Raw genomic sequence first — 144,179 nt, forward strand, 5'->3', positions numbered from 1 at the left:
TGAATGCATGAACTGCAATCCACAAACCATTTCAGCAGCTATAAATTTTATTGTGGTTGGGTCCACTGACGAGGTCTCTTTCACAAAATCGAACAGATCTTCTCCACCAGCAAGTTCCATTACACAGTATAGATAGCTCTCTGGACCTCATTCAGAGTTGGTCGTAAGCGGCCGCTCGGTCGTATGTATCCGATGTTTCCAAACCACGCATGCGTACAGTTAGTTGTGCGTATGAGACCTTGCGATCCAAAATGCTGTTGATCATACGGCTTACAAGCAGGAAGTGCCTTCCAAGAGTTGATTGACATGAAAGGCCGGGTGTTGACAGGGGTGGTGGTCTAAAAACGCAGGCGTTCCTCACTGTTTTCAGGGCATTTTAGGGGCGTACATAAATTAACTGCTACGACCGACATAGAAGCCCGGAAGTAGTAAAACGTCACTCTGAGAGCAGGTTAGAGGCCTGGCTGATTGTACAGCTTGAGGTTGGGTATGTGCTTTCTCAAGCCCCAGAGTACAATTGATACTATCGAATGTGACTGATGTTATGTTTGATGTTTCTATTTTGTGCCAAACAATGCAAGGAGCTAATGATCAATTGATGAAGCTAATAACACTGCTAATTGGCTTGTAATTGATTCAGTTGCGTTAGCATTAGCGAATAATAATAAATTTCATGGGGATGGCTTATTCTATGCGTTTTTTTGTTAATTTTTGGTGTAATTTGCACCCAACACAAGCGGCCGTAACCATAAGAAGAAAATTAACATACAGCGACTGACAACGATTGACTCGATCGCTAACTGCTATCACTCGCTAGCTAGAGGAGGTGCTTTGTTCATGTATGGGCGTCACTTTGGTTGCGATCGCCCGGCCGTGCGATTGTTTTTTTTTTCTGATTCTCGATTGTTAGGCGTACGACCGAGCGGCCGCTTACGACCGACTCTGAATGAGGTCCTCGGTGTGGAAGGTTGCATAACCATGGATCAGAAAAATGCTCTCATGTGATATTTCAAAGACTCAACCAAATTGTTCTCATGTTCTATTATTGCTATCTTCTTTAAGATTTTCATTAATGCCCTCTTCTTTAAGATTTTAAGTGGCACTCTTTCCCTACGAACAGCATCTGTTGCCAGAATCACTTTGCCATAACCACCCTTTCCAAGTAGTGAGTGGAAAGTAAATTGTTCCACTGTTAAAGGTACAGTGTCTGTGCTTTGGTGGCTGGTGGGCATAGAGCAGCTCTCTACTGCAGCTTGCTGAACCAGTGAGATGCCTGGTTGGCCTCTGCTAATTGCTGTTATGAATTGATTTTTACAGGTATGCTCTCTGTACATTACCAGGCATTCATATAATATATTGTAACACCGTTTAATTGTAGCAGGTTCAGATAATCATGTGCCAAACAGTATACAGCACAAGTGGAGTTACCAGTGGTTACCAAACTGTGTGCCGTGGCACCCTGGAGTGCCTCTGGACATTCATGGGTGCCTCAGGTTGGTGGTCTAGCCCAAATCAAACTATTTATGGTCAATGTAAGAGGCAAAAACATAGTATATGTGGACAAACAGAAGCGCAACTCTGTCCACCACCACATAACTGACCCTAGCGTTCACGCTAGGCTTGTATCGCGGGGCGCCGCGCCCTGCCCCTTTTTTAAATAGCCAAAAGTGCCCTGCCGCTTTTAACGCACCCCAGCGCCCTGCTGTCCTCTTACCTTGTTTCCCGCGCCCCGCCGCACCGCGCTGACAGGCTGCTGAGCTGTCACAGCTCACATAGCTGTCAGCTATCTCCGGCTGCCGCTCGCTCCCCGTGCGCATGGTGCGTCGCCGATTGGACGCTGTAGTATCTGGGGAGAGACAGGGGGGCTGGGTTTGCCTCTCCCACCGAAGCAAACCCAGCCCTCCTGTCTTATTGAAATTATTAAAGGAAACCTTACCCTTTTGGTGGCCATTCTCGGATCAGCTCCGCAGCTGCATGAGCAGTTCAGCTAAAGCTGCTGCTGCTGCTTCACTCAACGGACCAGCCACTTTTATCCAGTGGTTAATGCTAAGTTATGTAGGTATACCTTTAAAATTTAGTGCTGCCATGAGCACTATGTGTATTATATAAAGTGCCCGGTGCTCCCTTATCTTTAATATGCTCCTTGTGTCCCCTTATGTTTGATATGGGCCTTGTCCCCCCCATATTTTTAATATGTGCCTTGTCCCCCCATATTTTTAATATGTGCCTTGTCCCCCCTTATTTTTAATATGTGCCTTGTGACAAGGCACATATTAAAGATAAGGGGGACAAGGCACATATTAAAAATATGGGGGGACAAGGCACATATTAAACATAAGGGGGCACAAGGAGCATATTAAACATAAGGGGGCACAAGGAGCATATTAAAGATAAGGGGGGACAAGGCACATTAAAAATAAGGAGGCACATATTAAAAATAAGGGGGGAAAAGGCACATATTAAAAATAAGGGGTGACAAGGCACTTATTAAAAATAAGGGGGGACAAGCTGTCTCCCCTTATTTTAAATTGTGCCTCCTTATTTTTAATATGTGCCTTGTGCCCCCTTATTTTTAATATGAGCCTTGACCCCCTTATCTTTAATATGTGCCTTGTGCCTCCTTATGTTTAATATGTGACTTGTCCTCCCTTATTTTTAATATGTGCCACGTCATAAGGCACATATTAAAAATAAGTGGGGATAAGGCACATATTAAACATAAGGAGGCACAAGGCACACACTAAAGATAAGGGGGGACAAGGCACATATTTAAAATAAGGGGTGACAAGGCACTTATTAAAAATTAGGGGAGACAAGTTGTCCCCCCTTATCTTTAGTATGTGCCTTGTGCCTCCTTATTTTTAATATGTGCCTTGTGCCCCCTAATTTTTAATATGTGCCTTGTCCTCCCTTATTTTTAATATGTGCCTTATGACGTGGCACATATTAAAAATAAGGGAGGACAAGTCACATATTAAACATAAGGAGGCACTAGGCACACATTAAAGATAAGGGGGTCAAGGCTCATTTTAAAAATAAGGGGTGACATGGCACTTATTAAAAATAAGGGGGGACAAGTTGTCTCCCCTTATTTTTAATATGTGCCCTGTGCCTCCTTATTTTAATATGTGCCTTGTGCCCCCTTATCTTTAGTGTGTGCCTTGTGCCTCCTTATGTTTAATATGTGCCTTGTCCCCACTTATTTTTAATATGTGCCACATCATAAGGCACATATTAAAAATAAGGGAGGACAAGGCACATATTAAAAATTAGGGGGCACAAGGCAAATATTAAAAATAAGGAGGCACAAGGCACATATTAAAAATAAGGAGGCACAAGGCACAAACTAAAGATAAGGGGGTACAACTTGTCCCCCCTAATTTTTAATAAGTGCCTTGTCACCCCTTATTTTAATATGTGCTTTATGACGTGGCACATATTTAAAATAAGGGAGGACAAGTCACATATTAAACATAAGGAGGCACAAGGCACACACTAAAGATAAGGGGGACAAGGCTCATTTTAAAAATAAGGGGTAACATGGCACTTATTAAAAATAAGGGGGGACAAGTTGTCTCCCCTTATTTTTAATATGTGCCTTGTGCCAACTTATTTTTAATATGTGCTTTGTGCCTCCTTATCTTTAATATGTGCCTCCTTGTTTCAAATATGTGCCTTGTGCCTCCTTGTTTTAAATATGTGCCTTGTGCCTCCTTGTTTTAAATATGTGCCTTGTGCCTCCTTGTTTTAAATATGTGCCTTGTCCTCCCTTATTTTTAGTGTGTGCCTTGTGCCTCCTTATGTTTAATATGTGTCTTGTCCTCCCTTATTTTTAATATGTGCCTTATGACGTGGCATATATTTAAAATAAGGGAGGACAAGTCACATATTAAACATAAGGAGGCACAAGGCACACACTAAAGATAAGGGGGGACAAGGCACTTATTAAAAATTAGGGGGGACAAGTTAACCCCCCTTATTTTTAATATGTGCTTTGTGCCTCCTTGTTTCAAATATGTGCCTTGTGCCTCCTTATCTTTAGTATGTGCCTTGTGCCTCCTTATCTTTAATATGTGCCTTGTGCCTCCTTGTTTCAAATATGTGCCTCCTTGTTTTTAATATGTGCTTTGTGCCTCCTTGTTTCAAATATGTGCCATGTGCCTCCATGTTTTAAATATGTGCCTTGTGCCAACTTATTTTTAATATGTGCTTTGTGCCTCCTTATCTTTAATATGTGCATTGTGCCTCCTTGTTTCAAATATGTGCCTTGTGCCTCCTTGTTTCAAATATGTGCCTTGTGCCTCCTTGTTTTAAATATGTGCCTTCTCCTCCCTTATTTTTAGTGTGCCTTGTGCCTCCTTTTTAAAAATAAGGGAGGACAAGACACATATTAAACATAAGGAGGCACAAGGCACACACTAAAGATAAGGGGGGACAAGGCACTTATTAAAAATTAGGGGGGACAAGTTAACCCCCCTTATTTTTAATATGTGCATTGTGCCTCCTTGTTTCAAATATGTGCCTTGTGCCTCCTTGTTTCAAATATGTGCCTTGTGCCTCCTTGTTTTAAATATGTGCCTTCTCCTCCCTTATTTTTAGTGTGCCTTGTGCCTCCTTATGTTTAATATGTGTCTTGTCCTCCCTTATTTTTAATATGTGCCTTATGACGTGGCACATATTTAAAATAAGGGAGGACAAGTCACATATTAAACATAAGGAGGCACAAGGCACAGACTAAAGATAAGGGGGGACAAGGCACATATTTAAAATTAGGGGTGACAAGGCACTTATTAAAAATTAGGGGGGACAAGTTATCCCCCCTTATTTTTAATATGTGCTTTGTGCCTCCTTGTTTCAAATATGTGCCTTGTGCCTCCTTGTTGCAAATATGTGCCTTGTGCCTCCTTGTTTTAAATATGTGCCTTGTGCCTCCTTATTTTTAATATGTGCCTTGTGCTCCCTTATTTTTAATATGTGCCTTGTGCCTCCTTATGTTTAATATGTGACTTGTGCCTCCTTGTTTCAAATATGTGCCTTGTGCCTCCTTGTTTTAAATATGTGCCTTGTGCCTCCTTATCTTTAGTATGTGCCTTGTGCCTCCTTATTTTTAATATGTGCATTGTGCCCCCTTAACTTTAAAAATGTGTGCCATCCTTATTTTTAATATGTGCCTTGTGCCTCCTTGTTTCAAATATGTGCCTTGTGCCTCCTTGTTTTAAATATGTGCCTTGTGCCTCCTTGTTTTAAATATGTGCCTTCTCCTCCCTTATTTTTAGTGTGCCTTGTGCCTCCTTATTAAAAATAAGGGAGGACAAGACACATATTAAACATAAGGAGGCACAAGGCACACACTAAAGATAAGGGGGGACAAGGCACTTATTAAAAATTAGGGGGGACAAGTTAACCCCCCTTATTTTTAATATGTGCATTGTGCCTCCTTGTTTCAAATATGTGCCTTGTGCCTCCTTGTTTCAAATATGTGCCTTGTGCCTCCTTGTTTTAAATATGTGCCTTCTCCTCCCTTATTTTTAGTGTGCCTTGTGCCTCCTTATGTTTAATATGTGTCTTGTCCTCCCTTATTTTTAATATGTGCCTTATGACGTGGCACATATTTAAAATAAGGGAGGACAAGTCACATATTAAACATAAGGAGGCACAAGGCACAGACTAAAGATAAGGGGGGACAAGGCACATATTTAAAATAAGGGGTGACAAGGCACTTATTAAAAATTAGGGGGGACAAGTTATCCCCCCTTATTTTTAATATGTGCTTTGTGCCTCCTTGTTTCAAATATGTGCCTTGTGCCTCCTTGTTGCAAATATGTGCCTTGTGCCTCCTTGTTTTAAATATGTGCCTTGTGCCTCCTTATTTTTAATATGTGCCTTGTGCTCCCTTATTTTTAATATGTGCCTTGTGCCTCCTTATTTTTAATATGTGCTTTGTGCCTCCTTATGTTTAATATGTGACTTGTGCCTCCTTGTTTCAAATATGTGCCTTGTGCCTCCTTATCTTTAGTATGTGCCTTGTGCCTCCTTATTTTTAATATGTGCATTGTGCCCCCTTATCTTTAATATGTGCCATCCTTATTTTTAATATGTGCCTTTGTGCCTCTATATTTTAATATGTGCCTTGTGCCTCCTTATTTTAATATGTGCCTTGTGCTTCCTTATTTTTAATATGTGCCTTGTGCCTCCTTATTTTTAATATGTGCTTTGTGCCTCCTTATGTTTAATATGTGACTTGTCCCCCCTTATTTTTAATATGTGCCTTCTCACAAGGCACATATTAAAAATATGGGGGGACAAGGCACACACTAAAAATAAGGGGGGACAAGTTGTCCCCCCTTATTTTTAATATGTGCTTTGTGCCTCCTTGGGCTCGATTCTATTCAGCGCGATGTAAATAGCTCCGGGTGTGAGCGCCCGGAGCTATTCAATACACCGCGCTGACAAGTCCGACTAATGATTTCTTCTCTCATCCCTCCGGGGATGAGAGAAGAAATCCGACAAAAGTCCCGGCGCGAGGCTATTTTCTGCCCTTCGCGCCTGGAAAACAGCCTCACGCCGGGAAGTTAGGTTGGGGAATGCCCGTTATCGCGCCTAAGCACCCTGTTTAAGGCGCAATAACGAGCCTTCCCTGACCTAACAGCGCGATGAATTGAATAGCTCCGGGAGCTATCTCCCGGCGCTATTTACATCGCGCTGAATTGAATCGTGCCCCTTGTTTTAAATGTGCCTTCTGCCTACTTGTTTTAATTATGTGCCTTGTGCCTCCTTGTTTTAAATATGTGCCTTGTGCCCCCTTATCTTTAGTATGTGCCTTGTCCCCCCTAATTTTTAAAAATGTGCCTTGTGCCTTCTTATATTTAATTTTGTATAATTAAATTTTTACTTTTGGCTGCTATGGGCAACATCCGTTCTAAAACTCACTTCTAAATACTCTCACTTTAGTAAATTTACCCCCTAGGGTTAACTTTTGTCAAGAGCAAACTAGGGCCCTGATTCAGAACCGGACGCTATGACAGAACGCTCGCTCTGAATCAGGGCCTTCCATCTTGATTTTTAGAGCGGCTTCCTGGCCGTTCTTATAGCTGTGGGTGACCACCCACAGCTATAGCGAGCGGCCAGGAAGATGGTCACAATGGTCAAGACCATCGCGACCATCGGGCTTGCGACGAGACCCTTGTGGTAGGGTCTCGTTGCTGCAAGCCCTAGAGTGCTGTCGGCTCAAACAGAGCCGAAAGCACTCCCACTGTCATCACTTGTGATGTCAGTGGGCCCGGCCCCAGACGGTAGGCGTTCACATGGGAACGCCTCCGTCTGGGCAGGCACACCCACCGAAGGGGGTGTGCTGTCACTCAACATCGACAGCATGCCCCCTTCGGTACTAGACCAGGATGGATGGTTTGCCTGTTGCTATCCGGGGCTCGCGCATGCGCACTGGGCCAACATCGACCTGCTTGCGAGTGTTCAGCGCTCGCGAGTGGGTCTGAATTAGGCCCTAAATTTCTGGTTTGCTGGAGGCCAAACCGTAGTGCCAGTTTATATAAACTCCAGACATTAGGGCCAATATTCCAAAACTGTGCAGTGAATTAATATGTAATGTTAACCATTACATCATCCATGCTCGCCAAATTATTTGATGATCGATACATCATGCTATTAATGATTTGATCAACTGTTAAGTCAAGACAGCATGAAAAATTATGACATAACTAGTTTTATAAATTTCTCTTCTTTTTTTGCACCTTGTTTAGTCATGAATGATTTATGAATTGTGGGCCAATAATGATTATGTTCAAAACTTCTGTATGTTATAATTGGAACACCTGGCCATAATCCTCTTTTAATCAGACAAAATAAATTCTCATTTGTTTATTTTAAAATTAATCCTTTTTTTTTTTTTTTGTAGGAAACATTTTTAAAATTGTTAATTGTGAAACAATCCTTTCACATAATCCTGTTGAGAGAAAAAGTACGCAGGCGTTTCTGCATACAAGTTTCTGAATGTGAGAATTACATCTGACCTCCTGGCGCTCCTCGTGCTTCACACCATAAGATCCAAAGCAGCGGCTCCTGGCTCCAACTACTTCTCTCCACAGCTGGGCTCCACGCAGTCTCCTCAACTCGTCTAAGGTGAGTACCAGGCGTGTACTGTGTCAGTGGTCAGTTGTTCTCAGGGTTAGTGGTCAGGGTGTATCCTAAAACTCTCTTCCCCATCTCCTTTACAGTAGAAAACATGCCTACTGTTAAAAGAAAACTTAAGGAACATCAAAAAAAAAACAATGAAATAGGACGGAAATGTTTGAAAATAAGTGATGTTTTCAGGAATAAAGGTAAGAACACAGATTTTCGACACTACTAAACTTACTATATTTTAAAAGCTCTGTAAATGATTTCATGCTGAAATCAGAAAATAAGTAATCATCATTAATATATATATTAATTACAGAAAACAAATGATCCTGTACCCAGCACCTCTGCAAACGCAGATGATGAAATCATTTCCACATCAAATTCATTGACCACAGTAAACACAAATATCAATCTGAATGATCCAATATTGATTTCATGTGAAATCAATGAAAATGAGGATAATATAGATCCAGATGTGCCTTCTCAATCCACAGTTTTATTGGCCAACTGTGTACAGAATTTAGAGAACGACTCTCTGGTTGAGCTATTAGAAGAACGGTGCTCTTTTAGTGATGACACAGACACAATAAATGACCTTGTGGACAGCACTTCTAAAAAAAAAAAAAAAAACATTAAGTTGGATACCAAAAAAAATTTAAAAAAACATTCCCATGGCTTCTTTGTAAAAAAAATGGTGACGGAGAGAGAGTAATATTTTGCCAACTGTGCTCCAAACACCAAAGTAATGATAACAAATACAATAAATCTACATGGATGAATAATGGTATGTGCACAGTAAGGCTTGACAAAATCAAGGGGCACTCTGTTTCTGAAATGCAAAAAGTGGCAATGCAAACAGAAATGATCCCTTTAAGTGCAGAAGCCTCACAGAACCGAAAAAATAGACCAGAGTCTGAAGAATTTAAAGCTGTTGAATATGCTATGAAGTGTCTGGAGTTTCTTATTGAACATAATATACCACATAGGGCAGCACAGACGGTGTAATGGTTAGCGTTACTGCCTCACAGCAATGAGGTCATGGGTTCAATTCCTACCATGGCCCTAACTGTGTGGAGTTTGTATATTCTCCCTGTGCTTGCGTGGGTTTCCTCCGGGTACTCCGGTTTCCTCCCACACTCCAAAAATATACTGGTAGGTTGATTGGCTATCAACACAAATTAACCTGTGTGTATGTATGTGTGCGCATGTGGTAGGGCATATAGATTGTAAGCTCCACTGGGGCAGGGACTGATGTGAATGGTCAAATATTCTCTCTGTAAAGCGCTGCGGAATATGAGTGCGCTATATAAATAACTGGTAATAATAATAAATAATAATAATAACATACAACTATTTTTAAACCATTTATTGATTTTTGCATTGAAGAGTTAAAATCTCCTGTTTTAGCTCCCCTTAAAAAAGCTAAAAATGCATTATACACAAGCTACCAAACAGTTAATGAATTTGTTAACTCAATGGCCAGTGTTCAAAAACAGCAAGTTATGCTGTCTTTACAGAAGAGTCCATCCTATTCAATAATGATTGATGAAACCACAGACGTCAGCAACAGAAAGCACTTGGCTACTGCTGCAAAATATATTAAAGACGGAGAAGTTACAGTGTCCTTTATTTGCGATACTGAAATTCCAGATGGAAAATCTGAAACTATTTTCAATGCTCTTTCACAGACTGTAGAAGAATGTGGAGGGTATGAGAAATTAGTTGGATTTTGAAGTTATGGCGGCAGTTCAATGGTTGGTAAACGTGATGGTGTAGCTGCCAAAATAAAGACCAAAAATGATAAGGTTATTTCAATCCATTGTCATAACCACCGTTTAGCTCTTGCAACTAAGAATACCTTTGAGTCTTTGGAACCATTTGTCAAAATGGACGAGGTATTAACCAGCATTTACAAATATTACAAATACAGCTCTGTCAGAAGCAGTAGCTTGGCTGAAATACAAAAAGTATTTAGTAAATGCAAAGGTACCAAAATAAAAAAGGCGAGCCACACAAGATGGCTATCAGATGAAAATGCAATTAATTCAATACGAATTAATTATCAATCTATCATTGTGGATTTAGAAAATGCGGTTGTAAGTGGACAGTCAAAGACTGCAACGGTTTTGAATGGTCCAAATGCAGAAGGACTTCTGAAACATTTAAAACATTTTGATTTTTTTCAACTTATTAATTTCCTGTGTGACGTCCTGAGCCTACTTTCTAAACTTGTGTTGATTTTTGAAAGACGAAATGTCGATCTAGTTACCATACATAGCAATGTTTCCACTACACTTGCTGCTTTAAAAAATTTAAAACGGAAGCCTGGGGGTCAGTTTTGTCGGAACCTTGAAAATAATGCAAGAAAAATTGGAATTGAGGCTCCTATATCGGCACCTAACTGTAATTTTGAGGAGCATGCAAGATGTTTCATAGATCTCTTGGTTGAAAATATTTCTGAGAGGAGGCAGAATGTTTCTACACTTAATTTGTTAAGTGTCTTAGATATGAGACATCTTAATACTGGAGAAGGTGTTGGTTTTTATGTTGTGGCTGAGATGGCACAGCTTGCAGAATTTTATCACTTGGATGAAGACCTTTTATTATCAGAATGGGAAGATTTTAAGTCTGTGTTCCTGGAAAATGAAGACGACACTTCTGATGAAGAAAGATTATCCATGGTCAACCTGTACAATACTTTGGAAAAATCTGAAGACACAGTTGGAGTAGCATTTCCTCACATCCAGAATCTTCTTGGAATTGGCTGTGTTCTTCCACTCTCAACTGCAGAAATAGAAAGGACTTTTTCACAAGTGAAGTTGATCTTAACTGAACACAGAAATCGTCTCAAGGTGGAAAATGTGAACAGTTTATTAGCCATAAAGCTGAATGGCAAGGTAAACTTGAAAGAGGCTGTGAGGAACTGGATGAAAAAAAAAAAAAGAAGAATCTTTTCTTCTACCCAGTCAACGCTGACCACCCACCACACTATATCACCAGAAACACCTGAAATCTAGATTTCCTGCTAAAAGCGAACACAGTGCATCTGACCTGACCCACCCAAGCTACAAGGAGCCCAGCCTGTGGAGACTGCCATTTTCATGTTTACACTGGTGAGTATTGAGACTAAAGTGGGGGGAAATTGCTAGATGGAGGATGTATGGCCCTAAATATGTCCTGAAATCATGTTATCAGAGTCCTTTTTGAACTTGCTTCTTGGTTCTTCAAAGCACACCTTCATTTTATGTGAAAGAATTATGAACAAAAAAGATCAAGATCTTCTCAAAAGAATAAGCTGTGCTTTGAGGAACTGTGAATCGAGTACAAAAGGACTCTGGTAATATGCATTGAGTTAATGTATGATTCTCTTTTTCAGCTTTTGCGTTGCCCCTACAAGGGAAATAATGCCAGTGACACGGACACATCCAGCTGACCCTGGATAAAGAGTTGGACCCTTCTGTGATAAACAGCTATCACTTCCTCTGCACTACAGATCCCATGCTGCAACATACTGTAGGACATTAGATGAGCAGCACAAACTACATGGAGATGGTGCTATTGCTTTATTTTGAAGAAAATTGTTAGTGGTACAGTAAGTAAAACTACATTGGTAATTTAAATCTCTAAATTATATACTTTTATTATTGTATGCAAGTCTTCACTTTCAAAAACATGTGTGCTTTAAAATCAGTGAGCATTAAAAACAAAAGGATTGAAAGAATAAGCATCCGGGTGTCTTTGTATATAATTTGGTATGTCAACACTTTCTGTTTAAGCATTATGTACAAAACGTTACCTTTGTCACTTAAAATGTGCCCTCCCGACTGAAAAATGTGCCCTACTCGGTAGTCTGCACCCTACCCTAAAAAAATCCTACAGTGAACACTATGACCCCAAGGATGACAGGTAAGTACAATTTAGTTAATCATTGTTTTCTAAAATTTTCAATAACAAACTTTTGGCACAGGGGTGCCATGAAAAAAAATAATAATTTGGGAACCACTGAGTAGCTGTCAGTATAGATAAGTTTATTGAGCTCCAATCTCTATACGTGACACAGCTGCCAGTTGATTTTAGACTGTCTAATCTAATCTCTCACTGCACGTAAGATTAGACTATCAGTGCTGATAAAAAGAATGCAGCTCCGCTCTTTGGGACTGTTTAAGCAGCAGACGCAATGCCGATGTTTACGCAGTTCGAGTGATAGTATTGTGCATGCGTGCAAGTCGCACTCTGCATGCGTCGGGATTATGTATGCACAGGGGATCCATTCGCAAAGTGAATGTCGTGGTCAGCGTTTGTAACATGGGGCTTAAGTAAACACAGGTATGTCTGACCATTTCAAGGGCGTGCATAAATTAGCGATTGCATTCGCAGCATGAGACCTCTCTGAATGTGAGGAGAGCTGCAGTGTTTTTGTGGCTGGTCAGACCTGCCGTACTTGCTGCGTGACTGCTTGATGTGCACTGATATTTCTACTTCAGGGTCCATAGGGTATCCACAGGATACCTTGGGGTATAGGTGTGACGTCAGTCGCAGGGCACCAAAGAGTTAAGCTTTCAGCCTCCCAGGATGCACTAGGTCCCCCTCCTATACCCCGCCCCCAGGCCAAGGCACCTCAGTTTAGTTTGGTGCCCGGCCGGAGTCGGGTGCACCTGTTGGAGTGGGGGCTAGAAGAGCCCCTGAAGCTTATTCTTCATGCAGCTGTGGCTGCACAACTGGATGAACAGCATGGACAGTCAGTCCTGACGTCCATGCTGTCTTCCCTACACCCCGCCGGTACCAGAACGCCGGTACTGATCCGGGGATGCTGGTGGGCGTCTGGGGTCACAGCTAGCGGTGACCCCAGATGCTCCGGACCATGGCCGGATTCAAGGGGGACAGAGGTAAGCAGCGGGGTCCCGCGGTGGGTCCCCGCTGATCACATGGTCCTAAGTCCCCAGGCAGGGGGCTCCCTGGGGACTGGCTGCAGCGTGGAGCCAGGCGACCAACCTGCGCTTCCACTACCCCCTGGGACAGCGGACCGCAGCAGAGCGGTAGCGCTGCGGCGTCCCAGGGGTTAAATGCATGCCAGGGGAGCGCGCCTTCCCTGTCTCACAGCCGGCGCCTCCCCCGCTGCACACAGCCCTCTCTGCACTGTGCTGACTGGTCCTGTGTCAGCGCTCCTCCCCCAGGCCAGCTTCTCTCTGCTCCTCGGCGGCCATCTTCTCTGCAACGCATGGTGAACGCTGCTGGAAGTCTGGAAGGAAGCATCGTGGTCTGGGTCCCCCCGCATACCTCTCCTCCGCTGTGGCTCAGGTCTGTGTATGCAGCGCTGTGTCCTACCAGGCCCTGTGTCTGTGTAGTTGAGTGATCAGCGCTGTTAGTGCAGGAATTGTTATTTCTCTGCATTGTATGTGACTGTGCTAGCGCTGCCTGTAACTATTCTTCACTAAACTGTCAGCTTTATTACTGTCCCTGTTCTTTCTGCTAAAGCCCTTGCGGTGCGGTGCTGCAGGGTGGTCTCTCGCCTATTTAATACTTAATTGGTGAGAGAGGTCACATACGTGGTGCCATCATGTCTGAAAGTGATTTTCCCCTCCGGCTACAGTGTACCACGTGCAAAGTACCGTTAGCGGAGGGGGAGGGTAGCGCGGAGGGCCTTTGCCGGCAGTGTTGTCCATGGCGCGGCCTATTACGGTTACAGCACCGGTACAGGAGCCGCCCTGGGCTTGTTTCGCTCAGGCGTTAACAGCTTTAGTGGGCCAGTTAGCTCCGCAGCCTGCGTTTACTCCGATGGGTTTGTCCCAGCAGTCTGTGGTGTCGTCACCCATGCAGGGGTTCCCACGACAATTGGTGGTACCCCACAGTCTCCCTATTTCCCCGCTCCCGGGTTCTCAGGAGCCAGCGTGGGTTAACTCCCTGACGAGTTCATTACAGCACTTGTTGGATGTATTGCAAGGGGAGTCTGTGATGCGGCCTCATAAAAGGCCGGTGGCGTCTCTGTCCGCTCCTTATGAGGATGACGAAGGGACGTCTGATGATGGGGAGATTCTGGATCCTTACGATCAGGAACCTTTCCATACTAAGGACGCTGATGCTAAGTCCAAAGTATATATTCCTGGACTTATTCGGGCGGTCCGCACAGCCTTGGTGATTGAGGACGAAGTTCCCCCAGCGGCTAAATCTAAGTATGCCTTTTTCAAAGATGTGAAGGGCGATGCCACAGTCTTTCCTCTTTCGGGTCAGTTGGTGGACCATTTAGAGGAGGCGTGGAAACAACCTGGCAAAAGATACCAGCCGCAGAGACGCCTGGCGGTGGCTTATCCGTTCGCGGATAATTATTTTGCTAAGTGTGAATCCCCTCCACAGGTGGATTCTCACGTGACCCGTCTTGTCCGTAGTGCCACATTGCCGATGCCATCCATGTCCTCCCTTAAGGATGCTACGGACCGCAAGGTAGAAATCTGCCTGAAGTCCGCTTATTCCCTTGCAGGGGGGGCAGCACGGCCGGCTATGGCCATTTGCTGGGTTGCCAGAGCGATGGAGCGCTGGGCGGATTCATTAGAGGCTTCTTTTGAATCCGACTGTCCGGCCGAACAAGCGGAGTTGATTGGCAATCTCCGTGATTCGGCCACCTACATCAACGAGGCGGCTCTAGACATTAGTACTCTGGTGTCTAGAATTTCTTCAGCAGCGGTAGCTGCTCGTCGCACCTTGTGGCTGCGATCCTGGAAGGCGGACGCAGATCCAAGAAAGGTCTGGAAGCGTTGCCGTTTACCGGAGAAGTTCTCTTCGGTCCGGATCTGGATAAGATTGTGGCCACGCTGGCGGCAGCCAAATCTGCTTGTCTCCCGTCGGCCGCTGCTCCTTCTGGTTCTGGACCATCGTCCTTTCGGTCATCTAGGGCCCAGGGCAGGCCCAAACCACAGTCGTTTCCTCGACAGGCTGGCCCTAAGAAATCGGGCAAGCCCCGGAAACAGGCATGGAGTACCAGACGTCCGGCCCCCAAGCCAGATGACAAGCCTGCGGCCTGACGGTCCGGGTCTCCCCTTGGGGGATCCCAGGGTGGGAGGCCGCCTGCTGCAGTTCTCCCGGTGTTGGTCGTTCACTACGACAGACACTTGGGTTCTGGAGGTGGTCTCTCACGGGTACGCCCTCTCCTTCCGGCACAGACCCCCGGCTCGATTCTTCACCACGGGTCTACCATCAGACCGGAACAAGGCTACGGAGCTGCGGAAGGTATTGCACACTATGCTCCAGGCTGGAGTTATAGTGCCTGTTCCATTCTCCCAGAGGGGCCAGGGTTTCTATTCAAATCTATTTTTGGTACAGAAACCCAATGGGTCATATCGTCCGATTCTCAACCTCAAAGCACTCAACAAGTCTTTGCGGGTCCCGAAGTTTCGGATGGAGACCCTACGGTCCATCATTCTGGCGCTGGAACCTGGGGACTACATGGTGTCATTGGACATACAGGACGCTATGGCGGTCATGGCGGCTTCTCTGCGGCTGCAAGGAGTCCGCATGTTGCCGTACTTGGACGACCTGTTATTGGTGGCAGGATCTCCAGAGCTCCTGTTACACCACTTGGACCTGACCATTGCACTGCTGCAACGGCACGGCTGGCTAATTAACTGGCAGAAGTCCACTCTAATCCCGTCTCGGAGGATTCTGCATCTTGGAGCCTTATTGGACTCGGGACAGCAAAGGATCTTCGTGACGGAGGACAAGATCTCTGCTTTACAGTCAAGGGTGCGCAGTTGTCTGCACAGCCGCCGGGTGTCCTTACACTCGGCGATGAGGTTACTGGGCTCCATGGTGTCGGTGTTCGACATGGTGGAATACGCCCAGTTTCACTCTAGACCTCTGCAGCACCTGATCCTGTCCAAGTGGAACGGGCTGCCTCAGTCTCTGAAGTTCCAGACGATTGTGCTCACCCCGGAGGTTCGCCTGTCCCTTGCGTGGTGGTTAAAGATGACCCACCTCAACAAGGGACGTCCGTTCTGGGTTCCAAATTGGGTCCTGTTGACAACGGACGCCAGTCTTCGGGGCTGGGGAGCAGTTTCGGGTCCACACTTGTTCCAGGGCAGGTGGACACCGACAGAAGCGGAGCTTCCAATAAATATCTTGGAACTCCGTGCGGTCTTCAATGCTCTCCTGCAGGCACAGCGGTTTCTCCAGGGTCACCCGGTGCAGGTCCAGTCGGACAATGCTACCACCGTGGCCTACATAAACAGGCAAGGAGGAACTCGCAGTCGGGCGGCTCTCGTAGAGGTCTCTCGGATCCTGGTTTGGGCGGAGCGCAATCTTCCGGCCATATCAGCGGTCTTCATCCCGGGAGTGCTAAATTGGGAGGCGGACTTTCTAAGTCGCCAGGACGTTCATCCAGGGGAATGGTCCCTGCACCCGGACGTTTTTCAACTACTGGTGGACAGGTGGGGTCTTCCAGAAATCGACCTCATGGCGTCCCGGCACAACAACAAGTTGCCGGTGTACGGGTCTCGCACAAGAGACGAAGGGGCGTCTCTGGTGGATGCTCTGTCCGTCCGGTGGACGTTCAGGTTCGCATACCTGTTCCCTCCGGTCTCCCTTCTTCCACGGGTAATCCGGAAATTCAAACAGGAAGGAGGGACGCTCCTGTTGATAGCTCCCGCGTGGCCCAGACGGCACTGGTTCTCAGACCTTCAGGGTCTGTCCGTGGACAGTCCTCTGCGGTTGCCGCTACGACCGGACCTTCTGTCTCAGGGTCCTTGTCTTCACCCGGACCTGACTCGGCTGTCTTTGGCGGCGTGGCTGTTGAGACGGCCATGCTGAGGTCCTGGGGGTTTGCCAGCTCTATGCTGTGTACCATGTTACGAGCTCGGAAACCGTCTTCTGCGAGGATATACCATCGCGTGTGGCATACGTTCTTCCAGTGGTGTCGACCGAGAGGTTATGCACCGCGGGAGTTTCGTCTGTCTCGGATTCTCGCCTTCCTGCAAGCGGGACTAGATCATGGGCTTCGCCTTGCTTCTTTGAAGGTACAGGTTTCGGCCCTATCTGTCTGGTTTCACCGTAGGATTGCTACAATCCCGGATGTGCGCACCTTTATGCAAGGTGTTCTCCGTATTCAGCCGCCCTTTGTTCCACCTGTGGCGCCTTGGGATTTGGCTGTGGTCCTGAGGACTCTCCAAGGACCGCCGTTTGAACCACTGGGCTCAGTGGATATTAAATGGCTAACAGCTAAGACTGTTTTCCTTCTGGCCGTTGCTTCAGCCAGACGTGTTTCTGAGTTAGGGGCTCTTTCTTGTAGACCCCCTTTCTTGGTTTTTTTCATGGGAACAGGGCAGTGCTCCGCACTCGGCCCGAGTTTCTCCCCAAAGTTGTTTCCCAGTTTCAGGTTAACGAGGAAATAGTTGTTCCGGCCTTTAACTCACCGGGTCTTTCCGTGGGTGAGGCCTCTTTGGATGTTGTGCGGGCCTTAAGGACTTATGTGGACCGCACTTCTTTGTTTAGGAAGTCGGACGCTTTGTTGTCCTCTATGGCTTCTGTAAAAAGGGTTGGCCTGCTTCAAAGCAAACTTTGGCAGCCTGGATCCGTATGGCTATTTCTGAAGCTTATCTTCATGAAGGCCTACCGGTCCCTCCTTCTCTGAAGGCTCATTCCACTAGGTCTGTGGGTCCTTCGTGGGCAGCTTGACGTGGTGCCTCGGCAGTTCAGATCTGCAAGGCTGCTACGTGGTCTTCTGTCCATACCTTCGTGAGGTATTACAGGTTTGACACCTTCGCCTCTCAGGATGCTTCCTTCGGGCGGCGGATTCTCCTTTCTGCACAGGAGCGTCCCCACCCTTAAAGGATACTGCTTTGGGACATCCCCAAGGTATCCTGTGGATACCCTATGGACCCTGAAGTAGAAAATATGAGATATGGTAAGAACTTACCCTTGTTATCTCTATTTCTACGAAGTCCATAGGGTTCCACAGGACTCCCGCCCTGTCGCACCTGTGCTGCAGATGGGCTTTGCTCTGGTCACCGGTTTTCCGTCTCCCTCTGGTGAGAATGTGATTCTTGTATGTGTCCAGATCTTTGTTCTCTCTCTTCCTTCTCCTCCTCCGGCCTATGGCTTGGTAACTAACTGAGGTGCCTTGGCCTGGGGGCGGGGTATAGGAGGGGGACCTAGTGCATCCTGGGAGGCTGAAAGCTTAACTCTTTGGTGCCCTGCGACTGACGTCACACCTATACCCCAAGGTATCCTGTGGAACCCTATGGACTTCGTAGAAATAGAGATAACAAGGGTAAGTTCTTACCATATCTCATATTATCTTGCAGATATATGTGTATGGCCAACTGGTGACGCTAGGCTGCAGGCACTACCAACACTAACATCATAACTAGACTGGCAAATTTAAATGCCAAGTTGTGATGTCAGGCCAGACATCTAGTGGCTTAATTCAAAGAGACACGCAAACCCGATGATTTACGTACATCTCTGAGTGTGTGAGCGCAGATTTCATTCAGCGAGACCGTTCGCAGTGCCCTGGACGGTGCAGTCTGATTGACAGGCTGCGGGCGTTTGGGGTGGAGACAGGCAGCATTGCCGACCCCTTTTTTCTGTGCATGCTAAAGCCAATGCTGCATCCTTGGATGCAATATTACTGGCTTCAGCAGTGTAAATTCAGCAGCTAAGATTACCGCTGTTTGTTAAATACTGAAAGGAGGACATAACCTCTTTAGCGAGTGCTAAAGGGGTTATCGCTTGTTATTAAATGGGACCCTAAGTTACAGAACAAGTCCATTTTCATTATCCCGGATTAGACAACATTTAAGTTTAACATAACCAATATATATGTTCTATTAAAACTGCAGGTAAACCCTTGTATCAAGCCCAGACCTAATATAGCCCACTCAACACCGAGACTCCTGAAATACTAGACATATTAATGTATTATTGAACAATATTAGACATTTGGAGTCCATATAGGGAGTGTGTGAATAAACACAGTGTTGTTTTATATTTTCCTTCTCGTTTACTTTAGTTTTATTTGCTGCAATTTCAGTAAAGTACCACTGACTAATATGTGGTTATTAACTTGTACATAAGTGTTAGAAATCTGCAACATAACTGTGCACTCTGTTGAGAGACTTTCTTTTTTCTTTATATAGGTGAAATACTATCATATTATTATACAATTACCTTTACCCCCAGAAATATACAGGGAACTATCAAACAAAATAAGTTTACAATAACTGTAAAGTGTCAACAAAACTATTTTGACATATTTTTAATATTTCACAGATCAAAATGTCTGTTATTGCATGGCTGCCCATAGGGAGTCGGATTTTTCACACCTCTACAAATTTTTGGAGGTGACCGTGTCTCTGTTTTCAATTAAGAGACTCAGAAATAATGGTCAATACTCCCTGGGTAAAATAAAGATCTGGACTAGGAGCAATATCTATTTAGAATAAACATTGCAATAATCCCATTAAGATATTTCTTTAATGCAGAAACTGTTCTGACTAGTGTGCTACAGAAGTATCAATTGTTTGTATTAATTTGGAGCATTTACTTTCCTACCTCCCATCTAAATCTATTATATAATTCTGTATGACAGAGGTTCCCAAACTCCACCATTACTGTCCAGGTTTTAAGAATATCCTCTCTTCCAGCTGGTGATAGTGAAAGGGAATGAGGAGTGAAAGCTGGAGGGAGGCCCTGCCCCTTCCTCCACTCACAGCTCTCACTGGCTGCTTGCCAGGACACAGCCTTCCCCTGGATAAGGAAGGTTCCAAACCAGGGCTCTCATATCCACCACCCATTTCTGGCAGAGGGGGAAGGTTGAACCAGGTACACTTTACTGCCCCCAGCAGTAGGTCTGGGCCTCCATACTCCAGGAACTATATATAGGACATGAGAGATCCTGATAGCACAGACCTTGAGACCAGCAAACAGATTCATGGAAACTTAAGCGAAGTAAATTTGCAAAACAAGATCCACTATTATACCAGAAAATATTTGACACAATATAATAAACAATCAACCGGCATAAAACTTGAAATGCTGCAGCACCACATACTGGGATGTAGTTGGCATCCCGATGCACTGAATGCTGGCGCTCACAAGCCTGGCACCGGAATCACGACAGGGGTCAGAATCCCAACTCGACAATCCCGGTAGCTGCGAGCCCAAGGGTTGTAGGGGGGAGGGTTAGGTGGCTTGTTAGGGTTAGGCTGCTGGAAAGGGTTAAATTACTTACCTGCATTTGTCATTATTTCAACCATTGGGATTCCGACCGCCGGCATTCTGTGCACTGGGATCGCGATAAGACGTACTAAGCCTTAGCGAGAGATAAAGTGGAGAGCAATAAACTGCCAACCAATCAACAAGTTTTAGCATTTATCACTCGTTGTGAAACTTGTTGCGTATGATAAATGGTGCTCCAGCCAATCAGCTCCTGTCATTTTTCAAACAGATGACAGTTGGGAGCTGATTGGCTGAAGCACCATTATCATACGCAACGAGTTTAATGACTCGTTGTGAATGATAGGGCCTCATTTATAAATGAGTTTTATGTTTGAAAAATGAAAGGAGCTGATTGGATGGTACTTTCTCTCTCTCCATGGCTGCTTATTACATCTACTCTTTACAGAATTATCCATGGAAACTTAGGGGTATATTTACTAAAGTGTGAGTTTTTAGAAGTGGAGATTCTACTTAACATTTATCTAGCATCTTTTAAAAGATAATAGCTAGAATCTGATTGGTTGCAATGGACAACATCTCCACTTCTATAAACCCACACTTTAGTAAATATACCCCTTAGTGTTCTTATTTCTGGGAAATTCTATAGTACCACTCATATACAGTATGTGCAATAATCAGTAATCTGCTCATTCTGCATGCGATCAGCATTATGCCAAGGTCACCCTGACAGCCCCAGCACTATAACATAGGTAAATAATTTGAGCACAGTTTCAAAATTCCAGTTTTATTGGCAGCAGAGGAATAATTTAAGGCATATTCGTGAAAATATTATGAAAAATGAATGGCTGGCTGCATACGAAAGCATAGTATCTGAAAATATAGACTTCATAGAATTACATTTTTTGGACCCCTTACCAGCATGGACAATGTAACTGTGAAATAGCAATTTAAAATCACAATAAACACTATTGAATATAGACAAAAATTTTAGGCATATCTGGTCAAATAAATGTTGTAAAAACTGTAAATGAAAAGGATCTGGCAAGTTCATAGCCAAATACATAATGGTTGAATGAGCAGCTTCAAATATAGAACATCATGCTGCGAATAGCGGATAATCCAAACCGGTTTTCTTAACTGTGCAGTTTAGAAATGAGTCTTGGTCCGTTTTTGGTAACATAAAATAACACACTGACAGTTATCAGGAGCTGGTAATACAGACTAGCACCTGTGCGCTAACTGTCTGCAGCACGTTTGGTCATGAAGTCTGGTTACAATCTTCTGTCATACACAGGTCTATCATGTAACACACACTTTTCTTCCCATGTTTCATATCACACATATAGTCATCTCTTCTCTCCAGCTTCATGTTGCATATCTATAAATGTGCATAAATTCTATATTAAGCTTTTGTAGGTCCAAAGTATAATCCAGTTTCTGAATTTCAGTTAGAGAAATCACAAAATATAAAACAAATACGCAAGGAAAAAGACAGCAGGAAGCAGCAAATGAATGTGCTTGTTACACTTGTTTAAAAGAAAACCTGTTTTGGGGGAAAAAAAAATAAAAATAAATCAAAAATCACAATTATACTAAAGAAAAGACAAAAGTAACAGTGTCCAAATGATGGTCATAGTTTTATAATAGGATCTTTAAAATGACTTGGTCACTACTGTAAACAGGGTCCTATATGTTAGAGATGAGCGGTTTGGTTTGACTCTGTTCTTTTCGCCAAAATAGCGCAAATTTGCATTTATCTTATTGGCTATACAAAACACGTGAGATCTGGAGAGCCAATAAGATGCCTTTTATGAGATCTGAACATAACCAAGTAAAACCAAACCACTCATCTCTATATAATGCCACTTACCGACTCCTGTAATCTATATAGCAGGGTGTAAATGTTTGGCTAAGATAACTCATAAGGAACTGCTTAATTGGTGCACACCCTATCTGCATGTAATGGCTCAGACCAGGGCTGTCAAAGTAGTTCGGTAGATTGAGATACACTTCTATTTTAACTCAGGTACTGTGATAACAAAATAGATGCCTTTAATCATACCCACAGGTGGCCCTGATACAGATTACATTCCTGACACTTGTATATGTGGGCTATAGAGAACAGAAACAGATTACAGATTACGGGCCTGATTCAGAGCCGGTCGCTATTTGCGGTCGTTCGTTAAAAAAAAAGGGGTGGCTATTCAAATGAACCGTTCGCTCTTTGCGGTCTGTTCACGCCTCTAGGTCTGAACGAGCTAACAAAACTTGCGGTCGTTTTTTGGGAAACTACGCCCCCTGGCCGCTCGCATCCTACGTCATGTCCGCTATTTATTAGATTAATCGAGTACATCGACCAGGGTATGAGCTGCTCGCTATTCTTGTGGTTGGTTTTTGCTACCTCAATTTTGCGAGCAGTTCTGGCTATAAAATAACCCAGTGACGTGGTCAATGACGCTCCTGTATTAATTATGCACACCCATAAAACGCCCGTTTTGACCTTTAAGCACGCCTGCGATCGGATCTCCACTCCCAGTTTTCAAGCACCTTCCCCTGTTACCACCCACATACGCCTCTTTCTGTCACTCAAATTATCAGGCATTCGCTATTTTGCGAGCACATGAATTTTGACCGCACTGACTGGTTCGCGCATGCATATAACGATCCGTGCGCATGCGCAGTTGGGCAAACATCGCTCAGAGCGAACGAGCGGCCGCTTACGAGCGGCTCTGAATCAGGCCCTATGTTCAGACGAATGTTATGGGCATGTTACAGGATTGCCGTTTGGGTGTCATGAAGTGGTTGTGTACAGAGAAGCTCACAGTGGAAGCCATATTTAGAAAGAGAATCTGCAACTACAATGGGGCTGGTGCAACTGGTGGTGGCATCTAAAGATGCACCAATCGGTATTACATCTCAGTCCTTACACAGTCAGATATACCCTTGTACACCACTAGCATATAGTCATAGACGTACGCTTGTACACCAGGGGAAGGGCTGATACTAGCATTAGCATATAGTCACAGACGTACGCTTGTACACCAGGGGAAAGGCCGATACTAGCATTAGCATATAGTCACAGACGCACGCTTGTACACCAGGGGAAGGGCCGATACTAGCATTAGCATATAATCACAGACACACGCTTGTACACCAGGGGAAGGGCCGATACTAGCATTAGCATATAATCACAGACGCACGCTTGTACACCAGGGGAAGGGCCGATACTAGCATTAGCATATAGTCACAGACGCACGCTTGTACACCATGGGAAGGGCCGATACTAGCATTAGCATATAGTCACAGACGCACGCTTGTACACCAGGGGAAGGACCGATACTAGCATTAGCATATAGTCACAGACGCACGCTTGTACACCAGGGGAAGGGCTGATACTAGCATTAGCATATAGTCACAGACGCACGCTTGTACACCAGGGGAAAGGCTGATACTAGCATTAGCATATAGTCACAGACGCACGCTTGTACACCAGGGGAAGGGCCGATACTAGCATTAGCATATAATCACAGACGCACGCTTGTACACCAGGGGAAGGGCCGATACTAGCATTAGTTTATAGTCACAGACGTACGCTTGTACACCAGGGGAAGGACTGAGACTTGCATTAGCATATAGTCACAGACACACGCTTGTACACCAGGGGAAGGGCTGATACTAGCATTAGCATATAGTCACAGAACCACGCTTGTACACCAGGGGAAGGGCTGATACTAGCATTAGCATATAGTCACAAACGCACGCTTGTACACCAGGGGAAGGGCTGATACTAGCATTAGCATATAGTCACAGACACACGCTTGTACAACAGGGGAAGAGCTGATACTAGCATTAGTAGCGTTCCCGCTAGGCTGTTTAGCGGGGCGTGGCGCCCTGCCCTCCTTCTGGAGGGCAAAAAGCGCCCTGCCCTCACAGCCTGCGGGTGCCGTCATCACCGGCGGGACGCAGTGTCCCGCGGGTGGAAAAATGTGCGGTGACCCGGTCACCGCCGGAGAATAGAAGCCTGCACATGCGCCCGGCATCTATTCTCCCTTTCTGCAGCGCTTGGGGCTGCCCGGCGTGTCTGTAAGGGCCGGGCACGCCCCCAAGTATGAAGAAAAGGGGACGTGTCTTATAGACACGCCCCTTTTCATGACCACGCCCCCTTTTCGGACGCGCACGCCACATGGTTGCCCTCTCTAGCTCCGGCGCCCTGCCTGCCGCCGGAGCTAGAGTGAACACTATATAGTCACAGACGCACGCTTGTACACCAGGGGAAGGGCTGATACTAGCATTAGCATATAGTCACAGACGCACGTTTGTACACCAGGGGAAGGGCTGATACTAGCATTAGCAAAGAGCTGCAGACACGACTGCTTTAGCGTCTTTTGCCCCAGTGTGATATTCAGAATCCGGTATCCAAGTATCTGCATTGTCACATAAGCTATCTATCGCACATATTTTCCTGAAGTTATCCAGTAACATAGTAAAGTTGTTAGGTATAGACCATTGACTGTAAGATCCTAGAACACCTGATATCATAACTGAAACCAGATCCTCAGAAGTCTGCCATGTGTGTCATGCCTCCACTTGTATCAGCATGAAAGAATACAAAAGAGAGGCAGCCACAGTATCCTCTGCTTGCTCCTGGTAACCCAGTGTTTTTTCATACAGCCGCGTTGCTGGCTGGAGCATATAGAAATAAGAGGAGGAATGGCATGCTTACACCAGCTGTAGTGTTTCCCTAATAGTATTCCAGTGACATTTTCTGTGACACTATCCCATAATATGTACCTACCCTCTTCTGTTACAGTACATGCAATATCTGATGTAATAAAGATACTTACAGACTTTTTATTGTTGACTTCTCTTTACTGCTTTCACTTAACCTTGGAGAACTGGTGATTATGGATTCATCTTCCAATGTCACAATATGTTCCTCAGTTGGAGGAATTACACCACTGTTGGAGAGAAGGTTTCCTATTAGTTCCTACAGGGAAAGTTACTAATCTGCAGGTTAGCAATAGAGGCATAATTGCAGTGTTTTCCCACTGACTTACTGCATTCGCTGTCCTGATGTTACTCCATTAAAATTAAAGAAAGCTGATTTACTAAGGGGCAGGTCTTGGCACCCAAGAAACTGAGTTGGCCTTTTGGGTAAAGCACTGTACGATTTTATTTATTTTTTTTGTGCAAAAATATGCAACAAAAACGGTTTACTGACAAATTGAGGGGACCCCACACTTTTTGTTCCTGTCTTTTTCGCAGATAGGATTGCTTTGTGCAGGCTGTTACCTGGGGTGGGCGAGTGGTGCCACACTTCAGGGCACTGACAAGTTGTGGTAGAGCCTTCTGGAGCATTCTTAGGAAGCTCAACTTTTCCATGGTCCCATCAGCAAGGATGCTCTGGGCGCATTTTTGCCCTACTACAGCCCTGGCAGTGTAAATCAGGGTTTAGGAAATGATGGTTATCGGCTGCTTACAAAACCACATCAAATCGAATTCTTCTTAAAACCTGTATTATGCTAACCCCCCTCACACCGCTAGCCAACCTGCTGCTTAGTAAATTTATCCCCAGGCTTGATTTTAACCATTTCTGTTAAGATTGTCTTTGTGATTGCATGGAAGGAAGGCTTGCTAACACCGTCAGCTCTATTTGCAAAGAGGTATGTTATTTAATAGAAAAGCATGGAGGTATAACCTTTTATAGCACTGCAACTCATCTTGTGCAACCAAAAGCTGAACCTTCAGCTTGTTCCGTTCCTGTAACACATCCCTTAGCTCCTGCAGGGTAAACCGTGGCCGATTTGGATCCGAGAGATCTATAATCATTTTGTCAGGTCCAAGGTCTGTCTGAAAAATAAAATACATATGGTACCCAAAATGCCTAAACCAAAACTAGACAGAGGGCTGAATTCAGTGTTTAAATCTCATTGAAAAGAATCAGTTGTAAGAGGAGACACAAACGCTCAGTAAGAGGAAATCCCACATAACAAGCCTGTCACTCCACTCTCATTATGAAGCAAAATATGTAATATTTATTCAATTGCAATGCAACATGATACATTTCCACTTTAGTTTAAATGAAAAAGCCTGAAATCATTATCAGATCTCTTTATCCAACTGGTAAATGCAAAATACTGTACACTTCCAAATGATATAGGACTATTACCAAATGTAAAGGCTGCTGATCTGCTACAAAAGGGATACAGTCACCAAGCCGGCATTCAAAATGTCAACATGGGAATCTGCAGAATGTCAACATGTTCACAATGTTGACATCCAACTGTCTACATGTGAAATGCTGGCATTAGCGTTAGGCTGTGGGGGGGGGGGGGGAGGGGTGTCTACCGTACTCACCGACGGAACCTCTGGATCAGATGACATCATGGAGCTCCGCATCCTCTGCTTTAGCCGGACTCGGGAGACACATATGCAGCATCAATTCCCACTGTTTTTTCAACATTCTGAGCATGTTGACATTTCATAGGTGTTGACATGGTCAATGTTGACATTATCATATCGATAAAATATTACAGAGTCAGTTACAAATGGCTAAAGAATTTAGGCCCTCATTCAGAGCCACTCGCTAGCGGCAGTACGCTCGTTCCGAGCGATGTTCGCACATCTGCGCATGCGTACGGTTTTTAGTACGCATGCGCGAACCAGTCAGTGCGGCCGAAAATCGTTGGTACGCAATATAGCGAGGGCCTGCTATTTTGAGTGACAGAATGAGGCGTATGTGGGTGGTAACGGGAAGGTGCTTGAAAACGGGGAGTGGAGATCCGAACGCAGGCGTGCTTAAAGGTCAAAACGGGCGTTTTAAGGGAGTGCATATTTAATACAGCAGCGTCATTGACCACGTCACTTGGTTTTTTTTAACTCAGAACTGCTCGCAAAATAGCGGTTGAAAACACCAACCACAAGAATAGCGAGCAGTTCATACGCTGTACGATGTACTCGATTAATCTAATAAATAGCGGACATGACGTATGGTGCGTGCGGCCAGGGGGCGTTTTTATCAAAAAAACGAGCGTATGTTTTGCTCGCTCGTTCAGACTTAGAGGTGGGAACAGACTGCAATTTGCGAACGGATCATTTGAATAGCCACCCCTTGTTTTTGAACGAACGACCACAAATAGCGAACGGCTCTGAATCAGGCCCCTAGGCCGCAGCAGCGTTCGCAAATGCAACTACGTACGCAGATCTGGCAATTGTACGCCATTGCGCATAAGCCTCGATTGCGCTTACACAGCAAAATCCATTGCAAAGTGAGTGACAGGCTGTGAGCGTTTGGGGAGGTGACGGGAGATTGGTCGTAGAAACGCAGGCGTGTCTGTCCGTTTGAATAAGTTAAACTGCCTTTTCCCTATACATACCATAACCTGTTTACACTTATTGTAAGCTCTTGAAACAGAGGTCTGGGGAACTGCTATTGATTAGGGTTTGGGTTTGGTGGGGAAGCCTACATTTTTTTTTCACTAATTCATTAAAATTGGAAACCATACTGCAATTCATAGAATATTTTTTCTGCTGAAGGTCTTTTCATATGAAAAATTATACTGGACATATATAGCAGAATTGCTGAATTTGGCCGTGCTTTCTACATGTATACTTAAAAAGAAAAATATTTAATATAGTTAACACTATCCAGATATGCCTGACTAATTGAAATGAACCACACAGTAAATTCAAAGTCCACTTAAATGACATGTATTCTCTAATGACGAGAAATGTTCACTGCTCTGCCTTAACGGGATTAAGGACGTGTGAAAACTATATTTACATATAAATAACTAGAGATAAGCCGTTCGTTTCTGACTCTGTTCTTTTCGCCAAATTAGCGCAAGTTCAATTTATCTTATTGGCTAACCAAAACATGTGAGAGCCAGAAAGCCAATAAGATGCTATTTTTGAGATCCGAACTTACCCCAGTAAGGGATGTAGTTTGGAAGACGATAGTCTAAATCCCGACCACCGGCTTCCAGATGTTCTAATCCCAGCGTGGTACTAATGACAGGCAAATCTAGACGCCTGTCATTAACCAGAAGCCGGAAGACCGATGCCCGGCATCCCGATCGAAGTGATGCCGGGCGCGGACAGACGCGGGGGGGGGGTACAGACGCGGGGGGGGGTTTAGGTTTAGGGCTCCTGGGGGGGGGACTTAGGGTTAGGCACCCCCTGGGGGGTTAGGCTAGGGGAAGGGAGGGTTAGTTTAGGCACCCCCCCGGGGACTTAGGTTTAGGCGGCGGGGAAGGGGGAGTTAGGTTTAGGAACTTAGAGGGGGGATTAGGCACTTGGGGGGGGAGGTTAGGGTTAGGGGGGGAATTAGGTTAGCGATACTTACCTTAGGGATGATCAAAATTTTCACCCTTCCCGTGCTGCCGCTGTCGGGATTTGAAACTCCGGACGTGCATCCGGCGGTAATACCTACTACACCCTCCAAGTAACACCAAACCATTTATATCTATAAGGGGCCCATTTATCAATGATCGCTTTTGCAACGCGACCAGGGCATGCCAGTAATGCCCATGATCACGTTGCAAAATGCGATCCTATCAGCCGGATGTATCATTTGGGACATGCAGGGACACTGGCTCCCTGCGATGTCTCCGGAGAGCTGCCGGCCAGTGCAGGGGGTGCTGCACATGCACATCCGCCATAGCGGGAGAAGGTTCCGGCGGATCCCTCTGCTGGCTAATTATGCACGGTGTAGCCTATAGGCTACAGCGGCTAATGCTATCTTTAGATGGCGTTAGCTGCGGGGACCAACATCTGGAATGCATCGTATTCCGTATAATGGTATATTTGGCAGCACTGCATTCACCATAGAAACCTATGGGGGTTGCGGCTGCCAGCGGTAATGGAGGGATCACAGCAGGTATTGGAGATACCTGTTGCGGTCCCTCCTTAATACATACGGGGGATACTTAATATTTGAGATAAACCCCTGAAAACAAGTGTTTTTGGGGATTATACCTAAAATGCACTTTGATAAATAGGCCCCCAAATAACAAGAATGTGCTAACAAGATAGAAGTAGAACAGCTCTAAAAACACCCACAAAATAACTCCTAGGATACCTGATTAGCTGATGGACTTTCTCTCATTAGCCTTTCAACCTCAGTCTTTAGGTTATCTCGTTCCATCTTCAGTTCTTCAGTGACAAGACTTGACTGGTTCACCAAAGTCTCCAGTACCTCCAGAACACGAACAATCTTAAATTGAAGATCAGCCACAATGTCTGATACACCACGGGCCTCTCTGCTGATCTTCAGAAGATCCTTGCCTATTACATGTGAAATATCGTACACATCTTCCACTGTCATTTGGAATGGATCCTTATCCAATGCCGTGTCTGGCGACATGTCCTCTGAATCGATTTCCATGTTCTCTGTGCGTCACACACTTCCTGACAAAGCCACAAACAATTCAAATCTTATGATTAGGAAATAAGTGTATATAGCATAAAAAGGACAATAAAAAACAAAAGACCTCAATCATTTTGAAGGTTGTGTGAGATTTAAAAGAAATGGTAACAACACAGTTTGCAGGCAGGTGAACCAACAAATATAAAAAAAGCTAACAGCGTTTGTAGAACATGTCGGGTGTAAATAGAGCATATTAGTGTTGGGCTGCTAAGAACTCCGCATTTACGTAAATACCAGTGTAAGTGCTGAGATAAGCAGGCGTGTACAGCACCCATGGGTCACTTGCCTTAGGGTGCATTCATATTCTAGTATGTTCTAGTATGTTCAACACATTTTTGAGATATTAAAGAAGTATCTGGTCTTTAGATCTACAATACAAAAGGTAGACAATATTTAGGTAGACACAAGTTAGACAGGCAATAGGTCAACAGGGACACAAGGTTGGCAGGGTCAATATGTTGACACTAAAGGTAGACGGGTATAAATGGTTGACATGGTCAAAAGGGCGAACCACAGATGGACAACGCTGTTTTTTTTTCTGGTTAGGTACTTACCGGAGGGTTAGGGTTATGCACTTACTTCGACGGTTAGGCACTTACCCCGACTGTTAGGGTTAGGCACCAGGAGGGAGGGTTAGGGAGAAGATTAGGACTAGAAAAAAATAAATAAATGTGTCGATCATTTCTGTGTCAACATTTTTGACCCTGTCGACCATTTGTACCCGTCGACCTTCTTACATGTCGACATTTAGTGTGTCGACCTATTTACCCTGTCGACCTTGTGTCCCCGTCAACCTATTGCCTGTCTAACTTGTGGTGTCCATCTTTCGATCCACACCCTTTCAGACATGATCCTATAGAATACTGACAGTGCAACAAACTGTTCTCCATCAGGCAAACTATATGAATATATCTAAACACGAATATAGTACCCATATAATGCAAAAAATAACTGCATACATTTTAGGGTTTACTTCTGCTTGTTCAGTAATTGCATGACAATAGTTTTTATTTTGCTTGCTTGATAATCCAAATCAAATATAAAATAAACACAAACAATATATAACACATTCACTTTGATGCCATTGCAAATAAAAAAAAAAATCTAGGTTTATCCAGGACATAGCCTACTTGGTGAAAGTAGCCATAAAATTATTAAGTATCCTTGATAACTACAGAATAAAAAGAAGTAGCGAACAAGTAGAGAATATGTTGTTTTCACCACACATGGACTCCATTACTGACAATAATCTTCTGGAATAGAAGACAATGACACATGAAAGAGCTTCCCATACTTATGTACACTTGTTATGTTAATGGGGGTAAACAGTTTGGCTGCAGCAGGAGAAGCTACACCACCTTAATTTATGTAAAATATAGTTGCTGTATACTCAACAAGGCTTTTGTTTATTTTCTTGTTTCCTTTCACTCTACAGCATTTGGCCTGTGGCTGGTGCCAATATATGCTACAATCACCCAAATTTATTGTATTAGATCTAATTGACTAGACACTAGAGCCTTTTAACTAACATCGATGTGAAATTTTCAGATGTTGAATGAGATGGGTTAGTTTATAAATCTGGTCAGAAAATGCCAAGATCTTATTTTGGACATGGTCATCAACTGACTGCATTAACTGTGCCTTGTATGATTTGGTCCAAGTACCTAGGGCCTGATTCAGAGCCGCTCGCTCGCGCTGTGCGTTCGCAAGTGGCCCGATGTTCTGCGTACGCGCATGCTTCATTCTGCACGTGCGCGAACTACACACTGAGATCGCAACCCTCTCGCTCACCCAGCAAAGGCAGCCCAGGGTAATGAGTGGCAGGAGAGGCCGTTTGTGGGTGGTAACAGGGGTAGGACACTAATAACGGGGGGTTGGAGATGCGAACGCAGGCATGCCTGGGTGTTTCAACACTGTTTTAGAGGCATGCATAATTAACAGGCAGCGTCATAGTACACGTCACTTGCCTTTTTTTTACACTGATTTCCTCGCAATGCTTGCGGTAGGGTAAAGCTACCTCAAGCACTGCGTTCACATCCGATGGTGCTCGATGTACCAATGTTTTAATACACTTCCTAGAGATGACGTGTTGCTGGTGGGCGGCTCTGCCTGTGCGATTGGGTGTACACATACACAAAGTGGCCGCTCGCTAAGACATGGTGGGCATGCTTATGCCTTGGCGAGCGATCACTTCCCATGGCGTCACATTGAAAAATTGGCATACGCATCTAGCGAGCATACACTATCTGTGTATGCTCGCTAGATGCGTATGCAAACGAACGGGTCTGAATCAGGCCCCTAGTTGTTCTAATCTTTCACATTGTGTGGAGTCTGCATAATGTTCCCGTACTTGTTGTGGTAGTCTAGTTTCCTCCTCCAAACCTAGGACATACTGGTAGGCTATTTGGCTTCTGACAAAAATAACCCTAGACTAGAGTGTACATGTGGTAGGGAATATAGATTGTAAGCTCCACTGGGGCAAGGAATGATGTGAATGACTATTCTCTGTAAAACGCTGCCTAATATGTGTGTGCTATATAAAAAACTGGTAATAAAGAATAACTATATTCACAATTTATTATACAGTTTTGTATGATACATAGAGGGGTATTCAATATGAAACGTTAACTTCACTGTCGAAGTTAACGTTTCATGTTGGAGTTTTTTCCAGCGTTAAAGTCTAGTGCGCGCTCCCGCTTATCCCCGTATTCAATATAAAATTAACGAAAACGGGAAACTCCGAAGTTGGATTTGCGTAAAGTTACGAATTTTTCCTTAAAATAATTGTAAGACCCCCTAAAGTTGTAAAAACATGGGGGAACACTATGGGTACCCCCGTTTTAGCCTTTAATTGAAAGTCGGGGATTTAAATAGCCGCAGCAGGTGTTTTTTTCCCCGACATTGAAGAAGTGATGCAGAAGAGCACTTAGGTTATTTTTTTCGTTTTTTTAAGTGGTCCCATCAAATTTGGGGTACATGAAAATGGGTACTAGCATATTTTGATGTCCCTAAAGTAAGTTTTTTAAAATTCTGCATTTGTGCACCTGCCGCTATAATTCTATTCTTCAAAACACCTGCCGCATACTTGCAGAATAGCCCTGAACCTACAGTCAGGTCCATAAATATTGGGACATTGACTGAATTTTCATATTTTGGCCTCTATTCACCACCACAATGGCTTTGAAATGAAACAAACAAGATGTACTTTAACTGCAGACTTTCAGATTTAATTTGAGGGTAATTACATCCAAATCAGGTGAACGGTGTAGGAATTACAACGGTTTCTATATGTGCCTCCCATTTTTTAAGGGGCCAAAAGTAATGGGACAAACTAAACAATCCTATATCTAACTTTCACTTTTTAATACTTTGTTGCAAATCCTTTGCAGGCAATTACAGCCTGAAGTCTGGAACGCATAGACATCACCAGACGCTGGGTTTCATCCCTGGTGATGCTCTGCCAGGCCTCTACTGCAAATGTCTTCAGTTCCTGCTTGTTCTTGGGGCATTTTCCCTTCAGTTTTGTCTTCATCAAGTAAAATGTATGCTCAATAAGATTCAGGTCAGGGGATTGACTTGGCCATTGCATAACATTCCACTTTGTAGCCTTAAAAAAACTCTTTGGTTGCTTTTGGAGTATGCTTCGGGTCATTGTCCATCTGCACTGTGAAGCGCCGTCCAATGAGTTCTGAAGCATTTGACTGAATATGAGCATATAATATTGCCCGAAACACTTCAGAATTCATTCTGCTGCTTTTGTCAGCAGTCACATCATCAATAAATACAAGGGAACCAGTTCCTTTGGCAGCCATACATGCCCACGTCATGACACTACCACCACCATGCTTCACTGAGGAGGTGGTATGTTTTGGATCATGATCAGTTCCTTTCCTTCTCCGTACTCTTCTCTTCCCATCATTCTGGTACAAGTTGATCTTTGTCTCATCTGTCCATAGGATGTTGTTCCAGAACTGTAATGGCTTTTTTAGATGTTGTTTGGCAAACTCTAATCTGGTCTTCCTGTTTTTGTGGCTCACCAATGGTTTGCATCTTGTGGTGAACCCTCTATATTCACTCTTGTGAAGTCTTCTCTTGATTGTTGACTTTGACACATATACATCTACCTCCTGGAGAGTGTTCTTGATTTGGCCAACTGTTGTGAAGGGGTTTTTCTTCACCAGGGAAATAATTCTTCTGTCATCCACCACAGTTGTTTTCCGTGGTCTTCCGGGTCTTTTGGTGTTGCTAAGCTCTCCGATGCATTCTTTCTTTTTAAGAATGTTCCAAACAGTTGATTTGGCCACACCTAATGTTTTTGCTATCTCTCTGATGGGTTTGGTTTGATTTTACAGACTAATGATGGCTTGCTTCACTGATAGTGACAGCTCTTTGGATCTCATATTGAGAGTCGACATCAACTGATTCCAAATGCAAATGTCACACCTAGAATCAACTCCAGACCTTTTACCTGCTTAATTGATAATGAAATAACGAGGGAATAGCCCACACCTGTCCATGAAATAGCTTCTGAGTTGATAGTCCCATTACTTTTGGCCCCTTAAAAAGTGGGAGGCACATATTGAAACCGTTGTAATTCCTACACCTTTCACCTGATTTGGATGTAATTACCCTCAAATTAAATCTGAAAGTCTGCAGTTAAAGCACATCTTGTTTGTTTCATTTCAAAACCATTGTGGTGGTGAATAGAGGCCAAAATCTGAAAATTCTGTCAATGTCCCATTATTTATGGACCTGACTGTATTTCCCTATTGTTTAACAATTTTTTCCCATTTATTTTTTTTTGTACCCCAATTTTTAAATACATTTTTTGGGGTGTCCCTATTTTTTTTTAAAACTTTTTTTCGACACAGTTCTTTTTTTAAATGTCATTCTCAGGGGTGCAGGCTATTTTTTTTTAAGCCTGCACCCCTAAACCCCAATTCTGCACTTTTTTTCGACACCTATTCAATGGTGAAAAGTTATCACCGTTTTTTATCAAAGACTTGTCAAAACTGCGATAAGTCTTTGATATTGAATACGGTGTAAAAGTAAAACCTGCGATAATTACGTCATAATTGCGATATTAACGCAAAAATGATGTTATCGCACCCATATTGAATACCCCTGATAGTGGTAAATGCTTACACAATTTACACACCATGCATCAAGCTTCCTTCCTTATGTAATATAGTGTGTATTTTATTTTATGATGTAAAGGTCCAGGTAGTTACAGTAATTACTCCCTAAGGGGGCGATTCAAACGTTTGTAGCTCCCGTCTAAACTGCATGGAAGCTATTCAATTGTTTGTGCGACCAGCGCCTTTCTCACACGAGAATGCACAGGATTAGCAGCTTATTCCATGCTAAGTGCCAGACTAGCAGCAGTTACAGCACGTCTGGCGCTCATGAGCAGTCCCGAGGTCACTTATCACGGATTTCTGCTTGCAACCCTCTTGAGGTGAAAGCAGATATCCACAATAAGTGTGGCCTCTGGGCTGGTCAAGCAATCAAGTGAATAGTTTAGTGCAGTTTAGACTGGAGCTACATAAGTGTTATTTACATATATTCCTGTAGTAGACCCCCAGATATTAACTAGGACTCTTTGCATAGCGTCTAGCCTCCTTAATACAGCATTAGGCAAGAATGCATTTATTGCTTGTTTCCAATAGTAACTAGAATGCTCTTTGACATAAATATTAAGCTGGGTACACACTAGACAATTATCACCGGTCTGCTAGATATTAGATTGTTGGCCAGAGAATTGTTTAGTGTGCACCAGGGCCCGATAGTTGGTCGATAACCCGTTGGAACTGTCACCGAAATATCGTGTGCTGCACACACTATGTAGGTCCCGTCGGAAAGGCTATGTTCGGAATTTGTAGTGTGCACGGAGACCGGTCCGATCCTGCATATAAAAACGTCACCTTAACGATTTGAAGTCCAGATGATGGTTTGAAACAAAACAATTATCGTGTATTGTGTGTGCTCCACATCTGGTGTTGTCAGGTGTGTACCTAGCTTAAGTATTACTTCAGTTAATTTGTAAATCTCCATAGTGCTCTTCAGCCCTGAGCAGTGAGGAAAACACAACAGGGTATACTAAGTAAATATATATAGTAGAGAGGTGCCTAAGACACAGCCCAGCTCATAGTTTATATTGGGACAGAAGTCATTGCGTACCAGTGTGAGTAACATATGAGAATAGGGTAGGCCCTAATACAGAGGAGGGAATTGAGACAGAAGATATAGTGCTCCACTGAATACAGGTCAGCTATTTTGTAGTGCACAGTTACATGCTCACTATCCGGAAACATATATACCTAGAACATGCTGTATACTGATTTCTTACACGAATGTCTCTCACCAAAGAATGTCGCCGCCGAGACCTCTGCGTTGGCCTCAGTCACTTCCTCAAGTCACTTTATAGTTACTCCACACAGGCGACTCTGCATGCAGTTTCCATGGAGACGACATTCTTCCATTCACACTTCATCTCATCTCACTCCAGCCAATCACCATCTGCGCACCGGCTAACGTCATGCGTTTCAAGACTCGCCATGAGCTATCCAATAGGGATACCTGTTGATGTAGAAGTCAGGCGCTAATTGGTTAACGTATTGCACAAGCGACACGGTATTAAGCCTTACTTACTAATTTCCGACCCTTTCCCAACAACACACCTGGAAGGGGATCTGTCTCATTCCACAATACAACAAAGCTGTAAGCCGTCTGAGTAGCTGATTGTCGCCTGTAAGTATCCCAGTGAAGGGTTACCCGTATGATAACCGCATATGTCTAGGATGAGATTTACGGAGGTTTCCTTAGTGCTGGCGTCTGTGTATGTTATAACGTTTTCACCAGCTCGATTGGCAGACGCCGCAGATTTTGGAGGGGATTTAACGTCTCAGCTTTAGTAAATGGTCTATCTGTATATCTGTTTCATATGCCTCCTGCCACACGTCTAGTGGGAAGAGGGTAAAAACTGCATCCATGCTCACTGTATAGAAAAGAATGGGTCCACCCTAAACTCGCCCACACACTCCTAGAAATGCAGGGTCCCTCACTGGCGTAATCATCAAACTTTTTTTTTTTTTTTTTCTTTTCATAAAATTATGTAGAAACTGCAGTTTGTGCCTAATTTTAAGAATTGTAGCTATGTACTAATGGCACAATGCAAGAGATTTCACAGAAATAACCAGCAGAGTGTTAATTAGCGCTGCAGATCGCAGTCCCCATTATTAACAATGGGGACCACCATCTGATCCCTATGTACCAAACTCCAAAAAGTGAGCGTTTGGCCCCGTTAGTTTACACCACCTTCAGATGGTGTAAAATGCTGCAAGCCTACAGAGGCTTCACATGCAGGAGAGAGATCTTCCGATCTCCCTCCCGCAGACTCAGGTCATCATCAGAACCTGACACTGCATATGTTCAGTGTCAGCTTCCCTTGGAGAAGTCTTTCACAAACGTGAAGGACTTATACAAAATGCCGGGGATATAACTTGCAGGGACAGCGGTTACCCCAGCCGCTGTCCCTTCGCGATTCCCTTAGTACATAGCGGGGATATTTTCATTAAGAATGAAAATATTTGCAGTGATACGGATCCTTAACAATTGTGTAACTGATGCCATTATTAATAAATAGGCCCCTAAATCTTTTTGGTGGGTTTCACTTTTTCCAATGCATTTTGCATGAATACAGCTTTTTCAATATACTTAGGCCCGTATTCAATTAGCCACAGAAAGCCGAGATCCGCGAAATAGTATAGCCGATTGCGACTTTTTGCCTGTCGGAAATGTATCGCCGTATTCAATTCCATCCACTTTTTGCGTATGTCAAAAGTCAATGCAATGTAATAGGCAAAACAAATTTGCCTCCGAATAGGTGGAGAAAAGAAGTGCAAAATTTTTATTTGGGGTGCAAAGGTGGGGAAAGCACTCAGAACCCATGGAACAGCTCCCCAATGGACAACTGTGTCAAATTCTCAAAAATAAAAAAAATACATTTGTGTACCCCCCAAAAAAGTACTTTGAATTTGGGAGTGAAAAAGTGCAAAGTGGGGGGATAAGTTTGCAAACTAGCAAAATAAGGTTCTGGGGGTGCACTAAGAAGGGGTCAAGTGTTTTGGGGATTGCAGGTGCATTTTTGGGGTTGGAATTTCACTTTATTTAAAAGTTCACTTTTTATAGACATTAAAATATGCTAGCACCCGTTTCCAGGTACCCCAAATTTGACAGGACTACTTATTTTCTCCACAAAATACTGCTTTATGCTATTCTTCACCACTTGTGCAAAGATGCAAATTAGTAGCAAGTGTGTGTACTTAAGTACCCCAAACAGTTGTATTAGGGCTAATCGGGCACTACTACATTGATCCCCAATGTTTTTGCAGCTTATTGGGGGGTTCAGGCTGATTACCCAGTTTCTGACACCACTTTTCGCCTGTCCTGTCTTTGCGTGTCGCCATTTTTGCGTCTTTTGGAATTGAATACGGCGAATAGCGGGGGCGTGCACAATAGGTTTCCGCAGCTAAAATGAATGAATACGGGCCTTGGTATGGATTTGAAAGATCCGGGTTTTACCCACACCCTTCTACCACTATTCCTGATATTGCTATAAATAATGGATAATAAAATATTAGTGAACTGAGCTCTACATACATTCCTCCCCTTCTATACTCCAATGTCCTACACCTTACTCTCCCACTACTCTAGCCCACATATACAAAGGTAATGTATTATCCCTTTTATTCTACATTTTACATGACCTCTAAGGAATACAGCTCACACCTCCTCTCTGTACACAACAGCTATTTGCTAACATTTACTGTAAGCTCACAGTTTATTATTTCCTTTATAAATGTATATCAATATCTGTAGTCTTCCCATGTGTACGGGGACACCTCATTTGTATGATGTTTGTATATTCATTCTCAAAATATTTTATTTAGTAAGTCTATAACCGTATTTAGATATGTACATTATTAATCATGTTACAGCAATATACCATAATGAAGAACAACGTAATACTGTTATTTATTAAGTCCACTGTTATACATTTAAGGTAGTGATGGCTCTGAAGAGCTTGCTTTCTGCAGTTCTATAGAAAAAGTGACCTTTTACAGCTGATTGCATTCAATGTACCAAAATAATTAACAAAATTATCAGCACATGTCATTTCTTTCTTTGGAGGTAAAACCGTTAATTGACAATTACCCATATTATTTAAACATGCTACAAGTTATCAGACATTTGAGAATTTGTGAGCATGAGGGATGATCCCTTCTGCACATACAGTTTCTATCAGTAATCCCAAAGACTGACTTTATAGCCAGCCTATTTTAGTGGAAAATGGTTAGTAACAGAGGATACTTTGCATGCAACTGCGGTATCTGGTCAGAAGGTTGACCATAATTTTGTCGACATTCATAGTGTCGATACCACAATGTCGAATTGGTTAAACATGTCTTGAAAAAAAAATGTGGAGTGATCCAGCACCGGATCTGATTGTGTCAGAGAGTATATTATTCAGTATGGTAACCAACATATGATAGATTACTAATGTCCCAAAATTCCTAATTGTTGGCATTGTCCCAGGAATTGAATTCAGGGTACTCAGTAAAGAGATAATTAGGAAAGGCTATTTAAGGTAAGTCATTCCTTTTTGGGGCATTCTTTTTGCATATCTATATAGATAATAGTGTTCACTCTAGGACCCGGCACTTACAGACATGCTGGGCTGCCCCCAAGTTCTCCTGTCTCTGTGAATAGATGCTGGGCGCATGCGTCCGGCATCTATTCGCCGCCATTTTTCCCACCGACAGCACTCGATAGGTTGCTTTAGCAGGGTACCACCAAAAGGGCAGGGCGCATTCTGGCCTTTTGAAATCGGGCAGGGCGCTGCACCCCGCTAAAACAGCCTTGCAGAAGCACTAGATAAATAGATGAATAATGGATAAGATAATTTGAATAAGGATAACACTTATATTTTATTTCACCTCTTACAATATTGGGGTATCCAGACTACAAAATGATGGAAAGTCTGCCTCTAAACGGTTATTATTTATAGTGGATGCTTAATAAGCAGATTCTATGTTCTAAAACTAGAAAAGACCATTCTATTCATAGTGCATCAAGACCAATTTAGTCTAACGGCAACATTTTATCTTTATCCATTTAACTTATTTAATAAAGCCGTAGACAACGGGGATAAATACAGTTATGCTCCTCAGTTTGGAGTGACATTTGAATCCTACATTGATGCTAATAAGGAACATGTGATTGGTGATCTACAGAGATTTCATGTACTGAGAACAGACACTACTTTGGAATGTCTCAATTTTCACTTTATGCGACATACGATGTTCCATGTTCTGATGAACCTTATTATAAGGCTGAATTTATGTGAATACTGAGGTGATGGTGTGTGTTACTTATTTGCATAAAAAATATACACAACATATAAAATTGTATCTTGTTGCAGGAAGACACTTCAAACTAGCTTCAGATGAAGGAGTATAACTGTGTTTGTCGCCATTGCCTACAGCCTTATTAAATAAGTTTGTTAATTGTTCATCATGTCGACATATCTGGCCAGAAAAAATAAATGTTGACATGGTAATTGTCGACCAATCATACCGCAGACGCAACTGTACCATAATTTTAAATACATTATCAATTTTTTTTTTAAGATAATATATATTTATGTATGTTGATCTATTGTATTAACTTGCATTTCAGGCTTTAAATAAATAAGTAGCTCACTATTCTCTATCTAATAATGTCTTTTATCTAGAAAATGAATGAATGGACACCCATAGCAAAGAAATATGACCCTCTGAAAGCTGGCAGTATTGATGGCACAGATGAAGAGCCTCATGACCGCGCTGTCCTCAGGGCGATGTTGGCTCGTTATGTTCCCAACAAAGGTGTCGTTGGAGACCCCCATTTGACTTTGTTTGTGTCTAGATTAAGCCAACAAACCACTGAGGAAAAACTAAAAGAGGTATTTTCTCGTTATGGAGACATACAGAGGATCCGTTTGGTTAGAGATTTCATAACTGGATTTTCAAAGGGTTATGCATTCATAGAATACAAACAAGAAAATGCAATAAAAAAAGCTCACAGAGATGCCAACAAGTTGGTGATTGATCAAAGAGAAGTATTTGTGGATTATGAACTGGAAAGAAATCTAAAAGGATGGATCCCCCGGCGACTAGGAGGAGGGTTTGGTGGTAAAAAAGAATCTGGCCAGTTGAGGTTTGGAGGGCGGGATAGACCCTTCAGAAAGCCAATTAATTTGCCATTGTTTCAGAATATGCGCATGGAGGGGCATGGAGAGAAAAGACACAGATCTCGTTCTAGAGAAAGAATTCAGGAGTGGAGAGGAAAGAAAACTGATTACACAAGGGACAGAAGAAGAGAGGGGAGGTGGCAAGACAAGCCACAGGCTCGACATGACAAAGAACAGACTGCAGAGAGACATTTCAAGGAAGAAAGGAACACAGACCGGGAAAGAGATGACAAAGTCAGACGAAGAAAGGAAGGAAGAAGAGAGAGAAGCAGAGAACGAGATAACAGGAAATGAAGGAAATCGATTTTCCTAATGCAAATCCTTTAACATTAGAGAACTGGGACTGAGCAACTTCAGATATTGGGAATTTCCAGTTCGGAATGATGTATTATTGTAACAGTTTGCATGATTTTGTCCATGCACCTTCAGAAACTAGTCTCAGTTGCTATTCTTGTATTAGTACATATTAATTAATATTACATTATTTAACAATTGGTATCTGTTGCTCACTCACCACTCCTCCTGTGCCTTCCCCATGTACCTCATATTTTCATATGACATTACCATGCTGCACCTCTCTCCCTCACATTTGGAGAAAAAGCCATGCAAATAGTTCCTCTATTACAGCACAGGGACAAGAGGACTAGTCAGTAATTATGCCCATGGCATCCCATATGATCAAAGCAGTGAGTTGTGCTGCTGACTTCAACCATAATGTGTATAGAATATTATTTTAATAAATGCCTCACACTGTTTAATAACATGGGTGCATATACTGGTATATATTTATAAATGTTAAAATGTTTGTTCTTTTCTCATGAATTAGCATTTTTAGTTTAGTGGCTGTTGCAGCCATATACTGCCCCTGGAAGCCCGTGCAGACCTTGACCGTGTGGAGTCCAGTGCTTTGCCCAGAGCTGGAACTTTCCAATATAGGACTAAGGCATTCCACATTTAAAACTTTAGAAATTAAACTGTGCCACTTTATTTAAATGTAAATAGTGTATATACACAATATTAGGCTGATGGCCTTTACATTTGCTAGAAACACTCTAGTTTTGCAGTAGCCACATTGGGCCTGATTCAGTTGTACACAAATAGCAATGTTTCTGTAGCGTGAGTGATTGTTAGCCATTGCTCATGCGTGTAAGCAGCACTGTGCACATGCAGCCATTGTATTACGCTCACGCAGAGGATTCATTCACAAAGTGAGCGACATTTAGTCAGCGTTTGCGGGGAGGTAACTGTAGAAATGCAGGTGTGTCAGGGCTGTTTAAACACCGTTTTCTGGGCGTGCATAAAGTAGCCACTATGTCCTTGGTCACAGCAGGAAAGCTCTCTGCCTGTCTGCGACAGCTTAGGCTTACTCAGAAGACTGGTGGCCGTCTGATCTGCGTTTGATGTTTCTGGTTTTGTGTGTGAGCGGCGGATGTGAGATGCTGTCAGTGGGCGTCACTATGCACTGGACGGCCGGTGAGTCATTAGCATATTTTCAATATTGCGATATGTGAGAGATCGCATCTGTGATTGCATTAGCCGTCCACATCTGAATCAGCCCATTGTGTCATATTGCTTTACTTAAGTAATATTTACATATACATTATGCTCAGGACATTGACAGAGGCTTCTATTGTAGAAGACAAGTTTTCCTAAGGGAAGCCAGGAATACATAGTATGTAACCCGTTCAGTCCATGACCACCAATATTGTAAAAATAAGTCACCTGTATTCACAGTTATCAAATAGGACAGAGGGCCTCATTCAGAGGTGGTCGGAGGATGCAAGCGGTCGCTCAGAAACTGGGCGGCCGCTTGCATCCTGACCGCCCGCCTCTGTTTCAGTCGTTAGGCTGTGGGTTTACACCCACAGCTCTAACGACCGCTAGGGTGATGGTCGCGATGGTCAGAGACCATCGCGACCATCGGGGCTTACGACTTGTCGTAAGCCCCGGAGAGCTTCTGGCTCTGTCAGAGCCGGAAGCTCTCCACTGACATCGCTAGTGATGTCAGTAGGGCCTCCCCCAAACGGCAGGCGTTCCCATGGGAACGCCTCCGTTTGGGCTGCCACCCCCCCGGCCCGCCTTCCAAACGGGGCGAGCTGTCAATCAACATCGACAGCTCGCCCCCTTTGGAAAGAGACCCGCTACGACCGGCGCTGTCGGTTGTAGCGGGTCTCACACATGCGCACGAAGGAGCCGGCTCCCTCGTGCGCATGCGCACTTGACAAACATCGAGGCGACCGTGCGGTCGTAGACCGTACGGCCACCTCTGAATGAAGGCCAGAATCCCCAGCACCTGATATCATCATGAACTGCCACTCAAAAGATATCAGGGCTAATAAACAGTATAGGACTTTCTCTGTACATGGTTGGAAAAGCAAAAACTGTGTTAATAACCTTTGTTTGTTTTTCACTTCAGACTTAGTGATGATAAAGTCCATACATTACGTATATGCCTGATCACTTGTGGCTCTGGAGAAGATGCCAGTGCATTTGAATGTTATGTACAATAAAGTAAAGCACTGTGTCCATAAATAAAATATTTACTACCCAAATTCTTTATACATTAATATTCAAACTATTATCACTTAATACTGTAAAATGTTATGGCAAAACCTCAAGGTACCAATACCTTTTATATATCTACATACATTATTAGGCACAATGAACAACATGGCTGCACCCCTACCCCAGCTATAAGTGTTGTGTACAGTTCAGGTTTCCCAACTGAGCACATTCAGACCCCAAAATATGCTGTAGCTGCAAACAGGAATCGTTGCGCCCCAGGCAATAAGCAAAAGACTTTTCAGGAGTATATGAACAAAATAAATACAGACCAATGATGCATGCACCATATTGGTCCATTTTGCTCCTAAAGCCATGCAAACACCCAGCCGTGTGACACACAGTTCTGTTAGAGGAAAAATTCTCTATACATGGTCTGAAGATGAAGGCACAACTAGGTCACACTCTGGCATTAAGCTCCCATGTGACCATGTCCTAATAGAGCCATAGGGGCATATGTATCAAAGCTTGATGTGAGATATATATATCACCAACCAATCGGCTTCTAACTTACATTTTGCAGGCTGTGTTTAAAAATGATAGTAGGAGCTGATTGGTTGGTGATATATATCTCACATCAAGCTTTGATACATATGCCCCTATGGCTCTATTAGGACATTGTCACATGGGAGCTCTTAATGTGCGAAATTATCACCTTGTTACTTGCAAGGTCTACAACACCAGTTTGCCGTTTATTGTGGTTGATTTGTATATTTCACCTACCGATTAGCATAACAATTAGTTACTGCTAGAGGTGAGTATGGCACATTTCCATTTAAAATGGGTGTTGTGTAATATATACATATTCAACATAGTAATGCAGTAATATTTGGCATTCAGCTGAACATAGATTCATTTACAAATGATGCTGCCAAATACCAATATGAATCTGAATATTACAAATCAGTAGGAGCGGCCTAAATTATATACTTTTTTTTAATATTAGCTATTGGAATTAATCATTTTGTTCTATACACTAGAATGACAGACAATCGGGATTCTACTAAAACAAATAAACCCTTTGTTATTCAGCTAGAGGCCAAACTAAATTCTGAAGTCAGTGGATGGAAATGATGCATGTATCTCATTGTGCTCAGCTTTGCAGGATCTTTACTTCTCTCACGTGTTAATTGAACGGTCTAGCAAATGTATTTAAACAAAAATGTTATTTCCACACGGCTTGATAAATGCTTTAAGAGTGCATTTTGTATATAGACTCTGGCATTGCTATTCAAATTGTTTTAGAGGATGTTCTGAGAACTTTAGGTGGTCACTTTGTGATTCTTCTGGACAGTTCAGTCTCCTTCGTATGGAGCAGGCCATATAGAGCCAATTCTGAACACGATCTACCAATATGTCTGTTGCGATGGTGGGAGAAATATTAGATGAAGACCATACGTGTCTATGATTGTGTAGCATATTTAGGTATAGATTTGTCCATACAGAACTGTGGTCTAGCAGCTGCCTCTGCCGTATATGGAAACCTATACGCAATGTTAGGTCCCAAGTGACTGTAGTCATTTTCCGATAACTAGAACAAATCAGCTCTTGTATATGACATCTACCTTGAGGCTTTGCAGCTGGACAAATGGAGCCGTGTTTTACAGCTACTGTATGTTATAATTATTAATAGTGCAGAGGGTGACTGAGGCACAGGTGTGAATGCGATGAGGCCTCCTCATACTGATGGATGTAACAAATATTTATTGAATTGTGCTTTATCTCTGTCTTCCCTGCACCCACTCACTATTTCCTTGATGGTTTGTAGATATCGGGGGAAGGCCAACTTCTGTTTCATGTAGTCTAGTCCGACGTGATGGAGAAATTATGATTGTCGTTTCTAGTAGCAAATGGTTTGGGTAATGATGCTTAGAAACAAATTTTAATTTGTAGTGTCCATTTTCCTTTCATTTCCACATTTTATAACCATTTTTTTACAGGGCACCACAATCTTCTGCAACACCCCATGATAAATAATGCTTACCCCACACTGGCACAGTAGCATGATCAGTGTTGACCGTTGTTATTGTTAAATAGTGGTGCTCACTATTTATTTTTTTCTTAAGCTGGAACCCCAGTGTCTCATTATTCCTTGTTCTCAGATGTCAGTGTTCTATTGTGCAAGGATCTCGGCACCAAATTCTGAGACCCATCTACTGCAGCTTCATCATTGACAAGCATATAAAAGTGCTCCCACTGCCAACATATAGTTGCGCTATCACAGACTGAGTAGACTGGGAATATTTACAAGAAGAAAGTTTATCAAGGATTTAAGAAACACTGGCGTCATTGAAATGTATGGCAGGATGCATTTCTTTATTCTTGGCTCATCCTAGGAAATAAGTACCTCAACTGTGGGTCAGGGACAGGCTCTGAATCACCCAAAACTGTAGCATTCCAGTTTTTCTCTTTTTCTTCCTCCTGGTATAAATAGGTACCACTAAAAATTACTTTGGGTTAAATTACTAAGCAGTTATTTTTTGCTGCAGCATGCAAAGAGCTCATTTTCTCTTTTTACCCCCCCCCCCCCCCCCCCTGGTAAGCATATTACCCTGCACTGCGTGTTATGTGTGGTTATTGCAAAGTGAAATGATTTCAGGCATGTAAGGCAAAACAAATGTCCACGCACACTGCCTCTGGTTCAGTCACATGTGCTGTAAAGCTTCTTGTCCCTGTTCTGTGTAACCGTCGTCTCTGTTGTAATCTGCCCAGACACCAAAGGATTCCTGTAAGGTGACATTTTTCTGCAGCATGGGCATCCGTTTCTTGTCCCTTGAGAAAAAACTAAACCTATGGAAAGAGAATAAACAGTGTCAGATATACACTACAAGAGTGACTTTACCACTCAGATAGGCGTTAGTATCTAGGTTCTGCAGTCAGGTCAAATCTTTCTTTACCTAGCTCTATACAGTTAGATTGGCATTTGAATAGAATTACAAGTCGTTAAAATATTGTTTACTGATTCACAGCTCCAGATTGTTGGGTGACCAATAATAAATATGGTGAAAAAAAAAATGAAATATATGAGAATATATTTGGTCAATGATCAACTGGGCTGTTTTCTTTTTCAGCAGTTCGAAAAATGGTTACTATTTGCCATGACGTTATGGAGTACGGTGGATAGGCATTGTTCCCTACAGCCGCCAAGCTGATTCTGCATCTTTCTAGTACAGTTTAGAAAATTAAAGCCTTCAACCAGCAGAGCTTGCATTCTGTACTGACTGCGGGAAAACTAAATGGTGGAGGTGTGAGGCAGGAGTCTGCCCAAATGTGGATCCCTTTTCAGTAAATACCTGGTTGGATGTACAGCAGCTGACTGGAGCCCCAGGTTCTGGCCTGGTAAATTAACATGTATAGGTTATGCTGCTCTATGCACTGGCTTATCTGATCCAATTTCACTGAAGAAGTAGGAATAGTATAAGAAAAAATGATACATTATATATATAAACAGTTTTTAATGCTGCGACTATGCGGTATCTTATGAAACTTTATATTATAATAGATTTTTCTGTACTAAATGGACATATTTTAAATGCATCCATCAGGTTTATTTTAACCATAGGGGCTAGTGATCTAACTTTAATACGATTAGGGCCTGTTATTATAATCCTGTACACATTGTATATGTAAAACTGCAATACTTTCTCTTTCTGTCACTGTAGTAGTCTATCATATATGGCACACATTGCAGCATAGCCATAGTATTAACTATTGTTCTTGTGTTGTGTATAAACTACTAAAAGATTGCACAGGTAGCAGTCGGGGGGGCAGGTAGCAGTCGGGAAGCCGACGTGCGCAATCCCGACTGCCGGCTTCCCGAGTATCTGTCATTAAACCTACGCTGGGAGCCTGACACCCGGGTTACCGATCGAAGGTAAGCTGGCCGCGGACAGCCGTGGGGGGGAGGGTTAGGTTAAGGGCTCCTGGGGGAGGTTAGGGTTAGGCACCCCCCCGGGGGACTTAGGTTTAGGCAGCGCAGAAGGGGGGGGGGGGTTAGGTACTTAGAGGGGGGATTAGGGTTACGGATAGAATTAGGTTAGTTAGTACTTGCCTTTAGACCATCAGGATTTTCACTCCTGCTGGGCTGCCGCTGTCGGGATTTGAACAGCCAGACATGTGTCCGGCGGTAAATCATACTGATTCCAGGGGGGCTGGGCAGTGCATTAGGCAACCATTAATCTGTAGACTATTTAAAAAAAAAAAAATGGCTTCCTAATCTGTAATAATCTGCAAGGTCAGTTTTCTATCCAAACGCTCCTGTGTGTCAATGTTTGTGACCTCCGGAAACATATTTGCTCCTTTAGCACAATATTTCTAATGCCTATGATGCTTATCAGTGCAGTCATGTAGGACATTTATAACATTTGGTCAGACTTCTCCTACTACAAAGTACAAATAGTTATAAAAAAAAAAATAATTGCAAAATAGCTACGTGTCCTAAAACATTGTTTAATCCAAGTGCTATTTTAAAACATGCTGTTAGTGACACACTGCATAGCATGAGGTGAGCACAAAGGACCATTGGATTTCAACACGTAAAAATGTGTTTCATTTTATGCTTATTACTGTGTGCATATAACAGAATTCTAGTACAAGATCATTATGAACATTGAGGGCAGCAGTGTCTGATGCATAGTATTCATTTATTTTTATCCATACCTGCAGCCCTTACACAGTCCTGTATCTGATCAAAGAATTGTATTAGCATATTAGCCCTATATTGGGTGTGAGGGGACTAACAATGGAGCTGTGGTCCTGCTCCAGCAGCAGAAATAGACTTCACTGATTAATACATCTGCAACAATGTAACAAAAGTGAGTTGCAGGCAAAGAAGGGCTGCACAATGATATTTACTGCAAGATGTGTGGTTACATTCTTCCAACTCAGGGCCTGATTCAGAGGGAATCTGTATGAATTACCGCTGGACCTAAGCCAGGCGGATGAAATACAGACGCTGGAAGGATGGCACATGAAGATCCCGACAGAGGTAAGTAAGGGACCTGCGTGCAACCCAGGTAATCTGTGTGAATAACCATGACTGTGTCCTCTGCTGAATCAGGCCCTCCGTCCGTAAAACTATATAATGTACACACACACATATACATACACACAAAAGTATATATAGATATAGCGTAGGATCATTAATGTTTGATCCAGCTCTTTATCTAGATGCCTTTTTTTAATATTCCTCTGTACATGCAAGAAATTTGCAATGTTTTCTTCATCATTGGCTGGCCATGAAGAAGGCATGTACCTACTGGACCACTGATCTTTATGAAGTGATGGTGTATTGTACCTACAGATTATGACTGGCCATTCTGATTGGCAGCTGTAAGCAAGATCTTTTCTATTTAACAATCCCACTATCAGCCAGTCAGAATGCTACCAGCAACATACATGAAAGCATACGCACACTACATGCAAGAAAAAAAAACACCCAGCAAAACACAATGAAGATGAATCATACAAGAGAGATAAGCCTTCTGATTGGCTGCAAAGTGGGATCATCTGCAATCAACCCAGCTGCTACCATGGGCATTATGGCTGTAAACATCCTAATGAAAAACAGACAACATACAGCAATAAATATAATGAATGTCAGTAATAACAGCCACAAATAATAAAAACAGTGTATTCTATCATATATATGTATTATAAACTTATAATACATACAAAATGGGCTTTGCGTTTTGGGATATCAATTAGTGTATTACACCGACAGATGCATTATAGCAAAATATCCATTAATCGATCTTGTGGAGCCAATTATAACAATTGGTCAGTGTCACACAGAGTCTGACTTATGGGATCTGGGCCTTTAGCCTGCATGCTACAAATAAATCCCAAAATTCTGCATCTGTGAATCACCAAATTGATCTGCAGTGTATGTGCAGGTTTAATTACAGTATAATGTATTTAGATAGATTATTCTCAAGATTACATAATATGAAAAGGAGGTTGTTCGGAGACAAGAATTACTGATAAGCACCTGCAAATAGCTGATGGTAATTCCAGTGTCAGCCCCTTATGAACATAGGCAAAAATAGCCCTGGGAACTGAGGGGTATATTTACTAAATAGCAGCTTTTTAAGATCAACGCTTGTCAGTGGTTCTGGACTCGGTTTAAAAGGGCAATAATATTAAATGCGAAACACATTTTTATTGCCCTTTTAAATGGGAATCAGGCTCAAATCACGACGCCTGAAGACCAGCAGGAGTGAAGATCCAGACAGGGGATTTAGGTAAGTACAACTAACCCTGTCCCCTCCCTTAGAGGTGCCCAACCCTAACCTTCCCGCGGGGGTACCTAACTCTAAGTCCCCCCCCCCCCCCCGGGAGCCCCTAACCCTCCCCCCCTTCCGCAGCCGCCGTCGGGCTCCCGTTGTAGGGATAATGATAGGCCTCGGGATTTCGACGCCTATCATTAGACCCCTGCCGGTATTAGACAGTCGGGAAGCCAGCGGTCGGCTTCCTGACTGCATCCCTTTAAATAGGGGTATATTGACTAAGTATCACCTTTTCAAAGCCGAGACACAGACTTCAAAAGAAGTTTAGTATAAGGAATCTGACAACATAATAAATATGATATAGTATATATCTCCAGCATTGTTGTGATATCAGTTATATTATTCTATGGATAACACATAAATGGTAGGAATCTTTAACAGCTGAGGGAAATAAACTGATTTATTAATCCTGACAACACTTTACATACTGTATAATACCTATTACTATGGTGGCCATGTAAGGTCATTCCTTGTCCATGCCAGAAACAGACTAAGATAATATTATATTTCACATATTTTCAAACAGTATATGACTGAATGTTTAGCTTCACTCCTCTTTTTCCAATTTTAAATGCATCTCAGTTACACATTACAGTACATAAAATGTAAGTAGAAGAACCCCTGCCCTGCCGAGACCCTCCCCATCCTCTCACAGATAGTCACCCACAAGATACAGCTGTACTGTATGCTGACAGCTTTCCTTCATCAAAAATAAACACGCGAAAAAAACAAACAAACAAACACATAATTAGGCAAAAAAATTAAGTACTCAAATCATTTATACATTGGTAATTAAAATATTTATTGTTTTTACTGCATTATAACATTATGTAACATAATAAGAATTATTTTTTATTATTAATGATAATAAAGTATTCCCTTCTCTGAAAAAGAAGGATATAAGAAGGGGTTTATTGGCGAAGCTTCAGCTTGCTAAAGTTGCTGCTTCGTCTTGTGTTTAAGGGTTCTATTTACTAAGCAGTGTTAGGAGACAGAGTGAAAAGTGATAAGGTGCCAGCCAATCAGCTCCCTACTGCCATCTCACAGGCTGTGTTAGAAAAATGACATTTGAGAGCCGATTGGCTGGCACCTTATCACTTTTCACTCTTTCTCCTAACACTGCTTAGTAAACAGACCCCCAAGTCTGAAATGTAAAAGGGAAATGCTAAGTAAATAAACCCAGAGTCACATAGGGATAGATTTACTAAGCTGCAATTTATCAACGCCACAGATGATCAGCAGCTTTGACCAATAGATTTAGAACAGATACTGTAGTAAATAGTAAATCAAGCTTGTTTAGCATTTTATTACATTTGCCATTTTAAATCTATCAGTTAAAACCATAGATAAACCGAAGGTTAGTAAATCTACCCCTTAGAGCAGAGGTTCCCAACCACGGTCCTCAAGGCACACTAACAGTCCAGGTTTTAAGGATAGCCATACTTGAGCACAGGCAACTTAATTCGTACCTCAGTTATTTTGATTAAATCATCTGTGCTTTAGCATGGATATCACCAAAACCAGGACTGTTAGTGTGCCTTGAGGATCGAGGTTGGGAATCACGGGCAGCATTACATCAGATGTGATATTTAGATTCCTTTTAGCCAATGCCAAGAGCCTAGCTTTTCTGTTGTTATATTCAAGAACATTCAAAATACAAAAATCTGAGGGGACCATATGACATAATTCAATGTGGAAATCTAGACGTAAAACATCCTTATACAAAAGAGCTTCAGATAAAAACGATATGGCTGATGCAAACTGACATAGGTCTCCCTCTGTAACATTTATCTAATGGGGCTCATCCATTAACACTCATTCATCCCAATTATGCATTTTGCTGATAATTTTGTAAAAAAAAAAAAAAAAAATCGACAAAATCCAACATGTTACAAATCCTAATATGCGGATTCCAATAATTCAGGGTGACGGCGATCGGTGGAACCCCATACGTTGCCGATATTTGTTTTTACAAAATCATTGGCAAAACACCTTTGGGTGAAATCACTTACACATGCCCAGAAAAACAAATGCACTTATATGCACCTGTGCAAACGTGCGATTTTGGCACTTACTCCAACCTGTGAGACATGGGTCAGGAGTGGTAAGGGGCATTCTAACATCATCCTAGAAATGGATTAAGACTCCATAGGGCCCCAGGCAAATGAGTGATACTGTAATCCAAGATCCACAGTGCTCGCTGGGTCCTGGACAGAAGACAAGGTTGCCTAATGGATAATGCATATCTGTATAGGCCCTGTATGGTAAGATTTGTTTAACCACCATACAGTTGCTCATATGCCAGAGAGAGACATATTGGGCTTGAGTCAACATTAAGAGCAAATCAAAAAGAGAGCAAAAAAAGGAACAAACCATGTTGCAATGCAAGGTGCAAATGCAAATGCACTAATCGGGCAACCAAGCACCAATTATTGGTCTGTCTGGATTGGAAAATCTTCCAGCATGCCCACAGAAGCGATTGTGCTAGGATATTGGGACAGTGTATAAATACCCTATACTCAGACCAATTATCTGACATGCTGAAATCATACAATATCCCTTAGACCGTTAGATAAATGGTCTGTCTGATGGTGAGTTTTATCTGACAGTATATGACTGCCTTTAATCTTCAGACAGGAAACCGTTCCCAAATCCAGGTCTGTTATTTTAGTCCCCATCTGTGAAAAGTGGGTTAAGGTTCGGGGGAGAGTCGTGGTACTTGCCTGCACATGTTGGAATTCTGACTACCGGTATCCCGTACCCAACCCCATAAAATAGTTTTACAGCCAAATGTAAATGTGCCCCAAAGCAGTTAGTAAGATCTACTAGACTCAAGAAGATTGCTCCTATGTCAGGGAGTCTCCCTGACAATCAGGGAGAGTTGGCAGGTATGCTTTAAGTTGGTTTGTTTTTTGTAGCATCAAGCTTCCCTGATGACCTCCAGAGACTATATGACATGACTATTTTAAGAGGATAAATGTTTCTATATCAGATGTGCTCCACTTCATGGCTCTGTGTCAGAGATGACCTTCAGTGCTGTTAATCTATCTCAAGCAAATGCAATGCAAATGAATAACACTTTTACTAATAACGGTGTAGAGCCGTTATGTGGGAATGACACAAGATATGATGCCTTACTGATGATACACATCAGAATCATGCAATTTCATGGTGATTACATGCTCAACGCGTATGGAACTCATTGGTGGGTAAAGGCTCTTTTACCTGGAAAACGCCGACATGGAGAGCAGACAGAATAGCCATGATGTGAATATAAGCAAGTAACTGTATACTGTATGGAAGTCATCACTACAAGAAATAAAAACATCTTGGTTTATGATCGTGTAGCCTCAGTGATAGTAGGAATGAAAGAAGCAAAGGGACCTATTTTTTTTATTTTTTTTTTTAAAGCCGGTAAAGAAAATGGTTATCCTTCTGTGTTCATTTGTTGTATTGGTTAATAGGTTTCTATTGTATGTAATATGACATAACAACATGAATGAGTGGATAAAATAAAATGACACTTTATGTATCATGTGTCATGATCATTGTATCATGAATGTGATCACTGTATGGGCACTGAAAATAATGGTCGGGAGGGGGGCAGCGTGACATGAATCCCATTAGCCTGATGTTACAAGCGGTTCCTGTTATCATTACTTTCTTTTTCTATAATCATTCCAGAATTATTGATAATGTCAGGCTTTTTTTTTTTTTTTAAGGATAGGGCACAGTGGAACATGACATAGTCCTAATGTATTACTATATATACATATATGTATTTGATTAATAACTTTTCAAAAAAATACTAATATGAGATGTGTTTGGAGTGCAAAAGTCCAAATGGAATTTCTAATGTTATGCACTATTTTGTGTCTGCTGTTCTTCTATGACACCCTGTGTCCTGTCACCTATGACATTAGGGCAGTTTTAGTGGAGAATAAGGTTTAATGCTGGGCATACACTGCCAGATAAAATGTCTGTCAGACCGACAGACATTTTATCTGGCCGGCTGCCAGCCACAGATGTCCGCGGCATACACTGTGAGAGAAATCTCAGTGTATAGCCCGACATCCGCGCTCCGCCCCCGGGGGAGGAGACATTTCCCTGTTCCTTCCGTAGGAAGGAACACAGGAAATGTCTATCTGTCGGCTGCGCTGGGCATACACTGCCCGATGCGGCCGACAGTTTACCGGGTAATATCGCATCGGACGGGCATGCTGGACAATCCAGCATGCCCGACCGAGCAATATTTAACCCTCGGTCACCCCCCCGCCACGCTACAATTATCGCGGCGATCCGCCGATATCGGGCGGATCGTCCCGATAATTGTGGCGTGTATGGCCAGCATAAGTAATATGAAAATTGAATATATATTTTTCAAAGATAAAGCTGCCATGTTGTTTCATTGTGTATTGTCCACTCTTATTGTTCAAGGGAAGGGATCATTGTTGTTTAAATATGTTACTCAAGATGACACCCACCCACATAAAGGATTAGCACAGCAAAACAAAAAGTAGTATGTTTCTCTTATTAAACGCAAGCTTTTTGCTTTGAATAAAGTAGATTTTCAAAGGACATTTTTTTATTTTCTTTATATATTTTATCTATTTCTAAATATTTTTATTTTATTTAACTAAGTGGAAGTCTTACATTTCTACTGCGCATGTGTGAACCAGCTAGCATATCTCCTCACACAGGCCCGGGGAAGCAGTCATTTAACCCTCACTTCTCCAGGCCTCTACAGCTAAGGCATCTGAATATCACTCAGCTGCCTTGGGGAGATTTTAATGTTAAATTACTGCAATAATCACTTTTCTAACACCGCAATTCATAAAAATAAAAATCAGCCTTGTCGCAGCATTTTACTACATTTTACTACCCTAAGGTTTTTTTTTTAGCATATTTCATATCTTTAGCCTACGTATGAATTGGGACATATGATTACATGATATCTAGCAGAAGCATTGGGCACTTGAATTAATACTAATATTCAGTACAAATCGGTATTAAACATGTACATATGGAAACTGGTATCAAATTTGCATAGGTTTGAATTTAAATATACTAAGCTATAAAACATTGGGGGAGAGGTACTAAGCTCTTCATAGAAATAAACTGCCAGCCACTCGGCTCCTGTCATGTCACAGGCGGTTTGAAAAATGACAGTTAGGAGCTGTTTGGTTGGTACTTTATCACTTTCACAGTACATCTGCCCCATTGTGCATTATTGGGTCAGACACTAGCTGCTCTGATGGCATTCATCCTAAAACTGAAAATGAAAGTACTCACTGCATTTACAAGTGTTTATTTATCAATCAGCTATGGATAATGCAATGATTCCTATGCAGTGTGTCAGAACGTACAGATGTGTCACAAAGGAATTGCAAGCTGCCACACATAGGAGGTGGTTCTAACATCCAACCCACCTGATTTACTATCCAGCAGTATGGAGGCTAAAAGCTTAAACAGCATCCCTGTTGTGGTTTACACATTTTCTTAGTTTTTAAATATCTATGTATGAGTGCCTTAGTACCAGGTTAACCATTGAAAAAAAAATATTCCCAAAATAAAACATTATGTCTAGCTGGAGCCATTTTCAGTTTTTTCAGTTAGAACAAGACAATCAAAGCAAATCCCCAATTATTTATGAATGAGACTTTAGTTATTCTTATTTACTGCAGGTCACTGTAATCTTGGCTGCAGCATTACGTATATTTTGGTTATTGGGCTGTATTCAGTCAGTGATAGGTATTGGCAGTGGATAAAATCTCACACACAGATTATCAGCAAGGCTGAATATGTTTGTCATTTTTTGTATGAGTACCATACTCCGACACTCTGAATATTTGTCTCTTAGGGGTCTATGTACTAAGCAGTGAAAAGTGATAAGTCTGTGATAAGGTGCCAGCCAATCAGCTCCCAACTGTCATCTCACAGGCTGTTTGAAAAATTACAGTTGGGAGCTGATTGGCTGGCAATTATCACAGACTTATCACTTTTCACTGCTTAGTACATAGACCCCATAATGCTTTAAATAAGGGGATATCCCCAAAAGTGTAGTTAAGGAATTAAGGGTTATATATTTGCTGTATAGTTGAAAGTAATGTGTGTATTCTTTATTTTTCTCAAATAGTTGAACTTCCTATATAAGTAAATACATTTATATTTAACTTTAATTTGGACGCTAACACAATTTTCCTGTTATTTTCTTTTCTATTTTTACTAGGTCACTATGCGCCTGATTCAGCTCGGAACGCAGTTGCTAATACGCACGCAATCGGCCGATTGTTGCATTCTGCGCATGCATCGCAGTGCGTGAACTAGCTATTGCAAATTGGGAACTGCAATCGGAGCGGCTATGCAGACCCATCGCAGAGTGATTTACAGGAAGTGCCATTTGTGGGTGGTAACGGGAGTGATCGGGGCAAACGCATGCGTGCCAGTGCGTTTGAACGCTGTTGCAGGGGCGTGCATAAATTATCCACTGCGATGCCCTACTCAGCCTGAGGGCTCATAGTGTGCGTGGAAGTTAGCAATTTCTGAGTAAGGTCAGGGCTTGTACAAGTGTGCTTGAAGCTACTATTGCATTCGCAGTTGCGTTCCTTGCTGAATCAGGCCCTATGTCCTGACACCCTTGAGAATAATGTGTTACGGTTTTGAGTGCTTTCTACACATTTTTATAGGGTGCCATGTACCAGGGTATAGCAGGACGTCAAGGCACGATATGAAATGATAATTAAACATGATGGATATGGTTATAATTGAGCAGGTTATAAGCCACTTGCTCAAATAACAGAAATGAATTAATGCAATCTTTAAGCTCCCTTTGAAACCACCATTTGATACTACAGCTACAGATAAAAAGTTGGGTAGCACAAATTAGAAATTACTATTTGGAACTAATCATTACAGTATGAATACAAAGAAAGACAAAACTGTTATTATAGGTGCACATGGTTGGTTTATCAAGAATTGCAGCAGGAGGACAGAGCTTAGGGACATTACTTACAGCCTCTTGATACCAGATTCCTGGGGATTGGGTGCTTTGGGCGTAATTATTGGCGACGATTGTGGAAGCCTATTTTCCTCATCTGCTTCATCGCTGGAAAAAAAAACAATTTAATATATTAATCATAATCAATGCATCATAATTAAACACATTTTGACCTTGTAATTGGATAAAATGTTATGGAATGTTAAATTAAATATTAACACCACCTTTAACATAATGCTGTATGACTTTAATTATAGCTTAAATTTAATTAGTGCTTGTGGATAGGCCAACCTAGAACTTTGGGTTTCCATGTTGCAGCTAGCAGCTCCAGGTATCAGTTTATCAATGTTTGCTAAGGGAAACCTTTCTAGTAAGTTTTTACAGAAAGCCATGCATATGGAACACCACTCCAATGTGCCCGCTCACATAGGATTCTAGTTCCAGCATTGCAAGCTATTCACAGTGGAAAATAAATTTGTTAACGTCCCATAAATGGTGTGATGGGGAGCGAACTAAGGGCCTGATTCAGACATGTATGCTAACCCAATTTTAGCGCACGTCTCCGATTGTCAGAGCACTGCGCATGCACAGGATGTGTACAGCGCATGTGCAGCCCTCCACCTTCGAGTCTGCTTGCAGTACCTCCCAACCGCAGCTTGGTTTGACAGGCTGTGACATCTGGGAGGCGGAGAGGGGTGTTCTTGGATGTGTCGCCCCCGTTTTCTGGGAGGGATGAGGACAGGGTCGGTGGACGTAGATTTCCTGGCCTCACAAGCTGCCAGGACCCGGGAGGAACGAGGGATGTTTTCCGGGAGGGACAAGGACAGGGTCTGCATCGGTGGACGCAGATTTCCTGGCCTTGCAAGCTGCCAGGACACAGTCAGGCTGCAGTGAGCTTAAGCTACCGCAGTCTGGCCAAAGGGGCAACCATCATGACCGATGGTCGCGATAGTAATCCCAGGCTGCGACTTCGGTCACAGTGCTGGGATCGCAGATACAGCATATAGCTGTCTATTTCCTACAGACACCACCTGCTGCTTTTGCATTTTAGATGGAGGGAATTGCACAGCTGCTTGTGTGCGGCTCTGCAATTCTATCCATCTCTGAATCAGGCACTAGGTGTGCTCTAGCAGCCATCGGAACGGTTATAGCTTCCAAGTGTGAGCTGTAACTAAAATACTTAAAGCAATAAGTTGGCTGTTTGAGAAGCAAAAACCCATTAGTCAGTGATTTCAGTGAGCCAGGGCACATTTGTGCAGCATACCAGGTGGAATTGACAACTAACATCATATGCAGGCTTGCCTACCCTCCCGATTTGGTCGGGAGCCTCCCGAATATCGGGTGCCGCTCCCGACCCCCCGGAAAGGCAGGCAAGCCTCCCGGCTGCCGCCTACCCCCCGAACTACTACTAAAAAACCCTGCAGCGGGGGGCCCGATGACGCGATTCGCGCTGAATTGCGTCACCATGGCTCCGCCCCCTGCTTCACAATGCCTTTTTCCTGGCATTGTGAAGAGGGGGCGGGGCCACAATGACGCGATCGTGCGGTCACACCCTTGGCCCCGCCCCCCAAACGGCATCATAGCCCGGCCACGCCCCCCGCAGAATGCAGGCATTCAGCTCCCTCCCGGAAGGAGGGAGCTGAATGTCGGCAAGTATGATCATATGTTTTTTGTATAGTAATTGTAACTTGAATAAACTTTAAAAATGTTTGAAACATGAATAAATTCAAAAGTTTCATGTTTTATTTATTCCAATAATTTTAATCTGGTGTGCTGGAGGAAGTGGCTGAGCTGTGAAATATGTTTGAACATTCCAATTAAGTGAGACTCATTCTGTTTTTATTATTTTATGTTTTATTTTTTTCAGTTGATTCGCATTTTTAAGTGTTTGTATTTATTATCTGGTTTTTAGTACCAACATCCTAGTTAAATTTATTTAATTTTGTTTTATTAAATTAGTAATTGTCTGTTATAAGAACAGAGGGCCTGATACAGAGCCGCTCGTTCGCTCTGAACTATGTTCGCACAACTGCGCATGCGTATGGGTTGTAATGCGCATGCGCAAACCAGTCATTGTGGTCGGAAATCGTGCGCTCGTAAAACAGCGAGGGGCTGCTAATTTGATTGACAGAATGTACCGTTTGTGGGTGGTAACAGGGGAAGGTGCTTGAAAACGAGGGAGTGGAGATCCTAACGCAGGCGTGCCTAACGGTCAAAAGGGCATTTAATGGGAGTGCATAATTAGTAAAGGAGCGTCATCGACCATGTCACTTGGTTGTCTTTTAGCCTGAACTGCTTGCAGTGATAGCGGGAAGAAAAACCTACCACAAGCACTGTGAGCAGTTCAGATGCCTTTCGATGTTCCCGATTAATCTAATAAATACCGAGAGATGACGTGTGATGCGAACGGCAAAGGGGCGTCTTTACAAAATAGCGAGCGCATTTTTCGGACACTCGCTCAGACATAGAGACGTCAACACACCACAAAGAGTGAGCGCTCAATTTAAATATCTGGCCCCTTTTTTAGAACGACCGTCCGCAAATAGCGTCCGGCTCTGAATCAGGCCCAGAGTTGCAAGACCAGGGGTGTAACTAGTTATTTTAAGGCCCCATAGCAAAAGTTTGTAAGGGCCCCTACGTACCACGCATATATCTTATATACTGTGTAATTTAAATAAAAAGTAAACTATAGTAGTGTACAATTCTCCATTTCTTGTGTGTACAGCTCATGTAACGTGAGTAAAGAAGGAGGTTGTTGACTGGGCAGACAAAGTCCTTGCATATAGGGTACTATTTATCCACATTTAAGGTGTTTACGCAAAGTCACAGTAATATGCACTAAAGTCAATACCAGAGACTATCTTGTATTGTATAACTTCAGCTGCGGTCTCTAGATACTGTTGCGCCAGTCATTTTTACTTTGACTGTGGTATGCCCCGGTATTTTCCTTCAAATGAGCATTAAAATAAAAAAAAGAGTAGCGCATCTGATCCACATTCTTTGTGGAAGTACCAATATGCAAATTCTATAAATAAAGGGGAGTGTTGTCATATTTCATTGGGCTGTTAACTCAATGTACATTTTGTAATATAACTATATGTTACAAATGAGGAAATCACAAAATTATCAGGCAGAAAACATGCAAACTGTTTGTAATCAGGGGTTAAAGTGGGCTGGAACGGGGTGGAACTGCTTTCCATCACTTCTATTTGGAGACGGAACTAGTTCCACCTCTTTCGGCCCACCACAGCCCGGCACCACAGAGAGGCTCCATTTGCGGGTCACCCACTGAGATTTTGTTACCAGCAGGCTCCCGGCTCTTTCCCCACGGTGCCGGAGGCTGGAGTTCACTCCTGAGCTCCAGCTTCCGGCTCCCGCAGTGTGTACTAAGGGAGAGACGTCATGATGTCTCTCCCATAGATCCGAGGAGCAGCCTGTCGGGCAGACGCAGAACTAGGGCTTAATGGAGGAAATTGTGGGGGGGGGGGGGGGGGGGGTTTGTGTAAGCGGCATTACTATTGGGGGCACTACTACAGGGAGCATTACTATTGGGGGCACTGCATAAGGGGCACTACCACTGTGGGCACTGCATAAGGGGCACTACCACTGTGGGTACTGCATAAGGAGTGGTGCACTCCTGGAGGCAATGCATAAGGGACACTACCACTACTGGGGGTACTACTACAGTGGGCACTACTGCTGTGGGCATTGTGTATTAGGGACACTACTACTGTGGGCATTGTGTATAAGGGGCACTACTGTGTGTCATAACATGAATAAGGGACACTACTATGTGGAGTAATGTGAATCAGGGGCACTATGGTCCTGATTCAGCAAGGAACGCACGGATGCAGATGCACGCACCCGGCTGCTGTGAGAATATGCTAATGAATGCATACGCACAGCAATCGTAGCAGAATAAGCAGACGCCCAGCACTACAGAATACCGTCCCACTTCCCTTTACTTGCGTCCTCTATATCTGGTAAGACAGCGGAAACATTGGTAACATCAAGAATCATCAGACCCATATGCACAATAGTGGTTGACCTGACCCTCCCGCAGACATAGCGAGACTTCCTGTGTGCAACTAGACCTCAGGCTGCGTCTGCCACCGCAAGGGCTTAATTATGCATGCCCCTGAAATGCTGTCCAAACGCACAGGCACGCCTGCGTTTGCCCGATCACTCCCTCGTCACCACCCACAAACGGCACTTCCTGTCAATCACTTGTCCCTGGGGCTGTGGACTACCTGTGTACGCATACTTCATTGCAATGGCTGATTCGTATATGCATGCGCAGAGCAAAACCTTCAACCAATTGCGTCCGTCTGCATCCGTGCGTTCCTTGCTGAATCAGGCCCTATGTGCGGTGTAATGTGGATAAGATTGTGCTGTGTGGTGTAATTTGAATTGGGAATACCATTATGTGACCATGCCCCTTTCTTTAGAGACCACACCCCTTTTCCGACACGCGCCACCCTTTATTGAAAAAGCTTGGGGGGTGGGGTGGGCAGGGGTGGATTGGGGACTAAATGTGGCCCTGGGAAAATTTCTGGAAGTGGCCTCACACGGGGGGCACCAAATCAACTGTAGGCGGAGCCAACCGCTAAGTAGGCGGGATTTGTATATCAGTATACCTTGATCAATGCAATAATTTTGCCCCGATAGGATGTTCGCCCCAATAGCCTCAGCACTGCACCAACTCTCCACCAGTCAACCAGTATTAGACAAGCTTCCGAGACACAGTAGTCCCGGAACTGAGAGGCAGCATTACAGTATCCCAATGAGACATTTTCTTATTGTAGAGCACATTCTGGGGACCTGCTCAGTTTCTAGTGACGAGTCCCTTACCTCCATGCTATTGCACTTAAGTGCAATCACTGCCTGTAATGTTCCCTCTCTCATTTTTCCCATTTAGTGGCATGACAGGGCTGCAGAAGATGCGTGTCCCGAGTGACAGTTCGAGCCCCATAGCAATGGCATTCCTTTAACCCAGGGCTGCCATAAGACATGAAGAGCCCAGTGCAAATAAAACAGACAGCGTCCCCCCCACAACCACCTCAACCTCTGCCAGTGGATGCAGAGGTGTTTCATGGGGCCCTGGAACCCAGAGCGAGTTCATGCTATGGTGCACCCCTCATAGTGCCTACATACACCAGATACCCCCAGATCAACCTACATGGCCGCAGACATCCCACATTCCCTATCCTCATCTATTGATATAAAAATACACAGTAGTAAATAAATGGACCTGGCATCTGCGGGTATTCTCAGCCGGTCCATTTCTCCTGTTCCAGTCCACTCCCGTCCCATTATACTTATCCCCCTCATTCACCGTCCTCTCCTTTCTTGTTGCTGCAGGGAATACCTGCACGGCACACCTAATGTCCATGGCGCGCGCAGTGGGAGCTGGGGTACTAGCTGTGCACTTTAGGTGTGACATGATGCGCGTGCCACAGCCACCATTAATTTATATAACGGTCAAATTATATAATAATAAAGTATATAAATATACAGTATGGTAGTTTATGTGCATATACATATATATATACACACACAGTGTCAGGTGCATAAATAATTGGGACATTGACAGAATTTTCATATTTTGGCCTCTATTCACCACCACAATGGCTTTGAAATGAAACAAACAAGATGTGCTTTAACTGCAGACTTTCAGATTTAATTTGAGGGTAATTACATCCAAATCAGGTGAACGGTGTAGGAATTACAACGGTTTCTATATGTGCCTCCCACTTTTTAAGGGGCCAAAAGTAATGGGACTATCAACTCAAAAGCTATTTCATGGACAGTTGTGGGCTATTCCCTCATTATTTCATTATCAATTAAGCAGGTAAAAGGTCTGGAGTTGATTCTAGGTGTGACATTTGCATTTGGAATCAGTTGCTGTCGACTCTCAATATGAGATCCAAAGAGCTGTCACTATCAGTCAAGCAAGCCATCATTAGGCTGAAAAATCAAAACAAACCCATCAGAGAGATAGCAAAAACATTAGGTGTGGCCAAATCAACTGTTTGGAACATTCTTAAAAAGAAAGAACGCACCGGAGAGCTCAGCAACACCAAAGGACCCGGAAGACCACGGAAAACAACTGTGGTGGATGACAGAAGAATTATTTCCCTGGTGAAGAAAAACCCCTTCACAACAGTTGGCCAAATCAAGAACACTCTCCAGGAGGTAGGTGTATATGTGTAAAAGTCAACACTCAGGAGAAGACTTCACAAGAGTGAATATAGAGGGTTCACCACAAGATATAAACCACTGGTGAGCCACAAAAACAGGAAGACCAGATTAGAGTTTGCCAAACAACATCTAAAAAAGCCATTACAGTTCTGGAACAACATCCTACGGACAGATGAGACAAGATCAACTTGTACCAGAGTGATGGGAAGAGAAGAGTATGGAGAAGGAAAGGAACTGCTCATGATCCAAAACATACCACCTCATCAGTGAAGCATGGTGGTGGTAGTGTCATGACGTGGGCATGTATGGCTGCCAATGGAACTAGTTCCCTTGTATTTATTGATGATGTGACTGCTGACAAAAGCAGCAGAATGAATTCTGAAGTGTTTCGGGCAATATTATATGCTCATATTCAGTCAAATGCTTCAGAACTCATTGGACGGCGCTTCACAGTGCAGATGGACAATGACCTGAAGCATACTGCAAAAGCAACCAAAGAGTTTTTTAAGGCTAAAAATGTTATGCAATGGCCAAGTCAATCCCCTGACCTGAATCCGATTGAGCATGCATTTCACTTGATGAAGACAAAACTGAAGGGAAAATGCCCCTAGAACAAGCAGGAACTGAAGACATTTGCAGTAGAGGCCTGGCAGAGCATCAGGGATGAAACCCAACGTCTGGTGATGTCTATGCGTTCCAGACTTCAGGCTGTAATTGCCTGCAAAGGATTTGCAACAAAGTATTAAAAAGTGAAAGTTAGATTTAGGATTGTTTAGTTTGTCCCATTACTTTTGACCCCTTAAAAAGTGGGAGGCACATATAGAAACCGTTGTAATTCCTACATTGTTCACCTGATTTGGATGTAATTACCCTCAAATTAAATCTGAAAGTCTGCAGTTAAAGCACATCTTGTTTGTTTTATTTCAAAGCCATTGTGGTGGTGAATAGAGACCAAAATATGAAAATTCTGTCAATGTCCCAATATTTATGCACCTGACTGTATATATACACATATACATATGTACAGTAGTCCGGCACTCACAGCAATCCACTGGGTCAAACAGCGCCCAGGTGCCTCCTGATGTAATAAACAACATAGCACGAAAAAATAGTGGCACTCTCAGTCTTTAAAGCGGCTAGCAGAAGTAATAAATTTATTCAGGAACACAGGTCGATGTTTCGGGGCATCAGCGCCCCTATATATATATATATATATATATATATATATATATATATATATATATATATATATATATATATATATATATATATAAAACTACATATACATACATAAAATATATTTCATTATACACACTCATAAAATAGAAATAAAATAAGTAACAGAAAATTGTGCTTACCTGAGTAGGACTAGGTGGCAGAGGCACACCTAGTGGAGGGGGGTTAGAGGCAGGAACACATGGGGTGGGTAGGAGCTATACAGGTGGCAGAGGCACACATAGTGGAGGGGGGATAGAGGCAGGAACACATGGGGTGGGAAGCTATACAGGTGGCAGAGGTACACATGGTGGAGGGGGGGTTAGAGGCAGGAACACATGGGGTGGGTAGGAGCTATACAGGTGGCAGAGGTACACATGGTGGAGGGGGGTTAGAGGCAGGAACACATGGGGTGGGTAGGAGCTATACAGGTGGCAGAGGTACTCATGGTGGAGGGGGGTTAGAGGCAGGAACACATGGGGTGGGTAGGAGCTATATAGGTGGCAGAGGTACACATGGGGTGGGTAGGAGCTCTATAGGTGGTAGAAACACACATAGTGGAGGGGGAGAAACTATACAGGTGGCAGAGGCACCTGGTGCAGGGGGGGTTAGAGGCAGGAACACATGGGTGGGTGGGTAGGAGTTATATAGTTGGCAGAGGCACACATGATGGAGGGGAGTGAGAGGTACACACGGGAGGGTAGGAGCAGAAGCACAGCTGAGCAACATGATCTAAGTCAGTGCCGTCTGACTCGAGTCTACTAGCACACACTGAGCACAGTCAGTGGAAGCACTGAGCAGGGAGGAGGAGAAGGGAGGAGCTGTAGGAGACCTGGGGGCGGAGCAGCATGTAAAAGTCAGGACTCAGGAGATGAAGCTGTGCTGCTGCTGGTCCGGAGACTGAAGTCCCCTGCGAGAGTGTGGGAGTGGATCACACAAACCAATGCAATCTGATGCTAAATTTCAAAGACTGACAGAGGGTCCCACTGGCACTGATGATTCTAGCAAGTGTGTCTTACAGGCAGAGATCACAGGCAGATATCTGCCTGTGTGTGAGATCAAAGCAGGTTGCAGCCGCGATCATCAGCACCAGCGGGACCATGTCAGTTTGGGCCCATATACTGGTACTTCCTGTTCCTGTACCCCCTTACGCCCCTCAGTTCCACCTGTGAGCTACCGCAGTGCCGCCTTCCTTGTCAGTCTGCCTAGTGTATGGTCTCCTAGCCAAGTCGGCTGACTCACTTCCACACTGTCCGCGGCTCCCTTAGCTCAGCCTCCACCCACAGCCAGCTTCGTCAGTCAGCCCGGCAACTCAGCCCCGCAGGCACCAGCTGACTAAGTAATTTCTGCCTGTCCCTGCCCACACTGACTGCACTGTCTGCACACTTTAGCCGGCCGGCGACTGCCTTTGTCACACGCCGTCCACCACAGCGCACACAGCCACACACTCGGGGTGCTGTCATAATGGTAATAGAAGTACATTTAAAAAAAAAAAAGAAGTAACCAAACAGGTGGCCCCACAGGCACATCGTCCCACCGGGAATCTACCCGGTGAATTCAATGGCCAATCCGCCCCTGGGGGGGGTGAGTTCCACTACTCCTCTAGGACCACTTTAAGCACTGCCTAGTCAATCTGTTGCTGCCAGTCATTTTTGAACTACAATTCCCAGCAGGTCCTGCCAGTTGGCTATAAATTTACATGGACATTTTCAGATAGAAATTATATATTCTGGATGATGAGAAAAACTCAGATAACAATGGAAACATGAGAATAAATTAATTCCTAATGTGTCCGAACTTGGCTGCACTTAAGGATATGTACAGTCTCAGAACTAGAAGACTGGCACAGTAAACACTCTTAGTAATCATGAAGTTTAACATAGTCAATTAGTAAATTATATGAACATTGTTGTCTATGCCAGGGATAGGCAACCAGTGGCACTACAGCTGTTGTGGAGACACTACCGCACATCCCAAGATGCCCTGCCCCAGTTATAGCATGTCATAACAACTAAACTGTGGCAGGGCATGCTGGAAGGTGTAGTTCCATAGCAGCTGAAGTGCCACTGGTTGCCTACACCTGGTCTAACCCGTCAATGGTGTTTAAATAATTTAAGACTTTAAACACGATTACCAAAAGGCATCCTCACAGAGCACAAGATACATAGACACCTCCACTATCTGACCAGGGCCTTCAGTGTTGCTAGGAGCATCTAAAGTCCGGGAATATCTCCACACTTCTTATTGCACTGGCTAAGCCCCCTCACGTGACAACATGGCAGGCACAGAGCACCAGGGAGCACTGCTCAGGTGCTGTATGTGACAGTGTCAGTGTCATATGGCCACTTCCAGAACAGAAACTAAGAAAGGTGACGATGGTTGGCCCATGAATTAACACATTTAAATATAACGAATTGCTGCACTTACCAGTCAAATCACATTGTAACATCACTTAGTAATTAATCATATCCTTTCTTGCATAAGTGCTACCTTTTATAATAAGCAATCTCTTCCTGCAGCATAAAGACTTTGGCTTTCAGCTCGTTTCTCTCGTGTAAGACGTCTCGCAGTTCTTGCAACGTAAATCTGGGCCGACTTGAATCTTTCAGATCAATGGCCATTTTCTCTGAGTCAAAAATATAATCTTCATTCATGGCTTCTGTCTAAATAAAAGGTGATAGGCTATACTTAATATATTTATAGTATAGTATACATATGACAAAATGCTGTACCCTGATAAAGCAAGTAAGAATATGGAGCAGACAGACTATGAAAAGAAGATTATCATTGATTATGATGTGTCCTCATACACCTAGGGGGTATATTTACTAAAGCGCACAAGTGGAGATGTTGCCTAAAGCAACCAATCAGATCTACTTATCATTTAACTAGTACCATCTAGAAAATGACAGCTAGAATCTGATTGGTTGCTATGTATAACATCTCCACTTTTGTTAACCTCTCACTTGAGTAAATATACCCCATAGCCTCAATACGTCATGTGGCGAGAGATGCCTGGCGCAAGTGAGCCACTCCGAGCGGTGTGTACTGTCTTTTTCGCTCGAATGTGTGTCTGTGTCACAATTGGATGCGACAAACCACTTCACGACACTGCACTATTAATTTGATATGTTGCACTTGTATATCTGTGTGTGACTGAGTCTGAATCTATATACGAAATACAACAGAACTTGGCGTGAAAAAAACCCATGGCCACCTCATCCGATTCAGAGCCAGTCGCACACAGATATAGAAGTGTCGCATATCAAATTAATCAGTGCTGCCTTGTGAATCGGTCGCCACATTGCGCTGCGAATAAGACGCACATTCGAGCAGAATATATGTGAAAAGGTTGCTTGCTGCAAGCAGAGTCGCACAGGACCTAGGTGTTTGGGGTGACTGTCGCAATAGTGTATGGGGGGGACACCTCTGTACAGTGGTTATAGAGTGAAGTAGTCATATTATAGTTACCTGCTCTTTTTTTTCTTCACCATTTTGCAGCTGCTCCCCTTTCAACCTTTCCCTCAGTTTCCCAATTTCTGATCTCATGTTACCAGACTCCTGTTCCTTGGTTTGCAGGTATGCCTCCAGCTCCACCTTCTGTTCAATCAGAGATTTCCCCTGTGCCTCCACCACTGTAATGCGATGTCGCAGGTCATGATTAATCTTCATGAGCCGATTCTGCTGCTGCTGTAACTGCAGTGTGTCCAGAAACATAAATTAGAACTTTTAGAGTAGTCACTCAGGAATCATATAGCTTAATAAAATGTACTAAACAGGTCAGTCCCATAAATTTACTGGAATATAACATAGAATATCAGGCAGAAAACGTTGCTCAGAATATACAGTACATAATGTGCGCAATCAGAATCTTATCCACCAGCTCACTTTAGACCCTGACATTCCCCTAACACAACCCTGTATGTACTGACGGCAGCACACCCTCCTGTAATATAACCACCTCCATGCATAACACACAAAGCAAATGATAATGTACTCATGAGGAACAAAGTCATTCTCATTTAGATTAAACCAATGGTCTCAGACTTTATGGAAATTGGAGAGAATGGCTGTCAGTTCTTCCATATGCAGGGAAAAGACAGAGGTGATGGAAGGGAATGGATTACTATAGTGGGGAGAGAGGAAAGTGTTATCACATTGGGTGGGCGGCAGGGATAGGTTACTGCAGAGCCGTAACTAGACTTTTTGGTGCCCTGTGCCAGAAAGAGCATTGGCGCCCCCCTCATTTTTCAAAGGGTATAATGCACCCAAAAAGGAGAATGGCCTCATGGGGAAGGGCCAGGGAAAAGATAGGGGAGGCCAGGAGATGCTGGGGATGAAATAAGAGGAATCTACAAGCAAGAATGATAATAAACAGAAATTTGACAGGCCCAAACAGCACCCCCTGACCTGTGGTGCCCTGTGTGATGGCACCGGCCGCACTACCCTAGCTACGGCCCTAGGTTACTGCATAGGAGAGGGAGGCCAAATATATTACAGGGGAGGGGAATGGCTCCTTTATTGCAGAAGAAGTGCTCCCATACTTTTGAAATCCACTGGAGAAAATATAATTCCAACACCGACTTCCTTCACTACAAATTTATCCTTTCATGTTACCAATCTGACATTTTATTTACCAAGCAATTCCGCTTCTCATTCCTCTATCCACCCAGTCATCTAAAGCTGGCGCCTCTGTCACCTTTGTCGAAACCGTATAAATTGGTTGCGATCGCTTAATTGCGCACGAATCGCAACACGACATCCATTGGACGATTTGATCGTCCATGGCCATCTTATGTGAACACAGGCTCCCGCCGCATTTGCGCACGCACTTGCGCACGCGCAATTGCACATGCTCGCTATACATGCACACGCATCCCATGCCCCCGCAACTCGTCATATTGTGAATGGCGAGCCATGCTTCTGTGCTCACAGTTAAGCGCCATTTTTACATTACATAAACACATAAAGTTAGTACAGCAATACTGTTTAAATACTGTTTTGCGTTTCAATCGCATAGCCAGCTTTTAAGTATTATTGTCGGAAACCTTACCCCGACGGACAGCAATAAACTTATATCCCATTTAACCCTAAACTGACTGAGATACGCACAATGCTATGTGTTTTAAAGGTATACAGTGAATGTTACATGTTAAATAGCAGTTATATGATATCTGGGATTAGGAATAAGATAAATGGGTCATGAGTAGTATCTACCGATTTCCCTCTGTCTCAACAGGAATATGAAACCAACAGAATGAATATGGAAGGGATCACTATCGAGTTATGAAGACCTGCCAAGAATTATACTCTATACTGTATAAATCACTGTACACCTCCCCTGTAGATTTGCATGCCAAATGTTAGTACAAAGGGATTTTTTTTTAACAAGTTCAACCTCCAGTGACGTCAACCATTTACTAACAAATGAATAGCAACAACCATTGTGACTCAGTAATAAAGGGCCAATAGGAAACCCCTCTGAGTATTCAGCTTATGTTCAAAGGTAATTGTACACCTATAAATTGCCATGCAGACTGGATCCCTCCCCTTTCCTTTGCTACCTTCCTCCCTGCCTGACCCTAAAGAAACACACAGCAATCCTGATGGACAGCTGATTAGTCTAGGATCCAGACCGCATAGCGAAGTGTTGGTAATTGTATCTTTGTCTTTATCCTGTATATAGCTGCATTGTATAGATTAAGGCTGATTATACCCTTTTTACAATATAGTACCTTTGTGTGTGTTGTAACCGCAAACTGTTTCTGTGTGACAAAGTTATTTTATATTGAAATGGGAGGTATGGGCAATCTGGTCTGTGCAATCAAATCTCTCTAATATCGATGCTGTTCAAACGGTATCAATAAATGGGGGCTCGTCCGGGATATCACCCATCACTGTGTTTTTGAACTGCTCCCCTCATCTTGGAACAAAAGACTGGAAAGGCGCCCGCAGATTTTTTTCCTGCGTTCCTATTTTTGTTCAGAGACGGAGACTCGCAGTTTGCGAATTCAGAGAGGGCTGATTAGAATCTGGGATAGTGGAGAGAGATTTGTGCTTGCCCACGTTGTTGTAGAACGGCCGAGCATTGCATGCGCAACCGATCGCACAATAACGCCACAAAGGTTTTAGTGTACACCACGTGCAAACAGTCGCAGCATAGTGCGTGCGACCGGATGTACGGCCACTTCCTGCCATGTGTAGCGATTACATCTAATTGTTTGTAACCGAACGCACAATAGCAAGTGAAGCATGTGACTAGCATTTCTGTTAGAATTCAAATAAATCATCAAGACTGAAATACGTCATATTGATAGGGCTGTAATCTCCAAAAGGCTATTAATCAAAAGAAAGTTATTTTTTTTTATTTTTGTTATTTGGCCACAATATAGAAGTGTGTAAGGTGTATGATTGAGATTGTTAAATAGGTTGTGCCTTCGTGGTCCCTATTTTAGGTAATAAATATAGGGTATACATAACAGGTATACTGGCAGAGGGGATCCTCCTGGTTTCCTATCGTTAAAGAGAGTTAACGATAAAATATAGCTTCCAGTATAGTTGTAATATTCATCGGTCAGTTAGGGCCTTTGAGTGTTGCGACCGGACCATACGAGTGTGGCATCTCTGACTGAGGCTGGTTGCGGGGACAAAAGGACAATAGGTGGTTACTGTGGTTTTATCTATAGCTAGATAACTCCTGTGTTCCCTATTATAGGTGGTACTGTGCTTGCCTTAGTAGGTATTGCTGTGTTCCCTATTTTTAGATATTAGCTAACTGTAGAATAGGTGTGTGGAGGCAGCCTATCGGTTAATTCTTCCACCGGTCTCATCATTGTTGTTGTTTTTTTTCGCAAAATGGGCGCAAAACAGTCAACAGGGATGGTAGATGATGCGCTGTGTATGCAAGGTCCGACCGGGTCGGCTCTTCATATAATGTACACTAAATATGGTGCGTACGCAACGACGCACTGTACTGTGTGGGTTAAGATGACGGGTGAGAGTGAGAAACCTTTCCCAAAGATTGGAAGCTTTAATATGGAGATTTTAAATAACCTTAGGGATCACATATGTAGAGTGAAATCTCTAAAGAAAAGAGTGGAGTATGATGATTCTTTGAAACTCTGGCTGAATGAGAGTCACACATGGGTTAATGGCGTGCATGGGGCACCGCGTGGAGCCACGTGCATGCCTAGGGGTGATGCGCTTGCAACGCTACACAGCGTAGCGTACGCATCACAGGGAAATGCAAACTTGCGGCACGGTAGCGTTGCCAAAGGTATTGCGAATCGCGCTTGCGCACCCCCGCCACCTTATGTGGTGGGCGGTGATGATTCATTACCACATAACAAAAACTATAAAAAATGTTGTAACTGAACCAAGTAAGTTGTACCCGGTCCTGAGTGAATATTTGGAAAATGTCTATGATGCAGAAAGTGATCCTGCAGAAGATTACTTTAATCGTGGGCTGCAGATGATCACTCAGTACACTGGGATCGAAAACATTGAGGATAGCACGCACTACCGGGGAATGGTCATCACTGTTCTAATGGACGGTCTAAAAGACAGTTTGAAAGACAGAGTTCAGACCTCACACCCTAGTTGGAGAGGGATAACAGTTGACGTGCTCAGGGAAACTGCAATAGACCATGACAAAAATATCACCAGGAAACGTGTAGCTCAGAGCGAGAAATTGATGGCTGTTAGCATTCGAGCTCTAGAAGATATGCACTTACAGCCAACAGACATATCCACCTGCACAGTTACAAGTCTTAAACACCTACCATCCTGCGCAGGCCCAACCCATACAATTCCCTCACACATACCACACCAGACCACAACACACTCTTCACACACACCCAAAACCATCATACCCACACTTAAAATCCCCTCCTCCCGTACTTCAACAAAATTTCCCCAACAGATCAGCTAAGAAATGTTTTAACTGTAACCAAGTAGGACACTTAAGGAAGGACTGTAGAGTCATAATTCAGGAACCCCACATGCAGCAACGTACTGATGCATCTCGTAACCATAAGAACTACCAGATAAATCCTGCCCACATAGTTGCTGCAAATGCCTTGCTGGGGGAAGATAGCCAACTATAGGGGTTAGGTCATACCTGTAGTCTGCAGGCAGTCAGGATAATGGGAGGTACTAGGGAAGAGCCGGTAATAAAGGTTAATGTAGCTGGTACTGAACGTTCCTTCCTAGTAGACACAGGGGCGACCAGGTCTGTTTTAAAATCTCTTGAAAATCTACAGATAACAAACCAGACAGTACCAGCAATGGGTGTAACAGGTAGCGTACAGCATTACCCTTTAACCAAACCCACGGAGGTTACCATTGGGCCTTTGCATGCCAGGCATTCTTTCCTCCTGGCAGCAACAGCCCCTACTAATCTCCTGGGAAGAGATTTATTGTGCAAAATGGGATGTATTATCTATTGTACCCCTGACGGGATATTTATGGATGTCCCAGGAAGGTTTGCACACAAGGTAAGGGATGTGCTAGACACTCCCCAATTGTTAATGCTGCACACCATAACATCAGACAAGGGTTCAGCTCAGGTAGATGAAATGTTAGAACAAATACCTAGTTTCCTTTGGACTAAGGATGGACAGGACACTGGGTTAATGGCAAATGTAGCTCCCGTCATGGTAAACCTGAAAAACGGTAGACACGCTCCTAAAATTCCCCAATACCCATTAAAGCCAGACGTGGAGTTAGGGGTTCACCCCATAATTGAGCGTTTACTACAGCAGGGAATTTTAGTCCATCTTCCCTGTGAAAAAGAGTGGTGGGAGGGGGTACAGGCTGGTACAGGACCTTAGAGGGGTTAATAAGGTGGTAGAAAGTCAATTTCCCGTAGTGCCTAACCCAGCTGTCATCCTTATGCAAATCCCATCAACCGCAACCCATTTCACGGTAATAGATTTATGCTCCGCTTTCTTCTCCATCCCCCTTCATCCTGATTGCCAATACCTATTTGCCTTCACATACAAAGGCGTACAGTACACATGGACACGACTACCCCAGGGCTTCATTGACAGCCCCAGTATCTTCTCCCAGGCCTTACATGATTGTTTACAGTCTTTTCAACCTGCCAATGGATCGGTACTAATCCAATATGTAGACGATTTGTTGTTATGCTCTGATTCGTTTATGTCATGTTTAAATGATACTAAACTTTTGTTGCTTCACCTCTCGCACACAGGGCATAAGGTTGCTAAGGACAAGTTACAGCCGTGCCAGACCAGGGTTAAATACTTGGGACACTGTCTTACCCAAGGCCTCCGACATCTGACAGCGGACAGAATCCACGCCATACAGACCATGACACTACCGCAGAACCAGCACCAGATCCGTACCTTCTTGGGCATGTGTGGGTATTGCAGGTCATGGATACCCGGTTTTTCCATTCTGGCTTTACCACTGCAGGAGTTAGTATCTTCCACAAAACCAGACCGTGTCTTGCACTCTGAAGAGTCAGAGCAAGCCTTCCTTAATCTTAAGGACAGTCTGATAAGAGCACCTGCATTGGGGATTCCAGACTATGGGAAACCCTTTGATTTATTTTGTACGGAGGCTGCTGGTTGTGCGGCAGGAGTTCTCACACAAAAACATGGTGATGCCAATAGACCAGTAGCATACTACAGTGCCCAGTTGGACGCTGTGGCAAGAGCACTCCCAACGTGTTTAAGGAGCGTAGCTGCAACCGCACTCTTAGTGGAAAAGAGTGAGGATGTAGTGTTAGGCCATGACATGACTGTACATACACCACATGCTGTTTCTGCCCTGTTAAATTCGGCCCAGACCAGACACGTTTCCTCCGCTAGGTTCACTAAATGGGAACTAGCGTTAATTGCACCGACCAACATTACTATAAAGAGGTGTAATACTTTAAACCCTGCTACATATTTACCAAGTGTGCCTCATGATGCACAAAGGGTGGAAGGTAAAGGTGAATCGTTACCAGTGGTAGAAGGTGAGTTTGGTACAGGAATTAATAGGCATGACTGTATGGAGTATTTAAATCAAAATTTTACAGCTAGGCCTGACATTCATGACACACCGTTAGAAAATGCAGACTTAACGTTTTACACGGATGGGAGTTGCCATAGACAGACTGATACAGGTGAGTTATGTACAGGTTATGCTGTGGTTGATAACAAGGACGTTATAGTGGCCGAACCACTCGGTCCACCCCATTCAGCCCAGGTGGCAGAACTCGTGGCACTAAGGAGAGCGTGTGAGTTGGTCGTAGGAAAAACGGCCAATATTTACACAGACTCCAGGTACGCTTTTGGGGTGGTGCACGATTTTGGGGCCCTATGGCGTCTAAGAAATTTTCTAACGGCAGCAGGCACACCAATCGCACATGCACATCACATAAAACGACTGTTGACGGCAATACAGCTACCCAAGACAGTAGCTGTCATTAAGTGTAAAGCCCACACCTGCGAAGATGATCCAGTATCATTGGGTAACAACAGGGCTGATGAAGCTGCCAAATGGGCAGCAGGTTTAAAACTTAATCAAATGGATAAAGTGTTGGTATTTGAAACGGTTGACATGCAGAAACTGGTTGAAATGCAAGGTCTGTGTACCCATCAGGAAAAGGCAAGCTGGAGATCCAAGGGATGTGAGCAAGAGTCCTCTGGGCTCTGGAGAAATGGACAAGGGAAGCCAGTAGCTCCTAAGGCATACTACCCAAGCTTAGCAGAAGCAGCACATGGTCTGACCCATCTGGGTAAGCAGGGTATGTGTAAGTTAGTGAAGGCATACTGGTATGCACCTGGCTTTTCTTCCCAAGCAGAGAAGAGGGCAATGTCCTGTTTGACCTGCTTAAGGAAGAATATAGGAAAAACTGTACCCACCGAACCATCTCACATCCCTCCAGCAGACGGCCCTTTCCAGGTCATACAAATTGACTTCATCCAGTTACCACCCTGCAGGAACTTGAAGTATGTTTTGGTTTGCATAGACGTATTCTCTAATTGGGTAGAGGCATACCCAGCTGCTACCAACACTGCTGCATTCACGGCAAAGAAAATAGTTCAGGAGTTTGTAAGTAGGTATGGTATCCCTAGAGTAATTGAAAGTGATAGGGGTACCCATTTTACTGGAGATGTTTTTCAATGTATGTGTAAGTTGATGGGTATTAATAGTAAGCTTCACACCCCATATCGACCGCAGACCAGTGCCAAGGTGGAGAGGGTAAATGGTACTATTAAAAACAAGCTGAGTAAAATCATGGCTGAAACTGGTTTGGGATGAAGCTCTGCCTCTTGTGCTCCATAGTATCAGGACCACCCCTAGATCCCCTCTTAATCTTTCCCCATTCGAAATACTGTTCGGGAGGCAACCTCATTTAATTATAAGTCCTCAGGAAGATTTGAAAAGTAACAACGAGGTTACTGTGAGGTACCTTATAGGGATGAGTAAGCAGCTCCAACAGCAGCAGCAGAAACTAAAACTGTTATCACCTGGTTATGCTTGAAATGAACTGTCATGATGTTGAACCTGGAGAGTATGTTATGATCCGAAACTTTTTACGTTCAGATTGTTTGACTGACCGTTGGGAAGGACCATACCAAGTGCTACTGACAAGTACAACATCCATGAAAGTAGCTGAGAGAGACACCTGGGTCCATTCCAGCCATTGTCGGAAGGTCAAAAATCCTGAGGAGAACCAGACCAGGGGAAAGACAGAGAACCTGGACCTGTCAATTGCAAGCCTGTTCCGTGAAAGCTACTAATTGTATCAGTAGCACTTGAACAAGGCTGGTAAGACCTGGTATGGTGATGGGGTTTCAGGTTGTAACTGCTTTTGTGTATCCTCCCAGAGTTCATAGCATACTGTTGTGTCTCGGGATGTTCTGGTTCTGTGCTGGTGGTCGGAGGATGGAGAGAGAGATCGGTAGTGGTGTTTGTGGAGAGGAGCTGGGAGAGAAAGAGCTGCAAAAACAAGGCCAGTACCTGACCAATATTAGCACTGTAATGGTTAAAAGATCTGCTCTCTTGGAATCTCGGAGGCAGTGTGAAGGTTTATTGTCTGAAGAGTATTGTATATGCGCAAATTGTGGGTCTGTAGTCAATGATAAATGCATCCTACGATGTCAGACCCAGAGTAATTTATACTTGGGCGAGCATCCGTTAGAGGACTACCATTCCCTAGTAGGCAAGGTTTTGAACCAAACCGAATGTTGGGTATGCTCCCAGGTTCCTCAAGGACAGCATAATGTAGGGTTAGTCCCATTCCCCTTAAAGGTCTCTGAAGTCATTGACTTACAGGGAGGCAAACCGGTGGACAGAAAATTTAACATATCCGATTCCCCTAATTTGAAGCTCCACCAATATCAAGTAGATAAATCCCTGTTATGTTTCAACTTCACCAATCCCAACAAACCTGGGAATTGGGAAGTCACAGGAATTAATCAGACAATGACCTTCTCACTGAGAGCCGATAATGTATCTATAGACTCAGCACTTTTATACAACATTGTTACAAGTGGGAAATTCTATAGGTACAGGTATACGCGGAGTAATGTTAAAGTGATGGTTGGAAGAGTACCACCCGGGTACTGTGCGAAGATCATACAACCTGATACTTGTATTAGCCAAATGGAGGAGATAGGGATGGGATCATTCATAGAAAAGATGTGTACCGGTATCATGAAACATTCCATCCCATTCATCCTCCCAGATGATGTATATTATATTTGTGGTAGAAAAGCGTATAAATGGCTCTCTCCAAGTTCCAGTGGACTATGCTATTTGGGAAAGGTACTCCCTGAAGTCATGACTCTTGCACATAATGAAATGATCGATGTCCATAGGAACATACATTCTCCATACCTTCATACGCATTATGAACACAGAAATAAGAGAAACATGATTCCTGGTGATGTGCATAAAGCCACTCAAATGATAAGTGAGACGACTGGCTTTCAGATTTTAGTTGCACTTGATCCCACCAGGATTGTTCGGGGATCTCTAAATTTTAGGTATATTCAAGATCTCGCAAAATTAATAGATAATATCACCGAGCTATATGATGACACCTTTAGGTACACTGGTAAGGAGTTGCAAGTGTACAAGAAAGAGCTGGTCCAACATCGTTTAGTGCTGAATTATTTAACTGCTGTCACTGGAGGGTATTGCGTAACCCTAGCCACCCAGTTTGGTGTTAAATGTTGTACTTATATCACCAATAGCACTAGTGACCCCAAGGAGGTGATAGACCGGAAAATGGATGAAATTCTGCAGTTGAAATGGGAATTTCGGAAGAACCATAATGCTTCAATCGCTGAAGTGGAGGAACAGGTCGAAGAGTGGTTCTCCTGGTTGAACCCTATGAAATGGTTCTCGGGTCTAGGAGAGTGGGTCCAAGGACTGATTGCGAGTATAGGGAAACTCCTGATCCTAGTGTTGGTGGTCATCCTAATAATTGGCATATGTATCAGATGTGTTCCAGCGGCTATGAAGTGTGCAAAAGGTTGTTCCAATGGAAACCAGGAAAATGAAATAATGATGGTAGTTACCCATGATGCTGTGAATACTAATGTAACTAATACCCTACATTATAACCCTGAATTAGAGAGTACGATCTAATGTTTGCTTGCATATTGCCATGTATAATAAAGTATTGTCAATGTTTCTTTAGAACACCCTAGTTTAAATGTAGTCTCCATCTCCCCTTTCTTCCAAGGTTGTCCATTCCATGGAGTGGTGCTTTCCCACACTAGCTCCCCATTGGTCCTCGACTTAGAGTCCACGTGGTATGCGTACGAGGGGCTACTTTATGTCCCATGGGGCGCATTATTCAATGATTCAAATGACCACACGGAGTCATATCGTTAAGAACATTGAACAATACTTTATAATACAGTGTCCACATGAAATAAGATCCAAATGATAGTAGAAGTCCCATAAGAACACGTACCTTGTAATGATGTGATTTGGATTTGTTTAGCAGTGCATAAAAGTGTTATTAATGGTATTTCAAAACATCTTAAAATGAAGTCTCTAAACAATTCAAAATTATCCTTATGGGTTAGGTGCATTCCCACATCTAACATATGGTCACGACCTCTTCAGTCTGGCCTGTGGTGTGCACATAAGGCTAGTTTTATGTCCCTTCCCCCAAGAGCGCTTCATTGATGGGTAAATTAACAACTCATGCCATCCCATAACAATAACATTAACTAATGTCTTATAGTATGGCTAATCAGATAACCAATTATTAATTGTTGCTTGCGTATGGTGATAGCGTATAATTGCTATCAAAGGGTGGACTGTCGAAACCGCATAAATTGGTTGCGATCGCTTAATTGCGCACGAATCGCAACACGACATCCATTGGACGATTTGATCGTCCACGGCCATCTTATGCGAACACAGGCGCAATTGCACATGCTCGCTATACATGCACACGCATCCCATGCCCCCGCAACTCGTCATATTGTGAATGGCGAGCCATGCTTCTGTGCTCACAACAGTTAAGCGCCATTTTTACATTACATAAACACAAAGTTAGTACAGCAATACTGTTTAAATACTGTTTTGCGTTTCAATCGCATAGCCAGCTTTTAAGTATTATTGTCGGAAACCTTACCCCGATGGACAGCAGCCTTTCCTTACAATAAACTTATATCCCATTTAACCCTAAACTGACTGAGATACGCACAATGCTATGTGTTTTAAAGGTATACAGTGAATGTTACATGTTAAATAGCAGTTATATGATATCTGGGATTAGGAATAAGATAAATGGGTCATGAGTAGTATCTACCGATTTCCCTCTGTCTCAACAGGAATATGAAACCAACAGAATGAATATGGAAGGGATCACTATCGAGTTATGAAGATCTGCCAAGAATTATACTCTATACTGTATAAATCACTGTACACCTCCCCTGTAGATTTGCATGCCAAATGTTAGTACAAAGGGATTTTTTTTTAACAAGTTCAACCTCCAGTGACGTCAACCATTTACTAACAAATGAATAGCAACAACCATTGTGACTCAGTAATAAAGGGCCAATAGGAAACCCCTCTGAGTATTCAGCTTATGTTCAAAGGTAATTGTACACCTATAAATTGCCATGCAGACTGGATCCCTCCCCTTTCCTTTGCTACCTTCCTCCCTGCCTGACCCTAAAGAAGCACACAGCAATCCTGATGGACAGCTGATTAGTCTAGGATCCAGACCGCATAGCGAAGTGTTGGTAATTGTATCTTTGTCTTTATCCTGTATATAGCTGCATTGTATAGATTAAGGCTGATTATACCCTTTTTACAATATAGTACCTTTGTGTGTGTTGTAACCGCAAACTGTTTCTGTGTGACAAAGTTATTTTATATTGAAATGGGAGGTATGGGCAATCTGGTCTGTGCAATCAAATCTCTCTAATATCGATGCTGTTCAAACGGTATCAATACCTTACAGACGTTTCTCTGCACACCTTGACCACAACCCCTTCCTCACTCAAAGCCCATGACTTTGACACCTACTTCAAATAAAAAAAAAATATGACTACCATTCGACAAGGTGTCTCCTTGTGTCATTGCTTACACACCACACACCCACTCACCTTCTCCTACACGTCCAGTCCATTCTCCCCAGGGACTGAGGGCCTGATTCAGCAAGGAACGCAAAGGAGAGAACGCACGCACCCATCCACTGCGAGAATATGCTAATCAATGCACATGCACGGAGACAGCAGCACATGATGCAGAAGCCCAGCCCTATATTAAGCCGCCTATCTCCCTTTACTCAAAGCCTGATCTGTACGCAAGATAGTGTAAACATCTGTAACATCGAGAACCATCGACCACATTTGCATAATAGTGGTTGACCAGACCTCGCGCGGGATCTTGGCAACTTCCTGTGTGCACGGAGTCTTATCACTGCGTCCGTCGCCTCACTGGCTTAATTATGGATGCCCCTGAAACGGCATCCCAATGCACAGGCATGCCTGCGTTCGTCCAGACTACTCCCCGTCACCACCCACAAATGGCACTTCCTGTCAATCAATATAGGACGGGGTCTGCGTACACACTGTGTGTAGTCTGCGTACGCTTACCCGATCGCACTAGCAAGTTCGCACACGCACAGTGCGCTGCATGCGCAGCACAAAAACATCGGCCAAGTGCGTGCGTTCTCTCCTTTGCGTTGTTTACTGAATCAGGCCCTGTGAATAATGCCTCTGCATTCACCTCACATTAAAACCTGCACCCTCACGTCCACCTCTAGCTCACCTCTTCAACCTGACAGTGGAACATTTCTATCCTCCTAGAAGCAAGTGCTCATCTCACCACCGCCTCTCAAATCTGTCACATCTATTTCCTCAGTCTCCCATCTCCCAAAACGCTCCGTGTGACTCACATCCAGCCTCTCTAAAAGTCCTATTGCCTCAACCTTTGAATTATTGCTACAAAATGCCCTTTTCTTACCCAACATGCAAATAAAAAAACTTATCCATTCTAAATTCTCCCACATTGAATATTGCAACCTCCTATCTAGTATTCCCATAACACATGTCCCCACTTAAATCCATCCTAAATGCCACTGCAATAAAGACCTTCCTCTGTTGTCCCTGCACATCCATCACACCACAATGAAAAATCCCTACATTGACTTCCATGCCCTCCAGAATCGAAATAAGATGACACACATTACTTACAAAGCCCTCAACACCACTGCTTCACACAACTCAATCTATCTCAAAATACTCAACTTCACATCACACACACACAAAAAAAAATCTTTAGATTATAAATACTCATGAGCAGCCTCTCCCTGAAATTAAACAAAACCCTTGAGGAACTGAACAATAAATGCCTAGATACTCTGTTTCCGAATTCGTATGAGATTATATGCTCCTCGCTAATCCAATCTGGTGAAGATGGTGGCATTGACTAAGTCAAAAAGCTCTGTGACCAGAAGGAGAGGATAGCGGTTTTTAATGGTGATGTAATTCAGACCCCTGTAGTCAATGCAGGGGCGCAAACCGACTTTTTTTTTTCTTTTTTTTTTACAAAAAAAGAAGCGGAGAGGTGGAGGGGTAGATGAATCCTTTTTCCAAATTCTCTTGGATATACGCAGCCATGGCCTTTGTTTCTGGAAGCGATAAATTCGACCTCTGGGAGGAGATTTCAGAGGGATTATATCAATTGGACAACCCCATACATGGTGAGGAGGAAGTACATCTGCACCAGTATTACTGAAGATGTCAGTGAATTCTTCATAAGGAGGAGTATCCGGATGAGACAGCACTGCAGAGCATACTGGAAGAACCTTTTGAAGACAAGAACCGAAGCAGGAAGATTCCCAGGCAGTAATTTCTGAGGTTCCCCAGTTGATTTGAGGATTATGCAGATGGAGCCAGGGCAAGCCCAGAACTAAGGCATGCAAGGTCCTGGGTATGACAGAAAAACTTAAAAGTTCAGAGTGCAGAGCACCAATCTTGACTCATAGAGGATGAGATTGAATGGTAATTGTACCCCCTAGGATGCGGCTTCCATCAGTCGCTGTGAAGTAGATAGAATAAAGCAGACTCTCGGCAGGTAATGCCCATCACTGTACTAATTTAGATGTGACGAAGTTGCCAGCTGCGCCTGAATCCAACAAAGCAGAAACTTGCTTGCTTGAAGCACTTGGCTACTTGAAGAGAAATAGAGTGCAATCGGAGTGAATTAACTACTCCTAACTTCTCTCCTTGCCGATTTAGGAGCGGGAGTTTCCCAGATGCTTGGGGCAATTGTTGAGTTGATGAGAAGGAGAAGCACAGTATAAGCAGATTGTCGGCTTCAGCATTCTTTCTGCGAGAGGCAAGAACGGTTGATTTGCATCGGTTCCTCTTTGGGACGAGAAACTGACAGAGGCAAGACTGTCGCACAAGGCTTAGAATGAACGAATCTCCCTCCCTCAATAGTTCGTTCTTTAAAACCACCTGTTCTTACCTTGGTGCACAGAGAGATCAAGTCATCTAATTTGTCCAGAAGATCTCGGGTAACAAGAACCTTTTTCATTTTATCCGATAAGCCATTCCATAATGTTACATAGAATGCTCCATCATTCCAAGAGAGCTCTGATGCCAGTATTTGAAACTGCACCAGATACTGGCCTACAGAATTTGAACCCTGGCATAGATGTAGAAGATCAGAAGATGCAGATGACACTCTCCCAGGCTCATCAAAAATTCGGCGGAATGTCGTGATTAACTTTTTGTAAGATGTTAGGATGGGATCAGTTCTTTCCCATAAGGGTGAAGCTCAGTCCAAGGCAGATCCCGATAACAGAGAGATGATATATGCCACACTGGTACAGTCTGTAGGAAAATTGCTGGGTTGGAGCACAAACTGAATTTCACATTGGAGAAACCCCTGCAGATTTTGGGATTCCCATCAAATTTTGCAGGAGAAGGAATGTGCAAATGGAGTGCCACTGAAGTAACAGAAACCGGAGAAATCGGAATGGATGTAGCGGCAGCTCCGGAGCCTCTAAGAGTTCATTGAATGTTATCCAGCCGGTTAATGATTCTCGGCTGGATCCATTAGGCCAGTACAAACGGTCACGCCTGAGGGTTGGAGTTGGTCAGAACAGGAGTGGGAGGCTGAAGTGAAGACTTGGGAGGCTTGAGCCAAGACTTTCTCTTGCATGAGGTGAGGAGTAGAGAAGCTGTAGAGGATGATGGGCCCGAAGGTGAGGACAGGAATGCAATGTCTTTACTAACAGCGAGTAAAACTGGAGATGATTCTGTATAGAGGAGCAGAATCAGGTTGGGACTGATGATGCTGGATTGTTGAGTAGGGCCGGAATTACCGGTAATGCTGAACTGAAGAGCTGGATCGGTTTGAGACCGATTATTATGAACTGGAGGTATTTGATAGAACCGCAGATTGGAGGTACTGAATGAGACCAATGTTTGAAGGTATTAAGTGAGCCCGATGATTGGTATCGGATGTATAGTATCAGATGGGACCGATGTTTGGAGGTATTGAATGAGACTGATGATTGGAGGTTTTGGCTGGGACCAGTAAGGACAAGTCTCAGTGGTAAAACCAGACTGGAGTGCAAGATAGTACTGGAGAATTGTTTACCAGATATATTAACCAGATATAATGGACTGGGGGCCTGATTCATTCCGGATCGCAACTGCGAATGCAACAGTGATTACGCAGACAGTTCAACTGCAATAGTATGCTAATCCATTGCGATCGATATGCCGCCGCAGCACAACATAAGGACACCCAATTTAGCTTACACACATCCGTAATGTTTAGCAAGACTGCAAAACCAGCGGTACATTCGAGTACCATCACAGTGCCACGCACACTTGCACAAGGTCAGACCTTACTAAGAAATTGCTAACTGCAGTGTACGCTATGAGGCACTGGCACGCCTGCCCCACCACCACCCACAAACGGCGGTTCCTGTTAATCACTCTTCGATGGGTCTGCGTAGTCACTGCAATCACAGTCCCGATCACAGTGGCCAGTTCGCGCACTGCGATGCATACGCAGAACGCAATAATCGCCCGATTGCGTGCGTATTAGCAACTACGATCCTTGCTGAATCAGGCTCTGGGACCGTTTAGATACTGAGTACCTGGGAGATCAGCACAGAACTGTAACTTCAGCAAGAAGCGACGTTGTACTGGCAATGAGGGCCAGTCAGGATTTGGAATTTATAGGGGTGGATCCCCAGGGATTGGATGCTGCGATCAGCTGGTCTGGGAGCAGTGCTCTGAGTGGAGGAAGAGCGTCAGGTGACAGAGTCCAACATGACTGCGCTCATACTGTGGTCTTGGAGGGAACTCTGGCATGCAGCTTGTGTACCACCCTGCTGGGGAGACACGCTGTGAGCAAGGGACTGCGGAGAGACATCTTCATGCTCAGTGACCAGACACTGAAGGGACAGAGCAGGAGCAGTGCAGGCAGACCTCAGCATCAACCGGGATCGATGTGCAGTGTGAGCGGACCTAAGCGTTAGCCTGGACAGGCACCGAAGAGGTAAGAAAGAGGTTTTACGTGTCCGGAGAATGACACCTAGATTCTACCCTGGACGCAAATCACTGGAGTTCTCGGATTGGCTCGTCCACAACATCAAAAATCAGCATGATTTGTCTCACATCCAATCATTTCCTTCTTTTGCAGACAAATTTTTCTCCTCAATAACCCCTTTTTACCAATTTCTGCAAATGAGACATTTCTTTAATTCATTTGGTTAGGGACCGTGTCAATGTCAGATCATTATTCACTATAAAATGCCTCTATGACTCCCTTAATGCCTGGGAGCATGCCTTGTGCCTTGAGGGGGGGAGGACTGGGAAGAAATATTTCAAAACACAGCTAAGAGTTTAATCTGTCTTAAAATCAAGGAACATAGTAATAAACCATTATGGGTGGGATGTACTAACCTTGCGGTGTACATCCTGCCAGACACCGTAACCTTACTAATCGCATATGTACTAAGATATGCGATTAGTATTGCAAAGGACAGCTCCTGCGATAAGAGCTGCCCTTTGCGAAGCAGCCAACGCCATGTGCGGGGGTCTCCGTGGAACTCCGCCCCCTGCAAGCCCCGGGAACTTCCTGCTGGTGACCTGTGCAGGAAGTCTCGGGCTCCTCCTCCTCCCTGCACCTGGAAGATTAGGAGGAGAAGGAGGCGGAGGACCCCGGAGGAGCACGGGCCGGCGACCAGGAGACTAAGGTGAGTGGGGGCCAGTGATGGGCGCCTGCGGAGCGGCAGCAAAGCGGCGGGTATGGGATGCGGTAAGAAGCACATAGGCCCATAGTTACCCTCTGCACCAATAATAGGGCAGCCGGGGCTTCGTACATATGAAAATGCGCTAAAAACCCTGAAAACTGGGTTTTTACCGCATTTTTCCTTTAGTACATCCCGACCTATATCTCTGGTACTATGGACCTGATTCAGAGATGGAATCTATTTGCACCACTGCAGCATCTTTGGACGCAGCAGCAATGCAAAAATATGCTAAGGCCACAGGAGAAGTATGAGAACCAAAGACGCCGACTGACAGGTTCACAGATCCCAGTGCTGCGTCTGAAGATGCAGCATTGGATCACCAATGTGACCATTGGTCCTGGCATCAGCCATCTGAGTGAACCTAAGGCTACTTAAAATGGCCGTCTCATCTCCGTATTAGAGGCCAGTAAATCTGCATCTGAAGACGCAGACACTGGCCTGGTCACTCCCAGAAAATGTTTTTCGGGAATGCAGGCCAACACCACCCATTCCCCACCCCCAAACAGCCGCACCATGCCTTACTTAGGGGTACTGTAACCATGGTCGCAGAAAGAGACCTGCACATGCGCAGTACATGTGCAAACTCTGAATCAGGCCCAATGTCCCATTTCGTTTGCACAAATTATTTCTCGATATTCCCAGTAGTACCTGCTGGAGGGGTTGTTGCATAGATAATTGATTTCTCCATATATACTGGAGTTGTCCAATACTCGCACCACTCTGGCGGGAGTAGGGAGGCCAATCTCAGGATCGGGATCAGTGGGATCTCAGAATTTTGGCCCCAAAACACCAGGATTTGAATCCCAGGATTGGAGCCTACAATCCCAAAATGTACTGGATTAGTTTGCATGCGTACATTTGTATCTGTATTTGTAGCCGCAGGCTGTGCGGCTGAGGGGCCTTTTTTTCTTAGGGTGGGGCTGGGCTGGCTGGGGGAGCATGAATGTTATTTTATTCCTGCGGGGGGGCTGGGGGCCATGAAAGTTTTATTTTTTTCCTGTGGGCCTATGCTTCTGGGCCCACAGGAGAAAAAAAAAGAAAGAATAAAAAAACCTTTCATGGCCCCCACACCACAGGCATAAAATAACATTCATGGCCCATAAATTTATGGCCATGAAGAATATATTCATTGCGCAACTCAATCCGGGGTATCCCGGGAATCCTGGGATTGGGATTTTTTCAATCCTGAATCCCGGGATTGAAAAAATTAGGTGGGATTGGCTTCCCTAGGCAGGAGGTAAGGGGTTTGGTTAGCACCCTTCTGGATATAGTTGTCGCTCTCTTCTAAACAAGTTCTTCATCCCCTATATGTCCCTTCTACGACCGTCCGCAAAATAAACTAATCAGGCATATTGTCTTTGCAATCGCCTTTCAGATTGCTGACGCTTCTTGGAAGCAACTACACACACCTCTACTTTACACAACATAAATCCAGAGTTTGGTATACCTGCCAGATGGAATTCATGACAAGTATCTTACAAAAGTCCAATATTCCTTCAGAAAGGTCTGGGAACCTTGGGCCTTACGCCACAATCTCCAGATACCCTTCTTCTGATTTCTGGCCCCTCTCCTATGTCCCGTTGGAGCCCTTCTTCACCCTTTCCCAAACTTCACAAAAAGAATATCCTGTAACTGAAGAGCATGCAGGGAAGGGCAAATAACTTAATTGAGGTTCTAGGAGATCTCTGTTATGACCAAAAACTGTCCCAGTCATTTACACTGCAAAAAAAGCAGTTGCAATGGAGATATAATAATTGTATAGAAATAATTTAATGAGCCGTAAGAAAAATACTGTGGAACCGGTTTAGTTTAACTTCACCAAATTGGCAATAAAGGGATGCAAATGGTCAGCAGCAAAACTTAGGTAGCCTGTGGCAAAGCTGTAACTAAGGTGGTGCGACCAGTGCCATGGCACGTGGCACCGCAGGGCAGGGGCACTGTTTGGGCCTGTCAATTTTCCTTTTTATTACCATGCTCACTTGTAGCTTCCTCTTCTTTTATCCCCAGGATCTCCTGGCCTTTCCCCATGAGGCCATGGCCCTTTTTGCAGGTGCACTATCATATGTCCATATTTGAAAAATAAGGAGGGGGGCGCCAAAAAAATCTAGTTACGACTCTGGGCTGTGGCATTTAAATGATGTGCAGTTAATGTTAAGGGGCCTATCCATCCACTTCAAGTTTTGCTGTGCTGGGCATTCAGAGCTGTTTTTATGCATATCACTGTTGTAACCCATGGTTATTTCAGTCACTGTCACCTTCCTGTCCATCTGAATATTCTTCTCTGACCTTGCTCATTGTTAGGTCATTTTAACCAACAAAACTACCACTCACTGGGTGTTTTCTGTTTTGAACACAATTCTCTGAAAACTGTAGAGACTGTTATGTATAAATATCACAGAAAATCAGCATTTTTAGAGATACTTAAACCATCTGATCTGACATCAGCAATCATTCCATGGTCAGTGTCATAGGTCACATTTCTACCCTATGCTGGTGTGTGATCTGAACAACTGAACCTCTTCACCATTTCAGTATGCTATTGTTCATCGAGTTGCTGCCACATGACTAGCTGATTAATTATATTCGCATTAACAAGCAGATATACATGTGTACCTAATAAAGAGGTCACTGAGTATATAGGTATGCATTTTGCCAGAGCCGTAGCTAGGGTAGTGCGGCCTGTGCCATCGCACAGGGCACCACAGGTCAGGGGGCGCTGTTTGGGCCTGTCATATTTCTGTTTATTATCATTCTTGCTTGTAGCTTCCTCTTATTTCATCCCCAGCATCTCCTGGTCTCTCCTATCTCTTCCCTGGCCCTTCCCCATGAAGCCATGGCCCTTTTTTGGGTGCATTATGTCCCTTTGAAAAATGAGGGGGGCGCCAATGCTCTTTCTGGCACAGGGCACCAAAAAGTCTAGTTACAGCTCTGCATTTACTTAACACTTCTAAGGGTCCTAACAAGCAGACATACATATGTACCTAATAAAGAGGCCACTGAGTGTATTAGTATGCAGTTCGCTGATGCTGTATATTTTGTTACTTAACACTTCTAAGGGTCCTAAATGTGACATAAATGAGTTGTATTTTTCTCTTTAGTTAATACATACAGACAAGGTGATTATATATGGATGAGCAGATGGATTTATAGTGAAGATAAAGAGTTAGGGTTTTTTTTTCCTTTAAATAACCTAAAAATTATTCCACTACTCACCGCTTCCACATCCTCATTCTTAAGTACAAGTTCTCGGTCTTTGGCTCTTATTTCATCTCTTTGCTTATCTACCACCTCCTTCAACTTTTTCATTACTTGCCTTTCTCTTTCTGACATCCCTACAAAATAATTGAGGCAAACAACAGTTATTAAAAAAAGGGACAATTCTTGGACATTTGTAAACCAACTAAAGTATCTTCACAGTGTTCCAAAATGGTAAATACTTGCAAAGCATGTTCCCGTCTATACCCTGCTCCTCTACAACCAAGCCGAGTTAAATAAATAAAACTTTAAAAAAAGGTTTTAACATTGGAAAACCTGTTTTTGCTACGTGAACAATCTCAATGATTTTGGCTCATCTAAATGCATAATGTCGACATGCATCAAACACAATTGGCAGTTTTCTTAGAACAAGTATCTGTCACTAGAATATACTGTATATGTTAATGGTACTTTTAGGTTTTCAAGTTCTTGAGCCATCTTCTTAATGTCTGTAGGCTATTTTACCTCCACCCTACACAGATCACTCAAACTTATACCCCTTTCAAACTTGCTGCAATAACCTGGGTTATCGCACGTGAACGTGCAGCAACCTGGGTTACTGTGTAGTGTGAAACGGCTCGAGCGACCCGGCATTACAACCCTGGTAACAAGAATGGGTTGAACACGTGTTCAATCTGGCTTGCGATGCAGTGTTAACACGTAACACGGGTCAATGCGACCTGGGTCCCGTTCTCTGCATAGGATGAGCTGAAGCTTGGAGATGATCTCATCTCCAAGCGCCGACTCAGCACGTGATGGTGGTGACGTCATCAACCCGGCATTAAGCCTGGTCAGGCCACCAGTCTCAAAGGGGTCTCAGCCGGGTCACACCCATGATGGACCTGTGTACAAAATCCTGTATGCGACCCGGCATTGTGATTTGAAAGGGGTATTACCGAGTCCAGACAGCATTATGTATTAATATTATTATTATTCTTTATTTATATGGTGCCACAAGGGTCCCACAGCGCCTAACAAAGTACATAAACAAATGATCAGAACAACAGTGACTTACAGTACAAGGCAATGCAGGACTCAAATAAGCAGTAGGGTAGCAGAAATCATATGCAATATGCATAGAAGCTTATTTATCATTTGTAGCAGTGGGGACCCCTAAAGTGATCACTGCATATTACGGCAATAAGGAATTAATTTTCATGTCTATTTATCAATCTGCTCTTGTCTGTACAATGGCTCCAATAGGCATCCATCCTGGAGAAGAGAAAAGTGTTCTCTTTACTACCGGGTTGGGGTCCAGCTTGCCTACTGCGCCTGCCTGGCTGTGTATGTGTAAGGGAAGGATACTGGAGAATGATCCGAAGATCTCTCTCTGGAAGAAAATGCAATATTTCAACCTATAGACTCTAATGGCTCATGCCATTATCTATAGAAGGAAAAGAGAAAATGTTTTCCTTTGGAATCTGCAGCTATATAATTATATTTATAACACGGACATGTAATCACAGATCTTTAGTGTGTGTTTTTGTATGTGGTTTTGGGCCTATAATAAGTGCTTGAATTCAATTTGTGTAGTAAGCTTTTCAGATAAATAGGCTACAAAAAGCTTGCTTTTCATTGCTTGATACATTATAGAAGACACCGCATAAGAAATGAGGAGTGCAGTATCTTGGGTTACTTGAGTGAACACAGCAGATATTTTTGATATATCCTGTGTTTAGTCTTTAGCAACTATCAGAGATATTGAAATCATATAGAAACCGCTATTGCAGCATGATCTAAGGCAGGGGTTCCCAAACTGTGCGCCGTGGCACCCTGGGGTGCCTCAGGACACTTGCAGGGGTGCCTCAGGTTGGTGGTCCAGCACCAAATCAAATTATTTATGGTCAATGTAATGTAAATATGTGGACAAACAGATGCACAAACCTCTCCCACACCACATAACTGAACCTAAGGATGACAGGTAAGCACAATTTACTTAACTTTCCTACTTTATTACATTTTTTCTGAATTTCGCAATAACAAATTTTTGGGTGCCGTGAATGCTGATACTCTAAGGCGCCTTGATTCAAAAAAGTTTGAGAACCTCTGATCAAGGGGTTGTAAAGCTTGGTAATTAGGAGTTTGATACATGAGGTTAAAGAGTCTATCTCCTTGTAGATTGTAAGCTTGTGAGCAGGGCATCCTTGCAGCATTGTCTGTCTTTTAGGGGTCTATTTACTAAGCAGTGTTAGGAGACAGAGTGAAAAGTGATAAGGTGCCAGCCAATCAGCTCCTTACTGCCATCTCACAGGCTGTGTTTGAAAAATGACAGTTGGCAGCTGATTGGCTGGCACCTTATCACTTTTCACTCGTTCTCCTAACACTGCTTAGTAAATAGACTCCTAAACCACTTAACTGACGTGGTCATATGGGATGCGAACGCGCCCATCTGTCCTTCCACTGACAAGGTGTGACCGCACCTCCCCGCTGTGTTTTTGAAGAGGAAGTTTGTTCTACACGTGTGCAGAACAGATCTCCTCTGACTTCCCGGACTTTCCTGCAGACCCGGCAATTTCTGACAGATTTTCCAGGAAAAATTGTTAGTTAAGTGGTTAATAGTCTTGTTTTATTAAAATATTTGTCCCTAATTGTAAAATGCTACGTAGTATGCTGCTGCTATATAATTAAATGTTAATAATAATAATAATAATAATAATAATCTTTGCAACATAGAATATGTGGTCATCACATTCTGTAAAGAGTGTGGGTACTAAATACTAAGGAGTCAAAAGGGCAAAGAGTTTAGTTTATATAGAGGCAATTGTTCGGCTTGTATAGATCAACAACTTGGTGTAGGGGAAGAGAGTCGCTGTAGCACATATACCACTTGTACATGGAAAAAATGCTAAAGCAAAGAATATATTTCATACTGTAGATCTCTGGAAGACAACAGGGTGCTCTCAAGGGGTCACAAATGTGGCTCTCAGCTTCAAAACTACTAGCTGGCAAAATGTGCTGCATTACAACATCACCATTACAATGTAACCACTCAGCAGGAGCAAGAGTTTCCTCCCCGATTGTTTAGTCATGCTGGCTGTAAGGTGAAAAGACATCACCATGCAGAATTACTCAGCTGCACAGTCTTTGTGAATAGGGTGAAAATCACTATTGGTAAATTAGGTCACACAAACCTTTTGAGGGATCCTTAAATTATGTCTATGGTGACCATGGATTTGATGGCTTAGCAGTAAATTTGGTCCAAAAATATTAAATTCATGAAAGTAATGCATACTGTACATTAACATTCAAACAATAAAAATAATATAGCATTTTTGTGTTTTATAAATAAGTACTCCATAGCTAAACAGGGCTGTGAGAAGTCCTGCTAATGAGTGCATAACAGGAACCTTCATTACAACACAGATAACATTTCTAGCATGTTTTTATTATAACCATTATAACCGTTTAGAAAAAAAAAAAAGACATTGATCAATGTTATTATTCATAGAAATATTTTCTCTGGATTTGTTATATTGTATGGGATCAACCGCCCTGCTGAGAAAAAATCAAATGGGCCGATAGATGAATAAAGGCCAATCGAGCATGAGCACCCTCAAACAGTTTGGGTTTTCCACATGTATATTCTTGGGCAGAACCAGGGGCGGAGGAGACAATAAAAGGCAGTCGCCTCTGAGCGCTAGACCTAAAGGGGGCACCCTGACCTCCTCCATTTCTTCTGGTTCTGCTTTATGCACCCCAGAGCAGGAATAATTAGGGAGCCCAGAGGGTATGTGCTGCGGTCCTCGCTTTCCCAGAGCCCATACCCAGGGGTCTGGTCTCTTGGGTCAGATCTCCAGCAAAACTGCACCAATGTACAAAAAAAGGTGCAGGGCAGAGGCTGGAGTGCAGGGCCCTCCCTCCTTTGCTGGTTCTTCCCCCTCACACACGTGGGATCAAAGAGACATGGGATTTGTGCACAGAGAGATTACGTGAGTGATTTATACTCTTGTTTTTCATTTTTCATGGAATCGTTTTCTGTGTGTAATCTTGTAAGCATCACAGAGATTTGTTATTTTGGTCAATGTGCTTTATTGTTTTAATTTTCTTGTAAGAATAGCAAACTGATACAATGAGCACACATCCATAAGGTGCAGCCATGTTTCCAATTGATATTAATTCACAGCAGGGGCATTCAAATATTATTCTTGGTGTGACATATTGGGAAATGGAGGGCTACAAATATTTTTTCACTGTTAGCCTCCAAGCAATCAGATAAGACTTATTCCACAAAGAACCCTTATCTAAGAAACACTAAAACTAATTAAAAAAAGATTACTGACAATCCGATTTTTATTGATTTTAGACTTAAATGTTACTCACTGTGATGAGATGCATAATATGCCACAGAGCATTGTTCCAAATTCATATGCCACACAGTAGTGCCCCAAGTGATAATATGCCTCAGAGCAGAGCTCCCAATTCATAATATGCTACACAGTAGTGCCCCAAGTGATAATATGCCTCAGAGCAGAGCTCCCAATTCATAATATGCTACACAGTAGTGCCCCAAATGATAATATGCCTCAGAACAGAGCTGCCAATTCATAATATGCTACACCATAGTGCCCTCAAGTCATATTCCACACAACAGTGCCCCCAAATTATATGCTGCACATTAGTGCATCCTAGTTCATAATATGATGCATAGCAGTGTCCCCAATTCATTAAATATGACTATCACATGTAAATACATTTGTGTACCTCAGGCCAGGTTGCTGCAGATACAGAGAATAGACAAAGATTGTAGCATTGTACTGAATGCTGACCGCAGAGCTAAGATTCAATCTGAAATAACTGCAGATGGCGGAAAACTTATATAAGTGCTCAACTGCCCAGGTCTCTCCCCAGAGCAAAGGAGTCGGCGCGGCTCAAACCTCTTCAGCTCAAACACTGTCCAGCACTGTCGGATTCTAGGCTGAAGCTGGTGGATGGGAACTGAGGTCCGAAATTAGGACTGTCCCAAAAAGGTACAGTGTGCCTAAAATAAGAAGATCTCCACACAAAGTGTAATTTTCTGCATTAGTAAGTATCCCCTCAGGTAGGAGCTGGTTGGTCCCCACCCTCTTTCTGGCATAATGTGAAATGAAGGCACTGTGTGGCATATTGTGTACTGGCAGCACTACAATGTGACAAATTGTGAACTGGGAGCATAAAATGTGGCATAATATGAACTGGTGGCACTGTGTGGTATAATGTTAACTATGGCACTTCTATTAGGCATAAAATGAACTAGGGCACTATTACTATATGGTGCATAAATGAACTAGGGCACTATTACTGTATGGTGCATAAAATAAACTAGGGCAATATTATGGGGCATAAAAAAAACAACCACTGTGGACAGAAGTGTCTCTCTAGAAGGGTCCCTTAAAAATGTTGCAATAGGGCCCACAAAAATGTGGCTACGCAACTATGTTTTTTTTCCCCCTCATATATATGGAACATGTGAGGCTAGCAAATCATTTGGAATACTACGGAAGAAAAGTCTTCGGCAGTACTGATTTGCAATTTATGTGGACTGTTATGGAACCTTTAAGCACCGTTGTCTTTGTACCCTATCCTTTTCTTTACTGACAAATGGAGGAGGAAGTCAATGTCAAACAATCCAGGGTCAGGAATCGGGTCAGGCATAAAAGAACAAGATTGGTGAAAAGACAGAGATATGAACAGCCAGATAATAGAAAAGCTATAAGAGGAAATGAGTAATTATGAAAGTGCCTACTGAACAGTTTACGTGTGCCCTGCAGAAAGCACGAATGAGCCAAGCCTCACGATAGAGCCTGGTCATTTTCAGCCATGGGTAAGGATATAAGTATGAGGATATAAGTAACGGCTAAAACTGTCATCCGCCCATTACAAATTATACACATAAAATGTCTGGAATGTGAGCAAATAACGATCAGTATGCAAAATGTGAAAAACCTGGTTCAGTACTGAACAGGGTTCTTCCACACTACTAATTTTATAGCAATATCTAGTACAAACCATACCTCATACTTCTGTCTGTACCTCACTTCTTCACCTACAAGTCAGCTGCCCAGCGCAAACAGTCCTTCAAAGAAAAGGTGCTCCTAAATGTATCCAGTAACAGCAACACAATAAAAACAGACTATGCAAAAAAAAAAATCTTGCAAATCCTGATTACCAATAGCATTCCAATACTCCGAAATATTAAAAAGACAAGAAAAGGTTTCTATATCTAATTTTCTGTATATCACATTGGGAAGGTGGCACTTTATAGATTTTAATTTTTAACCAAAATTCACAATAAATGGGAATTGTTTTTTTGTTTACAGACAGAAACCCTATGCTCTCAACAATCACCATGACAAGTACATGTAGTCTCTTAGAAAAATTATATAAATATTGTGGTAGTCTGTTTCTATTATTTTACCTCAGGTTATACTATTTTTATATTCTATTGTCACCTCAGACTCGCCACAGTGTCAGACCTAAATTGCGGTAATGCTCCAGCAAAGAGCATTGACTCATATGTAATCACATCAGCTGAACATGCTTCACTATTTCCAGCCCCAGCTGATCTATTCTAAGTGAATAGACACTCTATGTTTATTTTTGTCTGGAATATATAAATATCCAAAGAAGTACAGCTAAATTTAAATATCAGCAGAGACCTGGACAAGGGTGATTCAAAAGCAATAATTAAAGGTAATAATTCAGGTGTATATATAATATTTAGAAGCCACGTTACTGACACAGTAACAAGGCTAATGAAAGTTGCAATGTACAGTCAAATCCCTATTTTATCATTTTCAAGGGACAAAATGTAAATAAGGGCTTTTTACCAGGGACGGAGACCCGGCAATTTCGACCCGGGTTGACCCTTTCACACAGAAAAAAAAACCTGTGTCGATCTGCAAATTACTGGGTAAAAATGCTTTACCCAGTAATTTGATTTTCTGTGTGAAAGGGTCAGCATAAGGCTAGAATCGGCAAACCCACCCGTCACTCAAATGCCGGGTAAAATCTGTTATTTTAGTGTGAAAGTGGTATTAGTAAAATAATGAGGAAGGTATATATATATATATATATATATATATATATATATATAAATAAAAAAAAAAAAAACATACTTCAACTCAAAACATAAGGCCATTTGGTTTATTAGGTTATTAATGCATGGAAAAATGTATACACATATGCACTGTGGGCATTCCTTTAAATAACATAGGGCCTGATTCAGTACCGATCGCAATCGCCTACGGATCGCAATTACGAAAATATGCTAATGCTTGCCAAAGCAGGCGGCATAGGGATGCCTACTGCTGCTTTCTCATATCCGTCCAACTTCGCTTTTCTGCGTATACACAAGGTATCATCGATATACATTGGCCAGTCATGGAGCATTTACAGCAGGTCTGACCAGCCACAGAAACTGCAAGTCTCGTTGCACGCAGTGAGTACTCAAGCTGCATATGCAATCGCAGTGGCTACTTTATGCACGCCCATGAAACAGCATTCAAACGGACAGACACGCCTGCATTTCTGCAATCACTCCCCCGTCACCACCCCCAAATGCTGGCAGCCTACCACTCACTTTGCGATAGATTCCTTTGTGCGTACGTAATCGCAATGCGATCACTGCGTGCACGCAGTGCGGCTTCTACGCATGCGCAATGGCAAACAATCGCTCGACTGCATCCATAATCGCTATTGTGTATGCTCCTGAATCTGGCCCATAGATGTACAATAACAAAAAAAAATTAAAAAAAAAAAACACATTAACTTAAGGAAAACAAAAGTCTTAGGGGCATATGTATTAAAAATCTTGCAAGTTAATATTTTTAATGTACATCACAGATGTAATGATCATTTTTTTACATGATTATCCCTGCTATGTACTAAAAGTAACTCACAGGCACAGCAGTTGCGAGAACCTCTGTACCTGAAAGTTACATCCCGGCCACATGGGAGGAGCCTTTCATTTCTTTGAAAGACACCTCCTGAAGCTAGGTACACACGATGCAATTTTTTGATCATACCGATAATTGGGACGATTTTTCAGCAAAATCTCGATCCACATATCTGTGCTACACACTATACAATTTAAATTACATACCTGGCGAATTTCACAGTGGATTTGCATATGTACGCCCACAAGGATGATGAGCACACACCCAATCCGGCCCTTTCGCCTCTCCCCAACGTTGGAGTTAGACAAGGCTTTTCCGGGCAATTGTTTTCCTGGTTCTTCTCTTTTTAGCTCTGGGGACCAGGCGTAATCCGATGGAGGTGGCATTTGGTTTAACAGAAGAACCAGTTAAAGGCCAAAATGATATAATTATTCCTCTTGCTCACACACCTATTCTGCTACCAAATAAAGATTGAGAGATTTTTTTGACTTGCCAGTTCTATATTACAGAACTGATATAAACTCACAAAAATAGCAGCACAAGACTCTAGGTAGTAGGTCAGATGTAGAGAGGGGGAAACATTAGTAAAACATTTCAAAAGTGTTAGAGCAGTGGTGGTAACAGGTCTACTGTAACACAGGGGTAACAGTGTGGTACAAATTGATGCCTGTGTGTGTAGGGTGCCCATTTTACCTCTGTAGCTCAACTAGCACAATCAAATCAATGATTGCCAGAAAGCCTTGAGCACAACTATTTATTATTACATGATATGGTTACCTTCATGCTTCTGAAATTCTTCCTCTGTTAGATTGACATCCTTCAGAGACAGATTTGATAGAAGTTGTTTGTTTTCCTCCTGCAGTTGGGCTATTTGACCCAGAAGATCCTGCGCTTCCCCTCTCCAAACGTCCTCCACCAGTTCTAGCTCCTGAAAGATCAGTACCTCATTACTGACACATTCATATCATGCCGCATAGCTCAGTGTTACAGACCCATCCGCTCCCATGCCCGTCTAGATTATGCTGTTAGGCAAAGTCCTACATGATTTAAATATAAAATGATGATACAGCTGCTGATCCTATTGTCAGTTCCATACTGTAGGAGGTTTAATCAGAAAAGATATATTAAAGTACCAGGGACAGGGACCACTCTTTATGTTCTTTGTTATAATCTATGATTGTTTGCTTTGTCTGTGTGTATTTATTTAGCCTATTAAATGCTTTGTATAAATATTTTCCTCATCAAGGTCACGGCTATGAAAGTGATGTAGTCATTTTGCCGGCGCTGGCATCCTGACCGTAAAGCTGGGCATACACTATACAATTTTCTGTCAGATATCTGTCCAATCTGGCTGGTTGGAATGAAAACCTGGTAATGTATGGGAGCCAAAGACAGTCGTTTATATGGTTTTAAACACTGACAAAAGGACAAAAAGTATTGTTCAAATTGGTTACATTTGTGTGTTTTAACCAATTTGTGTGAACAACCATTTTTGGCTATTTTCCAGTGTTTGTGAGCAAATGGACGACTGTCATTTGCTCCCATACATTACCAGGTTTTCATTCCAATCAGACATATTGGACAGATATCTGACAGATAATTGGATAGTGGATGGCCAGCATAAGTATTGGAGAAGGTTAGGGCTAGGCACTAGAGGGACGGGGGAGTTTTAGGGTTAGGCTAGGGTTAGGCACTAGGTTAGGTTTAGGCTGCGGGGAGGGAGGGGTAGGGGAAGGGTAATATACTTATCTTCATCTGTCGGCATTGTGACCCAGCGGGGATGCCAGTATCAGGATTCTGACCGCCAGGATCCAGAGCACCGGCATCCCGTACCCATCCCCTATGAAATGTGCAAGACAGTAACCTTTCTGCTGATTGGATGATAATAACAGGTACTATAAATATACAAGCCTTACAGGTTTGTCTGTAAATTTTATCCTTGCAACGTAACCAATTTCATAAGCATTAGATTCTTTAAATTAACATTTCAATATATCATTTTAGGATCTTGGTAAATATTATGTGTTGTATCTACTGACAAGGGGAGATTTTTGCCTGGTTTATTATCACATTTATTTTGTTACAGGATTTCTGGACCACTCTTTGGGTATAAGCTGGCTTAAGGCCTTGCAACCATACTGGCCAAATGTCCCTGTGAAACTCCTGTTCCACAGCATAGGTGGTCATGTACGTCTAGGACTGATATTTGTTTATAACCATGGTATGCGCAGGAGCTTTAAACTCACCAGGCAAAGCCAAATGCATCTCTTTCATACTGTAGGTGTAAACTAAGCACAGGCAGTTATCACATTTGGCCCATTCCCACCATTAATCTAAAGGTTTTCTGCTTTTGGCTCATTATACTTCTCATTCCAACCTAATTTATGTTCCAAACAACTCCAGTCAGTAAGGGAGCATCAGGGTTGCTGCATTTCAGGTGACAAATATATCCGTGTTTAAAATACATTAGTACCTTACTTGCAGAGTGTTGTCGGCCATGCTATCCCATTACATGAAGAGAGCTGCAAGTATATTACAAGTATGTGCTCACAGAATAATTACTAATACAAAAATAAAAATGGAATACAATATATTTAATAGAGGTGGTTGAGGATGGGGTGGAGGGAGAATCACTTGGGAGAGCCACATCAATTCCACAGCCCCCCAAATAAGCATTCATGACCAAAATAGCTCAAACTAATATAGAAGTATCTCTGCAACATTCATTAGTGTGATTTTACGGTCAAATTAAGCACTTCATAAATACTACAGGACTCCCTGCAAGGGGATATAATAATAACAACACTCATTTAAAAATAATCTATAATCACTTCTTTGTATCAGACATTTGATGTACCATGGAAATTGCCTCCCAGCAGTAACGCATAAACTATGTACTGAAAACCTTGCTACTGTTTTTTATGCTTGTAGTATAATGTTACATATATAGATACATTAAAACGGATGAAAATGAAATCTGTCATGTTTCCCACAAGAATACATGATTAGTAAACTCATGACCCGGTAACACAGTAATATATAAGAAGCCGTACAGGTGGAAGCCACGGTACATCGGGACAATGAGGAGATAACGGTGCAAGAACTGCATGACACCCATCCGTGCTGCATTAGCGCTGCCGCTGGCCCTCACATAGGGAAAGTGCTGACCGGGGGGAATGTAATGTACATCTGTCACACTAGTGATGGGAATAATATAGTGATGGGAATAATATAGTGATAACAAAGTGGTGATGTCTTCATGCAGCACTTGTACCCTCTCCTCCGGGACAGCAGCCTGAACCAGGCAGAGATGAGTTGTGACACAGAAGTTACATAGAGTGACATTGGGGTCTTTGCATGAGCTCAGAGACATTGGCAGAGTCCCAGCAGCAGCAGCAGCAGGGAATGTGGGAGCTCTATACCAATGTGTGTGTTCTCCTTCCCCTTCCCTCACCTTCTGGTGCTTCTTCTCCTTCTCTATCCTGTCCATCCGCTCCAGTCTCAGCCTGTCCAGCTCCAGCCTCAGCTCTTCCATCTCCGGGTTAATGTTGTTCCTGCTGACCAGGACCTCCAGGATCTCCAGTACCCGGACCACTTTGGGCATCAGCCGGCTTATGGCCTCGCAGCCGTACTGGTCTATGACCCTCTCAAACTCCTGCCCCACCGTAGAAGCGATGTCATACACATCCATGACGGTCAGCTCGGCCACATTCTTCTCCAGGGCTGGGGTCCCTTCCATGGCTTCTCCCTTCCTCCTCCTTCTTCCTGCCCTAAACGCAGCCTGCTCCTTAGAAGTAGCCGGGGGAAGGGCGGTCTCCACTTGCAAAGAGCTCTCAGATCATGTAGGACGGGATCTCAGTACAAGGACTACATAGTCCCTGGCTGCGGCTAGTCCCGGCCTTCTCTAATAATCCCACCAGTACTACAGGAAAGCTGCCAAGCAGCCCCAGCCAGCAACTCCGTGCGGCAACACGCGATCTAGTTACATGACACCAGAGGGCGCTACTGCGCATGTCCAGCCTGGCACCCACATTAACCCATTAACTGATCTATTCACACATATTGCAGCCTTATAAATACACATATAACTGTTATTCACATATATTAGGTTTGTAAGTGATTTTTAGATTGTCACTTTACAAATACTGAATCACCTTTTTAGTTTAAAAATTGTAATCTCCTGTATATGTTTAAAAGGTGTAAAAGGTGTGGAGTTTGTATGTTCTCCCTGTGCTTGCGTGGGTTTTCTCTAGGCACTCTAGTTTCCTCCCACAATCTAATAACCTAATTCGCAACATGTATGGACCTGCAAAGACTACTACGTAGGATGATCATGTTTTGTCCATTTGTCCATCTGCATTACTGGTGCCTTTGCAGATCCACCCATTCGATCCAAGTGCTGAATAGCCGGATGATTTAGAGCCGTATTCAATTTGAGCGGACCCACAATACTTTTCCGCCTCCCAGACTTTTCGCCTGTTTTGCAGGAGGAAAAGTATTGCGCGCGTGCCCGCATATCCTCGTATTAAATTTGAAAGTACACGAAGACGGTACCCGGCGAAATTTAAACAAGCGGAAAGTCATGTCAGTTTTGGGGAAATCAGCCTGACACCCCCCAAAAGATGCTCTGACATGGGGGTTAGCTATGGTTACCCCCGATTTGGCTTGCTGAAGGTATTTGGTGTTTTTAAATGGGCTCAATAGCTGCTAAATAGCGTTTTTGTATAAGTGGTGAAGAATAGTATTCAGGAGGTTTTTTTGCAGAAAAGAACTTATCCCAGCAAATTTGGTGTACTTGAAAATGGGGGCCAGCATATTTAAAAGTTGCTAAAGGTAAAATCCACCTGCCGCAAGCACCTGCAATGAAAAAAACACCAGGGGCATACTTGGAGTCTAGTTCGCTAGTTTTTAACTTTGTCCCCCAACTTTTTTTTTTTTTTTGCCCCCAAGTTGAAAGTGATTTTTAGGGGTGTTCTTAACTCTTTTAAAAACAAATAAAAAAATTTTGACGCATTTTACCTTTAGGGGACTGTGTTAAGGCTGCACGGGGATGCCCGCAATGTTGTACCCCAAAACCCCAATTCTGCTCTTTTTTCCGCCTGCTATTCATAGGTGAAACTTTTTCGCCTATTACATTGCATTGACTTTCTGCCTAGGCAGAAAGGCTTTCAAATTGAATAAGGCGATACTTTTCCGCCTGGCGAAATTATTCTGGCTTTTCGCTCAAAATTGAATACGGGCCATAGTCTGAACTCTTGGCCCACACTTGCAGTGTTAAACCTCACACATATGTCTGTGTGTGATTTGCTTTATGCAGGAATCTCATGTGCACATAAAAGAATACTCCTCATAATAACTGTAGTATCTAAAAAAAACAATTTACCTGAATTCAATACGATACTTATTTGAAACCACCATTTATGCAATACTTCCTTTATTTATTTTGGGTTTAGTGGTCATTGACATACATTTATTATGCTTGGTTGGAAGGACCAACGAAGGCTAATGGGTACTGGCTTTAGCTAACAAAGGAAAAATATATAACATAAAACACTTGCCCTACATTTACTTCTCCTGATAATAATGTTCATATAACAACAGGTAAATGTGCCTTTTGATACAAAAAAAATCAAATATTTTGAATGTATAATGTTGCAAGTAGTGATGTTACATTGGGCCTGATTCAGAGCCGTTCGCTATTTGCGGTCGATCGTTCAAAAACAAGGGGTGGCTATTCAAATGATCCGTTCGCAAATTGCAGTCTGTTCACACCTCTAAGTCTGAATGAGCGAACAAAACATACGCTCGTTTATTTGATAAAAACGCCCCCTGGCCGCTCGCATCATACGTCATGTCCGCTATTTATTAGATTAATCTAGTACATCGTACAGCGTATGAACTGCTCGCTATTCTTGTGGTTGGTTTTTTCAACCGCTATTTTGCGAGCAGTTCTGAGTTAAAAAAAAAACAAGTGACGTGGTCAATGACGCTGCTGTATTAATTATGCACTCCCTTAAAACGCCCGTTTTGACCTTTAAGCACGCCTGCGTTCGAATTCCACTCCCCCGTTTTCAAACACCTTCCCCTGTTACCACCCACATACGCCTCATTCTGTCACTCAAAATAGCAGGCACTCGCTATATAGCGTACAAACGATTTTCGGCCGCACTGACTGGTTCGCGCATGCGTACTAAAAACCGTACGCATGCGCAGATGTGCGAACATCGCTCGGAACGAGCGTACGGCCGCTAGCGAGCGGCTATGAATGAGGGCCTTTGTTCATTATTGTTTTAAGCAGTGTGACAAACATGGTATAGTACCTGTTGGTGGTGGTCAGATATCACTATCTACATAATGTAAGAGAACATTGCACTCCAGCCAAATACAGGTAAAATGCTAGTTACTGCATATTACAGCTCCAGGGGTCTAATTCTTGCAAAATCATGTTCTTGTAAAAGGAGACTTCTGTGTCACCTTATATTGCTGTATGCATTCGGCCTGGTATGCAATTAATTATTACATTGTTTAGATATGATCAATTTATTATCCAAAATACTATAACCAAACATCAATGCATTCATCTGACTTTATTTCAACTCTGCAGACAAATATATCATAACTTATATGTCATAGAGGAGCCCATTTATTAATGATTGCATATGCAATGTGATCTGGGCATGACAATACCGGCCATGATCGCATTGCAAAATGCGATTATACCTCTGGGATGTATCATCCAGCACAGGCGGGGACAGGGGCTCCGATAGGATCCCGCCCCTGCGATGTGCCCGGAGTGCTGTCGGGGCTTCTGCGCACGCACAGTCACACTGACTGCACATACGTGGCCACTAATGCTGGAGAGGCTTCAGGGGGAGCCCAATGCTGGCAAATTATATGATGTGTAGCCCATAGGGGTGACTGCAGGGGCCAATCTCCAGATTGCATCGCATTCCGGAAGTTGGTAAATTTGGCAGCATCGCATCTCCCATAGAAACCTAAGGGGAAAGCAGCTGCTTGCATGAATGGAGGGATCACAGCAGGTATCGGAGATATCGGTTCCGCACACATATCATGATAATGGTAATTAGACATCTTACTGGTAAAAACAAGAGACACTGGCTATTTGGATTTGTGCATACTTTTAAATTGAGTTTTATTACATGTGTATGACATTGGAAAGTACATATGCAGCGGTGTCACATGAATACAGTGCACTGCAGTATTTTAGGACAATAATAGAACAGCCTGACTTGTTTCCATTGTTTCAATGACATTACTTGATATAAGGGAACAAAGCTAGATTTTTTGTTTCTGTTGAGCACAAATACAAATCTTGGGAACACTGTTTATACAGCATTATAATGTCTGATACATTTCTTTACATTGTGTTTGTTGTCTTTTGTGCTGCCAATTTATTTAGCTGACACTTTGTAGCAGGTGGTTTTGGTCAGTGTGGATATGTCTGCTGGGCAGGGCTAGGAAACCTTCAGAGTATTGTAAATGTTTTCAATTGTATTATAGCAGGGATTGTCAGCTGTATTACATGTAAGCTTGCCTACTTGCACCAGGCATATCTGATTTGGGCAATCAATGCACTCCTCTGCATTTCACTTCAGATAGAATGCAGTATAATTCCTAGTATACGTTTTAGAAACAGTTTGCTTCCTATCTGCTTTTTTGCTTATCTATGGCCAGGACACTCCAAAAATGAATTAAAAAAATCTAAAAGCTGAAAAAGCTACCTGCATAATTATTTAGCCCTGTGTTATGAAAGCTCCACGTTTACACATATTAAAGATATTCCTCTAAAAATAGGCTTTTAGTTAGCCTCTACCTGCGAATCATCAAAAGGTCAGTTTTATGGATAAAATACCCCATAATTCAAATAACATTGGTCATATATTGTGAATGTGAAGGAAATCTGTTAAAATGAAGACCAAAGAGCATTCCAAGAAACTCTTATATATAAAATGAATTGATCTGCTTGTCCGGTTATGCATTTGGACACCCCTGCACCGATTTGGATGAAACCAATGCAAAGTGGTTCAGTTGGATCCTAGCCAGGTTTTAGGGGGGTTAGGGTCCCGGTCGGACCTCAAGTTGGTGTATTCTTATATAAAAGCAGTCGTGAAAATTAGAAGGCAACAATTAAACTCAAGTCAATAGCAAGGTAAATGATAATCTAAAGTTTCTAAACCATTTATTGACACATTTAAAAAACAGTCACACATGTGACCTGACATAGACCATAAAAAATGAAATAATAATAACAATAATAAAGAAGTATTAGAATCTTATTATAAACAATATAGATATTTCAGTAGAAACTGCACTAATACTTCCAGAACAAGAATAACAATTTAAAATGTTCTTTAAACACCGCTGGATTGTGCATGTATTGACCAATAGTAAACCCTTGTTGGTATAGGGTTAATTGTATAAAATGGCACGTGACCTATGTTTGGATAACACGGAGATCTGGGCTCCCCTTCATGCAGTACCCTCCATTGTACCACCCTTGCCATTAAGTCGCTCCCCGCTGGTCGGGTTGAGCGCAGTACCTCACAGGTACTAAGGTGTCCATTGCCTCCACAACATATGCTCTACAATTCTAGTGACTGCGGGCACTTTTCACGTGCCATTTATACAATTAACCCTATACCAACAAGGGTTTACTATTGGTCAATGCATGCACAATCCAGCGGTGTTTAAAGAACATTTTAAATTGTTATTCTTGTTCTGGAAGTATTAGTGCAGTTTCTACTGAAATATCTATATTGTTTATAATAAGATTCTAATACTACTTTATTATTGTTATTATTATTTCATTTTTTATGGTCTATGTCAGGTCACATGTGTGACTGTTTTTTAAATGTGTCAATAAATGGTTTAGATTATCATTTATCTTACTATTGACTTGAGATTAATTGTTGCCTTCTAATTTTCACGACTGCTTTTATATATCTATTTTCTATTTATGAGGCTGACTACCTCAATCAGTCGATGAAGATTAAGAAAGCTTTTTGGAGACTCTATTAAGCACCTGGGCTAGTGTGTTTATTCACGTTGGTGTATTCTTGGCAGAGCTTTGACACAAGGAGCCTATTCTGAGCCTTCCAATGGATATATTTGGATGAAAAATTCACAGAGTGGTAACATTGGATCCCAGAAGACATGCCAGATGGTTGAGGTCCCGGTTGGACCTCCTGTTGGTGTACGATGGGCAGAAATTTCACCTGGGGAGCCTGTTCTGGACCTTTGACTGGATGGATTTGGATGAAAACAGAGGGTTGGCAATTGGTCTGGGATGCCTAATGGAGTGTTTGGGGTTCCGGTTGGACCTCACAGCGGAGTGCGCTGGGCAGTACTTTGACCCAGGGAGCCTGTTCTGGGCCTTCCACTGGATAGATTTGAACGTCATCACATAATTTGGATGAAAACTTCACACTGGATCTCAGAAGACATACTAGGGGGTTGAGGTCCCGGTCGGACCTCCCATGGGTGTACGCTGGGCAGACCTTTACCCCGGGGAGCCTATTCTTTGTCTTCCACTGAATGGATTTGGATGTAAACTTCACAGAAGGGTGGCAATTGGTTTGGGATGCCTAATGGAGGTTATATACATGTGTGTGCCACTGATATATAGTTTTCACAGAATACTGACAATAGAGCTGGTTTGCTTATTCACAAATTTGAGATTCACAACATCATGATATGACATTAAGGGGTCTATTTACTAAGCAATGTTAGGAGACAGAGTGAAAAGTGATAAGAAAGTGATAAGGTGCCAGCCAATCAGCTCCCAACTGTCATCTCACAGGCTGCGTTTGAAAAATGAAAGATGGGAGCTGATTGGCTGGCACCTTATCACTTTTTTATCACTTTTCACTCTGTCTCCTAACACTGCTTAGTAATACCTCTTTTACATCGGAGCTAAAACCTGGGTTATTGCAGGGTTAACCCGGGCAGCTCCTTGGTGTAAAAGGGGTGAGGGTTGGATCGCCGGGTCGAGTGACCTGGCAATCTAACCCAGGTAAATAGCAGGGTTTAACGCAGGAGTAACCCGTGAAACCCTGCTGTGTGTACGGCGCACTCCGGGTCTTGATGACCTGCAGTGCGCCGCAAGCCGGACAATTAGTCCAGCTTCAGTGGCGCTTGGAGATGACGTCATCTTCAAGCGTCCACTTCCACGCCGGAAAAGCCGGGTCTATGCAGACCCAACTGCAGTGCGAGCGGCGCCGACTCGGGAATATCCCGAGTCAGCGCCAGGTAAATTCCGGGTCTGATCCGGATAGGATCCCTGTTCCAACTCCGGGTCAGACCTGGAATTTTGGTGGAAAAGGGGTATTAATAGACCCCAAAATCCTGAGGACGTGGACATCGTGTGTACAAGTGGTATAGCGCTATAACAATGTAGTTAAATGAAACGGTAACAACTTTAAACCCATAACATTATTGCCACAAGTAGATATATGTTACACACTCCCCAGAAGGAGCATGCAGCTATTATTCATAGAAGCCTGTCTATAAGCAGCATAGAGGGGCTGATTACGAGCTGATAAGCTCTGTGAGGAAAAATAACATGTATCAATTTATCCTTAGATACTTTGTTATTGACTACAGTGTTACTCTGTGTATATTTTAACACCTTATTTACAGCATTAAAGTTGGATACCACAGTGTTCAGTTACATACTGGAATATAATGAAGTTACAACAATTCCTGAGAATTGCATAATCAGGGCAAAATAATTAGCACTATATACTAATTATTTATAGAGTCTTGATTCACTCTGCTGTCAGAATTTATTAGGAGTGATTTATCTTCTTTCAACCTGGCAATAAACTACTGGGAAAATACCTTTATGTAATTAAAACAAAAGAGAGATTTCCCATATTTATTTAGGATTTATTCATTGTACAGGGGAGTATCCCTAAAGGTGCATACACACACAAAGATTTTTTGAACGATTATCGTTAACTTTGAGTCAAACGATGAACGATTATTGTTCATGCGCGTTCACGTTAGTAGTTTGTCGTTTGTAGTTCAATCAGTCTTGTCAACTCAACGATTTTCATTAAGTAAACATGCAAAAATCGTTTGTAGTTCATAAAAATCGTTCATTACATTTAAATGAACATAGTAAATGTACAACTTTAGTAGACGATTTTAGTTCATTTTTTCAAGGTAGAAAATCGTTTACTAAAATCGTTCATTAACTCAATCGTTGTGTGTGTATGCAGCTAAAGTTATAACTAATTACCAATTGTACATGCAAATATTGGGCCTGATTCAGCAAGGTTCGCAGTTACTTATACGCTTGCAACCGGCCGATTGTTGCATACTGCGCATGCGTAGGCTTTGCAGTTCGTGAGATAGCCGCTGCCATCGGGACTGCAATAGCAGAGGATACGCAGACCCATGGCAGAGTGATTGACAGGAAGTTTTGTTTGCGGGTGGTGATGGGGGGGGTTGGGCGAACGCAGGCATGCCAGCGCGTTGGGACGGCATTGCATGGGTGTGCATAAATTAGCCACAGTTATACCATACACAGCCTGAGGCCTCATAGCGTGCACTGAAGGTAGCAATTCCTGATACCCCTTTTCCACCTAAATTCCGGGTCTGACCCGGAGTTGGAACAAAGTTCCTATACGGATCAGACCTGGAATTTTGCCGGTGCCGACTCAGCGCCGCTCACACCGCAGTCGGGTCTGCATAGACCCAGCTTTTGCGGAGTGAAAGTGGTCGCTTGGAGATGACGTCATCTCCAAGCGCCACTGAAGCCGGACCAATCGGCCGGCTAGCAGTGCACTCCAGGTCATCGTGACCCGGAGTGCGCTGTTCTCACAGCAGGGTTTCACGGGCTGCGCCCGTGTTAAACCCTGCTAGTTACCTGGGTTGGATGGCCGGGTCACTCGACCCGGCAATCCAACCCTCTCCCCTTTTACACCAGGGAGCTGCCCGAGTTAACCCTTCAAAAACTCAGGTTTTAGCTCCGGTGTAAAAGGGGTATGAGTGAGGTCTGACCTGCCTTATCTGTGCGTATGGGTCCGATGTTACTTGATGTTACCGATTGTGTCGCTATGTTGCCCAAGTATATGGATGTGAGTAAGGGGAAGTGGGCGTCCTTATGTTAGGCTGCGATCGCAATGCGAATACAAACATTTGCATATAACCACTGATATTAGCAATTGCGTTGCGTGCGTATAAGCAGAATAGCCATCCTTGCTGAATCAGGACCATAGTCTGCCTCACTGGTAGGAATATATCTGTGACAATAAAGAACAGGTTATATTTCCGTCTCATGTTCGTATGCTAAGTTATGACATCATTGAGAGGTACAGGGATTAATTAGGAATTATACACTTGTGTGATTTGATGTCACTATATTTGAGAGTATAGGGAGGATAATTTGCCATAGATACTCCCATAATAATTATAATTACTGATAAGGCATGTAACAACTGAGCAACAACCCAGTATAATTACTGGAAGATTACTGAACCTAATAACAGGGGAAGGAGATTCCCCTATATTAACGGTAATTGTACTCTCAGATCACGTTTGGTGTGCTTCTATGACACCTATACACATGATATATGTAGTTTGCTCAATGAGGTGAATAATATTTGGTGGAAATAAGACACTATACGATTTTGACAATCAAATGTTTTATTAATATGAACCACACATTATATTGAGCAAACAGGGATTAGATCTGGATAGATATTTTTATATTATCTTGACTGTAACCAGAGGATATTACAGATAGTATATAGAGATTATTATATTACAAGGAGTCTTTTGGATGGTATGATAAAACTCTTGGCACATTATTTTAACCACTAAATTCTTCTTTCTTTAAATCTATCATTTTTAAATACTTTGCCATCTCAATAACTCCCAGAGAGGAACCATATTTATCGGCAGATTGACCCAATGTTCAGACAATGATAGATATCAGAAATGACCAGCGGGAGCACACATCGCTGGTCGTTTTTGACATTAAACTGCCCGATTTATGCCCGATTAACAAACGATTGAATGATAATGATGTCGTTATCGTTCAATCACTCTGTTTAATCGGCTAGTGGATGTGCGCCTTTAGTGCCAATACAGACAAATCTGATGAATTTTAAGGGGTTGAATATTTTTCTAAGCCAGTGTATTTCCAGCGTATGGGGCATATTTATTATTAAATATTTGAGGCATATTCCTCGAAAACACATGCTTTTGTGAGATACCGCAAATATTAAGTATCCCCTGAATGTAATATGGAGGGATCGCAGCAGATATATCTGATATCTTCTGCGGTCCCTCCATTTTTGACAGCAGCTGCAAACCCCATAGGTTTCTATGGGGTTGCAATGCTGTCATCTGCAGATGCCGTAGTGCTGCTCCAGCCTATGGGCTACACTGCGCAAAAATTACTGGGAGAGAGTTCCTCCGGAACCTTCCCCAGCAGTGGTCTCGGCACATATGTGGTCAGTGAGCCGTGCATGCGTAGTAGTCCATAGAGAGGAGTGAAGAGACTTCTTATGCAGGCAATTCACTCCGAGCACATTGCTGTGACGGGCTCCATTCAGATCCCCTGTCCCTGTTTGTGCTTTATCATACATTGGGGTGCTATTATCGCATACTGCAATGCAATCATGGGTGCTAATATCATGCCCAGATTGCATTGCAGTATGTGATCATTGATAGATGGGCCCCTAATGCCATTCCCCTCCCTGGAAGCTACTAATACTTTCAATCATGCCCTCATCATTTTCCACCTTAATTACTGTAAACTGCTTTTCCCCCGCCTTCCTAAATCCCAACTCGCCCCTCTCCAATCTATCTTCAGTTATGCTGCCCCTTCATTTTCCTGTGTCGTCGCTCTACCTCAGCAGCTCCTCTCTGCCAGTCATACCAGCGGCACCTTATACCATTCAGAATTATTCAAACACCTCTTTCTCACCTATAAAGCTCTAAACTTAACCCTTGAGGGGAATTGCAGGTGGCCAGTGTGGGGGCAAATGTCATCATAATGACCCCGAAATTCCATGAATTACAGCATCATATAAGGAGGGGCCACAATGACAGGATTCTCTGAGAACACGTTATCACTCTGAACTCCTGCTTGCACATTTCACTGGGAAGATGGTGGGAGCTGCTCTCCCATGAGTTTGTGGGGACCAGTGCTTAAAGTGATTCTAGAGAAGTGGTGAAACTCACTCCCCCTCCCCCCTCCTCAGTGTTCTTTTAAGAAAAGGGACAGAGCGCGCTGAAAAAAGGAGCGTGGTCTTTAACAAATGGGCGTGGTCACACAATAGTATTCCCAATTCAAATTAGTACAATCTTGATTCACCCCTGATTCACATTACACCACATAGTAGTGTCCCTTATTAATGTATTACACACAGAAGTGCCTCTTTTACACAATGCCCACATTTGTGCCCCTTATACACATAATGCCCACAGTTGTAGTGCTCCTAATACACATAATGCCCACAGTAGCAGTGCACCTTATACAATGCCCACAGCAGTAGCGCCCCTTACACATAATGCCCACAGCAGTAGTGCCCCTTATGCAATGCCCATTGTAGCGATGCCCCTTATGCAGTGCCCACAGTAGTGGTAGTGCCGCTTATGCAGTTCCCCCAGGAGTGGTAGTGCCCCTTATGCAGTGCCCCCAGTAGTGGTGCCCCTTATGCAGTTCCCCCAGTAGTGATAGTGCCCTTTATGCAGTGCCCACAGTGGTAATGCCCCTTATGCAGTGCCCCCAGCAGTGGTAGTGCCCCTTATTCAGTGCTCACAGTAGTGGTAGTGCCCCTTATGCAGTGACCCCAGTAGTGGTGCCCCTTATGCAGTGCCCACAGTGGTAATGCCCCTTATGCAGTGCCCCCCAGTAATGGTAGTGCCCCTTATGCAGTGCCCACAGTAGTGGTGCCCCCAGTAGTGGTGCCCCTTATGCAGTTACCCCAGTAGTGGTAGTGCCCCTTATGCTGTGCCCCCAGTAGTGGTAGTGCCCCTTATGCAGTGCCCACAGTAGTGGTGCCCCTTATTTAGTGCCCCCAGTAGTGGTGCCCCTTATGCAGTGCCCCCAGGAGTGGTTCCCCCTGTAGTAATGCCCCCTGCAGAAGTAATGCCCCCTGTAGTAGTGCCAATAGTAATGCCCCCTGTAGTAATGTCCCCAATAGCAATGACCCAGAGTAAATGTCCCCAGTAGTAGTGCCCCTGAGTAAATGCCCCCAGTAGTAGTGCCCCAATAGTAATGCCCCCGAGTAAATGCCCCCAGTAGTAGTGTCCCCAATATGAAAGCCGCTTACACAAAAAAGACCCCAATATTTACGCACCAGCGTCCACGTCCGTCCGGCTGGCCACTCCACGGAACTATGGGAGAGACATCATGATGTCTCTCCCATAGTGCACTGCGGGAGCCAGAAGCTGGAGCTCAGGTGTGATCTCCAGCCTCCGGCTGGCGCTGCGGGGAGAGAGCCGGGCTCCCGGCAAATGGAGCCTCCTTACGTCCCGGGCTAAGGTGGGTCAGAGGAGGCAGAACTGGTTCCGTCTGCAAATAGAAGTGACGGAACGCAGTTATGCCCTGTTCCGGACCACTTTAACCCCTGGAGGGGACTCACCAAAATGTGGGTGTGAGCTGTATCCACCAAAGAGCTGAGAGCGCAGATTGAGCTGTATCCACCAAAGAGCTGAGAGCGCAATGTTACCAAATAGATGTTTTGTTTTATTGCAAGAAAACTTAGGGTCTGAGGCAAAATCATAATTGAAGTGCTTAGAGTGCCAAAAATTACAATTCCAGCTAAAAAACGGAATCTTCAGTCCTTTCCAGAGAATGTTTAGTTATTTACATCAATCCCTATCCAAGAGCAGGATATAGTCTAAAGTGTCTACCACACAAACACATGCTGATATTTTTAATATTTATCACTGTTTCATATGGAGCCAATATATTACACAGTGCTTGAAAGCAAAAGTTGAATCACTTCCATCAGACTCTGGGGCTGAATCTGAGTTGGACAGATCTCTTTGTATGGAAGCAAGATTTAGCATATAGCACAGCGGTGGCCAACCTGCGGCTCTTGAGCTACATGCAGCTCTTCCGTTGTTCTGATGTGGCTCTCCTGACTGCCTCCTCTGATAGGCACACAGCTGTTCAGAGGAGGCTCGTCCTTTGTTGCAGCAGTCTGATCAGCTGCGGAGGCATTTATGGGCGACATGGTGATGTCACGCCGCAAACAGGAGGCGGAGCTCAACTTTTGATTGAACCTACAGCCACAAGGAGGACACAGTAGCTGGAGCCTACCTATGTGGCAACTGGGTAAGAGCTGTGAGGGTTTTTTATTTGTTTATTTTCTCATTTTATTTGTGACATGTGGAGGGGGCTGGAGTGGCCCATGGAGTGAGAGGGACTGTGGGGGAAGATGGCTGGACTGGAGTGGCCCAGGGAGAGAGGGGGGGCTGGATTGGCACATGAGGGTCTGCTGGAGTGACTTGGAGGGGCTGCAGTTGTGACCAGGGGCGCCGAGAGGGGGGGAGGCAGATACTAATTACCTGGGCTTGCTTTTGGGGCCCGACGGGGGCCCGGGTCCAGCTCCGCTGCCCCCCTTCTTACATCACAGCAGCCCAGCACACACTGCTGTGTGCTGGGCCGCACTGGGAGACTGCTCGCGGCTGCTAAGAAGCAGCCACAGCAGTCTCCTATACCTGTGGAGGGAGCGAACAAGCTGATCACGCCCTCCACTGGTTATGCGCTGGGCTGAGGGGGGTCACTGCGCCCCTCTCGCCAGCGTGCAGCACCGCTTCACAGTGCTGCAAAACATATATATATTTTTTGCCTGAGGGGGCATGACCACATCTCCTGCGATAAGGCCACGTCCCCTTTTTACCAGGGCGGTCTCTTGGCGGGCCTGGTTGTGACACGAGTGTCTGAAGTTACACATGAGGGGATGCTGAACTGACACATGAGAGGGACTGGAATGACACATGAAGGGCCTGGTGACACCAGGGGTGGTTGGATAGTATTATGTGAATCTATTTTTTTTTTCTTTTCAATGTATTCTTTGTGGATGTGGCTTTTTCAATGTATTTTATTTGGATGTGGCTTTTTGCAGTGTATTATTTGTGTATGTGGCTTTTTCGTTGTATTTTATGTGGATGTTTTTTTCAATGTTTTTCATATTGTTCTGGCTTTTTCTTTCCCTTTACTAGTTACCTCCACGGTGATTGTGTGCATGTGCTTTTACATGCTCTTACAAACATCATACCAGGGGCGTGACCCAGCTGGCCGTGCTCCTCTGCACGTGCGACTTCGGAGTGCACATGATCTCGGCTCTTTGACATACCTACAGATATTTTGGGCTCTTTGTCTCTGACTGGTTGGCGCCCCCTGGTATAGCGCATGCACAGATGCAAATTTATTTTTTTTTTTTTAAATCTTTTTATTGAACAGCAATAAAACAATTATACATTGCATAATCCAAATATTAAATAAAATTAAATTATCTGATAAGCGACTTGTCTGTTTCTTGGAACAAACAATATACAAATTACTGTTGATCTTTTCAAACTTTTTTAGAAAGTAGTACAAATATAGATTGAAATTATTTCAGAGTACAAAGAAGCAAAGTACTTGAATATAGTATAGTATGGGAAATTACAAATACTGTATAAGAAATCGATATAATACACCGTATAGAAGTGCAGGATAATATACAATCAATGTCACTCAAACTGCACAATCTGTAGAACCAGTATAAGCAGCGATTGAATTTTGAATTAACAATTTATCACATCAACATCGGTATATCAGTCCATCGCTATATCAATATAATCTGTGTCAATGTAGGAGTATATTAGAAAAAAGGAGGGTTAGAATAAAGTAGTAAAAGAAACAAAAGAAGGAAAGGTGAAATGGAGGGGAAATCACTGACAAAAGGTGAGAGATACCTTGTCCGAGGAGATTCACAGAGAGAGACACATAAATAGCAATAACAGGAATTATTTTAAGTGATATTTCTTAGCATAAACCATTCCGTGTGATCAAAGACTTTCCATATGTTATTTTGAATCTGGGTTGGCAGACATTGTACATATGGTTCCCACTTTTTGGAGAAAATCCGCACCCCTCTTTCGATGTTAAAGATAGCCATAGGTCTCTCCACATAAATAACCTCCAGCAGTGCAGTTTTCCATTCCGTTAGTGTAGGTGCTGATTTCGAGATCCAGTAATTAAGGATAAGTTGTTTAGCTACTGTAACCATGACTCTTAGAGCAGGTTTCCATGGGTCTAAGGAGGACTCAGTCTCCCATATTGAAAATTCCGCGAAAATAAGAGCTGCCGCATTTTTGGATAATTTAAGATGTATCGTATTGTTTAGATAGTACAAAATTTTATTCCAAAATCTATGGATTTTTCTGCAGTACCAGAGGTTATGCGAGAGAGAGGCATTAGAGCAGTTACATTTCACACAATTTCCCTCCTCCAATGGCACAAAATGTCTCCGTTGAGCAGGAGATATATATGTATGATTTAAAATTCTAAGGTGAATTTCTTGAAGTCTTGCCGACTTAAGGCAGGGTAAAACACAATCTAGATTCATAATAAATGGCTCCAAGTCGCACAATTCGGGTATCTCTGTTTGCCAAGCCTCCGCAACTGTTGCCCAAGCATGTATAGGAATTTCAATCAGGTATTTATATAGATGAGCTATTCTAAATTTGGTTGAGCGACATAAGAGTAGGATGCGACCCATTGTGTCTGTGTTAGCTGAAATCCATAGAGGGTTATCTAAGGATTGAATAAAATGACGTACTTGTAGAAACATAAAAAATTGTGAACGAGGGATGTCATATTTATCTTGTAATTGTACAAAGGAGAGCAAATTGCCACCTGGATCGAATACATCTTTGATGGACATGATACCTTTTTGATACCACATTTTAAAGAGAGGAATGTCAAGTGAAGGGAGAAAACATGGGTTACCCCATAAGGGGATGTACATGGATGAAAAAGGATTCTTCCCCAGGTGTGTGTTAACCTTCAGCCACGTAGTGTAAGTGTCCCAGAATAAAATATTAAAGCGAAACATCATAGGAATGTGTATTTTAGGGGTGTGTAACAAAGCTGCTGGGGCATATGGGTAAAATAACGCTTCCTCCAAGTCAGGGTTAGTATAGTGGTCGGTATGTAACAGCCAGTCTGTTATGTATCGGAATAGAGCAGCCTTCGCAAAGGCAGAGATGTTTGGGGCGCTCAGCCCTCCATTTTTTTTCGGTAAATAAGCTCGGGAACGTGGCATTCTAGGTTTCTTGTACTGACAAATAAATTTAAATAAGATCTGCGTAAACTTCAGTACATCCGCCTTTGTTAAATTGATGGGTAAATTCTGTAAAAGATAAGCTAGTTTCGTGAACACCACACTCTTTATCACAGTTACTCGTCCTAGTAAAAAGAGTTTAAGATCTTTCCAATTCTGGAGTTGGGAATTTAATTTATTTAGCAATGGAGAGAAATTAAAAGCATATAGAGAGGATAATTGGGCTGTTATAAATATACCTAAATATTTTAATTTATGTGTTGCAATTGTGAAAAAGGAAGCTACATGGGGATATGTGGCTAGAAATGTAGCTGCATTAATAGGGAGTAATTCAGATTTGCTCACATTGATGCGATAACCTGCAAATGAGCCAAATGTGGTAATTAGATCCAGAAGTGTAGGGATGAATCGTAGGGGATTGGATACAAAAAGCATCATATCGTCTGCAAATAAAGACAATTTACATGTTTGGTTTCTGATAGTAATAACCTTTATCTCCGTTTTTTGTCTTATTGCTATCGCCAGCGGCTCTAGCGCAATTGCAAACAGGAGTGGAGAGAGCGGGCAACCCTGTCTCGTCCCTCTCTGTGTACAAAATACAGGTGATAAATATCTATTAGTGAGAATCTGAGTAAGGGGAGAAGTATATAAGGATCGTATGATCTCAACAAAAAGGGTGGGTATGCCAAACCGACGCAGAGATTCAAACAGGTGATCCCAGGTTACCAGATCGAACGCTTTTTCTGCGTCTAGAGACAACAAGAACCTGGGATCACCCGTCTCACCCATCTGTAGAGATTGCAGGACCGAGAGGACTTTCCTAATATTTGTGACAGAGTTTCTGCCACAAATAAACCCGGTTTGATGCGGGTGTATGATGGACGGGAGAATCGACTTCAACCGCTCTGCTAAAATTTTTGTCAATAATTTGTAGTCTACGTTAAGTAGAGAAATGGGTCTGTATGACGAAGGCAAAAGGGGGTCTCTACCCGACTTCGGCAAAACTTTTATAATGCTCGAATTAAAATAGTGAGGGATTAATTTATTATCCATTATGAAGTTAAATACATTGGTTAAAGTCTCTGTGATTTGGGGATGTAATATTTTGAAAAATTCCCCACTCAAACCATCTGGGCCTGGGGCCTTGAACGTCTTGAGAGATCTAACAGCTTGATCTACCTCTTCATGTGTAATTTTGCCAATCAAAATATCAACCTGTACAGATGAAATTTGTGGCAGAATATGTGATTCCCAAAAAGCTTCTTTTTTAGTGATATCTATTGGGTCTTGGGAGTAGAGGTGTTGATAGTAACGGAAAAAGATATTCGCATTATCTTTGCCATTGAATTGTGTGGCAGAGCTTTCATCTTTGAGCGCTGCAATATTATTATGTGGCTTGGTTCCTCTCAGCATGTTTGATAGGAGTCGGCTAGGTTTATTGCCGTATCTAAAGAAATGTAATTTACCTGAATATACGTATTTATTATCCATTTGAGTGAGGATTTGGTCAAAGTGTAATTTGCATTCATTATATGCAGTTCTAGTCAATGGTGAGGGTGAAGCCCTTAGAGCTTGAAATGCAGATGTTAAGGACGTCTGTGCAGATCTATAAGTGGCGTCTTGTTCAACCTTATATTTTCTCATAAAGGAGGCAATTACCCCCTTATCACCACCTTAGTGGTTTGCCAATATAAACATGGGTTATCTTTATGTATTTGGTTATTCATTTCGTAATTGGCCCAAGCTGACTCTAGCATCGATTTAAATTTGAGAGATGAGGCTAGTTTTGCCGGAAATCGCCATTGGGAGTGTGATCCCAAAAGGAATTTCCCCTGTACATCCACCCACACTGGTGCATGGTCTGAAATAGCTATAGTTTCAATCGATGTGTCGATAATCATTGGGGATATTGAGTTAGATAAGTAAAAATAGTCAAGCCTAGAAAAGGCGTTATGGGTGGCCGAGTAATAGGTGTATTCTAGGTCAGTGGGATGTCTCGTTCTCCACACGTCTAATAAAATTCAATTCTGTAGCCATATAATTTAAACCTATTTTTGGTTGTTTGGGGGAAGAATGAGAGAAAGTTTTTCTATCTAAGGTTGGGGAAGCAACCAGATTGAAATCACCCCCTAATATAATCTTAGAATCTGCAAAAGAATATAATTTGTTAATCAATCCTAAGAAAAAAGATTTATCATATATATTGGGTCCATAAACATTACACAAACAATATCTGGTGCCATCTAGCGTAACATCCATAAGAATGTATCGGCCCATCTTGATCTACATCGGAAGAATGAATATCAAACTGAATACCCTTACGTATTAGGATTACCACTCCACGTGACTTAGAACCATATGATGATGACGCCAGTACCTGGTGATGTAGTGTGTTTAGCTTGGCATGTTCTGTGGGAGTTAAATGAGTCTCCTGCAAATAAGTGATATCGGATTTAAGCTTCTTAAGATATGTCAGTATGCGCTGTCTTTTCACTGGTGAGTGAATGCCCCTGACATTCCAGGTACAGGACCTAAGGTGGGAAGGCATCGCAAGGTGTGGAAATTAGATAATGTAAATAGTAAAAAAGTATAGTATAAATGTTAATGTACTCCCCATAATACCGGTTGGTATCAAGCGCGTTCATAATAATATGAATGTCGGCCTTAGTGTAAATTGTAAATAAGCTATAAAGGTCATGAGTTTTGTAATTCATACGATGTAAAGGAACAAATAGACAGATAGATGTAGACGTAAAAAGAAAATAAAGATAAACACATATATGCAGAGATTGCAAGTCAAATGCAAACATATAACCAAATCTGTGGTCATTGATCTCAGCCAATTGAAAAAACAGTAGTATTAATAATTACTGTAAAGCAACATCACAAGTATGTATGTAATTATAATTATAATCCTAAATCAGACTATAAACATATTTTGGAGGGTAGAGTAAAACCTGGGAAAAGCATCAAAATAAGTATGGGACACCTTCCCTGGATCAGTCATTATGATCCATCGTGGAGGGATCTGAGGATACTTTTTCTTCATTGAGGAAAGCCTGGGCGTCAGCAGCTTCTGTGAAATCTTTAGGGCCTTGAGAGGAGAAAATGCAAAGTTTAGCTGGGAATAAAAGAGCGAAGCAAGTCCCTGATTTGATGAGCTGAGAGCAGACAGGGGACATATTTCTGCGTGCTCTGGCAACCTCCGCGGAGTAGTCTTGGAACAAGAGAATACGTTGGCCATCCCACTGAAGAGGGCCCTTCTGTCGAGCAGTCGACCATATGACATACTTGCCTACTTTTGAAAAAGCATTTCATGGAGATTGTGAAGCAGCACCTATTAGCGCGGTGGTAAAGTGGGCGTGTACTGCTACATCTGAGAGGCGTGTCATAACATTGATTCACATCCACATGTAAATGAGCTCCAAAGCTGTTATGGTGCATACACACTAGACGATATGCTCCCTGAGCGATATCGTCTAGTGTGTCCCCGGCAGGGTGTGCTCAATGTCGTTCATGACATTGAGCACACCCGCTGAACGATATCATTAACGATATCGTTCAGCGCCGGGCTCTCTTCCCCCATTCCCGAACATGCAGCAACCTGACGACATCGTCAGATTGTGCTGCATGTTCAGGCGATGGACAATGTCGGAAACGACCAGCGGGAGTGCGCATAGCTGGTCGTTTCCGACATAAAAGTGCACGATTACTGAGCGATTGCACGATTACGATGTCGTAATCGTGCAGTCGCTCAGTAATATTGCCCAGTGTGTACCCACCATTAGTCAGATCTACTTGTTGATAAAAACACTGATACTTCTCAGAAAATACATGTAACCATAGGGATCATTGTGCCTTATAACCAATGCAGGGAAATTATACTAATGATCCCATTTGAATGTATATAGCTCTGTTTTTTTTTATATAACAATGTCATAATGGGGGTAAGGTGAAATGAGGGAGATTGGTAGACTCTTCAGGGAGACAGCGAGATTGCTGCTATTTCAGGGAGTCTCCCTGACAATGAGGGAGAGTTGGCAAGTATGCCATATGAGATCCTTGTGATCGAAAGTTTAAGCACTTGAAAATAACTGCCCTAGGGTGTGAGGTGTTAGAATCTCAAAAAGTACCTAATCTATGTGCTCGTTCGATCTCAAAATTATTTAGTTCAGCCGAGATGCCGAGCAACTCATGGAGATCAGTTTGGAGAAATTTAGTGAGATCGGTGCCTTTAATTGTTTCCTTAAGACCCAGAAGTAGCAGGTTGTTGCGTCTGGACCTGTTTTCCAAATCGTCTACTTTGGATAATAATTGTTGCTGAGTGGTCGACATGGTGGCAACTTGTTGTTTTAGTTCTGAAAGTTCATGAAAGTTGACTCCAATCCTATTCTCATTCTCACGCACTTGTTGTGAGACAGAAGACATTTGCGTCTTAATATCAACCAGCGCTCCCATGAATTTATCCGCTTGGTGTTGCAGTAGTGGTTCCACTGTTTCTTTAATGGCCCTAGCTATCTCTGCGTATGAGAGAGGAGCAGGAACCGGGCCTATTGTGTTATGGGTAGTAGCGGGTTCAGAACTATGTGTATGTTGCATGTCTTCCACAGAGTCTGTAGGTTGATCTGTATGCTTGTTACTGCCCCTGGCTCGGTTTGTCTTAGGGGTGGGTTGCGGAGCCATGAATTTATCCATGTAGAAATTGGACTTAATTTTCACCAGGTTATGATAATACTGAAGAGTATGTTGCTTAGAAATGGCTGTGACCACAGATAGGAGATCTTTTACATTTCAATTGATTGTGAAGTAACTTGAAGAATAGGGCTAAAGCACCATGTGGTGTTAGAAGCTGGCACTGCAATAATTCCCCAGAGTGAAGGATATGTATATAGGTATTGCCAAATATATCATCAGCTGTAGCTAGGTTTAAAAGAAGTATAGAGTTGCAGAATTTCTGCCTACAAGCAGCTGCACATTCACCCTACAGTGTAGGGCTTTAACTGGTGAAACACAGTACCTTATCTCCTGTGTCTGCAAAATGGCGCCGTCTTTAAGATGGCCTTGAAGGGCACCAGCGCCTGCATTCTATAGCTGTGCTGTGCGGTCGCGAGGACCCGTCCAGCAGCGTCTCCGTGTGTTCCCCTCGCTGCTAGGGAACCACCGGCTGATGCTTTGGGAGCCGGCATCACGGGATTCGGCAGCGGACCAGGCGCGATGTAAGGGCTGGGAGGTGAGGGTCTGAACCCGGCACTACGCACCGCGGCTCCAGTAGGCCGCGAGATCCGGCAGTCCGATTCCGGGAGCCAGATTCTTGCTAGGCACCATTAACACCCGCCCTAGGGGGCAGAGATGTTTTGTAGCAGTAAGGGAGCCGAGAAGCACTGCGCACAGCCGGGGGAACTGGTTCAACAGGCTCAGTCTTGATGGAGCCCCGACTCCATGCCGCTGTCCTCTTCGGCTTCCAAGCCACGCCCCCGCACAGATGCAAATTTACCCATTTTTGCATATCTCCATTGGATCGTAGCCAGATTTGTCTTACCGTGAAATGGTCATATTGGGGTGGTGACAATGTGATCACATGCAGCTGTTATTTCTTGTGAGAGTATGATGGGAGTGAAGTTAGAGTTCTGTGCTGTTCTGAATCATGTGTGCGCAGAAGAGAATCCTGTTACAGATGGATCTCTTGCACACTGCATGGGGATGTTGAAAGTGTCGATGCTAATGATGACGGCTGGAGTTGTGTACAAAAAAGCAGTGGAGAGAGCAGATTACTGTGTGAAGCTGCATGGATCCTCACATTAGTCCTATGGAAACTCGCACTAGCTGAAGATAGTATATCAGGCTTTCACGGCTTCCCACAAATACAGCCACTTTGTCTCAGAATCAGCACCACTATCACAGCAGTGCTCATAGTCTAATATTCTCTACTACTACACACTCAGGAACATTACATAGTTGGAATATTTTTGAACTCCATACAGATAGTGCCCAGGTCAGAATTGGACCCATACGACTTTCATTGCACTTATAGCTCCTTATTTTTTCTATTTTTCTTTATTGAAGTGTAACAGATAAGTACAGAAGTTGTATCTTTATAGTAACATACAACAATACAGAGATAAATTTTAGGTCTGGGAGAACAGGCATCTACAGAGTGGCAATGGGATAACAATATAAAATAAAACAGATTACAAAGAGTACATTAGTCAAAAACTAAGTTTAAAATGCTTCATATAGTTATTGGAAAATCTTGGAGGAATACACGTGTTTTATACCATAAAGTAGTACGGAAACAATCATAAATGGACTTTTTGGTAGACTGAGGGAGAATGTCGATAAAACTTTCCCACATAGCAAAAACATTTTTACGCAGGTTTCTCTTTGAAGTGATGCCTTGAATAATTCCAAAGAGGGAGGAAAGCTCTGAGAGCCTGATTCAGAGATGGACGGATTTCCAAAGTCGCACACAAGCAACTGTGCAAATCCGTCCATCTCCCATGCAAATGCAAAATGTCAGACACCTCGCCGCTGCATTTGCAATCCTAGCACTGCGACCGACGTCACCTGTGCTTAATCATGGATATCCTTACAATGTGGACTGTAGTGGCAGAATTTGGGAACCTCTGAGATAATAGATTAAACAAAGTGATAATATAATAAAATAATTGTAAGCCTGTTACCGAAGATGTGGACATAAGAGTTATTTTCGAAAATCTGGGACAAAGGGGCGGCAGAAGCAATTATGGGGAAGGCAGGCAGAGTCACTAGTGGGGAAGGTGGGCAAAGGGAGGTAAACATACAAAACTGTACATAGAGGAACCAATCAAAAAGGGGGAGGCATACTCACAGTGTAGAGGGCAGAGAGCTGTATACAGAGGGTGATAACATGGAGGGAAAATTGTAGTCAATTGCAGGGAGGAAAGGGAAAATCAAGGAGGAAAGGGAAAATCAAGGCAGATGGGTGTGCCGGTTAGTGGCAGGGGAGCCAGCCCCTTTATCTGATGCCAATTATCCTGCTTCTTATTCACAGGCATTCTATTAATAAGCAGCAGTGTGCAATTGGGATCATCTAGCCCAGAGGTTCCCAAACGTGGTCCTCAAGGCACCCTAACAGTCCAAGTTTTAAGGATATCCATGCTTGACCACAGATGCCTTAATTAGTACCTCAGTCAATTTGATTCAACCACCTGTACTCATGGATATCACTGCCTAGCGGTGCCACTGGACCTGGTGGCCTCCTCCGGGACTAGGTGGGTATGGCCATCTTGGAGTGGGTATTGCTGGAGCTGTGCTGTGGCTCACTACCCTCTGGGACCCAGAGTGCACCTGAAAATCTACAGGGCTGCATTTAAACTCCTCTCCTGCCTCCTCCTTATAAAGACTCTGGGGGTTATACCTGCTTTTCCCCCTTTTGCTACTGCTAGATGGTGGCTCCATAGCACAGTGGCTGGTGCTCCCTCCATTGTGCTAACCTGATTACCAGCTACATGTGTGCTGTCGGATATTGCCCTGTGAGTGACATTCCCTCGCCCACCCATGCGACATTTTCTCTGGTGAACCCTCCTTAACTGCTGCCTACCTTTTTGACCTTCATCCTACTGATCTCTGAACGGTTGACTGCTTGTTGTGGCTGACCATGGCTCCTAAGAAACAGCAAAAGTTTTCTTCCTTGACTCAACCAAATTGCTTTCAGCCTCATGGATCTGCAGCCACTTACAAATCTCCTCCTACAAGTGCAGCCAGCCTTCACAAATCGTCTCCTGCTCTGTCACCCTCAGTTGGCTCACCTCTTCATGTTGTGCAGCCGGGTTTGATAGATGATGATACTCCTCTGACAGCTCGGATGATGCAACAAATGCTCCAATCCTTCCGGGTGGACCTCATGGCTGATATGCAATCTGCATTGCAGGATATTAAGTGGGAGTTAACTGATTTGGGGGACAGGACTGATCATCTTGAAACAAAAATGGAGGAGCTTGTGACACCCATAATACTCTTCTTACTGCTCACGATTCCACTGTGGCAAAAGTTTCTGAGACAAGTTGGTGGACTTGGAAGATCGATGCCGTCGCAACAATGTCAAAATTCGGGGAACACCAGACTCAGGGCCTGATTCAGAGCCGGTCGCTATTTGCACTCGCTCATCCAGAAAATAGGGGTGGCTATTCAAATGAACCGTTCGCTGTTTGCGGTCTGTTCACGCCTCTAGGTCTGAACGAGCGAACAAAACTTGCGGTCGTTTTTTGGAAAAATACGCCCCCTGGCCGCTCGCATCCTACGTCATGTCCGCTATTTATTAGATTAATCGAGTACATTGAGCAGGGTATGAACTGCTCGCTATTCTTGTGGTTGGTTTTTGCTACCACAATTTTGCGAGCAGTTCTGGCTATAAAATAACCCAGTGACGTGGTCAATGACGCTGCTGTATTAATTATGCACACCCTTAAAACGCCCGTTTTGACCTTTAAGCACACCTGCGTTCGGATCTCCACTTCCCGTTTTCAAGCACCTTCCCCTGTTACCACCCACATACGCCTCATTCTGTCACTCAAAATAGCAGGCATTTGCTATTTTGCAAGCACACGATTTTCGGCCGCACTGACTGGTTCGCGCATGCGTATTACGATCTGTACGCATGCGCAGTTGGGCAAACATCGCTCGGAGCGAACGAGCAGCCACTTGCGTCCGGCTGTGAATCAGGCCCTCAGTGTCAAATTCAGAACCCCAAGAAATTGCTTTGTCTCTATTTAGGAAACTCCTGCCATCTTCGGCTGAGTCTGACCTCCTCATAGATCGGATCCATCGTCTTCCTCATAATCTGCCTTCTTCTGTATCTAGAGATACTCTTTTCCGTATCCACTTTTATCATGTCAAAGTGGTGACCCTCCAAGCAGCTAGGGCTGACTCAGACATCCTTTGAAACCTACAATTGTTCCCTGACTTCTCAGCCACCACCATTGACAAGGGCCGCACCTTCTATCCTCTCACCTCAACTCTTCGTGCTAATGAGATTTTTTTCCATGGCATCCCTCCCCTCCTTTACTGTTTTTTTTTCACAATGTTTTTTTTTCCAGAGTTTATTTCTGATGTATGGGTTCTGGCAAGTGAATTACTTGCCTTATATATATATAAGTTTTGTATATGGTTAATTTTTTTTCACAGAATGTTAAAGGGTTAAACTCCCCTAATAAACGACGTCTAGCTTTACGCACTTTTCATGCCGCAGATGTGGTGGCTTTACAAGAAATGCTTTTCTCACAGCCAATGGGCCCTTTTAAAAGAAATGGAGTTGCTATTTTATTTCACGCTGCCTCCCCCTTCATCAACAAAACTGCTGACAATAATGGGATGTATCTCATATTAGTGGGAACATTACATGATACCCAGGTCACCTTGGTTTCCTTATATGCTCCAAATTTCCAGCAGGTCTCTTTTTGTGAGAAGTCTTTATTGAGATCCAAAGAGCTAGGAAAGGTTCCCTTATGATATGTGGAGATTTTAATATTGACCCTCGTATTGATAGATCTGGTGCTTCTAGATTAGGTGTATGCCCTGGGAATCTAGGTCCATCAACGACCTTTAAAAAATACACTTGCTGAATTTGATATATATGATGCATGGTGGACCGAAAACCCTGAGATGCGAGATTATACTTTCTTTTCTAATGTTCATAACACATACTCACATATAGATTTTATTCTGCGGGGCACCTCAAACCGCTTCCTCAATTGGTGACTATACACAATATATGTCAATATCATTCTTTGCGCTGGAAGTGCCCTATGTTTCTGTCTTCACGTGGATATTGTGAACTATACCATTATTACTATCAGACTTTGGTATTCTACACTTAATGTGTCTATCTTGCTCTTCAGTTACATGTAGGGCCATGTAGGGCCCTGCTAGTCGCGCTATGCTGTGGCGTATGGAGGCTCATAGTACTGCGCATGCCCAGTGGGTCAGGAAACACATAGGCCCTGATTCAGAGATGGGTGCAATGCTGATGCACAGAACGAGCGATGGTTTGCTTTTGCACATGCGCTGTGATTGCATTGCAATTACTAGAGGCAGATTGGGGACTGAAAGTGGCTCTGGAAATATTTCTGGAAGTGGCCTCACAAGGGTGGCACCAAAACTACCGTAGACGGAGCTAACACCAAAGTAGGCAGAATTACTACATCACTATACCTGGTGCACTGCCGTCCTGTTACGACGCTGCAGTTGGTGCGGTACCTAGTTAGTGAAAGGACCCTATGTGCAGTTCCTTGGCAGCTCCATACATTGTGACTGGCAGAGTTAAAGCCGAGTTGCGGATTAGTGAGAGCAGTGGGAAAATGGTCCTCCCTGTCCATGCAGAGTGCATCTGCCAGGGTCTGGAACAGGAGGAGACAGTCTGATGCCTCCAGAGTCAAACAGGACCACAAGGGGACAGGGGAATGACCTGGTGCCTTATGGGTCAGGGTCCAGATCATGCACTCGAATAATACATTGTTACTCTACCAGAGGGTCATTTACTTGGCAGAACATGACCACGGACTGGTGGCTAGCCTGAGTCTCTACCCCTGCATTCCCCCAGTGGACCCTTCGTGCCCCAGTCCGACACTGGATGCCTCAAAGGGAGAATGGAGAAGGAGGCACCATGGCAACGGTTGTTGACAGTGAGCAGCAGAGGTTCAGGCCTGTCCTATGGGAGGAGAATGTCTGGAATTAACCCTCCCATAGTCCTATCCATCCTTGAGCACAGCCAGCACCAGGTACAGTGGGAGCTGTTCAGGAGGTAATTATGCTGAAAGGACAGTGATGTAACCATGAGCACTGACAGTGTCAGGCATATCTAACACCATTTTGGCTAAAGAAGGGGCAAATAATTTGTAAAAGTAGATTAACCCTAACCGCAGCCTAATCCTAGCCCTACCCTAACTGCAGCCTAACCTTAACAGCAGCCTAATCCTAACACTAACCTAACTGCAGCCTAATCCCAAACCTAAATTTATTTATTGACATTCTGGCTGTCGACACAACAATGAAATGTCAATATCAACATTTTGAATGTCGACATCCTGAACGTCAACTTTATGGTATCGACATTCTAAATGTCAGCATGATGACTATTTAACCTCCAGTGCTCTTCATTTCTTAAAATATATAGCTACTACATATTATTAGTAGGTCATAAGTGTAACATGTACAGTAAGTGACTTGTCACTTACCTTCAATGTGGAGGAACAGGAACCACTAATACTGTAGGTCTCCCCAAGGATGTCAGTGTTTGGAAGGTAATGATGACACTTGGCTCTTCCCTCTTTCAGTGTTTATTTATTGCCAATTTAATGGCCAATCGTTCCCTGACGATTACTCTCGCATATAGGAATCACTCGCAAAATGAGTGACAGGTAGTCAGCGTTTGGAGCTAGTAACGGAGGAGGGGGGGGTTAGAAAAACAAAGAGGTGTCTGACCATTTAAACGCCGTTTCATGGGCGTGCATAAATTAGCCATTGCGATCGCATTTGGACGAGTATGAGAGCCCTCTGTGTGTCAGAAGAGCTGCAGTTTTTGCAGACTTGACTTGTTACGTGACTGCCTGATGTATGTCGATAGCTCCGATGTTTGCGCTGTTGTGAGTAGTCAGGTGGATATGAGATGGCAGCAGTGGGCATCCCAAAGCTCAGCTATGCCCTTGGAAGGCATTAGCATATTTTAGCAACTGTGATCTGTGAGAGTATGCAGTTGATATTGCATTTGTGTAAATCTCTGAATCATGCCCATAGCTCTACTGACACACAGAGGGCTCTCATGCTGCCTAGGAGATTGCAAGGGCTAATATATGCACACCCATGTAACGGCGTTTAATGGTCAGACATGCCTACATTTTTGTAACCACTCCCCTGTTACCACTCCCAAATGCTGACAACCTGTCACTCACTTTGCAATGGATTCCTCTGTACATCCGCAATCGCAATGTGATCACTGCGCACGCGCAGTGTGGCTTATACGCATGCGCAATGGCAAACAATCGCCATTACATCCATCTCTGAATCAGGCCCAGAGTAAGATAGAGCAAGTAACCGCATCTTGGTGAAACCATGCTGCACTGCAGGTGGGACAGATGTAAAATGTGCAGAGAGATTAGATTTGGGAGGGGTGTGTCCAACTGACATCTAAATTGCAGTCTGAAAATAAAGCTGTCCAGCATTTGTGGGCTAAATGCAAAAGCAGCCAGTATTTAACACACATGGAAATTGTTTTAATGTATTTGCACCCATTGCATTTCATATGGTTTGTCTAGGTGCCTAGTTACTTGCTCTATCTTACTCTATTCCCAAATCTGAATTAGGCCCATTGTCACAGGTGGGATATGGCAAGTAGAAAATAACTTATAACTTAGAAGTGGTTATGGGCGAATGACACTCTAATGGCTGCAGACAAATATCAAAAGTAGTACCACCCTCAGATACTAAGAAAGAATACATATAACAATACAAGGCATGTGTTAATTCAAGTGCGCCCGGTGTCTGACAGACAATACAAAATTTGTCAAATACTTCCCAACTGTGCTGTTGTACAATCCACGTGGGTATCAGTTGGTTTCAGTCCTAGGTCATTTTCATTTATATGAAAAACAAAAACATCATCCGAGACATAGGACCTCATTCAGAGTCTCTCGCTAGCACTGTGCGCTCGCAAGCGGCCCGATGGTTTGCGTACGCACACGATTCGTTCTGCGCATGCGCAAACTACTCTGTGCGATCGCAGGCCGCTCGCTCGCCCAGCAAAGACAGCCCAGTGAAATGAGTGACAGGAGAGGCCGTTTGTTGGTGGTAACAAGGGCAGGACACTAATAACATGAGTGGAGGTGCGAGTGCAGGCGTGCCTGAGAGTTTCAATGCCGTTTTAGAGGCGTGCATAATTAACACGCAGCATCAGCGTCAGGCCGCTCGCTCGCCCAGCAAAGACAGCCCAGTGAAATGAGTGACAGGAGAGGCCGTTTGTGGGTGGTAACAGGGGCAGGACACTAATAACATGAGTGGAGGTGCGAGCGCAGGCGTGCCTGAGAGTTTCAACGCCGTTTTAGAGGCGTGCATAATTAACACGCAGCGTCATAGTACATGTCACATGCCTGTTTTTTACACTGAGGTCCTCGCAGTGCTTGCGGTAGGGTAAGGCAAACACAAGCGCTGCGATCGCTTCTGATTGTCCTCGATGTACCAATGTTTTAATACACTTGCTGGAGATGACGTGTGCTGGTGGGCGGCTCTGCCTGTGCGATTGGGCATACGCTGGCCACTCGCTAAGACATGGTGGCCGTGCTTATGCCTTGGCGAGCTATCGCTTCCCGTGGCGCCACTTTGACAAATTTGCATACGCTGGGGGCGAGCGATCGCATCTAGCAAGAGACTCTGAATGAGGTCCTTAGTGTATTATGGTAAAATCACAAATTTATTACCACACTAAAAAAATAAGACCGGTGTATCTCATACGGTACAATATAAGAACGTGGAACCTACACCAAAGTGCACTAAGTTGCAGCTGCCTCAACAGGAAACACCGGGAGTCACCCAAACTCCCCAATACAATTATAAAAAAAAAATGGTACCCAGAGGCTGGCGCTACAAATCACCCAATGTCAGAAATATTTAAAAGTCTTAATGTATGTGATGGAGTGGTGTTCTTCCAGGGGAAATCTTCTTAGAATTGGTTTTTCTTGTCACCATGAGTATGTGGAGAGAGGAAGACAAGAAACTGACAAAAATGTGTTGTACCTTCCTTATAACAAGAAGTTAAATATCCTAGTTGGAGACCCAACATACCATACTCACTATAAGGATAGGGAAGAGAAGTTCATAAAGGTATCTTTAATCCTCTACGTGGGAAAAGGACACAATTCAAATACTTCTTGTGTTACGTCACCCAAAGTGTCTAGAGAAGTAAAGCAGGGCGTACCCAACTCACACTGTCACATGCAGTTATACACTTCAAAAGATTTCTTTTAAAGATGAGCATACCATACTCACTTTGCTCCCAGTGGAAAACACCCTCAAAGGTACCTTTGCATATCCTCAAAATAACGGATCTTCATAGATTTCCAGTATTAGGAGTTATAAAAATGTATCCATAACCAAACAGATAGTAATAAAAAAGTTTAAAAAAAGTCCAGCAGAAAATGTATGAAATAAACCAACGGATTGCAATTCTTACATAGCGTTTAATAGCAATTATCACTTAAATTGGCTTTCATCTGTACCGAATAGCTAATTCCATCGTGTTCGGAGGAATTGTACTAAAAATGAAGACTATATTGCCCAAGGCACCTGATGAAGCACCAATTTATTAAAAATGGATATAATGAAAGTCTAGTAGAAACATCTTTAAAAAATTATTTAGGACAGGACCGCTCAGATTTGATATCCAAAACTGGTGCCAAATTGAATAATTGCCCTTACGGAATCCCCTTTATTACGAAATAAAATTGTCAATATAAACAATTAGAAAAAATTATTATGAAACTTTGAGACATCCTACGAAAATATGTAGATGTTAGGGACTAGATTCAACAGAAACCGAAATTCATTTACCGTAAGGCAGATAACATCAAAACAGATTTGGGTAGAAGCGCAACAAACCCACATTGATGTCATTTTCTTGTCTTCCTCTCTCCACATACTCACTGTGATGAGGAAAACCAAGTCCAACAAGATTTCCCCTGGAAGAACACCACTCCATCACATACATTAAGACTTATTGTGACATTGGGTGATTTGTAGCGCTAGCCTCTGGGTACCATTTTTCGTTATCTCATACGGTACACCATATAAAAACCTTCACAAACAATAACCACTATGCAGAATGTAGAACTGGTGCATATATATTTCTGCTAAATCACAATGTGTCAAAAACTTTTAAGAGCATATAGCTCTTATCTCTAGTGAAAATTGGGGAATTACCCGCAGTCCCTCTTATAAGGGCTCGTAGATTTAAGGTGGAGGTCTTCCGGATAACCTCTCCTTCGGATCCTTAATAGGGGGTCACGTGGGTATGCTCCAACTTGGTAGGCAATCCTGTCACTCTGTGCCAACACGTTTCGGGAGCATGTCTCCCTTCCTTAAGGCCATGTCCTTGAGGAAGGGAGACATGCTCCTGAAACGCGTTGGGCCAGAGTGACAGGATTGCCTACCAAGTTGGAGCATTCCCCAATTTTCACTAGCGATAAGAGCTATATGCTCTTAATAGTTTTGGACACATTGTGATTTAGCAGAAATATATATGCTCCAGTTCTAAATTCTGCATGATGTTTATTGTTTGTGAAGGTTTTTATATGGTGTACCGTATGAGATATACCGGTCTTATTTTTTTAGTGTGGTAATAAATTTGTGATTTTACTGTAATACACTATGGCCCTGATTCAGAGCCGCTCGCTGCTGGCGGGCGTTCGCTCTGAATCTGGGCGTTTTGTCTTTTTTTACTCCGACCGTGTCACGTCTGTAGCTGACGTATGGGACGCTGTGGGTAGAGATGTAGAGAAGTGAGGAATGAACCTCCTGTAATAGTTTGCGAATCCTAGAAACCGCTGAGTGGCCTTTAATGAAGTAGGCAAAGGCCATTCAGAGATGGCTTTTAATTTGTCAGGGTCCATTTGAAGAATCTTCCTGGAGATTATATGTCCCAGAAAAGGCACCGCTGTTTGATCAAAGATACATTTAGATAGTTTCCCGATAAGGCAATGATCACGAAGGCGGGACAACACCTCCCGTACATGACGATGATGACTCTGCAAATCCTCAGAAAAAATCAAAATATCATCAAGGTAAATGACAACGAATTTATAGAGAATGTCCCGGAAGATCTCATTGAAGTGCCGTCTCTGGTATCAAATGCAGTCTTCCACTCGTCTCCAGCCTTTATTCGAATTAAATTATAAGCACCAGGCAGATCTAACTTGGTGAAAAACTGAGCCCCTCGGACCTTGTCAAAAAGTTCGGAAATTAGAGGTAAGGGGTACCGGTTCTTTATGGTGATTTGATTTAAGCCCCGATAGTCTATGCAGGGACGGACGGAGCCCTCCATCCTTTTTCCCTACAAAAAAGAACCCGGCCCCGGAGGATGGCCGAATGAACCCTTTAGCAAGATTTTCTTTTATGTATTCTGCCATGCCATCAATGGTATAATCCCATGGTCAATGCGGAGGAAGTTTATCCGCCGCTTGCTCACAGAACACGTCAGCAAAGTCTTGATAGATCTCGGGTAAATAGGACTGAGAGGGGTTTTTAGAAATCTCGGAACAGGAGGATTTCCCCACCGTGTTGGTAACCATTGTTTAGTTACGTACAGGAATTACTTTAGTCAAACATCCCTGAAAACAATTTGGACTCCAGGATAGGATTTGCATTTTATCCCAATCGAAAACAGGGTTGTGTTTTTTTAACCAGGGCAATCCTAACACTAACTCGTAGGAGGATTCGGGCAACACAAAAAACTCCAGCATTTCCTGGTGCAGACATCCTATTTTGATAGATACGGGATGGGAGAGAAAAGAAATAGATGCCCCCAAAATGGTTTTACCATCTAAACCGGAGAATAGTAATTTATTAGGTAAGGAAACGACTGAGATACATAGAGTTTGGAAAAAAAATTCTAAAATAAAGTTTCCTGCGGCTCCGGAATCAATTAAGGCTTTGATCCTTCTTGTCCTGGACTTATGGGAAAGCGACACTTGGAGAAGACCATAAGATATTTGGGATGACTTGAGGATGCCCCCCAACTGAATGCTCCCTACTTCAGTCAGGGTCTCGCATTTCCCGCAAGCAGAGGACAATTCTTCAATATGTGGTCAGGTGCAGCGCAGTAGATACATAATTTATTTTGGAAGCGTCTATTGCGTTCCGCAGGAGTGAGTTTGGATTTATTGACTTGCATCGGTTCCTCCTCACTAACCGAAGAGGGCAATGGCTGACTTGTAGAAGGAGAACGGGCTGGAAAACCTTCACCTCTTCTCTACTAACCCACCGCTCCCAGTGACGAAGGTCAATTTTGATGCAGAGGGAGATGACATCAGCGAAGGATTCTGGCAAATCTCTGGAGGCCAGTTCGTTCTTCATCCTCTCTGAAAGTCCATGAAGGAAGGATGCCTTAAAGGCCTCCTCGTTCCACTTTAATTCCGATGCCAGGGTCTGAAACTGGACAACATACTGTCCTACGGATCGGGTTCCCTGACGTACATGAAGTAGATCTGAAGATGCTAAAGCAGAGCAACCAGGTTAATCGAAAATTCTTTTAAATGCTAAAACAAATTCTTTATAGGTGGACACAATGGGGTCTTCCTGTTCCCATAGATGGGAGACTCAATCTAATGCAGCCCCAGTTAACAGTGAGGTCACATATGCCACCTTAGCCTGAGAAGTGGGGAAGTTCTGGGGAAGGCACTCAAATTGGATCTCACATTGATTTATAAATCCTCGGCACCCTCTAGGGTTGCCGTCAAACCTCTCCGGGGTCGCCAGCTGAAGGTGGGGTTTGGTTATTGGAGCCCCCTGAAGTAGAACCGGAGGAGGGGGAGCAGGAGCTGCAGCCGGAGGAGCCGGGAGAATAGTGGCCAGCATGGTTTGAATATGGTTCCTGTAAATACTGAGCCACTTGCTGTTGGGCCGCCTCTTGGTTGTCCATCCGAGAGGTCAACTCTTGAAGGGACCCAGTTCCTTGGGACCCTGCAGCCTCCATTGGGCCTGAACAAACTGTCACGTCTGTAGCTGACGTATGGGACGCTGTGGGTCTTAGTTGTGGGAGGAAGCGGAGTCGGGGGGCCTGGTTATATGTTCTCCTCATCCACAGATCTTGGGTGTTGGCGAGACCTGTGCAAAGGTGCGGAGTCTAACCCACAGGATGGTGTTCGCCAGTGATCCCTCCAAGCGGGATTTGGGCTTAGCTGCACCCTGTGAGCAGGTCGCGGTCCTTTGACCAGGTACCCAAGCCCCGTGGGAAATGGAGACACAGATAACCGTGGCCCTGAGAGAAAAATGCCTGGAGTAGGCACTAAACAGCATCATCAATAATGAGGTTTAGGACGTAGTTAAAACACAACACGGAGATCACTAGAAATGTTAGATACACAGGTAGACTTGTTACTCACGGTTGCACGGGGGGTCGCCAGAGACGTTTGGGCATACAGGTGGAGGTGGAAACACACTGCTGCATGGAGAATTCACAAGAGATGTTCGGGCACACAGGTGGAGATGGTAACACACTGCTGCACGGAGAATTCACCGGAGACGTTCGGGCACACAGGTGGAGGTGGTAACACTGCTGCATGGAGAATCACCAGAGATGGGAGGCACGCAGGTGGAGGTGGTAACACACTGCTGCACGGAGAATCACCAGAGACGGGAGGCACACAGGTAGAGATGGTAACACACTGCTGCACGGAGAATCACCAGAGATGGGAGGCACACAGGTAGAGATGGTAACACCCTGCTGCTGCTGACGCAATAGATCAAGAACCTGGACCGGGAACTCAACTAAGGCACTAGGAGACAACCGTTGTTCAGGCAACTTCCTGTAACCTGTGGGATCATAATATACCCAGGGGAACCCTGTGATAGGTGCACAGCATCAGCTGACCACTCACCTATCCAGGGACGAAGATACTGTCACATGGGCCGACTGTCATGGCGGCGCCCATGTCAGGAACTGCGAACCCCGACACCGGACCACCCGCAGGCCACTGCATACGGGGAGAATACTCAGCTTCTACCTCGCCGCCGCGCCAGCCTCTCGACCGCCCGGGATGTCAGAGGAAGCCGGCGGGACAGTAAGAGAGAGCCGATCCCCGTCTGAGCCCTGTCAGGCCACTTGATTATCGTGACCATCGGGCTTGCGATGAAACCCTGGGGTAGGGTCTAGCTACCGCAAGCCAGAGTGAACTTCCTGCTCTAATAGAGCAGGAAGTCCACTACTAACATCACTAGTGATGTCAGTAACCCCTCCCGACAAATGCCAGGAGTTCCTAAGGGAACGCCTGCGTTTGTCCAGCCACCCCCCCTACCCGCCCACAAAACGGGGCGAGCTGTCAATCAACATCGACAGCCGCCCTGTCTTGTTGCGAGCCCCGCAGCGACTGAACTTCAGTCGCTCAGTGGGGCTCGCACATGCGCACACCAGATGCGGCGCTTGCGCAGGGCATTACCATCGAGCAGCTTGCGAGCGCACAGCGCTTGCGTGCAGCTCTGAAGTGGGCCCTATGTCTCGGATTATGTTTTTGTCTTTCATATAAATGAAAATTACCTGATTAGACTGAAACCAACTGATACACACGTGGATTGTACAACAGCACAGTTGGGAAGTATTTGACAAATTTTGGGATATGGTAGGTAGCCCATGTTCCTAGTTAATTCTACTCCTGTCAGTGAAACATAAGGAACAATGGAAAACCATTATCTGTTCTGATGAATGGCAGTTCATTTTTGATGATTATTGGAGGAGGAGAATATAGAGAACACTGCATGGAGTGTCAGCCATGCAAGATGATGGTTGCAGTGAAATCGTGTGGAGTGCTATTTTTTCATGTTGATCCCTTCAAAAGTCTAAAACTTATGTATGCATGGGATGTATATAATTATAAAATAAATTGTAATTTTTCTTTTCTACAGATCACTGGGCCAAATAATGAATACATACGGTCAGAGGGTCATTTCACTTTCATTGCTGAAGCATTCTGGACCAACACATTTTGCTTTATTAATAGTAGTTTCAGTATTGCTAAAATAGCGCTGTATTCCATTGAGGTTGAAGAAGCAAGGAGACCAAGGTGAGCAGTTTTAGCTTGGGACTGAGGGCTCGATTAAGACCCGGTCGCTAGATGCGTACGCTCGTTCTCAGAGTATGCAAATTCAGCTAAGTGACGTCTAGGCAGGCGATCGCATGGCAAGGCATAAGCACCCCCACCATGTCTTGGCGTGCGATCACTTTGTGTATGCAGATGCCCACCAGCCTGTCTAAAGATGCCAACTTGGGCATGTCATCTCCAGGAAGTGTATGCAATCATCGGTACATTGGGTAGCATCGGAAGCGATTGCAGCGTTTGAGGTTGACTATACCCTACCTCAAGCACTGCGAACACTTCAGTGGAAAATTCAACCAAGTGATGTGTATTATGACGCTGCCTGTTAATTATACATGGCTCTTATACGGCGTTACTTTCGCAGTGGTTTGCACACACGCACTGCGATGCATACGCATGCGCACAATGCGAACCATCGGCAGCTACGAGTGCACGCTTCTTAGTGTCCCGGTCTGAATCGGGCCCTGAGGTGCCAATTTGAAGGGAAAATGTTTGTGCAGAAGTGACTTGATATATTCGATGCACATCTTGCTAATTATTTTAATCCCTGCAATAACACATTTTTGCCTTGTGAGGGCACCATATACCAAATGAATGCTTAAGAAAACCTGTCTGTGGAAAGATGTTATTTTGCTAGTGAGTTTCTGTAGGTGTAATCAGTACAGATCATAAGATAATTTTTTTGTGTGTTAGACTATAGATATGCAGGCTAAGATTGATGTGGAGGTGCAAAATTGTGCATGTACTTATGGGAGAAAATTCATAGAGGGCATGAGGCATTAACAATCACAACTGCAATTACGCATGCAATCGGCAGTTGCATTCTGCGCATGCGTATGAGCGAAGACTCCACTGTGATCGGAACTGTGACCACAGTGACTACGCAGACCCATCGCAGAGTGATTAACACGAAGTACCATTTGAAGGTGGTGCCCAGAGTCCCATGCTGGGTTGTGCCAAATGGGATGTAGTCAGGCAGCCGACGGTCTAAATGCCGACTGCCGGCTTCCCGACTGTCTCATCCCGGCAAGGTACTAATGACAGGCGTCATTCAGGCTTGCCTACCCTCCCGATTTGGTCGGGAGCCTCCCGAATATTGGGTGCCGCCTGCCCTCCCGACTACCTACTAGAAACCCCCGCAGCGGGGACCCCGATGACGCGATTCCCTCTGGCATACTGAACGAAGCTAAGCCGGGCGCGAACTTAGGGTTAGGCACCCCCTCGCCGGGAGGGTTAGGGCTAGGCTAGGGGGAGGGGGCGTTAGGGTTAGGCACCCCCGAGGGGAGGTTAGGGTTAGGCACTCCTCCAGGAGTCTTAGGTTTATGCTACCGGGAAGGGGGTTTAGGCACTTAGAGGGGGGTCAGGATTAGGCACCTGGGGGAAGGTTAGGGTTAGGCACCCCTAAAGGAGGGTTAGGGTAGGGAGTTAGGTTAGCGATACTTACCTAATTAGCAGTCGGGATCTTCATCTCTGCCGGACTTCTGCTGTCGGGATTTGAACATGCGGCCAGTGGTAATACCTACTACACCCGTTTCAATGAGACTTATGTAAATAAAAGAGTTTGTGCAGGATGAGATATACTTGCACCAGGGCCGAAACTAGGATTTTATGTCACCTGGGGCAAGACTGTAGTGCCCCTTATACAGTACCCAAGTATGCAATGTCCACAGTAGTGGTCCCTCTTATTCAGTCCCCCAGTAGTGCCCCTTATACAGTACCCCCAGTATGCAATGTCCCCAGTAGTGGTCCCTCTTATGCAGGCCCCCAGTAGTGCCTCTTATACAGTACCCCCAGTAGTGGTCCCCCTTATGCAGCCCCCCATTAATTCCCCTTATACAGTGCCCCCAGTAGTGGTCCCCTTTATGCAGGCCCCCAGTAGTGGTCCCCCTTATGCAGAGCCCATGTAGTGGTCCCCCCTATGCAGTGCACCCAGTAGGGCCCCTTATACAGTGCCCCAGTAGCGGCACCCTTATGCAGGTTCCCAGTAGCGATCCCCCCTATACAGTGTCCCTTATACAGTGCCCCCAGTAGTGGTCCCCCTTATGCAGGCCCCCCTTAGTGGTCCCCCATATGCATGCCCCCAGTATTGATCCCCCTTATGCAGCGCCCCATGTAGTGGTCCCCCCTATGCAGTGCCCCCAGTAGGGCCCCTTATACAGGGCCCCCAGTAGTAGTCCCCCCAGTGCAGTGTCCCTTGTGCCTTCAGTAGTAAGCCCTTTATATAGTGCCCCTAGTAGTAGACTCCCTATACAGTGCCCCAGTAGTGGTCACCCCTATGTAGTGCCCTTTATAAAGTGCCCCCAGTAGTAGTCCCCCTATGCAGTGCCCCCAGTAGTGGTCCCCCCAATACAGTGCCCCCAGTAGTAGTCCCCCCCAGTAGTGCCCTCAGTAGAGGTCCCCCCCCAGTAGTGCCCCAGTAGAGGTGCCCCCAGTAGTAGTCCACCCCCCCGATGCAGTGCCCCCAGTAGTAGTCCCCCCCAGTAGAGGTCCACCCCAGTGGTGCCCCCAGTAGAGGTCCCCACCAGTAGAGGTTCCCCCCCAGTAGTAGTCCACCTCCTCCCTACAAATACACACAAGTAAATAAAAGGAAAAAAATACACTTACCTGAATCCACGCTTCGGCTCCAGCCACTGCTCCCGCTGCCGTCCGCACGTCAGTCCTCCCGGGCTGGCACGCTCTGCATTATGGGAGAGACGTCATGACATCATGACGTCTCTCCCGTTACCCACTGCAGTGCCCATGAGGGGAGCCGGAAGCTGGAGTTCAGGAGAGTACTCCAGCCTCCGGCTACCGTGCGCTGCAGGGAAGGAGCCGGGCACCCGCTGGTAATAAAATCCCAGCGGGCATCCGGCAAATGGAGCCTCCCTATGGCGCCAGATGCAGCGGCACTGTCGGATGCAGGGGCTATGGGCTCCAACCCCCCCACCCCTAGTTGCAACCCTGCTTGCCCTCAAACAGGAACTTTTGATTTGCTCCTCAGTGAACACTCTACATATGCCATATCATTTTCTTAAATAGCACTCCACCAGGGCATCAACATTTATAGCCCCTAAACAATGGTAGACTTTGCCACTAGCATGAATATCCTGGAGCTCTCTCAAAAGAGTAGACCAGCTTCCTGGATTTACTTGGGAAGTGTGCGTCCTGGGATCTTTATGACCTGATTTGTGGTGAATCGCATTATTGTGGCCCTGCCCACACTGCACAATGTGGAGAGTTAGGACGTGACTGTGCCTCCCACCTGCAAGTATGTGATGAGATGCGATTGAAATGGTGATGAAGGTACATTTAGAGGAAAGGTCCCAGCACACTGCAGGACTGCAGTTACAGTACCAAAATGACCTGATTGCCCAGCATCTCCGGGAGTGCTGGGCTCGCCCCCTGAGTGATGTAAACAGGGGCGTGTCATAAGGCCACACACCCTTTAATGGTAGACCACACTTCCTTCTCTGACGCACCTGCACCTTCAATGCGCGGATGTCCCACTCTGCAAGTACAAATGTTGGGAGGTATGGATTACTTCCGATATATTTAGATAATAAATCAATAATTAATCTAATGATAATAAATCTAGTAGATTAAGGGGCTGAGACAGTGGGAGTACAACAGTACGTCAGATGAGTGTAATGTAACTTGTATGAAATTGCTCTACACATGCCCAGAACATTGTGTGAATGCATATGCAAATGTGCCAATTCTTGTGCCTGTCTCCAGTGGCATGTGCCAAGATCAGCAGGACTCGGTCGTTCAAAGGTATACCAAGTAAAGTATGGGCATGGTCACACAATTGCTGATACATTCAGACAGGCACAAATAGCGGATGATGATGACGGTCGGCAACAATAGTCAACCTTTTGTGATTGACTGTATAGTGCTTTCTTTGTTGCTTATGATTTGTAGTTCTTACTATTTATGTATTTATCTATCTATAAAATAAGCGAGAAAGTGTGTCTCTCTGTCTGTTTGACCTTTATGTATAGCCAAAGTTTTGTACCTAGCTTAGAATGTAAGTTCTCATGAGCAGGGACCTCATGTGCTTCTCTTTACATTTTCTTCTACTCTCTACTCCCCATAGGGCACCTAACACGTGACTGCCAACTCCCGGCAGCTTATTGTGAGTGCTTTAATCACTCTTTCAGCAATGTATATAAGTTGTGTCCTTGTCCTGCACTGTAATGTACTGTAAGTTACTTGTTTCTTGTTCACCTATTAGTTCTATGTACTATGTAAGGCGCTGCGGAACACTTGTGGCGCCATATAAATAAAGGATAATAATAATAATAATAATAATAACAACCGAATTTGGCATGGTGGTGTAATATGACCAGGATTAGGTTTTTGGCTATGTTTGAAGCTCGTTAGGGCCATGGGGGTCTACATGGTGCCCACCAAATAGGCTGTGCAATCTTAGAGCTCCAACAAAAGAGCAGTGAGTCAGAGGATCAACTGTCACACTGTTACTAAGTCAACAGACAGTTACTAAGTCAACCTGGGCTTGAATTTAGATAAAATATGAGTGAAAACATTAATTATGAAGCAAGACGAGCCAAACCTAAGTTAAGGTTACAATACACTGATGCAATGTTCAATCAAGCTCTCATCTGCTTGGAGCAAAATTCAACAGATGGTGAGATTCTGCATCAGCTAGGGCTTCCAACTCCTTAAGAAGTAACACTGTCAGTCTTAGTAAAGCAGGGGTGGGGAACCTTTTTTCTGCCAAGGGCCATTTTGATTTCTTACAAAATCATTTGCGGGCCATACAAAATTATCAACTTACAAATTGGCAATGACAGGAAAAAAATAAAGCACATTGGCCTCCACAGGGAAAAAACATCATGTACTTAAGGCTTCATGTGAAAAAAAAAAAAAATAATCTATATATAACTTGAAAAATTTTCATTTTTATTTAAGAGGCTAACACAAGTTCTGACTTTAGACAGGACAGATAATGGAGATTACATATAGCTCCTACTATAGGATACCGCCGCAAAGATGTGACAAAGACTGGGCTAGTGGGCTTGCAAACATTTATATTAAATAGTACTGGGGAGGGAGTGGAGCTATTAGGACACTTACCTGGCAGGGTGAGTACATCAGCCAAAGTCTTGCAGTGGTACTGCTCTATGGAGATTATGCAGTCTGCCCACAGCCCCTGGATTCAAGCGCTTTTAGCTTTCTGCAGGTGTTGATGCTTAGTCCTCCTCACACTCCCCTGAACAGGGAGGAATCAGTATCGGCAGCTGCTGCGACTGTGTTACATCAGGTTGAAACGGTCAGTGTCAGCAGCAGCCAACTCTATGAGTGGCTGCCAGGTGGTTCATCTCTTCTGGCTAACGGCACCTGGAAGTGCACGCTAGCCGGAGCAGATGACAGCTTCCGTGTTGTGTTCCACAGCAGAAAGCAAATCTCGGCAGTGGAGTGTGAGCCAGGCTGGTAGGAAATGTAAGCAATGGTGTGGCTGAGGAAGAGACCGCAGCTGAGGGGGAGATCGCGGCTGAGGGGGAGAGCGTGGCTGAGGGGGAGAGTGCCACAGCTGGCCGGGCTGGATAAATTCCTCTTGCGGGCCATATATGGCCCGCGGGCCGTAGGTTCCCCATCCCTGTAGTAAAGACATGTTACGTGAAACAAGCTATAATGCTGCACAGTTGCAGAGATATGTGACAAATAAATTAGCCCAAACTGGTGTCAGACCAAAAAGTTGCAAATTACAGAATTTGTTTGTATTCTATGGTAACTGTGACCTGATGTCCTCAGCTCAACACCTGATCACAGATTGGGTTTGATCCCCACTAGATCTTGGAGCATCAGGGATTCCCGCTTATTGTCAGTAACCGCCTGTTACTGACTCTGCCGTGGGCGTGTAACGTTACTGCCACCACCAAACTCTACCATCGGTGTTTGGAACCACTTTTTACATACAACCATGCTCCTACCGCCGGCATCTGGAACCACTTCTGCGTATGCATCAACAAGCTGCGGTCGCACCTCCTGATTGGTGTTGGCCAATTCATCCTGATCCCTCACAATGGACCAGGCTCTGCACGGTAGCTGGCAGAGGGCTTGAGCTTGGAGGCACCTGGGCGCAATCCACAACAGCCAGAGAACGGAATAGCATTTTGCGCAATTCTGTTGTCGCAGGACCCGGATGCAGTCATTGTAAAGGCTTGATGTTTATTGCTCAATAGTCTTAAAAAAGAGTCAGACTTTTCCCTCAGCTTTAAGGGAGTTAGCATACAAAGTTGTTTACAGCAGTTCAATCATTGATGTTCAAGAAGATACACACATAGAGGGCTCACATGTCCTTCTTTTATGCCACTCCAATACACATTATCACAGGGGTCCGCCGATTTTCAACCAATCAACTTAAGTGCATGTGCTGTGAATGTGCTGTCCACATGCACATTTAACTTTGTACCCTATGTACAGTGGGGAGTGGTCACTCCCCTGTGCCTGAGCCCACCCGCAGTGCTCAGTGATGCTCCCAAAAGTGTGCAAACAGGGTCCCCGGGCAGGGTTTCCTGGCCATGGAGGGGAAGCTCTTTTGGACTTCCCTGAAAACAATTAGCTGGCTGCATTAGCCAGCTTCCTATACACCTCCTCATACCACTCTCAGGCATGAGGCTGCATAGGAGAACAGTTTATTTCCCTGGAAGTGGCTGGAGGATCCAACAACCCACACAGAGCCCTGGATCCCTTGGGGCCTCCAGGGGAAACAAAGGTTAGTGCAATTATACATTAATTTATACACTTAAAATACATACATACAAGCACATTTTACATACACCATGTTAAAATATATTACACCAAGCCTGTGCCCTGCAACAGGCTTTCACAGACTGCAGCACTGCAGCTCAGGACTGCTCTCCTGGCTCAGTGCTGCACACACCATATATAATACTTTTATTTAGCCTTGTTTAGTTTTATACTTAAAAATGGGCGTGGCCACATACTGAAGGGCGTGGTCACTGAAAATAGGGAGTGCCAACATGACATGCTATATGCACCTTACCCATACGGTGGTTTCTCACAATGTGGAAGAAATGTATCCTCCCTGGGAAGATGGCATCGTTAGTCTGTATTCACTGTTCACGTAGGTCACATCATCCGTAAGATGCCTGTTTGTGTAGAAATATTAAGAAGGTCATCATCATACAACAGCAGTTCAACCAGACTCGTTCGCCGTGTAACTTTCTTCCCCCTGCATCTCTCAGCCACACAATCTCTCCCTGGGTCGTCATCACCTCCCCCCTGCATCATTTCTCAGCCACAACATCGCCTCCCCCCTGTGTTGTCTCTTAGCCACACCATTTCCTCCCCCCTGCGTCATCTCTCAGCCACACCATCACTGCCTCCCTGCATGATCTCAGCCACACCATCGCCTCCCCCTGTATTGTCTCTCAGCCACACCATCATCTCCCCCGCGTAATTTCTCAGCACACCATCATCTCCCCCCGTGTCGTCTCTCAGTCACACCATCTCCTCCCCCTGTGTCATCTCTCAGCACACCATCACAGATACACACACACACTGACACAGATACACACACTGACACACACACACTGACACAGATGCACACATACTGACACAGATACAGACACACACACACATCTCCCCTGGTTGCTCTGAAGCAGAGAGAGCGCTGGGGAAGGAAGAGTCACTCAGTCACCCGGCAGCTCTCAGGATGGGAATGACTGCCTGGGAGGGGCTGCATGCTTCTGCTGCAACTCCCCCTACAGTCAGTACCAGCAGGCACAGTTGCCTGCTCATTACATTATTAGAGTGACAAGTCCGGTCCAGGTGCAATGGTGGCGGGGGCGGGGAGTGTGGGTACGATGCCCTGGCCAGTGGCACCCCCACTGCTGGGCCTGCCATGGCACCCAGGGAATGTGCCCCGCTCGACCCCCCCTAGTTACGCCACTGGCACTGGGGCATTAGTCTTCTGGTCCTATTTAAAAGAGCAAGGTCCTATTTGCTCCCAACTCTTCGCAGCTATTAGGCCACATAGGGGTCAAAGGTCTTTAGGTCCACCATCTTCACAAGGCTATGATGGGCCCATTTTCCTGAGGACTGCCTAAGGCAGAGGTTCCCAAACTCCGCCCTCAAGGCACCCTAACGGTCCAGGTTTTAATCTGGTTGAGCACAGATAGATCAAAAGACTGAGGTACTAATTAAGTCACCTGTGCCCAGGCATGGTTATCCTTAAAACCTGGCCCGTTAGAGTGCCTTGAGGACTAAGGGCCTGATTCATGATGGATCGCAACCACAACAGCATATGCAGATATGCCGAAGGTGCGTACTGCGCATGCGTATACACCGCAATGCCCGTGCGTGAGTTGGTATTGTGATTGCACTGTGATCACCTACGCAGATACAAAGCCATCGCAGATCATGGGATGTCAGCATTTGGGGGTGGTGACAGGTGATTGGTCAGAGGAACGCAGACGTGCCTGTCCGTTTGAACGCCGTTGCATGGTTGTGCATAAATTAGCAACAGCATACGCAGCTTGTGTACTCACTGCTTGCGACGAGGTTAGCAATTTCTGAGTAAGGTCAGACCAGTTGTAATTGTCTATGATGGGCCAATGTTACTCGATGTTCCCGATGTATACGCAGGACTGCAAGGTATTACGGATGTATGAAAGCGGTAATGGGCGTCTCTATGCTGGCTATTCGATTGCAAACAGCATATTTTCGCAACAGGTCTGCATGTGAGCAGGAAGTCCACTCGGCCTTGCGGCAGCTAGACCCTACCCCAGGGTGTCGTCGCAAGGCCGATGGTCGCAATGGTCGCGATTATTGCGACGGTCTCCTGGCTGCTAGCACAAGCTGTGGGTGATCTCCCA

At 43.8% G+C, this 144,179-nt stretch overlaps 3 protein-coding genes and 1 pseudogene across 11 annotated transcripts; 2 read left to right on the top strand and 2 right to left on the bottom strand.

Moving 5' to 3' along the window:
- Positions 1 to 8,239: 8,239 nt before the first annotated feature.
- Positions 8,240 to 11,153, top strand: LOC148502887 (zinc finger protein 862-like; annotated as a pseudogene).
- Positions 11,154 to 21,069: 9,916 nt separating this feature from the next.
- RILPL2 (Rab interacting lysosomal protein like 2) lies at positions 21,070 to 36,234 on the bottom strand. 4 transcript variants are annotated; one of them, XM_088449059.1, is made up of 5 exons: positions 36,078 to 36,234; positions 29,381 to 29,709; positions 26,000 to 26,151; positions 25,146 to 25,259; positions 21,070 to 21,844 (listed from the first exon to the last, which is right to left on the bottom strand). In XM_088449059.1, exons 2-5 carry the CDS (start codon positions 29,684 to 29,686, stop codon positions 21,823 to 21,825), a joined length of 594 nt encoding a protein of 197 aa, XP_088305185.1. In that variant the 5' UTR covers positions 29,687 to 29,709; positions 36,078 to 36,234; the 3' UTR covers positions 21,070 to 21,822. The 4 variants fall into 4 exon arrangements, with proteins under 4 accessions (XP_088305185.1, XP_088305186.1, XP_088305183.1 ...); XM_088449060.1 differs by having other exon boundaries at positions 21,070 to 21,679; positions 36,093 to 36,233; XM_088449057.1 differs by having other exon boundaries at positions 36,093 to 36,233.
- A 104-nt stretch (positions 36,235 to 36,338) lies between these two features.
- Positions 36,339 to 41,784, top strand: SNRNP35 (small nuclear ribonucleoprotein U11/U12 subunit 35). The gene is made up of 2 exons (XM_088449144.1): positions 36,339 to 36,478; positions 40,524 to 41,784. The coding sequence occupies exon 2, from the start codon at positions 40,527 to 40,529 to the stop codon at positions 41,313 to 41,315; it is 789 nt and encodes a 262-aa protein (XP_088305270.1). The 5' UTR covers positions 36,339 to 36,478; positions 40,524 to 40,526; the 3' UTR covers positions 41,316 to 41,784.
- Positions 41,785 to 45,824: 4,040 nt separating this feature from the next.
- RILPL1 (Rab interacting lysosomal protein like 1) lies at positions 45,825 to 100,178 on the bottom strand. 6 transcript variants are annotated; one of them, XM_088449146.1, is made up of 9 exons: positions 99,643 to 100,178; positions 96,966 to 97,116; positions 88,273 to 88,391; positions 67,755 to 67,979; positions 66,774 to 66,946; positions 56,883 to 56,975; positions 53,096 to 53,179; positions 49,051 to 49,138; positions 46,288 to 46,373 (listed from the first exon to the last, which is right to left on the bottom strand). In XM_088449146.1, the coding sequence occupies exons 1-9, from the start codon at positions 99,925 to 99,927 to the stop codon at positions 46,368 to 46,370; spliced, it is 1,224 nt and encodes a 407-aa protein (XP_088305272.1). In that variant the 5' UTR covers positions 99,928 to 100,178; the 3' UTR covers positions 46,288 to 46,367. The 6 variants fall into 6 exon arrangements, with proteins under 6 accessions (XP_088305271.1, XP_088305274.1, XP_088305272.1 ...); XM_088449145.1 differs by lacking the exon at positions 49,051 to 49,138 and having other exon boundaries at positions 45,825 to 46,373; XM_088449149.1 differs by lacking the exon at positions 53,096 to 53,179.
- Between the last annotated feature and the right edge of the window lie 44,001 nt (positions 100,179 to 144,179).

This window comes from Taudactylus pleione, unplaced genomic scaffold (genome assembly GCF_031769625.1).
Source record: "Taudactylus pleione unplaced genomic scaffold, aTauple2 ptg000479l, whole genome shotgun sequence".
NCBI lineage: Eukaryota > Metazoa > Chordata > Amphibia > Anura > Myobatrachidae > Taudactylus > Taudactylus pleione.

Bases quoted from the DNA above. Each gene is read 5' to 3' on its own strand.
- RILPL1 (XM_088449145.1), bottom strand. From the start codon at position 99,927: ATGGAAGGGACCCCAGCCCTGGAGAAGAATGTGGCCGAGCTGACCGTC. The intron at 66,947-67,754 runs GTAACTATAATA...CCTTTTATTTAG, and splicing joins GTGAAGAAAAAAAAGAGCAG to ACAGAAGCCATGAATGAAGA. The intron at 46,374-53,095 runs GTAAAAGAGCCT...CTCTTTCCATAG, and splicing joins TCCATGTCGGCGTTTTCCAG to GTTTAGTTTTTTCTCAAGGG.
- RILPL2 (XM_088449059.1), bottom strand. From the start codon at position 29,686: ATGGAAATCGATTCAGAGGACATGTCGCCAGACACGGCATTGGATAAG. The intron at 26,152-29,380 runs GTATCCTAGGAG...TTTATTTTTCAG, and splicing joins AAAGTCCATCAGCTAATCAG to ACAGACCTTGGACCTGACAA. The intron at 21,845-25,145 runs GTAAGTATCTTT...CCCCCAAAACAG, and splicing joins AAGTCAACAATAAAAAGTCT to GTTTTCTTTTAAACAAGTGT.
- SNRNP35 (XM_088449144.1), top strand. From the start codon at position 40,527: ATGAATGAATGGACACCCATAGCAAAGAAATATGACCCTCTGAAAGCT.